We start from the raw sequence: 124,689 nt of genomic DNA on the forward strand, positions 1-124,689 counted from the left end.
CCCCAGGGTTTCTCATTTAATGCTCTCAACATTATTGTAAGAGTCAGAATCCTAACTTTTTACTGAAAATGAAGCTAAGGGAGCCTGGGTGGCTCTTTCTGTTAAGGCTCTGACTCTTGATTTTGGCTCAGGTCATGATCTCAGGGTTGTGAGATCAAGCCCTGGACTAGGCTCCGTGCTGGGCTTGGACCCTGCTTAAGACTCTCTTCTACTCTCTCTGTCCTCCACTTGCTCTCTCTCTCACACTCTCTCTAAAAAAAAAGAAAAAAAAAAGAAGCTGAGCCTCACACTGGTCCCTAAATTTTAAAAGTTCACACAACTGCTAAGAGAACCTGCATACAAACCCTCAGAGTGCCTGGCCCCAAGCCCATGGTTCCCCCACTCTGCCATGAGGCTAAGGTTTCTGAAAGGCGCAGGGAAACAGGCAACCTACCATTTCCTTCATCTTGGCAAATCCCACCAAAACAGGGGATTTATTTTAGACTATAACCTGAGAGCTACTTGGCTGGCCCAGGCTGAAAGTCTGCAGCCACAACAATCATGGCCTAAGGGGGTCTCCACTGATGGCTAATGCCTGTGGTTTTCAGAGTGTGCTTCCTGCACCAGCATCCTGACCTGGAACTTGTTAGAAATGCAAAGTCTCAGGTCCCTCCTAGACTGACTGAATCAGAAACTGGGGGTGACATCCCAGATCTGTGGTTTAACACGCTCCGCAGGTGGTTCTGATGCACAGAACCATTGGCTGATGTAGCCATCCTGTTATTCACCCATTCGTTTATTTCTGCATTCATTTATCCAATCCTAAAGGAGGTCATAAACCAGAGACAATCTTAGCTGTACGCCTAGCGCAGCTTTATATCTTCCCCTCCCAAACTGGTATGAAAACACATGGCAAATTCACTTACAAAGCAAGGTTCTTTCTCTTCGGGGAGAATTCCTAAGTTGTCAGCAAAAAGGAAGATTTCTCCAAGACGGGCCTCCAGGGCTGTTGCAAGAACAGATTGTCGCTGTTGAAATGACATTCCACTCACTGCACCTGACACTTAGCTGGGAATGTCACAGGGTCTGTTTCACAACCTGCTCTCACAGGGACCAAAATTCAGTCTTGTGAAGGCAGGGCAGTCATGTCCATGGGGTCCCCAGGTTAGCTGGGTCCATGGAGCCCATGCAGAGGGTTAGCTTGTGCTTGGAGTCTGTCTGTGGGAGGCGTCCTACCCCCTGGCAGCAATCACACAGACAGAGGCACAGAACACTCTTCCCACCAGCTGTCAGCCACCAGCTGCTAAAAAGAGAATGTTAGCTTTCTGAAAAAAGAGATGTGTCCTGGGAGACAACATCCGAGAATCACCATGATTTATTCAGTAATTATTTTTGGAACATTTACCTACACTGGACTATGAGGTGTTGGAATAGGTACTATCAGGAGTCCTAGTCCCTGTGTTGTCATTGGAATAACCCTACCTCCCTAATGACAAGACTTTGTTTCTGGGTGGACATCTCTTCCTATTCAGGATGAATTTCCTTTTGCATCAGACCTCTCTACCCCCACTATGACCTGAAATAGTCTTACAGCAAGCCAATTCTTCAGATGCATCTTGTCTCAAGCAGTGGACATAGCTTGAGTTCTTTCCTGGAGGTTCCTGAGCCTCTACTGTGAGTAGAATTTGATTGGGTCCATTTCATCTCCAACAGCCACCAACAGTCTCCTAGGTTCACCCCAAATACATATGAATCAAGGGTACCTTCCAAGGAGTCTCCTCAGCCCACACACAAGTGGACTTGTGCAAGTCTTTTCTGCAGTCTTGCAAATCTGCCCAGTTCCAGTAGATTCCTGAGTATGCCCCCTCTGTATCTTCTTCACCCTGGGCACATCCCACCCAGCCTGCTTAGTCCTGACTGCAGGGGGCCTGCCTCAAGTTTTTGCAACTCATTGATGGAAGAAGGGATATGTTCTAAGAATAAACAGGGTCTTGTTCAAGCCCGACCATAAGGCAGGTTTACCTAAGCTACATGAAGGACAGAAGAGAGCCAAGTTAAGCTATGGGCAAACCCAGGTTTGCGTCCATGGCAACTAAGAGGGGCAGGAGGAGACCATGGGTGCTGCACAGTTGGGGGATAAGCTGTCGTGAATGTAAGGACCTATATAGCCAGAGCAACTCCATCTCAGTTAAATAGCCATTTTGTTGTTTGTGCAGTAAACTTAAATTGACCCTCCCCCCCCCCCAAGAGAAACTTACTTAGAAGCAAGTCCAGGAAACCAGTAAAATGTAGTCAGCTAGTTCCTGATAACAGAGCCCAGAATACAAGGATGAGTCAGGCCAGATAGAGACATCTAATCAGTATGAAGTACTGTTTGTAACAGTGAGAAGGTCTTGCCCAAATCAAAATGACTCCATCTTGGGAAGGACGACGATCTCATTATTCACACTGAATATGTTCACTGACTAAGCCTTCCCCAAAAGTACTATTTGTAACAGTTCCTGATATGGGGTAATCTTGAATAACATGTCACCAGACCGGATGGAACTAGCCAATCAGCAAGAGACACAAACCTGGTGGGTTGAGATGCCAAAATATGGGTAGCAGTCTTACCCAATAAAAGGCAGCCTGTAAGATTGGGAGGGGGCGCTCTCTTTGGAGGCGGCCCTGACCGGTCAGTCAGTCAATTCTTGAGCCTGTGAGCTGGGGGTGGTCGCTTTTTTCAGAGATGGTCCTGGCCGGTCAGTCTGACTTCTAATGCTTGGCATAGAATAAAGCTTCGCATAACTTTAAATTTGTTTCAGTCTCATTCCCCTGGTCAATCAATCTGACTTCTAATGCTTGACATAAAATAACGCTTTGCGTAACTTTAACTTTGTCTCAGTCTCGTTTGTTTGATCACTGACCTAACAGTGAAAGCTGCCATGCATGTTTGTAGGAGGTGGGGATGGAGCTGGGCGTGGGGCAGAGCTGGAGTTACAGCCAATCAGCATAGTTGCTTCTGTATCCCAGGCTTCATGCTTGGGGGTTTTTTGGTTCTGAAATCCAGATATTGGGGCAAGTCAGGGTTGCACATGTGTGAGTGGAGGCCCTGGGTAGCAGAACCATGGCTATTGCAATTCGTTAGACCGGACTCCATTTTAGAATGAAATACATAGGGCTTAGCAATTAGACAGGTCTAGGTCAGCATCCTGCTTCAATCTTTTATTTGATTTGTGATTTTGGACATGAAACCCTGTTTGAGATGATTTCCTCACCTGTGATGTGGAGGTAATAATGTTGTATGATATTATTACAATTTGTAATTTGCTACATGTAGCAAGCTGGAACAGTAGCTGTCACTTCTGAAATAAATTCCAAATTCACCTAATAACATTCATCAACTTGCCATGGATCCATTTGCAAGGCAGCTGTCATTTTTTAAAAAATTAATATATAATGTATTATTTGCTTCAGGGGTACAGGTCTGTGAGTTATCAGTCTTACACAATTTACAGCACTCACCTTAGCACATCATACCCTTCCCAGTGTCCATAACCCAGCCACTCGATCCCTCCCCTACAACCCCCCAGCGACCCTCAATTTGTTTCCTGAAATTAAGAATCTCCTATGATTTGTCTCCCTCCCTGGTCCCATTTTGCTTCATTTTTTTCCTCCCACAGCCGTCATTTTTGTGTCAGTGCTGGTACCCACCCCCCAACCCCCAGAATTGCCAGGTGCCAGTTTGGATTCAATTTCCTATATCCTATAAATCTTTGGACTTATACCCGAATTTAGAGAGATAAGGAATGGACCAGGAAGGAAGGGCAGGCATGACTTTGCAGATAGAAAGAAGAGGATCAACACAGGGCAGGCAGAGATCACAACCCCAGCTGAAGGCAAACGTTTCACTGACATCCACCCAGGCACCCCCTTTTTAAAAGATTTTTTTTTTATTTGAGAAAGAGAGAGTGAGTGAGAGAGAATGAGCACGAGCAGGGGGAAGGGCAGGAAGAGAGGAAGAAGCAGACTCCCAGTTGAGCAGGGAGCCCGACACAGGGCTCGATCCCAGGACCCCAGGATCATGACCTGAGCTGAAGGCAGATGCTTAACCAACTGAATCACCCAGGCACCCCTTCTGTCATATTCTTGAGAGCCATTTCCCCAAAAGCCTCAGCACAGAGAAAACTCAATTCAATGCTCAGGATGGGAGGCAGGGTTGTGTTTGGACTTCTGCGAGGAGCCTGGCTCAGAGTTTATATGGGAGAAAGGTGGCAGACTCCTGAATATGCTGCCCTCTGACTGTGAAGCAGATGGCCTCCCGTGGCTGTGGATCAGAGGCACTAATACCCTGCTTCCCGAAAATCTCCTGCATGAGAATGTGTGTGTTCACCCAGAGACTGAGCCAGGAGTCAACTCCATTCATTCAGGACCACGTACTGAGTGGCTGGTGTGTATCAGGATAGGGTGACAATGCTGATGTTAACAATGAGGTTGCTCTGCCTGACTGTATGAGTTTCCTGAGACTGCTGTAACAAGTTGTCATCAACTTGGTGGCTCAGAACAGAAATTTACTCATTCTTACCTAGTTCTGGAGGCCAGACATTCGACATCAGTTTTACTGAGCTGAAACCAAGATGTTGGTAGGGCTATACCCAATCCAGAGGCTCTAGCGAGGTATCCATTCTTTGCTTCTCTCAGCTTCTGGTGGCTGTCAGCATTGCTTGACTTGTGGCCAGGTTACTCTAATTTCTGTTTCCGTGGTCACATTGTGTCCTCTTCCTCCTCCTCACCTCCTCCTCTTCCTCCTTCTTCTTTGCAAAAATGTAACTTTATTTCTGAATAACTAAAGTCAGTTTATCTCACAAGTACACCCCCACCATCCTAAACCTTTTTAATGAGACCTGAAAGCTGAATTTGCCAATTCAGGATAACCTAGTCATTTCTGGGTTAGAACTTAGTTTCTTTATGATAAGCATGCTGACAAGATTCTCTCTGCCCTCTTCATAGTCCAGCCTTTTTCCCAGTGAGTAATTGCAACTGAAAGTAGAAGATTCATGTGAATATCAGGGAATACCCTGTATTTTTCCCCCTTCTGTTTGGTCTTCTTCTTCTTTTTTTTTTTTTTTTTTTTTTTTTTAAGTTTTATTTTCTTTGTCCTCTTCTTCTGTGTGCAAGTCTCCCTCTGCCTTCCTGCCTCTTATACATTCATTTGTAATGGTATTTAGGACTTCTCCAGATAATCCAGGATAATCTCCTCATGTCAAAATCCTTAATATAATTACTTATGCAAATTCTCATTTTACAAATAAGGTAACATTTACAGATTCCGGGGATTGGGATGTGGACATATCTTTGGGAGCCATTATTAGACTACCTCACTGGCCAGTGCTTCTTGACTGGAGGCTTTACCTACAGGTCATTGGTAGGACATTCTCCCAGATGATCTGCTTCTTTCCTTTCCCACATCAAGAGAGCCATCCACACAGTGGGGAGGGCTCATCAGAGAAAGCAACCCATCCATATTCCCAGGATTCTTCCTCTATTAAGTCTTTCCAGGCTTCCCCTCACCCCCATCTTTCTCTTCTGAGCAACTGTGCCTTGACAAAGACACTCTTCTTGACCAAACTTTAGTCAAGCTCCTCTGAACCCTCTTCTGAACTAGGCCATGACATTGGCCTTATGCCCTTGGCCTGTCTTTAGCAAGAATCCAGGGGGATTCTTGGGCGCTTGGGTGGCTCAGTGGGTTAAGCCTCTGTCCTCAGCTCAGGTCATGATCTCAAGTGTCTTGGGATTGAGCCCTGCCCTGCATCAAACCCCACATCAGGCTCTCTGCTCAGCAGGGAGTCTGCTTCCCCCTCCCCCTCTGCCTGCCTCTCTGCCTACTTGTGATCTCTCTCTCTGTGTCAAATAAATAAAATCTTAAAAAAAAAGAATCTCTTCCACCTTATCTCCTCTTAATATCTCCTCTTAATAATTTTCCATCCCCTGACCCCTTCACTCTACTCTCTGGCTGTAAATCTCTAGCTGTCTTTGTTGTATTTGGAGTTGGGTTCAATTTCTCCCCCCTACTGCAGTAGTGTTAAATGAAGTCTTTCTTATTGTTCTAACAAATGTCAGAATAATTTCTCTTTAATAGTTCATAGTTGCTCAGATTGGTTTTCCTGAAGCTGGATGCAATCATATCACCTAGACACTCTCAGAGGCATCCTACTGCCTATCAACAGAACAACACACTGCTTGCCCTGGCTGTCACCTCCCTCCATTCTGCATCCCCTAAGGTCTTGGAATAACATTGCTGTCAGAAAGTTGTGAGTAAAATATAAGTATTATATATGTTCACAGTTTTATCTGAGATTAAATTTAGGAGTTGGGATTCTAAAAAATAAGACATGATGTATATTAACCATAATAAATAAAATCTTGAATAAGTGGAAGGAAACAAAATAGAGCATGTGTATGTCATTATCACTTGAAATAATACCATTATTCTTGACATTCTTATACCAAAGTATCCCTACTCCTGCCCCAGACAACAGCCACTGAGCCAGGCCGGATTTTCTGATATGATTTATAGAGTCCTGAACTGGCACTCAAAGATCCTCATGCCATGGATTCAGAGTACATTTCCAGTCCTTTCTCCTAAGCCCTCTTTGCTCTTGGCAAACTGCACCATTTTCTGTTTCTTGAAGGGGTTCCTGCATTTTATACACCCCTTTAGCATGCTGGCATTTAGTTTTTACAGGGCTTGGCCCTCACATATGATGTCATAATGACATGGTATTATTACAAAATCAGATCAACCCTGCAAGGAGCATTGTTATCCTCATTTAATGAATGAATGAATGTAGAGGGGGGGGGAGAGAGAGAGGGAGAGAGAGAGAATCTTAAGCAGGTTCCCAAGCCCAGAGTGGAGCCCTGTGAGGGGCTCAATCTCACTATGCTGAGATCATGACCTGAGTGGAAATCAAAAGTTGGATGCTTAACTAAGATACCCAGGTGTCCCATTATCCTCATTTTAGAAAAGAAATCAAGTCTCAAAGAGGGAGAAAAACTTTGGTAAAGAAGCAGGTTTCTGGAGATGAGAGAAGAGTGGAGGAAATGAAGTTATTCTGGGTTCAGAAACAAATGAATATAAATCTTTAGTTTATATAAATTACATAAATGATATTTATTATTATGAAGTCCCATTAGCAGCAGTGGCAGGAATTTTCTCTTTCCTTCTAGCTCTATTTTTAGATCCCTTGCCTTTACACTTAAGTATTTTGTGGAGAAAGAGTGTTGAGGATGGAGAAGAGGAGAGACAAGCCTGGGGAGGAGGGGTCTATACGTGGGCAGGAGCTACTAAATAGAGGGTAGTTAAAGAAAGCCACTTTCCCCATGCAGAGTTCCTTGCCTGACAAACAACAGGTGCTCAATACAGGTTTATTTCCAATAGACAGTGACTTTATTGTTTGTGGTTTGTGATGACATGTTTGTATTTTGTTCTAGAAGCTCTCATTGCAGAGTGTATCAAGGACAAATTGTTTATCCACTGTTATAACACTATCTTCACATTTATAGAAGGATATGTGAATTGTATAGGAAAATTTGCTACATATGATGTTGGCTTCTCCATTTGTTTCCAACTTAGTATTTTTAAGTTTTATCAGTTTACTTTTTGTTGGTTAGAAAACACAACTTTATTCTCCACAGAATATACTGCAAATGTTTTAACTCCTCTTTGAAGCCACTTTTACCTCTTAAAAGTTAGACACCTTTTGACTTAGAGGTAAACTAACTTAGAGGTAAAAGGTAACTAACTTAGAGGTAAAAGTTAGACCCTTAGACACCTTGATTTCTTGTATCCTGGTTATTTTTAAGCAGATTTTGGTCCTCTTTCTTTGGTCTCTTATAGTTTCCAATGTGCTAATTTTGCCCATTCAATTTCACCCCTAAACAAATGCTATAGCCGTCACAAAAGTTGATTGAATAATACATTAAGAAGATTGAGGAATTTGAGATGCAGGATGGGGGGAGTTGTTTGGAGTAGGGAGAGAAAAACAAAACAAGATGGGACTGGGGAGGGAGACAAACCATAAGAGACTCTTAATCTCAGGAAACAAACTGAGGGTTGCTAGAGGGAGGGGGTAGTGAGGGCTAGGGTGGCTGGGTGATGGACACTGGGGAGGGTAAACCTGGGGAGGATATGTGCTATGGTGAGTGCTGTGAACTGTAAGACTGATGATTTGCAGAGCTGTACCCCTGAAACAAATAATACATTATATGCTAATACAACAACAACAACAGCAATAAAATAGATTAGATATGGTGGTGCCTGGGTGGCTCAATTGGCTATGCATCTGACTCTTGACTTCGGCTCAGGTCGTGATCTCAGGGTAGTGGGATCGAGCCCCATGTCTGGCTCTGCACTTTCAGTGGGGAGTTTGCTTGAGATTCTTTCCCTCTCCCTCTGTCCCTACCCCTGATGACACACCATCTCTAAGTAAATAAATAAACAAACAAACAAACAAATAAATAAATAAATAAGATTTTAAAGAGGAAGAACAGATAAGTGATGTCTCTTATGGAAAGAATTGCTAAGCAAAACCTGGGGATATAGAGTAGCAACTTCATACATTGCTTCTAGTAATATATGTTAGTCTACTGTTTTGAGGGGAGCAAATTATTTGAAGTGTCTTATTAATTATCTATTGTTGCATAACTATTTCCCCCCAAATTTAGAAGTTTAAAAGAATAAACACTTATTATCTCACATGCTTCTGAAGGTCGGCTGGGAGTGGCTAAGTTGGGTGATTCTGGCTCTGGGTCTCTCATGAGGTTGCAATTAAGATGTAGCACAGAACAAAAAAATCTTTTAAGAAATGTTGGGGAGCATCTGGGTGGCTCAGTCGGTTAAGCATCCAACTTGTGATTTCAACTCAGGTCATGATCTCAGGGTTGTGAGATTGAGGCTTGCATTGGGCTCCATGCTCAGCAGGGAGTCTCCTTGAGATTCTCTCTCTTCCTCTGCCTCTATTCCCCTCACATGCTCTCTCTCTTTCTCTCTAAAATTAAAAAAGAATCAAGATGTAGGTCAGGAATGCAGTCACTTGAAGGTTTGACTGGAGTTAAAGGACACACTTCTATGATACCTCATGGAGCTGTTTGCAAGATGACTCAGTTCCTCACCATGTAAATACCTTCATAGGGCTGGCTGACTGTCCTCATGACATAGCTACTGGCTTCCTCCAGAGTGAATGGTCTGAGAGTCATTGTGACCTAGTCATACACTACCACATAGGGCATAGTTTTTTAGTTGGAAGCAAGTCATTGTTGAGGTTGTCATGGTCTTTTTTTTCCTCATAGCAGAAGCAACAACAACAAAACTCTGGCAAAACTCCTCGGGGGTGTTTATAAAGCAGGGTGGGAGGTGGTAAGGGGCTGTCAGAGAACAATCAGATGATGAAATAAATACAAAGTGGAGAAGCTTTAACGGTGGTGGCCCTGGATTCTGAAAGGCTGTCTAGGAGCTTCGCTGTCCACCTGCCAGGTACTCAGTATTTCTATCTGTCTGTGCTTATGTTCATGTTTTGGTAGGGAAAGAATACCAGGCTAAAATATGCTTCCCAGAGAGCATGGATGAATACAATATGCACCTCTGATAGTAGCCTAGAATCCAACAACTGAAACGGAATGTCACCAATTCATTGAAAAGAACAGAACGTCTTTTCTTTCAACCCTAGTTCAATCAGAACAATTCATTGTACCACACAGAGATGGTACTGAATGTACATCGATGTACGAATAGTGTTTACTTTTCTTTTTGCTCTTAAATTTCCAAAAGCTATTTGTGGAATTTTTTTTTTCTTAAGAATTCATTTACTTGAGATAGAGAGAGAGAGCTCAAGGGGAGGGCCAGAGGGAGAGTGAGAAGCAGGTTCCCCCGCTGAGCTGGTAGCCTGATGTAGGGCTCCATCCCGGGACCCCAGGATCATGACCTGAGCTGAAGACAGACACTTAATGGACTGAGCCATCCAGGTGGCCCTGGGTTGTTTGTTTTATTCTGAATTAATTTGTTTTCAGAAAGGATGTAGTAGGGAAGGAGGAAACTAATATTTAATGAGTAATTACCACATGCTGGAGACTTTATATAGGTTTCCTCTTTTAATTTTTATCACCACTCTGAAAATAAAATACTATTATTTTTACTGTTAACTGATTAAGAAATAGATATTTAGAAAAGTTAAGTAGTTCTTTCAGGATCACTCAACAAGTAAGTGGCATAAGTAGGACCGAAACCCAGGCTTTGTTTAACTCCCAAACCTATAGTGTTTAGAGTGCTTTCTTTTCAGATGGTGAGCTTTCAAACTTCAGGATCAGATTGATTAAAATTGGCTATGTCGTAGAGTTGGTTTTTTTGATTTAATGGTAAAGTGAATGTAAATTTTTTCATGTTACATAAGTAGTATTTGTTATCATGAAGTGCCATTAGCATTAATACCCAAAACTCCATGACTCTAAGGGGCTAACTGCTTAGTTTCAGAAAATTCAGTGTTCTGTAGACCAGTGGTTCTCAAACTTAAATATGTATATGTATGACCTGGAGGATCTGTTTAAAATGCAGATTTTGATCCATTAGATCCAGACTAGAGCCTAAGATTCTCCAGTTCTAAGAAACTGACAGGTGATGCTGATGTTGCTTGATCTCAGATCATACTTTGAGTAGCAACACTAAAGAGTAGTCATTCATAAATATTCTTGGAATAACCAGGGGTGCTTCTGGTTGTCCATGAATTTGTAGTCACAGATCAAGAATGGCTAGCTAAGTTAGAGTTCAAACTTCTGGCCAGAGCTCTTTTATGGTAGTTCTTCTCTGCACCAGAGCTCTGCTTATGATACCATTTCTGTCTCTTGTATATGAGCAGATTTGAAAACATGCTATGCTGAGTATTACTGGATCCATATGCTCTTGCAGGCCCTTGATATTAACTGTAAGAGGCGGCTGATGAACAATGGCAGCCAAGAGCAGGGTGAATCACAGAGGCAAACACTATGGTCTTTTCTGTTGCTTGATAAGATGAAGATGGAAGAAGCCCTGGACTGTGAATAGCATGGTCTATTCTGTAGGACAGACCTATGTGGTGTAGATGAAATACCTACATCAAGTCACAACTTGATGGCACAGTTGATAGAAAGCATCCAACTCACTCCCCTTGCTCTGAGTCCATGTTTTTCAGGCAAATATGTGATCATTGCAGATGGCGGCCAGGAGCTGTCTTCTCTGCTAATGTTTCTCCCAGGGTTTGCAAATGTTTAACAACCATGGATTCTGAAAGCCATTCATTCAGATGAACAGTCTTGTCAAAGAGTAGTAATACTAATTAGTACCTTCTATGAGCCACATAGATAAGATTCTAGAGATATAGTATCTCTACCCTCAAGAAAATTTCAGCCTGGAGGGTGAGATAGACAACCTGCAGTAAGTAGTGACGGGTGTTAGGATATTATCAGAGCCCATAGCACAGACATATAACACAAATTTGGGATATGTGGGGAGGAGGCAGGGCAGTAGTGTGCTGGTAAATGCTTAACAATCAGTTCTCTGGAAAAATAAAAGTCCTGATTTGTAGTGTTTTCTGATTTTCATGTTGTAAGTGCTTTCATTATGGCCAATTTCAAGCTGTCAATTTGATGACACTGAACACAGAGTTGGGAAGACATATGCATAATAGGCTCATGAAAGTCAGGGCAAGCTAACTCTAGTATGCCATTGGGATATAGAAGGCTTCCCAAAATAAATTATGTCTAAGAAAAGATTTGAAAAGAAAGCAAAAGTTCGTCCATCAAATGTGGAGGTCGGACAGGATTCCAGGTAGAAGGAACAGCAGATTTGAATGACTTAATGTGATAGGAAACTTGGTTGCTTTGGCAGTAAGCAATGATAGTCTTAGTTAAAGAATGGGAGTGGACACAATAGTCAAACTGTGGAAGGAACCGAGATGTCCTTGAACAGATAAGAAGATGTGGTTCATATATATAATGGAATATTACTCAGCCATCAGAAAGGATGCATGACATGGATGGAATTGGAGGGGATTATGCTAACTGAAATAAGTCAAGAAAAGAAAAAAAGTGATATGCTTTCACTCCTATGTGGAATATAAAGAAGAGGACCACAAGGGAAGGGAGGGAAAATTGAATGGTAAGAAATCAGAGAGGGAGGCAAACCATGAGAGACTCTGGACTCAAGGAAGTAAACTGAGGGTCACAGAAGGGAGGGGAGTGGGGGGGATGGGGTAACCAGGTGATGGGTATTAAGGAGGGCACATATTGTGATGAGCACTGGGTGTCGTACAAAACTAATGAATCGTTGAATGCTACATCAAAAACTGATGATGTATTGTATCTTGGCTAATACAACATAACAAAAAATCAAAAAAATTTAAGATAGCACAAAAATGTCAAAAAAAGAGGAGTGGACAGTGTTAGATTTCCCATATAGCATATAGCATGAGTAAGTGGGGAGTCTTAGCCAAGGAGTAGGTAGGATGGAGGCCAGTGGATGACAAATTAAAGGAAACATCAGGGTTAAGGGGACTTGGACAGGATCAGATATCACCTGGAGGGGTGGTAGAAAATCAGAAACCTAATCAGATATTAAAGGGGGAAGGTTCTGGATAAACTTAGCAGGGCTCTTGCTAAAAGTGGATTTTACAAGTAAGTGCAAAAATGGACCTAGAAGGTTCAGGAACCTAACTAAAGTTTGGTCAAGCAGAAACTCTTTGTAGTTACTCCTCTTGTTCAAGGAAAGAAGAGACATTTTTCTATAACTTGAACAATGTAAGTTCACTTCTCATTTGATTGCCTTTTGTTCATTAAGGACCAGCTGAATCATCTCTTGGGACTTGGTAGTAGGGGCTTTTTGCTGGATGGTGCTAGTAGGCAAGCATTTAATGAAGAAGATTTCTATGAAAATAAAAGGAAAACAAAGATTAATAATTTGAATTCCACTTTCTGAGACCAGCAGGCAGCTAGTTGAGAAGGTTTCAAGATGTTGGACTCAAAGTATTTTTAAATGGTGGAAAGACAGCAGAGGTAAATCAGTGGATCTTCTGGTTTGCAGTTTTAATGTTTGTGCTCACGGCATTGTGTTTCAGTGAACTTTCTTAGTAGCCCACAACAGTGGCAGGCACTGAGGTTGCTCGTACATACACCATCTGTGATGGTGATTTCCTTGAAGGTCTTACCATGTCATCCAGCTTCAGCTTGCAGGGTCTTGGGAAAAGGACAGTTTTTGTTTTCAATGATTCCACTCAGAGGGAGAAAAATTGGAAATGTTAATTTGGAGAGTTGTAATATGACATTGAATGAAACTAAAAAGAATTCAGAACCAAATCCAGTTTACAGGTAGATTAAAAAAAAAACCCTTAAAGACAATGAACAGGGCTATAATTTAATACCTACAAGGGTATGCTATAGTTTTCTATTAAACATAATTTTTTTCTCAGTACTCACCCCCTTTGCTATCAGAGATCATTACAATAATTAGTTTGCAAAATAATCCTAATCTCATTAAACTTGGCCTGATTATTTACCTAAAGTGCAAGTATAGCAATTGACCATGTAAACTCTTTTTAAGGTTGCTTTGCTGAAACTTTTCAAAAGTGTCTTAGATTGGACTTTTAAAAGCCTTTCAAGGCAAAGAAGCCAAGCCAAGGAATAGCCATCAGACTTTGCATGCAATACCTATGGATTCAGGTGAATTCCTCTTTTATGAGGTCCTCCAAATATTCTGAGGTTCCTGGGCCTGCCAGGAATTGACCTTCCTTATTCATATTGTAGGACGGGGAACACTTACAGATACCAGGTGGCTTTTCCAGGGGCTTTATTGGCTCTGTAAGTTTCCAGGTGGCTTTTCCAAGGGGGTTAATTCTCCATAAAGTCAACCTTAGTTCCTTAAAGCTGTCTGATCATATCTAATTCTATGCACATTCTCAAATATGACATTCCAGCCATATATATATATATTTATATAAATTATACATATATCCAATATTTTCAATTTTTTCCTGTTTCAAAGGACAACAGATTCTTATTGAACTTACACAACTAACTATATTGAGATAAAAATAAAAATACCCATTAAAAGTTTCCAAATTCTGGAGGGATCAAAAAGAGGGAAAAAGTAATTGTTTCATTTTGTTCACAAAGTATACTTTCTCAAATTGCTGTAAGCTATAGATAACTTAAGAGAAAAGAGAAAAAGTTTCCTTAGAGATCTTAAAACAAAAATTATAGAACCAGCAATGTTTCAAAGACTCACAAAAAATTATAATTATCCTCATCTGTTCATTAAGTCCCAAGTAATTATAATTCAACTCTGGTTTTGCTTACACTTGAGTTAACAGTTTTATGACTCTATCAACTTCTTAAGTAGTTCTAGAAATTCTTAGTCCAGTGGTATCATCTCAAGGTTATTCAAGTGATGTCATCACAGAGATTCTTGCAGTAGCTGACTGAGAAGAATGCCTTCTGAGAACAATCAAATGCTCTTAGAGAAGAAAAACTGTGAATCATAAGTGACTTAAAATAGCCATGGGTACAGATCTGATGAAAGTAACTTTGGGGGCGCCTGGGTGGCTCAGTGAGTTAAGCCGCTGCCTTCAGCTCAGGTCATGATCTCAGGGTCCTGGGATCGAGGCCCGCATCAGGCTCTCTGGCTCAGCTGGGAGCCTGATTCCTTCTCTCTCTCTCTCTGCCTGCCTCTCTGCCTGCTTGTGATCTCTCTCTGTCAAATAAATAAATAAAATCTTTAAAAAAAAAAAGAAAGTAACTTTGGTAAAGAAATTTAGTTATTTCTGTGAAATACATTTTAACATAAATAACTGGACAAGGAAGGTATCGAAAAATTTCTGTGAACTTTACAATTTCTGCAGCATCTATATTTGTAATATATATTCATTCACATATAAACTGAGAAGGTTTATCCTCACTTATTTGACAAGGCTTCCCATGTAATTAAACATACCAAATAAATCTAATTGGCTTAATATCTTTCTTTTACAAGGTGAGAGACAAAAGCCTTTTGAAAATTTCCAGGAACTATCTGGGAAACTTCAAAATTAGTTTCAACTCAAAAGTACTCCATCTAGAATTTTATTTGGGAAAGTTGTCAAAATGTCAAAAGGTTTAGACACTTGGCTATATAGGATCACAGATCACTGTGAAACAGTACTTAGCTATCCATTTAACCAAAATGATAATTAAAATATTTCAAAGACAAATAAAGAGAGTCACACAGCTATTAAAAATCTTAGCTCTTAATATGAGAAATTCAGTTTTCTTAAGTAATCAAAGACTTGATAAAGACAACACGAAGCACAGGAAATTATTTTGATAAGACATAATATCTTGCTTTCCCAAGAAGATTAGTTAAAAGGTAAAGAAAAACATTTATATGATTATGATCTCTTTTTAAAGAGAAGACCAATAATCTAAGAAACCTCTGTCATTTTTAATAGAAAACCAAATTCTAGTCTTGCACCAGTGTTCTTTGTATATTGACTCAGTTTTAAAAAAACGTATAAATTTACTCTACCTTAGCAATTTGACCACACATAAAATTCCTTTTCCTCAAACTTCCTACAACTTATTTGTTAAGTATCCATTCAGTTTTTATCCTACCCTTTCCTCTTTCTCATTCTGGAACAATCAGTTGTTCTAATTTATGACAAAATTATTTTTTTTCCTTATAAAAACACATCCTCCTTTCCTTGCACACAGAGGTTTTTTTCTCTTTCTAATTTATTTTTTAAAAATATTTACTTTAGAGGTGGGAGGGGCAAATGGAGAGGGAGAGAGAGACTCCCAAGCAGAGCCCCCATTGAGCATGGGACTTAATGGGGGGCTCCATCCCACAACCCCAAGATCACAACCTGAGCTGAAATCAAGATTCTGATGCTCAACTGGCTGAGCCACCCAGGCGCCCCAAGTGTTTACTTTTATTTTTCCTAGTAGTTTCACGTACATATATTGATTAAAATTTTTAAGCATTTAGTAACATCCTTCTTTTCTCTGGGAGAGAAAACTAGGAAGTAAGCGATTGTAAACTGTCTACCATTCTGCAGCAAATTTAAGGATACTTCATTTAATTATTTCCAGAGGCATATATCTTTTTCATAGTACAATTTCTCGTGCTTATTAGCAGACTCAAATATAGTTAGCTTCTTTAAATCATATAAAAACAAGATGTCAAAACAGCGCCTGGGTGGCTCAGTCAGTTTTGGTTTCAGATCAGATCATGATCTCATAGGTCCTGGGATCTAGTCTTGTGTCTGTCTGTGCTCAGCTGGGAGTCTGCTTGAAGATTATTTTCCTCTGCCACTCCCCACTCAAATAAATAAATAAATCTTAAAAAAAACCAAGATGCCAAAAGTCAATAAATTTAATCTTATGTTCAGCAATTACTGTTTTAATATTTCATCTTACTTGGAAATGACCTAGATATTTAATGAATATCCATCATTTAGGTTTCAAGTTATCAAAAAGACTTTTGAAACTATTTTTAAGCAGATATAAAGCATAATTATTGTTGAAAAGTTCATTTATAAACTCGTATCCCACTTATGTGGATTTAATTTACTTGTTCTTAACAATAATGCTTGAACTTGTCGTGAAACTTTCATGAGACATTAAAGTTAGCCATCATCTTCAGTTATTTTTCTTGTTGACAAATCAGAGAAGTGTTAGAAATATAATAGAAGCAAATATCCTAGAAATTTAAGTAGATGGTTCTTCCATTCTTCTCCCTTTTTTACTGACATGCTTGACATGTATCATGTGATTGATTTATATTTTACATTTTGTTCTAGCTTAGATTTTTAGTTTTATAATTTTAAACATTGAGCGTTTAACATATACTTGTTTGATTAGTAAACCTAGGCAGAAAACCTTTTTATGTCTGCATCATATTTAATGCTGACAATTGTGAAGAAACGCTTGTTTTGATTCTACCAGTGATTTTAAAACTAGCTTTATTTACCAACAATGATCCTAGATCATGTGAACTTTAAAAACACATTTGGATTAGTTTCTACATTTCTGAGAGTTTTGGGCATACTTAATTTATTTAAATGCTCATTTATCACTAAGCCAATTTGAACAGAAGTTCTTTAAGTGATTTTATAAATCATTTTGGTAATACCTCCCAGAGGCAAAAAAAAAAAATAACACTTATGCATAACATACATGCATAGAGACATAAATATACAGACAGACACAAACAGAGGTCTTATATCTTTTCCTCTAAAATTATAACCATTAATCAGTAAAACCTAGTAATACAAACTCATTTATTTATATAAAATAGTTACCGCTCATCTCCACCTTATATTTTTATTTAAATAATGTTTCTGGCAAACAAGACAAATTAAGGTCACCTGTTTACTAATATTTTGAAGCAGACACTTACAGTTTTATTTTGCCATTATATGTAATTTCATGGAGGCTTGTGACCAAATTTTAGGCTAGTGACTGAGGAGACACCTAGCAGCTGTCTGGATATGTCTCTACAACCATCTGAGGGATAAAACATCTAGTTCTGTTTCCAAGTAGCCTTCCCCCTCCCCATTCAGCCTCAGGTGGTTACTTTTGGGAGTCTTTGAATTCCTTGAGGGACCTCAACAGAAGGTAAGGAGCCCACAGTTCAAGTGACTGTGGGGAGCTTAAGTGGGAAGGTAAGTGAAGTGGGAAGGTAAGTCTGTCAGAATGGACAGAAGGATGGAGGAGGTAAGAGTTTGAAAGGGGACATAGCAAAGGATTCAAGGGAACTAGAAGGAAGATCAAAAGAGAAAGACAATTATCGTATGGTTTCACTCATATGTGCAACATAAGAAATAGCACAGAGGACCATAGGGGAAGGGAGATAAAACTTAATGGGAAGAAATCAGAGAGGGAGACAAACCATGAGGGACTCTGGACTCTAGAAAACAAACTGAGGGTTACACAAGGGAGGGGGATGTGGTAGCTGGGTGATGGATATTAAAGAGGTCATGTGTGTTGATGAGCACTGGGTGTTATATGCAACTAATGAATTATTGAATACTACATCAAAAACTAATGGTGTACTATATTTTGGCCAACTGGGCATAATAAAAACATGATTTTAAAAAGGTGAAACGGGGAAGGAAGAGCAGAAGTGATGGTCAGGTAAAGGCTTTAGAGGAACAAATCTGGGGGAGATCATAACTTTCCCAAAGAAGCCTTTGAAGTTTCAGATTATCCTTAGTAAAAGCATGCCATTAGGAAAAGAAGGAGATAGAGTTGATGGAGCATATTGTTAGCAGGATTTAAAAACATTTTTTTAATTTAAATTCAGTTTAGTTAACATATACTATGTAATTAGTTTCAGAGGTAGAATTTAGTGATTCATCAGTTGCATGTAACACTCAGTGCTCATCACATCAAATGCTCTCCTTAATGCCTACCACCCAGTTACTCCATCTCCCCAGCCCCCACCCATCAATCCTTAGTTTGTTCCTTATAGTTAAGAATCTCTTATGGTTTGCCTCCCTCTCTGTTTTCATCTTATTTTATTTTTCCTTTCCTTCCCTATGTTCATCTTTGTTAAGTTTCACATGTAAGTGAAGTTGTATGGTATTTGTCTTTCTCTGACTAACTTGTTTCACTTAGCATAATACCCTTTAGTTCCAATGACATCATCGCACAGGCAAGATTTCATTCTTTATTGATGGCTGAGTAATATTCCTATATATTGATGGCTGAATAATATTCCTATATATCTCTATATAAGAATATATAGGTATATATATGTGTATATAGGTATATATATATATATATGCATATATATATGTATGTATATACCATTTCTTCTTTATCCATTCATCTGTCAACGGATATCTAGGTTCTTTCTATATTTTGGCTATTATGGACATTGCTGCTATGAACTTTAGGGTGCATATGTCCCTTCAAATCACTATGTCTGTATCATTTGGGTAAATACCTAGTGGTGCAATTGCTGGATCATAGGATAGCTCTATTTTCAACTTTGTGAGGAACCTCCATACTGTTTTCCAGAGGGGTTGCACCAGTTTGCATTCCCACCAACAGTGTAAAAGTGTTCCCCCTTCTCTGCATCCTCACCAACATCTGTTGTTTCCTGAGTGGTTAATTTTAGCCATTCTGACCAGTGTGAGGTGGTATCTCATCACAGTTTGACTTGTATTTCCTTGATGCCCAGTGATGGTGAGCATTTTTTTCACGTGTCTATTGGCCATTTGTACGTCTTCTTTGGAGAAATGTCTGTTCATGTCTTCTGCCCATTTCCTGACTGGATTTTTTGGGCTTTTTTGAGTGTTGAGTTTGATAAGCTTTTTTTTTTTTTTTTTAAAGATTTTTTTTTTTTTTAATTTGACAGACAGAAATCACAAGTAGGCAGAGCAGCAGGCAGAGACAGAGGAGAAGCAGGCTCCCTGCTGACCAGAGAGCCCAATGCGGGGCTCGATCCCAGGACCCTGGGTTCATGACCTGAGCCGAAGGCAGAGGCTCTAACCCACTGAGCCACCCAGGCGCCCTGAGTTTGGTAAGTTTTTTATAGATCTTTGATACTAGCCCTTTATCTGATATGTCATTTGCAAATATCTTCTCCCATTCTGTAGGTTGCCTTTTAGATTTGTTGACTGTTTCCTTTGCTTTGCAGAAGCTTTTTATCTTGATGAAGTCCCAATAGTTCATTTTTGCTATTGTTTCCTTTGCCTTTGGAGACGTATCTAACAAGAAGTTGCTGCAGCCGAGGTCGAAGAGGTTGCTGCCTGTGTTCTCCTCTAGGATTTTGATGGATTCCTGTTTCACCTTGAGGTCTTTCTTCCATTTTGAGTCGATTTTTGTGTATGGTGTAAGAAAATGGCCCAGTTTCATTCTTCTACATGTGGCTGTCCAATTTTCCCAGCACCATTTATTGACAATACTGTCCTTTTTCCATGGGATCTTCTTTCCTGTTTCATTGAAGATGAGTTGACCATAGAGTTGAAGGTCTGTTTCTGGGTTCTCTATTCCAAACTGCCGTTTTTATGTTGCCTCTCCAAAGACTACTGTTTCTTTAAGGGCAGAGGCACAGCTGTCAGTGGCTCTCCTGGCTCAGTTCTACTGACTTTTAAAGCCCCAGGCTCCTAGTCCCACTGGTTTTACAAACTCATGGAATTCCACCCTTCTGGCATTTAACGCCAGAGTTATGGGGATTAGTGTTCCCCCTGTGAACTCCCTAGTGAGAGGGCCTGTTTCTCTGTCCTCTCTGTACACATAGCTTCCTTCCTCCTGTAGGAAGCCTCTCTCTGCTTTTCTGGCCTTCCTAACCTTTAAGATGGAGCTTCTTCTCTATTTTCAGTGTGGAGTTTGTTCTGTCAGTCTTCAGATCTCTCTCTCGTTTGTTGACTTGGATGTGGATGATATCTAGTTGTAAGCAGAGGATGGAGTGGGCTCAGGGTCCTCCTACTCTGCCATCTTCCCAAGCTCTTGCAGTTATTATTTTTAATGATACTGAAATTGACCATTGTGACTCTTTTCAAATTGGTTGCTGAATGCTTTTGACATGATCCCAATTATCCTTGAGAGCTTTCTTGATTTCTGACATAATTAATACAACAACATGAATAAGTAATTTGAAAAATGTGTGACATGTTAACTGCAGGACTGTGACTCAACTCTACCATTTAGTTGTGACTTTTATGACAGGATGTAAAAACTACCCTTGCTTCCAGTCTATGGGATGCAGTCAAAGCCTCTTTTAATTCAATAACCCACTGATTTCTGGCTTTACAGAGAAACAAGCAGACAGCACATGATTTTGCTTCCTAAACAAAGCATTCATTTACACTGATCTAAATATATATTTTAGTACACTAGTATTAGGTTGAATTTAATCCTTTAAAAATGTGTTTCTGGAGCTGCTAAGAAATTTAAAATTTCAAAATGGTTGATAGAAACCATTCCTCTGTACTGTAAAAGATGAGATGTACTGTGATGTCTGATAAGACTTAGTATAGGTATGCCAATTCTAACTGGCATACTTCAACTTCTTTCTGTCTTGCTAGGTCATAGACCATGCTTTCCTTTCTTTTTTCTTCTTTCCTGAAGTCTTTAGTGTTTTTGTTAGCCACTCTGGTGGTTCTTCTCCTTTCTGTCATGTTCACACATTTTCCCTAAAGGTTTATCTTCTCTTGTTGCCTTTTGTTTTTGTCTTAGTTTCAACTTTTGCAGAAATGGGTTTGGCTGCAACCTGTGGCTCTCTTGGGTTCTTTCTTTACTGTTTCTTCAGCTGAATTGACTTTTTTCTTAAAAAACTGGGTGGTGGCCTAGGGACCCCAGGGTGGCTGAGTCGGTTAAGTGTCAAAGTCTTGATTTCAGCTCAAGTCATGATCTCAGGGTTGTGAGATTGAGCCCCACACTAGGCTTCACACTGGGTGTGGGGCCTGCTTAGTATTCTCTTTTTCTCTCTCCCTCTGCCCCTTCCCACCTCCCTCTCTAAAAAAAAATTCTTGGTCATGGTCTTATTGGAAAGATGGGTCACTAGGGGCCTGTGGATCTTCACAAATCTGGACCACCTAGCTGTTATCACTCCCCACAGCTTGAATTCCAGATAGAATTGGATTGAGAGTCTACCTATTATCTTGATTTGATATAAAAGACCTATTTTTCTATCATTTCCTATCTCTATCATCTGTGTACTCATCCCTCCCTCTCTCCCCTTTTAGATAAATGGTAGCATGCTATTTATACTTCACTTTATCTTCCTTTTTTCTTTTTTTTTCCTAAAGATTTTTAAAATTTATTTGACAGACAGAAATCACAAGTAGGCAGAGCAGCAGGCAGAGACAGAGGAGAAGCAGGCTCCCTGCTGACCAGAGAGCCCAATGCGGGGCTCGATCCCAGGACCCTGGGATCATGACTTGAGCCGAAGGCAGAGGCTTTAACCCGCTGAGCCACCCTTGCTTTTTTCACCTTAGTAATATATCAGCAGATCACTCCATAGTAGCATATAGAATACGTATTCCTCATTCTTTTTACAGCTGCATAATACTCCAACATATGAATATATTAGAGGTGATTCAAGCAGTCACTTATTGATGGACTTTTTTTTTTTTTAACCTTCTGCTATCACATACAGGACTGAAATGCATAATATAATACATATGTCTTAATTTTTGTCAATGTATTCTTGGGATAGATTTCTAGAAGTGGGATTATTGGGTCAAAGTGTAAATACTTATGTAATTTTATTAGATTTGACCATTTCCTTTCCACTGGGTGGTACTATTTTATATTCTCACTGTCAAAGCACAAGAGTTCCTGTTCATAGCCTCACCAGAAGTCTATGTGATCAAACCTTTGAATTTTTGTCAATCTGATGAGAAATTGAATCTCATTTTACTTTTAATTTATATGCTTTTTATTATGAGTAAGGATGAATATTTTTTCACATATTTAAGAGTCATTTATTTATCTTTTTTGAGAAAGATCTTTATAGTTTAAAAATTATATTCAATGTGTTTTCATCTAATATAGCCCTTAAAAAAATGCTCAGGTTCCCTCTTTGGTCAGTAGAAGCCTTTTCAGGTTATCTCCTGTTTCCTTTGGCTATGACCTCAGTATTTTAATTTCCACCCCCCCCCAACACACACCAGCAATCTTTGACAGCTTCTTTGCTGAATGATATGACAAGATAGCCTAACCTTATCTTATATATTAAATACCCCAGAATTGGCATCAGCCATTTCTCCAAGCTGTTTACGGTATAATAATTGCATATTTTTTAAAAAAGATTTTATTTATTTATTTGACATAGATAGAGCAAGTTAGGGAGCAAGAGAGAGTCTGAGACCAAACACAAACAGGGGTAATGGTAGGCAGGGGAGAAGCAGGCTCCCCACTGAGCAGGGAGACTGACATGAGGTTCAGTCTCAGGACCCTGGGATCATGACCTGAGCTGAAGGGAGACACTTGAGAGAAGGAGCCACCCAGGCATCCCTAATAATTCCATCTATTAAGCCTCATATCCACATGCATATTCATAGCACACATCACTACCTCACATTATAGCGCATATGGTATTTTGTTGTTTACTATTTGTTTCTTCTTCTATATTCTAAGAATCTAGAATATAAGCTGCATGGGGGAGGGCAAAGACTTAGTTTTGTTCACTAATGTATCTCAAACATCCAGAACAAAGCTTGATGCACAGAGGTGCTCAGAACCTGCTTCTTCGCATTTACCCGAGATCGTGACTGTGGCCCTTTGTCTGTTCCCCCTGCTTGTACTCTCTCTCTCTCTCTCTCTCTCTCTCTCTCTCTGTGTGTGTGTGTCAAACAAATAAATAAAATCTTTTAAAAAAAGAAGTTAAGGAATTGACCCACATTTAGTCTCATACAACTTTATGTAGTATTATGTACCAAAATCCTTAAAGGCAGATTACTTTTTTCTAGCTTTGTGAACAGTTATTATTTGTTCTCTGTAGAAATTTATGAAAGTATAGAAATATATATGCCAAAGAAAATTACTGTTGACATTTTGGCATATTGTTTCCAGTTTTTATTTTTTTTTTTTTTTTTTTTTTTTTTTTTTTTTTTTTTTTTTTTTAAAGATTTTATTTATTTATTCGACAGAGAGAAATCACAAGTAGGCAGAGAGGCAGGCAGAGAGAGAGAGAGGAGGAAGCAGGCTCCCTGCTGAGCAGAGAGCCCGATGCGGGACTCGATCCCAGGACCCCGAGATCATGACCCGAGCCGAAGGCAGCGGCTTAACCACTGAGCCACCCAGGCGCCCCTTGTTTCCAGTTTTTAAAAAACAAATCTTCAATATATAATCTTCCTTCCCTCCCCTGAGCTTTACTGAGATAATGTGTAAATTTAAACTGAGACTGAGCCTAGAAGTCACTATTATTTATTTATTAATTAATTCATTACAATGTACTGAGTGGCTGGTGTATTACAGAAGGTGTTCTAGGCGGGATGGTAATGTTTGCATTAAAGCCTTGAGGCTTAGATTTGCTGCTGTTGACTGGACATTGATAAACCTCTAGCCACAATGATCAGTCAGGAATAATTCCCCTCCAGTGTCAAACTGGTGCTAAACTACTAAGGCCCAGTAAGCACCTGGAATAAAAGGAAATGGTGGGAGTATTTTTTCCCCTCAGAACTCACATCCATCAATGAAGACATGGCACCAAAGTTTTATATATTATGCAAATGTATGCATAATTTACTTCTTGCTTACATCTTCAGATGCTGTCTATGATAGCTGTGTTCCATGTAGTTTATGTCAAAGTAATATTTTTTTAAAGATTTGACTTATTTATTTGACAGACAGAGATCACAAGTGGGCAGAGATGCAAGCAGAGAGAGGGGAGGAGGCAGGCTCCCCACTGAGCAAAGAGCCTGATGTGGGGCTTGATCCCAGGACCCTGGGACCATGACCCGAGCTGAAGGCAGAGGCTTTAACCCACTGAGCCACCCAGGTGCCCACAAAGTCATATTTTTTATTTGAGAGAGAAATTAAGATAGGCCAGGACTAGTATTTGTTGAAATTTTATTCTGTGCCACTCATTATAGCATAGTTTTCTCACTATATTTTTATTATAGTCGCAGTGAAGGAAACATAAGAACAACAGAGTACATTTTTAAAAGTATTTATTTTTAGGACAGTCTCAGGATATTTAAAAAAGGAAATGGCGTAAGGATTTTTGTTCTTTTCCCAGCTCCGGGAGGTAATTCATCTTCCAACACAGGAGTATCAACAGATACCATTTGCAAAGGATTTCCCATTTATTCCTCATACCACTGTGATGAAGTGGTGCAATTTTTCACACTCACTGAAGAGACTGAGGCTCTGAGAGGTGATAACATATAAAACTGTCAGTTATTTCTGGATTAAAGCCAAGGGTTTTCAACTTTGCCCTTTATCACCTGTAGGACGCTCAAAGGCTGATTGCTGGACTGCGTCTGGGTGAGGCCCAGGGATAAACATTTCTAACAAGTTCCCAGGTAATGCTGATACTGTGGGTTCAAGGACTAGTCAGACAACCACTAATGTGGCTCATAGAAAAATAAACAGAAGTGTCATTTAGCCTTTCCAGAATACCTAGAGAATCACAGTGACCTGAGAGGGCGGTGGATGTAGGTGGCTTTGTGTCAAAGGGGATGCAGTATACGGTGTACCCAGGCCCATTGTCTGGGCCATATACTCAGGCAGTGAGTGATACTATGTCACTCCCCTAAAGTATAAGGGGACCGGTCACTGGTCTATAAAATAGCTCATGTGGTGTTGTGATTTCATCCTGCCTCTCACCCTGGAAGGCCCTGTGTGTGAGGGACTGAGCATCAGGCTCCCAAGATCTCTCTTGATCTTTTTTTTTTTTTTTTAAGATTGTATTATTTATTTGACAGAGAGAGAGAGAGAGAGAACCCAAGCAGGGGCAGAGAGAGAGGGAGAGGCAGGCTCCTCACAGAGCAGGGAGACTGATGTGGGGCTGGATCCCAGGACCCTGGGATCACGACCTGAGCCGAAGGCAGGTGGCTCAACAACTGAGCTACCCAGGCGCCCCAAGATGTCCCTTGATCTTAACAGCTATGTGAGCTACTTGTTATTATATCACTAATTCAGATCAGGCCATAGGAAATTAGGAGAAGTTAAGTAAATTCATAAATGCCTGCTTAGTAGTCAAGCCTGGAATTAGGCTAAAGATTTCCCCTTGGGTCTTGAACCAGCCAGGGCTTCAATAAACTATTTTTTTAAAGATTCTATTTATTTATTTGATAGAGACACAGCGAGAAAGGGAAAACAAGCAGAGCAAGTGGGAGAGGGAGAAGCAGGCTCCCCACTGAGCAGGGAGACCAATGCAGGACTCCATCCCAGAACCCTGGGATGATGATCTGAGCAAAGGCAGACGCTTAACAACTGAGGCACCCAGGCACCCTGATAAACTATTTTTTAAAATGACTTTCACCTATTTATTTGAGAAAAGGGGGAGAGAGTGAGCATGAGTGGGGTGAGAGGCAGGCTCTTTGGAGAGGGTCCGATGTGGGGTTCAATCCCTGGACTCTAGGAGCACAGCCTGAGCTGGAGGCAGACGCTTAACAGTCTGAGTCACCCAGGTGACCCTCAAGTGGCCAAGGCTTTGAATGCTCTAATCTCCTTGGGCAATCGATGCTGGCCAGGGTATTGCTTTTTTTTTTTTTTTTTAATAGTGACTTGTATTACTTTTAAATTATAATATTACTGAAAAATTAAAAATGTTCTATGGCAAATAAACCCTCAAAGCTAGTCTGAAATGGCTAGAGTAAATATTTGCAAATTATCTGGGACTAACCGTCACGCTATAAGAAAACATTCCCAGTAATTCATATAGAGAGATGGGGAAATGATATTGTAGTAGCAAGTCCTTAAAATGGCCACAATGACCCAGGCCTCTTGGTATTCATGCATATGAGTAATGCGCAATTCCTATCACTGCCTGTGGGCTGAGTTAGCAGAGATAAGTAGTTACAGCTGGAATTACTCTAGAGCTTTGCCCTGTGTCCTGAAGCCTCCAAGGCTGAGTGCTCAAATCTCCCTGGCGGTTGGCGTTTGATGCTTGGCAGGGTAGTGCTCAGTTTTTGTTAAATAGACTGTATTATGTACTTATGTATGTATTTATAAAATAGACATTACATAAATTTACTGTTTGAATCTTTTTTTGAAAGATTTTATTTATTTATTCATGAGAGACAGGGAGAGAAAGAGAGAGAGAGAAAGAGAGAGAGGCAGAAGCAGAGGGAGTAGCAGGCTTCCCCCTGAGCATGGAGCCCAATGTGGGACTCGATCCCAGGATCCTGAGATCATGACCTGAGCCAAAGGCAGATGCTTAACCATCCGAGCCACCCAGGCACCCTGAATCTGTGTGTGTGTGTGTACAGTTCAGTGGTATTAAATACATCCATTTTTTTGTATAAGTGTCACCACCACCCATCTCCAGAGCTCATTTCATCTTGCTCCATACGCCTATACAGTAATTTCCTATGCTGCCATCCTCCCAGCCCCTGGAAGCCATCATTCCACTTTCTTTCTCTATGAATTTCACTATTAGAGGTATCTCATAAGTGGAATCATACAGTGTTTGTCCTTTTGTGTCTGACTTCTTTCACTTGGCATGTTTTCAAGGTTTGTCCATATTGTAGCACGTATCAGAATTTCATTTTTTTAAAATTTCTTTTCAGCGTAACAGTATTCATTGTTTTTGCACCACACCCGGTGTTCCATGCAATCCGTGCCCTCTCTAATACCCACCACCTGGTTCCCCCAACCTCCCACCCCCCCGCCCCTTCAAAACTCTCAGATTGTTTTTCAGAATCCATAGTCTCTCATGGTTCACCTCACCTTCCAATTTCCCTCAACTCCCTTCTCTTCTCCATCTCCCCTTGTCCTCCATGCTATTTGTTATGCTCCACAAATAAGTGAAACCATATGATAATTGACTCTCTCTGCTGACTTATTTCACTCAGCATAATCTCTTCTAGTCCCGTCCATGTTGCTACAAAAGTTGGGTATTCATCCTTTCTGATGGAGGCATAATACTCCGTAGTGTATACAGACCACATCCTCCTTATCCATTCATCCATTGAAGGGCGTCTTGGTTCTTTCCACAGTTTGGCGACCGTGGCCATTGCTGCTATACATTGGGGTACAGTTGGCCCTTCTTTTCACGACATCTGTATCTTTGGGGTAAATACCCAGTAGTGCAATTGCAGGGTCATAGGGAAGCTCTATTTTTAATTTCTTGAGGAATCTCCATACTGTTTTCCAAAGTGGCTGCACCAACTTGCATTTCCACCAACAGTGTAAGAAGGTTCCCCTTTCTCCACATCCTCTCTAAGACATGTTGATTCCTATCTTGCTAATTTTGGCCATTCTAACTGGTGTAAGGTGGTATCTCAATGTGGTTTTAATTTGAATCTCCCTTATGGCTAGTGATGATGAACATTTTTTCATGTGTCTGATAACCATTTGTATGTCTTTATTGGAGAAGTGTCCATATCTTCTGCCCATTTTTTATATGATTGTCTGTTTTGTGTGTGTTGAGTTTGAGGAGTTCTTTATAGAGCCTGGATATCAACCTTTTGTTTGTACTGTCATTTGCAAATATCTTCTCCCATTCCGTGGGTTGCCTCTTTGTTTTGTTGACTGTTTCCTTAACCCCAAAGACTCCACCCCCAAACTACTAGAACTCATACAGCAATTCAGCAACGTGGCAGGATACAAAGTCAATGTACAGAAATCAGTGGCTTTCTTATACAATAACAATGAAAATACAGAAAAGGAAATTAGAGAATGATTCCATTTACTATAGCACCAAGAACCATAAGATACCTGGGAATAAACCTAACCAAAGAGGTAAAGGATCTGTACTCGAGGAACTACAGAACACTCATGAAAGAAATTGAAGAAGACACAAAAAGATGGAAGACCATTCCATGCTCTTGGATCAGAAGAATAAACATTGTTAAATTGTCTATACTGCCTAGAGCAGTCTATACTTTTAATGCCATTCCGATCAAAATTCCACCAGTATTCTTCAAAGAGCTGGAGCAAATAATCCAAAAATTTGTATGGAATCAGAAGAGACCCCGAATCACTAAGGAAATGTTGAAAAATAAAAACACAACTGGGGGCATCACGTTACCTGATTTCAAGCTTTACTACAAAGCTGTGATCACCAAGACAGTTTATGCCAGTACCATGCTGGTTAAGGTACTGGCATAAAAACAGACACATAGACCAGTGGAACAGAGTAGAGAGCCCAGATATGGACCCTCAACTCTATGGTCAAATAATCTTTGACAAAACAGGAAAAAATATACAGTGGAAAAAAGACAGTCTCTTCAATAAATGGTGCTGGGAAAACTGGACAGCTCTATGTAGAAGAATGAAACTCGACCATTCTCTTACACCGTACACAAAGATAAACTCAAAATGGATATAAGACCTCAACATGAGACAGGAATCCATCAGAATCCTAGAGGAGAACATAGGCAGTAACCTCTTTGATATCAGCCACAACAACTTCTTTCAAGATATGTCTCCAAAGGCAAAGGAAACAAAAGAGAAGATGAACTTTCACTTCTTTTTAAGGCTGAATAGTATTTCATTTTATGAATATGCCGTATTTTATTTATACTCTTACCCATCGATGGGCATTAGGATTTTTTTCATCTTTTGGCTATTGTCGTTAAAGAAAAACAGAGCTGGGGTGCCTCGATGGCTTGGTCGGTTAAGTATCTGCCTTCAGCTCAGGTCACAATCCCAGGGGCCTGGGATTGAGTCCCCGATCAGGTTCCCTGCTCAGAGGAGAGCCTGCTTCTCCCTCTCTCTCTGCCTGCCGATTCCCTTGTTTGTGCTCTCTCTCTGTCAAATAAATAAATAAGATCTTAAAAAAAAGAGAAAGAAAAACAGATCTGTATAGTAGTTAAAGTGGTAATGACAGATTTTATTCAAGAACTATTGTGATGGGGAAAGAGACTTCAATGTAAAACTGGGCTCAGTTCTGAATACAGCTCTAAATCTTCCTTGAGAAGATTCCACTGAGCCTGGGTGGCTCAGTGGGTTAAAGCCTCTGCCTTCGGCTCAAATCATGATCCCAGGATCCTGGGATGGAACCCTGCATCGGGCTCTCTGCTCAGTGGCAGCCTGCTTCCCCTCCCTCTCTCTCTGCCTGCCTCTTTGCCTGCTTGTGATCTCTGTCTGTCAAATAAATAAATAAATATATTTTTAAATCTTCCTTGGAGATTTATAGCCAAGGAACAGGGTGGAGATCAGGGTGGAAAATAGAAGAGGAAGCCTCAGGAGTATGGGAGGGATTCTGGTTAAATGACCTGACCAGGATCCTTGCCAAAGGCAGGCTGGGTGATCAGACATCAGAGGTGGGGATTCTTGGGGAATTGACTTAGTGGGATTTTTGCTAAAATTAGGCTAGGCAAAGATGAACGTGAAAGTCCAAGGTTGAGGAGAGGGTTCAGAGGTGCACGATTAAAGTTTGGTCAAGGAGAGAGTCTTGTCAGTTTGAATAATATTGCTATCAACATTGGTGCACAAATATCTGAGTCTCTGCTTTCCACACCCTCACCAACACTTGTTATTTTTTGCTTTTTAAAAAACAATATCCTTCCTAATGGATGCGATTATTTCTTTATTTAAAATAGGAAGGCAGGGGCGCCTGGGTGGCTCAGTGGGTTAAGCTTCTGCCTTCCACTCAGGTCATGATCCCTGGGTCCTGGGATTGAGCCCCTAATCGGGATTGAGCCCCTAATAGGGTTCTCTGCTCAGTGGGAAGTCTGCTTCTTCCCCTTTCTCTGCTTGCCTCTCTGCCTGTCAAATAAATAAATTAAATCTTTAAAAAAAATAGGAAGGCAAAGTTTTATTTTATTTTAAAAAGATTTTATTTATTTACTTGAGAGAGAGAGAGCAAGATAGAGAAGAAGAGAGAGAGAGATAGAGCATAGGAGAGGGGTGAGGGGTAGAGAGAGAAGCAAACTCCCCACTGGGCAGGAAGCCTGATGCATACTCCATCCTGGGACTCAGGGAACATGACCTGATCCCAAGGCAGACACTTAACCAGCTGAGCCACCCAAGGGCCACTTATTATTTATTTTTAACATAAATGTTATTTTGTAGTAATTTTAGATTTACAAAACAAATTTTAATTAATAATATTCAAAATTTAAAACACTGTGTGGCAGGAAAAACTGTAAAAGTTATGTGAAAAGCAGAGATAATATTTGCAAAGTCTATAGGGTTCATATTTGTGATATGTTAGATGGGTAGGTCCATGATGTCAACAGAAAATTCACATAAGGGCAATATTTGTGCACAGTAAACACTAGCTAATGAAATGCTAGTGAAAATCAGAGATTTTCACATTTTAATGAAATGGTCAAATTGCAGAAGAATACCTGTAACATGATTACAGCTTTGAAGAACATGTGTACTTTAGTATATTTTATGCAGTTTTCTTTATGTGTAACTACATCAGTAAAGTACATACAGAGAAACATAACTGGAGAACATTCACCTGCCTATTTTCAGTGAATATCTTTGGGTCAGGGAGTGAGGGTTAGGTAAATGGGATGTAATTGAATGTACACATATATGTTTTTGTCATGTTTAAGATTTTGTAATTAGGAAAATTCATTAAGATAAAATTGTAAAGAGCAAAAATACGTAACCCAAGTGACAAAATTTATGTGCACACATATTGTGTTTTGGAAACGTGCTCACAATATGGCTGTTTGCTGGGAAAAGAATAAAGCAAGTGATTTGACGGTGTATCTGTGAATGTGTACTTCTATGTCTCAAAATTCTTTCCTCCAGATAATACACTCATATATGCAGCTTTCCCTTCAGCTCAGGCAGGAGACAGATGTCTAGTTTTAGGGCCACAGTAAGTCCTATAGTCAGAGATTGTTACCAGTAGATGGTAATTCTAAGAAAACCTGGCTGAGGCCAAATGCAAGTCCCTCCCTAATTTCCTCCTCCCCTGCAAAGCATCCTGTCTTGTTTTTCAGTACTGCAATTCAGACTCTGATCACCAGGTGGCATCTGTCCCCATTTTTCCTCTTTTTAAATGAAAAACATTAAAAAAATTTATTATTGGAGTATAGTTGACAAAATGTTATATCAGTTTCTGGAATAAAACATAGTGATTTCACCATTCTCTACATTATGCATGCTTGCCATGATAAACGTAGTTACCATCTGTCACAATACAGTGTTATTGCAATATTATTGACTATATTCCCTATGCTGCCCTTTTAACTCCCATGACCTGTTTACTTTATAACTATAACTAGAAATTTGTATCTTTAATACTCTTCAGCTATTTCACCCATTCCTCCAAGATGTAGTGTGTACACTCTCTCTCTCTCTCTCTCTCTCTCTCTCTCACACACACACACACACACACAGGAATATTACCTAGTCACAAAAAGGCATTTTTAAAGAAACAAAAGTTATTTTTATGTTTTACTTATTTTTGAAAATATTTTATTCATTTATTTGTCAGAGAGAAAGAGAGAGGGAGTGCACAAGCAAAGGGAGAAGCAGGCTCCCTGCTCAGAAGCATGCTCCCTACTCCTATGCGGTACCCCATCCCAGGACCCTGGGATCATGACATGAGCTGAAGGTAGATGCCTAACCACCTCCCAGACATCCCCAAAATGTTATTTTTAATGTATCTTATTAAATAGTATATATAAGATGGCATAGATTGTGCTTGAAAATGTTTTTTTCATATACAAAGACTAAAAGACTATCAATGTGGTTTCATATATACTTTATTCATTGATTTCTCTTTTTCCTTCCCTCTCTCCCTTCCCTCTTTCTCTCTCTATCTCTTCATCAAGGTCTACTAACCTGTCTACATTTTAGAGAGGACGCTTTGGGGAGAAAGCAGGTGGCTTAAGCCCCAAGTACCAAGCCCATGTAATGGCTTCCCAAGTCTTCCATCTGCCTCTTTCCAGGCCACTTTACACACAGATGCCCAGAACAGTTTCTTTGCCACTAGCTCTGGTATTACCACACAAACACCCTCAGAGGCAATCTGCTACCTACCAAGAGAACAGTAAATTCCTTTTCCCACCTGGTGGATCCAGACTACATATCCAGCCTTGTTTACCAAGTGGTTTGTGTTCTGAGCAACCTGAACCATGGGCTGCTCCCTCAAAGGACCCTTGTGTTTCCTGTGCACCTCTTTAACTGGGTGGGGAGCAACTTGCCCTGAGCATTCCCTTTGCATGTGCATGGTGATATTACATACTGAGATCAACCTTTTGAGGGGGGATTGTTATCCAAATATTAAAGATATAGAAACATGAAGCCCAGAGAGGGTGAGAACCTGGCTTATCTTTGGAAAAGATACCCGGGTTACAGAGGTAAGATATCCAGTTATAGCTTAGTAATGATAATGAGCTTTTTTATTTTGCTCCTTAACAAAGAGGAATAAGTATGGTGCTCACCACCATTAAGTGCCTGCTATGTGTAATAGTTTTATTTGTATTGAATTTAAGTGATACACGTTCTCTGTAACATTTAGAAAGTACAATAAAACAAAAATAACTGGAATAAACACCTACAATCTCACAACAGGAACCGCCCAACCCTTTCTAGGATTTGCTGACATCTAGTGGTAGAGTCGAGGATATCAAACACTACCTATACAGGAAGATAGGATAAAAAGCATTTCCAGGTGACATCCACCCAGGGTTCTTACCCTGGCTTCGATATGCCTAACTTCCCAATTTTATCCCATTGCTTCCTCTTTTGGATGATGAGCTTCTAGGGATCAGGATTTGGCTATGTTACAACTGTTTCAAACGGTGCACATATATTACGAAATGGTGCATACATATGGTTACAAGTTCATTAACTTTTCTTGATAGAGATGAGGAAAGGGAGATAAAAACCCTTTCCTTGTGGTAAAGGGCCGAGGCATAGAACCAAAATCACTGGTTTCCAAGGCAGTGGTGTGTTGAGGGAAAAAGCACAGGCATTTTGAATCACAGATGGGAGTGAGGAATACAGACAAGAGATTGAAAATTTATTTAGGAATGCTCTAAACTAGATAGAAGGAAATGGAATTCTAAAAAAAAAAAAAAATCAAGCAATACAAAAGAGGGCAAGAGAAAAGAGAAAAAGTAATATAGTATAGGCAGAACAAATAGAAAGCAAATAAGATGGTAGATATATGTCAAAATATGCCAGTGATCACATCATGGGTAAACAGCCTAAACATTTCAATTAAAAGACAAAACTTTTCCAAATGGATAAAAGAAAACCTACAGAGTGCTGAAAAAAATCCACCTTCAATATAAAGCCACTGTCTTTTTCTCTACCTCTACACAAATACTGAGAATTTTAATTCTGCTGAGAGCATATAATATTTCACTGTTGTTCAAATTTGCAGATTCTTGATTACTAGTAAGGTTAACTTTTTTTAAAAGAGGCTTTGACACTAAATTCATATCTCTCAATAGTTACCCTGAATGTAAATGGACATGATGCCTGAATCAAAAGACACAGGATACCAGAACAGATAAAAAAACAAAACCCATGAATATGGTGTATACAAGAAACTCATTTTAGACCCAAAGACACCACCAGATTTAAAGTGAGGGGGTGGAAAACAGTTTACCATGCTAATGGACATCAAAAGAAAGCTGGGGTGGCAATCCTTATATCAGATAAATTAGATTTAAGCCAAAGACTATAATAGGAGATGAGGAAGGACACTATATCATACACAGAGGGTCTGTCCAACAAGAAGAACTAACAATTTTAAATATCTATGCCCCTCACATGGGAGAAGCCATCCACATAAACCAATTAATAACAAAATCAAAGAAACACATTGACAATAATATAATAATAGTAGGGTACTTTAACATCCCCCTCACTGAAATGGACAGATCATACAAGCAAAAGATCCATAAGGAAATAAAGGCCTTAAATGACACACTGGACCAGATGTACATCACTGATATATTCAGAACATTCCATCCCAAAACAACAGAATACACATTCTTCTCTAGCGCACATGGAACAGTCTCCAGAATAGATAACATCCTGGATCACAAATCAGGTCTCAACCAGTACCAAAAGATTGGGATCATTCCATGCATATGTTCAGACCACAATGCTCTGAAGCTAGAACTCAATCACAAGAGGAAATTTGGAAAGAACACAAATACATGGAGGCTAAAGAGCATCCTACTAAAGAAAGAATAGGTCAACAAGGAAGTTAAAGAATTGAAAAAATTAATGAAAACAAATGATAATGAAAACACAACTGTTCAAAATCTGTGGGACACAGCAAAAGCAGTCCTGAGAGGAAAATGTATAGTGATACAAGCCTTTCTCAAGAAACAGGAAAGGTCTCGAGTATACAATCTAACCCTGCACCTAAAGGAGCTGGAGAAAGAACAGCAAAGAAAGCCTAAGCCCAGCAGAAGAGAAATAATAAAGAGCAGAGCAGAAATCAATGATATAGAAACAAACAAACAAAATAGAACAAATCAATGAAACTAGGAGCCTGTTCTTTGAAAGAATTAATAAGATTGATAAACCCCTGGCCAGACTTCTCAAAAAGAAAAGAGAAAGGACCCAAATAAATAAAATCATGAATGAAAGAGGAGAGATCACAACCAACACCAAAGAAATACAAACAATTATAAGAACATATTATGAGTAAATATATGCCAGCAAATTTGACAACCTGAAAGAAATGGATGCATTCCTAGAGACATATACACTACCACAACTGAACCAGGAATAAACAGAAAACCTTAACAGACCCATAACCAGTAAGGAGATTGAAACAGTCATCAAAAATCTCCCAACAAACAAGAGCCCAGGGCCAGATGGCTTCCCAGGGGAATTCTACCCACGGATTTAAAGAAGAATTAATTCCTATTCTCCTGAATCTGTTCCAAAAAATAGAAATGGAAGGAAAACTTCCAAACTCATTTTATGAGGCCAGCATTACCTTGATCCCCAAACCAGACAACAACCCCACCATAAAGAATTATAGACCAATATTCTTGATGAACATGGATGCAAAAATTCCACCAAAATACTAGCCAATAGGATCCACCAGTACATTAAAATGATTATTCACCATTACCAAGTGGGATTTATTCCAGGGCTGCAAGTTTACAAATCAGTCAATGCAATATAATACTTTAATAAAAGAAAGAACAAGAACCATATGATACTCTCAATAGATGCTGAAAAAGCATTTGACAAAGTACAGCATCCTTTCTTGATAAAACTCTTCAAAGTGTAGGGATAGAGGGTACATACCTCAACATCATCAAAGCCAGCTATGAAAAACCCACAGCAAATATCATTCTCAATGGAGAAAAACTAAGAGCTTTTCCACTAAGGTCAGGAACACAGCAGGGATGTCCATTATCACCACTGCTACTCAACATAGCACTAGAAGTCCTAGCCTCAGCAGTCAGACAACAAAAAGAAATTAAAGGCATCCAAATCAGCAAAGAAGTCAAACATAACTCTTCGCAGATGATATGATACTATATGGGGAAAACCCAAAATACTCCACTCCAAATATGCTAGAACTTGTACAGGAATTCAGTAAAATGTCAGGATATAAAATAAATGCATAGAAATCAGTTGCATTTCTATATACCAACAACAAGACAGAAGAAAGAGAAACTAAGGAGTCAATCCCATTTACAATTACACCCAAAGCAATAAGATACCTAGGAATAAACCTAATCAATGAGGCAAAGAATCTATACTCAGAAAACTATAAAGTACTCATGAAAGAAATTGAGGAAGACACAAAGAAATGGAAAAATGTTCCATGCTCCTGGATTGGAAGAACAAATATTGTGAAAATATCTATACTTACCTGAAGCAATCTATACGTTTAATGCAATCCCTATCAAAATACAATCCAATTTTTCAAAGAAATGGAACAAATAATCCTAAAATTTATATGGAACCAGAAAAGACCTCAAATAGCCAGAGGAATGTTTAAAAAGAAAGCCAGAGTTGGTGGCATCACAATTCCGGACTTCAAGCTCTATTACAAAGCTGCAATCATCAAGACAGTATGATACTGGCACAAAAACAGACACATAGATCAGTGGAACAGAATAGAGAGCCCAGAAATAGACCCTCAATTAATCTTTGACAAAGCAGGAAAGAATGTCCAATGGAAAAAAGACACACTATTCAACAAATGGTTTTGGGAAAATTGTACAGCCACATGCAGAAAAATGAAACTTGACTGTTTCCTTACACCACACACAAAAATATACTCCAAATGGATGAAAGACCTCAATGTGAGAAAAGAATCCATCAAAATCCTTGAGGATAACACAGGCAGCAACCTCTTCAACCTCAGCCGCAGCAACTTCTTCCTAGAAACATCGCCAAAGGCAAGGGAAGCAAGGGCAAAAATGAACTATTGGGACTTCATCAAGATCAAAATCTTTTGCACAGCAAAGGAAACAGTCAAGAAAAACAAAAGACAACTGACAGAATGGGAGAAGATATTTGCAAATGACATATCAGATAAAGGGCTAGTATCCAAAATCTATAGAGAACTTATCAAACTCAACACCCAAAGAACAAATAATCCAATCAAGAAATGGGCAGAGGACATGAACAGACATTTCTGCTAAGAAGACATCCAGATGGCCAACAGACACATGAAAAAGTGCTCCATATCACTCGGCATCAGGGAAATACAAATCAAAACCACAATGAGATACCATCTCACATCAGTCAGAATGGCTAAAATTAACAAGTCAGGAAATGACAGATGCTGGTGAGGATGTGGAGAAAGGGGAACACTCCTACGCTGTTGATAGGAATGCAAGCTGGTGCAGCCACTCTGGAAAACAGCATGGAGGTTCCTCAGAAAGTTGAAAAATAGAGCTACCCTATGACCCAGCAATCGCACTACTGGGTATTTACCCAAAAGATACAAATGAAAGATACCAATCTTTCAAAAGATATGAAGGGGCACATGCACCTGAATGTTTATAGCAGCAATGTCCACAATAGCCAAAGTATGGAAAGAACCTAGATGTCCATCAACAGATGAATGGATAAAGAAGAGTTGTATATCTATACAATGGAATACTATGCAGCCATCAAAAGAAATGAAATCTTGTCATTTGCGATGATGTGGATGGAACTAGAGTGTATTATGATGAGCGAAATAAGTCAGAGAAAGACAGTTATTATATGATCTCCCTGATGTGGGGAATTTTAGAGGCAAAGTGGGGGGGTTCAGCGGGTAAGTAAGGAAAAAAATGAAGTAAGATGGGAGCAGGAGGGAGACAAACCATAAGAGGCTCTTAATCTCACAAAACAAACTGACGGTTGCCGGACGGAGGGAGGTAGGGAGAGGGTGGTTGGGTTATGGACACTAGGGAAGGTATGCTATGGTGAGTGCTGTGAAGTGTGTAAACCTGGTGATTCACAGACCTGTACCCCTGGGGACTAAAAATATATGTTTATAAAAAATTTTAAAAAATGGGGAAAAAATAAATTGGGAATTGCTATGTGTTTTGAAATGAAGAAGTACATTTTTAAATAACCTATAGGTCAAAGAAGAAATAAACATGGACATTGGAAAATATTTTGAACTAAGTGTTAATGAAATAATAACATTAGAATTTGTATGGTGCGAAGTCCCAGCAGGCCTTTTCTTGGATGAGACGCTGACAAGCTGATTTTAAAATTTATATAGAGGGGCGCCTGGGTGACTCCGTTGGTAAACCATCTGATTTTGGCTTAGGTCATGAACTTGGGATCCTGAGATGGACTCCTCCCAGCCCCTGTGGGGCACCCTGCTCAGTGAGCAGTCTGCTTCTCCCTCTCCCTCTGCTCCTCCCCCCACTCGCTCCTGTGCTCTCTCTAATAAATAAATACATAAAATCTTTACAAGAATTTCTATGGAAAACAAAGAAACTAGAACAGCCAAAAAAAACTTTGGAAGAGAACAAAAGTGGGGGGCTCACACTACCTGAAGTTGAGACTATATAAAATATAGTTGTCAAAAGAGTATGGTTTTGGGTAGAAAGGGTAGACAGTGGAACAAAATAAAGAGCCCCAAAAGATACCCACAAAAATGGGCAATTGATTTTCAGCAAAGGTGCCAAGGTAATTCGGTGGAAAAAGAATAGTTGTTTCAACAAAGAATGTTGGCACAATTGGACATTCACATGGAAAAAAATAAATCCCATTCCTTACACAAAAATCAACCCAAAATGTATCATCTACCTAAATGTATGGGGTCAAACTCTAAAATGTCTAGAAAATATAATAGAAAATCTCTGTAATCTGTGTCAAGCAAATTTTTTTTATCTTTAAAGTACTTTTTATTAAAGTATAATAAATGCAGAGAACTGTGAAATTCTTAAGCATGCAGCTCAATTAATTTTCTCAATGTGCAAATACTCATATAATAAGTAGAGCAAGACACAGAAGAATAACAGGATCCCAGAAGTTCTCCTGTGCCCTTCTTAATCTCATCCTGTGTCTCCTTCCCAAAGACAATCACTGCCTAACACCAAAGATTAATTCTTCTCTCCTGATAAAGGAAGACTTTATACACAAATTTTATGTGAGTGGAATTATATGATGTGTATTATTTTGGGTCTAGCATTGACCCAAATCTCATAAGTCTGAGATTTATTCATGTTACTGCATATAGGTGCAATTTATTTTCATTGCTGTAGAGCAATGAAATAAACTACCATTTATTTATCCATTCTACTGTTGATGGACAGTTGTGCTGCTATCAGGCTGAGGTTTTCATGGATAATTCTTGTGCATTCATGTCATTTAGTACACAGACATACCCCTTGTTGGAGCATAAGGTATATGTAATTTCAAATTCAGCAGATACTGCTGAAATGTTTCCAATATGGTTGTGGTGATATTTTCTTCAATTTAACCAGTAACAGTTCTGGCTGCTTCACATGCTTACCTACACTTAGAATTTTTTGTCTTTTTCTTTGAAATCATGGTATTATCATCTCATTGTGGTTTTCTAAAACTACCAAAGTATAATTGACATACAGTGTAATAGTAGTTAAGGGTGTAAAATATATTCATTCGACAATTCTGTATATTACTCAATGCTTACCATGGTAAGTGTAGTCACCCTACAATGTTATTGCAATATTATTGACTATTTTATATGCTGTACTTTTCACTCCCATGTCTTCTTTAGTTTATAAATGGAAATTTATACCTCCTAATACCCCTCATCTATTTCTCCCAATCCATGCCTCCCCCACTTTCCCTCTGGCAACAGCAGTTATTCTCTGTATTTAAGAGTCTGTTTTGTCTGAGAGGAAAATATATAGCGGTACAAGCCTTTCTCAAGAAACAAGAAAGGTCTCAGGTACACAACCTAACCCTACACCTAAAGGAGCTGGAGAAAGAACAAGAAAGAAACCCTAAGCCCAGCAGGAGAAGAGAAATCATAAAGATCAGAGCAGAAATCAATGAAATAGAAACCAAAAAAACAATAGAGCAAATCAACGAAACTAGGAGCTGGTTCTTTGAAAGAATTAATAAAATTGATAAACCCCTGGCCCGACTTATCAAAAAGAAAAGAGAAAGGACCCAAATAAATAAAATCATGAATGAAAGAGGAGAAATCACAACTAACACCAAAGAAATACAAACTATTATAAGAACATACTATGAGCAACTCTACGGCAATAAATTTGACAATCTGGAAGAAATGGATGCATTCCTAGAAACATATAAACTACCACAACTGAACCAGGAAGAAATAGAAAGCCTGAACAGACCCATAACCAGTAAGGAGATTGAAACAGTCATTAAAAATCTCCAAACAAACAAAAGCCCAGGGCCAGACGGCTTCCCGGGGGAATTCTACCAAACATTTAAAGAAGAACTAATTCCTATTCTCCTGAAACTGTTCCAAAAAATAGAAATGGAAGGAAAACTTCCAAACTCATTTTATGAGGCCAGCATCACCTTGATGCCAAAACCAGACAAGGATCCCACCAAAAAAGAGAGCTATAGACCAATATCCTTGATGAACACAGATGCGAAAATACTCAACAAAATACTAGCCAATAGGATTCAACAGTACATTAAAAAGATTATTCACCACGACCAAGTGGGATTTATTCCAGGGCTGCAAGGTTGGTTCAACATCCGCAAATCAGTCAATGTGATACAACACATCAATAGAAGAAAGAACAAGAACCATATGATACTCTCAATAGATGCTGAAAAAGCATTTGACAAAGTACAGCATCCCTTCCTGATCAAAACTCTTCAAAGTGTAGGGATAGAGGGCACATACCTCAATATCATCAAAGCCATCTATGAAAAACCCACCGCAAATATCATTCTCAATGGAGAAAAACTGAAAGCTTTTCCACTAAGGTCAGGAACACGGCAGGGATGTCCATTATCACCACTGCTATTCAACATTGTACTAGAGGTCCTAGCCTCAGCAATCAGACAACAAAAGGAAATTAAAGGCATCCAAATCGGCAAAGAAGAAGTCAAATTATCACTCTTCGCAGATGATATGATACTCTATGTGGAAAACCCAAAAGACTCCACTCCAAAACTGCTAGAACTTATACAGGAATTCAGTAAAGTGTCAGGATATAAAATCAATGCACAGAAATCAGTTGCATTTCTCTACACCAACAGCAAGACAGAAGAACGAGATATTAAGGAGTCAATCCCATTTACAATTGCATCCAAAACCATAAGATACCTAGGAATAAACCTAACCAAAGAGACACAGAATCTATACTCAGAAAACTATAAAGTACTCATGAAAGAAATTGAGGAAGACACAAAGAAATGGAAAAATGTTCCATGCTCCTGGATTGGAAGAATAAATATTGTGAAAATGTCTATGCTACCTAAAGCAATCTACACATTTAATGCAATTCCTATCAAAGTACCATCCATCTTTTTCAAAGAAATGGAACAAATAATGCTAAAATTTATATGGAACCAGAAAAGACCTCGAATAGCCAAAGGGATATTGAAAAAGAAAGCCAACGTTGGTGGCATCACAATTCCGGACTTCAAGCTCTATTACAAAGCTGTCATCATCAAGACAGCATGGTACTGGCACAAAAACAGACACATAGATCAATGGAACAGAATAGAGAGCCCAGAAATAGACCCTCAAATCTATGGTCAACTAATCTTCGACAAAGCAGGAAAGAATGTCCAATGGAAAAAAGACAGCCTCTTCAATAAATGGTGCTGGGAAAATTGGACAGCCACATGCAGAAAAATGAAATTGGACCATTTCCTTACACCACACACAAAAATAGACTCCAAATGGATGAAGGACCTCAATGTGCGAAAGGAATCCATCAAAATCCTTGAGGAGAACACGGGCAGCAACCTCTTCGACCTCTGCCGCAGCAACATCTTCCTAGGAACAACGCAAAAGGCAAGGGAAGCAAGGGAAAAAATGAACTATTGGGATTTCATCAAGATCAAAAGCTTTTGCACAGCAAAGGAAACAGTTAACAAAATCAAAAGACAACTGACAGAATGGGAGAAGATATTTGCAAACGACATATCAGATAAAGGACTAGTGTCCAGAATCTATAAAGAACTTCGCAAACTCAACACCCAAAGAACAAATAATCCAATCAAGAAATGGGCAGAGGAGATGAACAGACATTTCTGCAAAGAAGACATCCAGATGGCCAACAGACACATGAAAAAGTGCTCCATATCACTCGGCATCAGGGAAATACAAATCAAAACCACAATGAGATATCATCTCACACCAGTCAGAATGGCTAAAATCAACAAGTCAGGAAATGACAGATGCTGGCGAGGATGCGGAGAAAGGGGAACCCTCCTACACTGTTGGTGGGAATGCAAGCTGGTGCAGCCACTCTGGAAAACAGCATGGAGGTTCCTTAAAATGTTGAAAATAGAACTGCCCTATGACCCAGCAATTGCACTATTGGGTATTTACCCTAAAGATACAAATGTAGTGATCCAAAGGGGCACATGCACCCGAATGTTTATAGCAGCAATGTCTACAATAGCCAAACTATGGAAAGAACCTAGATGTCCATCAACAGATGAATGGATCAAGAAGATGTGGTATATATACACAATGGAATACTATGCAGCCATCAAAAGAAATGAAATCTTGCCATTTGCGACAACATGGATGGAACTAGAGCGTATCAAGTATAAGTCAAGCAGAGAAAGACAACTATCATATGATCTCCCTGATATGAGGAAGTGGTGATGCAACATGGGGGCTTAAGTGGGTAGGAGAAGAATAAATGAAACAAGATGGGATTGGGAGGGAGACAAACCATAAGTGACTCTTAATCTCACAAAACAAACTGAGGGTTGCTGGGGGGAGGGGGTTTGGGAGAAGGGGGTGGGATTATGGACATTGGGGAGGGTATGTGCTTTGGTGAGTGCTGTGAAGTGTGTAAACCTGGTGATTCACAGACCTGTACCCCTGGGGATAAAAATATATGTTTATAAAAAATAAAAAATTAAAAAATATATTAACATAAAAAAAGAGTCTGTTTTGTTTGTTTGCTTGCTCTGCTTTTTAGATTCCACATATTAGTGAACTCATATGGTATTTGTATTTCTCTGTCTGATTTATTTCACTTAGCATATACCTTCTAGGTCCATCCATGTCCCAAATGGCAAGATTTCATGCTTTTTTAATGGCTGAGTAATATCCTAGTGTGTGTGTGTGTGTGTGTACCACAATTTATTTATTCATTCATCTATCAGTGGACATATAGGTTGCTTCCATATCTTGGCTATGTAAATAATGCTGCAATAAGCATAAGGTTGCATGTATCTTTTCAAATTAGTGTTTTCATTTTCTTTGGGTAAATAGTCAGTAGTGGAATTACTGGATCATATGGTATTTTTATTTTTAATCTTTTGAGGCTCCTCCATCATTTTCCATAATCATTGCACCAATTTATATTCTTACCAACAGTGCCAACCTTTTTCCTATCTACATCCTTGCCAACAAGAATGTCTTTGTTATTTTTTGTCTTTGATTCTAACTATTCTGACTGGTGTGAAGAGTTATCTCCTTGTGGGTTTGATTTGCATTTCCGTGGTGATTAGTAACATTGAACATCTTTGTGTGTCTGTTGGCCATCTGTATATCTTCTTTGGAAAATGTCTATTCAGGTTGTTCATTTTTAAATTGTGATTTTTTTTTAGTGTTGAGTTGTGTAAGTTCTTTTTTTGTAAAGTAGGCTCCATGTGCAATGTGGGGCTTGATCTCATGACCTTAATATTGAGAGTCGCATGCTCTACCAATTGAGCCAGACAGCCACCCTGAATTGTATAAGTTCTATATATATTTTTGGATATTAACCCTAGATAGATCATTTGCAAATATCTTTTCCCTCTCAGTAGGTTGCCTTTTTGTTTTGTTGGTGGTTTCCTTTGTCATGCAAAAGCTTTTTATTTTAGAGTAGTCCCAATAGTTTAATTTCACTTTTGTTTCCCTTGCCTCAGGAGATATATCTATAAATATGTTGCTAAGGGTGATATCCAAGAGATGACTACTTATGTTTTCTTTTAGGAATGTTATGGTTTTAGATCTTACATTTAGGTCTTTATTCCATTCTGAGGCGAGTGTATGGTCTAAGAAAGTGGTCCACTTTCATTCTTTGGCATGTAGCCTTCCAAACACCATTTATTGAAGAAAAAATTTTTGATAGGACACAAAAAGTATAAATCATAGCCAATAAATAGGTAAATTAGATTTATTAAAATTAAAACTACTGCTGTTTATAAGATGCTGTTAAGAAAATGAAAAACCAAACATCAGGTTGGGAAAAAAAAATATTTGTAAATCAGCATAGCTAATATGATTCTGGACTTGTATCCAGAATATACAAGAACACTTTCACAGTTCAATAATAAGATAACACACAACTCTATTGAAAAATCTGGGCAAAAGATTAGAATAGCTACACTTATTAAAGTGGTTTTTAAAATATGACAGAACCAAGACAAAAATGACAAAACCAAGATCGAAGTAACTGGAACTTTCATATAATTCTGGTGGGAATGTAAAATAGTGCAGCCACTTTAGGAAATAGTTTTTAATAGCGTTCAACATATCCTTACCATATCACCCAACAATCCCACTCCTAAGTATTTTCCGAAGAAGTGAAAACAAAACTTCACACAAAGACTTGAATGAAAATATTTCATACAAGTTGTTTGGAAACAACCCAAATGTTCAGAAACTGGAATGGATAAAGAAATCATGCTACATACGTACAGTGGAATACTGTTCAGCAACAGAAATAATTGGGTTGGGGCACCTGGATGTCTCAGTGGGTTAAAGCCTCTGGTTTCCGCTCAGGTCATGATCCCAGGACCCGGGGATGGAGCAGCACATAAGGCTCTCAGCTCAGCAGGGAGCCTGCCTCCCCCCACCCTCTGTCTACTTGTGATTTCTGTCTGCCAAATAAATAAATAAATAAACAAACAAACAAATCGTTAAAAAAAAAAAAAGAAAGAATCAGGTCATTAATACAAGTAAGAACATGGACAAGCTCAAAAGCCCTATGTTAATTGAAACTCAGACACTTCAATCTGATTCCATTTATTTGGCATTCTGAAAAAAGCAAAACTAGAGGTACAGAAATCAGATAAGTGGTTTCCAGAGGCTGAGGTTGGGGATACTTGATTATAAAGGTACAAAGGAGCTTTTTGAGGATGAGGATAATATCCCATATCTTGATTGTGGTGGTAGTTACATGAATGCATACATTTGTCAAAACTCACAAAAATTTACATGTAAAGAAGTGAATTTTACTGTGTGTAAATTTTACTGCAATAAACCTGGCCAAAACAAACAAACAAAAAACAAACCTGTGAAATTAAGAAAAGTTGGAAATAAACCATCAAAGCATCTACTTTAAGAAGCTAAGGAAAAAACCCATAAACAAATTAAGCTGGGTTAAGCTGGTGATGACATAATACCTCTTTTGTAAAATTACACTTTTCCGCTCATGACCAGCATCTGATGATTTAAACATCTATAGATGATCCTTGCCTGAATCAATGATTTCACTGGGGATCACAAAGTGATAATTTTTGAATTCTTTCTTCTGTGCTTATTAGCTAACATTCTTCCAATCTGTAAGCAAGTGTTTTCGCTCATTAAGTGGCCTATTTTGTTACTTGAAATACGGTTCCTGACAGAGAGGTAGGCAAATACCCAGTTCTTTTCCTTTAATGAAACGGATTGCTCCCAAAGCTTCTCTGCCTTGGCTTTGCTCAGTCTTAGTTCTGTTCGGTCTAATAGTTTTAGAAAATAAAAGAAATTCTGTTCCAGTTCAAACTGTTGTTCTGACTGTCATTTAAAAAAAGAATAAGTTTGATTGTATAGTGCTAAATTTATAAATTAAAGTGAAGAAAAACATAGTACAGAAAAGTCTGTATAAGATGACTTTGGTGTTTAACCTACATATTTTCATATAGATCCAAATATATATGGGAATTAAATATATGGTCAAAGTTGTACTTCAAATCAGTGGAAGATGACAGATACCATATGACTTCATTTACATGTGGAATCTAAAATACAAAACAAAAGAATAAACAAACGGGCAAAGCAGAAACAGATGCATAAATACAGAGAACAAACTGATGTGTTGCCAGATGGGGGTGGGAAGATGGGCAAAGTGGGTGAAGGATATAGAATATACAGGCTTCCAGCTATGGAATGAATAAGTTACAGGGGTGAATGGTACAGCATAAAGAATATAGTCACTGATATTGTAATAATGTTGTATGGCAACAGATGGTAGCTACACCTGTGTTGAGCATAGCATAATATACAGACTTCTTGAATCACTATGTTTTACATCTGAAACTAATGTAACATTGTGTGTAGACTACATGTTAATAAAAATATCAGTGGGAGAAGGGAAAACTCTTCAGCACATGCATTTGGGAAGCTGGGTATCTATTTGGAAAAAAGTGACACCAGAGACTATCTCATGTCACTTATTAAATTCTAAATTGATTTTTAAAAATTTATATTCATATCATAACAATATATGAGAGTATTTTTCATAAGCTTTAGTTGGGGAAGAAAGAAATCCTTAAATGAAAAGATGCATTTGATTACCTTAAAGTTGAGAAATTTCAGTCTATGGAAAGACAGGATAATATCAAAACAAGCCACAGACTGGAAGAAAATATTTGCAATGTACAAAACAGAGAAGCAAGCGCTATCCACACTAAATGTAAAAATAATAAGATAAAGATAATACAACAGGAAAATATGAAAAAGATATGAACAGGCAATTTTTGAAGCTACAAATGACCAATAAACATGTGAATGGATGTGTGATTTCACCACTTATTAGAAAAATGTAATCTACAACATTGGTATACCACTTCTCAGTTTTCTGAGTTTTCTTTCTCAGTTTTCTTTGAAAATTTTTGCAACATTGTTATTGTTAAAAATTAAAGAAAAGCTAAATGTCTATCAGTAAAGGAATGGCTAGATAAACCATACTATAGCCACACTATGGAATACAATGTAAGAGTTAAGAAGATCCACATTTGGGACACCTGGGTGGTTCAGTTGGTTAAACATCTGCCTTTGGCTCAGGTTATGATCCCAGAGTCCTGGGATCGAGTCTCACATTGGGCTCCTTGCTCAGCAGGGAGCCTGCTTCTCGCTCTGCCTATTCTGCCTGCAGCTCTCTGAGCTCCTGCCCTAGGAGGATAAATAAATAAATAAATAAACAATCTTAAAAAAAAAAAAAGAAGATCCACATTTATTGACATGGAAAGAGCTCCAAGATATGTTGATGAGTAAAAAGTAACAAGTTGTGAAATGTATGTACAATATGATGCCCCCAACAACATTTCCATAGGTCCATATATGTGTATGAAATTCACAGAAAAAGGTGTGGTATGTAATATCCAAACTAATAAAACGACTCTTTCTGGGGAGGAAATTGGGGTGTATTGAAATATAATTTACATGCAGTATATCACACATACCTTAAATGTTCAGTTTGAAGAGTTTTTTTTTTTTTTTTCAGTTTGAAGAGTTTTAACAATTGCATACAACCATGCAAACACCAATCAAAATAAGCCATAGAACATTTCCATCATTCCAGAAAGGTCTCTTATACGTCTTTCCAGTTAATTCTTCTCTATTCCCCAGACAACCACTTGCCGATTTTTATCACCATGGATTGTTTTTGCTCTTATGTTTCATTTAAATAGAATCCTGTAATACTCATTTGTGTCTGATTTCTTTCATTCAACATACTGCTTTTGAGATTTATTCATGTTGTTGCTGAGTAGTATTTTATTGTACGTATGTGTAACAATTTGTTTATCCTTTCTCCTATTGTTTTCCTGTTTTGGATGATTATGACTTAAGCTGATACAAATATTCGTGTGCAAGTCTTTGTGTTGACATATATATAAGTTTTCATTTTTTTTTCTTGATGAACTACTCAGAAATAAACCGGGTATTTCTCTAGGTCATATGGTAAGTGAATGTTAGACTTCATAAAAGGCTGTGAAAAAGTTCTCCAAAGTGGTTGTACCGTTTTACATCCTTAATGGCAATGCATTAAATTTCTGGTTTCTCCATTCTCACCAACTTGGTGGTGTTAATCTTTGGTTTTAGCCATTCTAGTGAGTGTGTGGTGATTTCAGTGTGGTTTCAGTGTACATTTCTCTGATTACTAAAGGTGTTGAGGACTGGATATCTTTCTTTGTGAAATGTACATTCAAGTTTGTGTCTCATTTTACATTGGATTTTCTTTTGATTGTTGATTTGTATGTCATTATATATAAGCAGGATACAAGTCCTTTGTCAGGTATAAGTTCTGCATATATATTTTTTCTAAGTCTATGGCATGTCTATTCATTTTGTTAATAATGTTTATAGATGAACAGAAAAATTAAATTTTAATAACATCTGATTTTCTCTTTTGTGACTAATGTTTTTATATCCTGTCCAAGACATCTTTGCCTATCCCAACGTCATGAAGATATTTCCCTATGTTTGATTCTAGACTAGAAACCTTATGGCTTTGGCCATGTCTCCTGACACTGCCAAATGTCTCATGGTGGATAAAATTGTCCTAATTTAAGAAACATTGATCTAAAAACTGATATGTGCTGGATTTCCTATCATTAAAAAAAATAAACAAAAATAAATTAAAACAAAGAAAACTTTGAGAGGCTTATATAAAAATGTCAACAATGATGGCCTCAAGGGTGACTTTTATTCTTTCCCTCTGTGTATCTGTATGTTCTCATTTTCCACAATAAATACATTTATTTTCCAAAAAAATAATAAAGCTAATTTTATGTAACAGAAAAAAGAAACGCTGATCCAAAACTGATATATGCTAGACTTCCTATTACTATAACATTGAAAATTATAAATAAAATAAATAAATAATTGAAAATAAGATTTTAAAAGTATGTCTAATAAAATTATCTGGAAAAGAAAAAAATTTCATGGCTGATGAAAAGGGTGGAATAAAAATCGAATGTGATAGCCTCCAGACCACTATAGGTGAAATAAACTGGTTCAACATAAAGCAGGGTGGGAAAAGCAACAAAAGCATGGTAAATAGAGAATGTAAAAACAGGTGACAGAAATAAATCTAAATATATCATAATTAATCAATTAAAGTCACTTTTTAAAAAGCAAAAGAGACTCTCAGATAGTGTTGAACCTGAAAGTAAAAATCCACTCTATATTGTATTAAATAAAAATACAAATGAGGAAAAAATAAATAAAAAAGAAAGCAAGTGTAACATAATCTCAGGTAGAGTAAAACTTCAGAAAGCAAGGACTAAAAGGATCAAAGAGAGATATTTAATATTAACAAGCATGGTTATATTACCTAGAAAACAGCACTTACAATCTTTTGTGTAATTAGCCATATAGGTTCAAAATACTTAATGCAAAATATAATTTAAATAGCAGGAAAAGTTGTTACATCTACAGCCATAATGAAAAGCTTATCATACCTCTTTCAGTAATCCACAGATTAGCAAGTATAGAGGGGATTTGGATTACACAATCAATAAGCTTTAACTAATCTCCTGAATATAAACAACTTTGCCCATAACAGAAAATAACATTCTTTTCAAGTGCACATGATTCACAAAACTTGTTCATGTGTTAGAACATGCTCATTCAACAGTTAAAATCCACCAATTTCATTAAAAAGAAACAAATAATAATCATAGGTCTCATAATTATTGGCCATAATTTATTTATTCAGCAAATATTTATTGAGTGCCTATTGTGTTCCAGGCCCTGTTTTAGCTACTGAAAATGTGGTGTTGAATAAAAGACGATGTTCCTGTTCCCAGAGAGTTTATATCTTAAAGAAAGGAATCAAATAATACCTAAACATATAAGCAAGTGATAAATCCTTTACTGGAAATCCAACTGGATGATGTTATAGAAGCGGGGTGGGGGGATATTTTAAATTGCATGTTTAGGGAAAGCCAAAAGAGGAGGTGACATGATATGATCAATAAAATTGGACATTAATACAAAAATTTCTCACCCAACCCAAAATGAAAAACAACTTCTCTAAATGACTCTTGGGTTCAAGAGGAAATAAAAATCAACACTTCTTATTATGTGGGGAAGAATGAAAATGAGAACATCATTTGTAATACCTGTGGGATGTGGTTAGAGCAATATCAAGAAGGTAATTTATAGACTCAAATACATATTTGAAAACAAGAAAGATTTAGGATAAATGAACTAAGTGCTCAACTCAAGAGTATGGAAAAGGGACAATAAACTGAATCCAAAGGAAATAGAAGGAAAAAAATAAAAATTGAAAACACGATAAGAAACAAAACAAAAAGCACAGTACAATTGATTGATAAAAACTGACCTTGTTCTTAGAGAAACAAATTTGGCAAATCTGATTAAGAAAAGAAAAGACGAGGTGCCTGGGTGGCTCAGTCAGTTAAGCTTCTGCCTTCCACTCATGTCATGATCCCAGAGTCCTGGGATCAAGCCCAGCATGGATGCCCCCACATGGAGCTCCCTGCTAGGCAGGAAGCCTGCTTCTACCTCTCCCACTCCACCTGCTTGTGCTCCCTCTCTTGCTGTCTCTCTCTGTCAAATAAATGAATAAAATTTTTAAAAAAAGAAAAGAAAAGAAACATTAGGAACCATAGTTGCAAATATAGAAGACATTTGGAAAAAAAATACAAGAAAATGTCATATCTTTGTACCACTAAATTTAAAATTTCAGGCAAAATGGATATTTTACGAAATATTATAAAATATAAATATAATATATAAATATAAATATATTATCAATGTTTCAAGAAGTAGAAAATTTGAATAGATCAAAAACCAATGAAGATGTCTACAAATAATTGAAGACCTACTACTTTAAAAACAAACAAAAAGGAAAAAAGTACAATTATCATTCTCAGACTGTTTTCTTGCAAAGTTCTCTCAACCTTCAAGGAGCAGAAAATTTTCTGATTATATAAACAATTTCCAGAACATAGACAACTTTCTAATTCATTTTACAAGGTTAGTATAATCTTAGCAGCAAAAACTAGAAAAGGATGATGCACAAAAAAGGAAACTATAAACTAAACTCATCAGCAAACATGTACAAAAAATAGGAAATTAAATATTAGCAAATTGAAATCCAGCAGTGTATAAAAAATAGTCACTACCATGTGAGATTTATCCCAAGAATTCAAGTGCACTTTATTATTAGAACAGTTTTATTATAATCCACTGTAGTAAATCATTTAAAAATTATGTAAAATAATATTAAATAGTAGTGTGATATTAAAATAATAAAGTATGATTATCCCAGTAAGTACCATAAGGTCATTTGTTGAATTAAGCACCGATTCCTTTTTTAAAAAATATTTTATTTATTATTTGACAGAGAAAGACACAGTGAGAGAGGGATCACAAGCAGGGGGAGTGGGAGAGGGAGATGCAGGCTTCCCCCTGAGCAGAGAGCCAGATGTGGGGCTCCATCTCAGGACTGAAATACCTGAAAAAATGCAAAACAAAAGGAGTAAAAACCTAGCAGAGGTGGAGTGGGAGTCATCATCAACAACCGAAGAAACGGGCACATCTTAATTACGCAAACTTCAAAAAGTCACAGGCAAGTAAAGAAATAGAAGATCCCAGAGCTGAGAACAGTGGGGCTAGGCAGTCAGATCCTTAACCTTGCCGTTGCCCCTCAGAATCCATATAAGATATGGCATGTGAAAAGCCAAGAAACTAAAAGAGAAAAAACATACCCCAAAGTACAGAAGGAAATTTCCAATAAGTACTTTAAGCTATAGAACAACTTAATAAAAATATAGACTTAAAAAGAAACCCCAGGGGTGCCTGGGTTAACCCCAGTGGGTTAAAGCCTCTGCCTTGGGCTCGGGTCATGAACTCAGGGTCCTGGGATCGAGCCCTGCGTCAGGCTCTCTCCTCGGCAGGGAGTCTGCTTCCCTCCCTCTCTCTCTGCTTGCCTCTCTGCTACTTGTGATCTCTGTCTGTCAAATAAATAAATAAAAATCTTAAAAAAAAAAACCCAAAGCTCAAAGATGAGATGATAAGACAGCAGAATTTGATAAAAAGGAAGATTGCAAACTAAGGAACTAATTAGGCGCAAAGAACATTGTCATAGAAGTAATAAATTATAAATAACTGAACTGGAAAAACATGGCTAGGAATTGAATTACAGACAGAAGAGCTTGAGATTATTACATTGACTAGAGATAAGAAAGACAAAAAAAATTAAAGGAAATGAGATATAGTATATGTTCACAGATATTAAGGATATATTCCTTTTATTTTTATTTATTTATTTTATTTGAGAGAGAAAGAGAGAGAGTGAAAATGAGCGGGAGGGGCAGAGGGAGAGAATCTCAAGCATACTCCATGCTGCGTGCAGAACCCGAGTCAGGGCTCCATCCTAGGACTCTGAGATCATGACCGCAGCAGAAAATCAAGAGTCAGATGCTTAACTGATTGAGCCATCCAGGCACCCCAGGAATATATTCTTTTGTTGTTGTTAAAGATTTTTTAAAAAAATTTATTTGACAGGGAGAGAGAGAGAGAGAGAGAGCACAAGCAGGGCAAGTGGCAGGCAGAGGAAGAGGGAAAAGCAGACTCCATGCCGAGCAGGGAACCCCACCGGGGTTGAGGGGCTCAATCTGAGGACTCTGGGATCTGGACCTAAGCTGAAGGCAGACGCTTAACTAACAGAGCCACCCAGGCACTCCCCCCAAGAGTATATTCTTAAAGAATGAAATGCTCAGATCTAAACATATACTTTCCAGGGAGTTTGACTGTTCTTTGAAAATTTTATGGTTATTTCATGGTGTTGGAATCTGAGTGATAGTTTACCTTTTCTTCTTTGTACTTTACTGCATTGAATCACTTAGTTATAATTAGCATGCAAGATTTTTAATTTTTTTTATTTTTCAAAGATTTTATTTATTAGGGAGAGAGTGTGTGTGTGTGTGTGTGTGTGCGTGTGCGCGCGTGCGCGCGCACGCATGCACAAGCAAGGGGAGCAGCAGGCAGAGGAAGAGGGAGAAACAGGCAAGGAGCCCAATTCGGGACTGGATCCCAGGACTCTGGTATCACGACCTGAGCTGAAGGCAGATGCTTAACCAACTGAGCCACCCAGGAGTCCAGCATGCATGATTTTTATAAAAAGCTAAAACTGTTTTCCTAAAAAACAAAAAAGAATATCATGTGCAGAAAGCCACCATTCACAATGTTAACCAAAACTTAAATATTTGGGAATACAGCAAATAAGAAATAATAAAAATCTACATGAAGGAAACTGTATAATTGTACTGAAGGGCACAAAAGGTGAAAATAAATTTAAAAAATATTGGGGCACCTGGGTGGCTCAGTCCATTAAGTGTCTGACTCTTGATTTCAGGTCAGGTCATGAACTCAGGGTCTTGAGATTTAGCCCTGTGTTGGGCTCCTTGCTGAATGTGGAGCCTACTTGAGAGTCTCTCTCTCCCAGTCCACTCTGCACATCTCTCACACGTACTCTCTAAGAAAAAACAAACAAACAAAAAAAACATGACTCTGGATGAAAATAATAATTTATTATTATGATTTTAATTATTCTCTAAGTTAATCTATGAACTCAATGCAATTGTAATAGAAGCCCAACAGGATTTTTTAAAAATGAAACTTGGGGGGGGGGTGCCTGGGTAGCTCAGTGGGTTAAAGCCTCTGCCTTCCGCTCAGGTCATGGTCTCAGGGTCCTGGGATAGAGCCCTGCATTGGGCTCTCTGCTCAGCAGGGAGCCTGCTTCCTCCCTTTCTCTCTGCCTGTGTCTCTGCCTACTTGTGATCTCTGTCTTTCAAATAAATAAATAAATAAAATCTTAAAAAAATGAAACTTGGAACTTTGTTTGAAATGTCCAAACATATCCAAAAACAGTTTGAAAAAGCAGAGCAATGAAAGATTTTTCCTCCCAGACACCTAAACTTGTTACAAAGCTATACTGATTCCAAGTGTGCTATTGAGGCAGTTATATACACATATATACATACATAAATATACATATATACACACACATATGGACACACATGTATATGTACACACACACATATATATCAGCAGAACAGAAAAGTCAATCCATGAAACATGTCTGAGTATAAATAAGAATTCATCATAAGTAGTTTCTTTTATTTTTTTAAAGATTTATTTATTTGAGAGAAATATAGCGATTGGGGGGAGGGGCACAGGGATACTCCTCAAGCAGACTGCTCCACCTCCCACCCCTCTGAGCAGAGTGTGGGGCTCAAAGTTGGGCTTGTGCCCAGGATCCTGAGATCATGACCTAAGCCAAAATCAAGAGTCAGGTGCTCAACTGACTGAGCCCTCTAGGCACCCCTAGCATAAGTCATTTTAAATTAGTTGAGGAATAATGGACTGTTACATGAATTGTATTGGAATTTGGCCATATATTTGAATATATATATATATATATATATATATATATCCCCACATATATATCATATCTATACATATGTGTTTATATTCAAATATACATAGCTTATATAACCCAGAAGCTATACAGGAAAAAGTTGATATATTTGACTGCATCAAAATATAAAAATTCTGATATCAAAAAGTACCATAAAATTAAAATGTCAGTGACAGGTTGGGAGAATTATATGTGCAACTTATATAAGAGAAAAATAGTTATTGTATAGGTGTATGCACAAGGAACTACAAATAGTGAGAAAAATATTGCTGAATGAAAAAAACACTCAAATGATATAAACAACTAATGCTCAATGAAGAAATGCAAATGACCAATAAGCATATGCAACAATGCTAAAGATTATAGATATTTAGGAAAATGTTAATTAAAAGGACAACCTCATACATTTTTTTTGTCTCTTAAATTGACACTAATTATTAATTTACAGTGTGCATGAGAGCATGGGGATGGAGTGCTTGTCATGTGTAAATTGCCCGGTATCTTTGGAGGGCAGTTTGGTGGTATACCGATTAAATATATAACAACTCTCTTCCTTTCTTGGGCAGTACTGAATGTATAAAATCTCATACCTTTAAATGTAAGTAAATTTTATTTATATCAGAATAGCCTAAAGAAATCCTTCCATCTGTGGATATCAGATTTCTCACTGTAGCCTTGATTTTGTTAGACCCAGACCCAGAATAATTTTATGTTCATAAATGGGGTGTTGGGAAATGAAATTAGATAACCAATAGCATAGCTAAGCTATGGAATAGTACATAGCAGTTAAAAATAATAAAACATATTTCAATGTACTGGTATGTGGGTGTGTCTGGGTGGCACAGGCAGTTAAGTGACCGACTCTTAGTTTTGGCTCAGGCCCTGATCTCAGGATTGTGAGATTGAGCCCTGTGCTGGGCTCTGCACTCAAGGTATATTCTGTTATACCTAGGGTATAGTCTGCTATATCCTGCTATATTCTTGCTTCCTCTTCCTTTGCACCTCCACCTCATGCATGCTCATGCATGCTCTCTCTCTCTCAAGTAAATAAGTAAATAAATAAAAATATTAAAAAAATAAAAGTATTGGTATGTAGAGCTCTCTGAGATATAATTTTAAATGGAAAAAATGAGTTCCAAAACAGTATGTTAAATATAATCCCATATATATTTAGTAAGATATGCATGTATATATAATGTATAGAAAATAATTAAACATAACAAATTTATAGCAATGGGAAGGTAACTGTACTTTGGTTGAGGATAGTGGAGTTAAAGTGGTACTAGTGTTTTTCTGGGTTTGACTCTTATACTAGAATATATTCTTCTGAAATTTGCATGTAATTACAGAAAATAAACAGCAAATAATAAAATACCCTAAGTATATTTCCATCAGGATACAAAGAACTAAATCTTTCTTTTTATCAACCATATCGTATATTTAACATAATGTATTTAACCTTTCCCTTTATGTTTCTTCAGTTTTTTTTTAAACCTTTATGGGTACTGCAATAGATATCCTTTATGAAATGCGCACATATCTTTGAGAAACTGTGCAGACATATACACTGGTTAAATCCTTAGTAATAGCATTGCTGGGTCAAAGCATTTGTGTGATATTATATTTATCATTTAATAGATTTTTGCCAACCCCAAAAAGGTTGCAGTTGAGTAAACTGCCTCCAACAGAGTGTGGGAGTGCCCATTTCTTCACAAACCAATCAACAGTATTATCAAAATTCTATCCATCTATATTTTTAAGGATTTAATTATCTATGAGAGGTAGAGAGAGAGAGAGAGAGAGAAAGGAGGGTCAGCAGGAGAGGGAGAGAATCTCAAGCAAATACCCTGACATCATGACCTGAGCCTGAACCAAGAGTCAGATGCTCAAACAGCTGAGCCACCCAGGCATCCCTCACATTTCTGTATTCTGACAAATGCCTAGCTGAAACAATATAAGATATAATTGTTTGGATTTGCCTTTCTTTGAAGTTAGCATCTTTTCCTGTTTATAAGTCATTTGTGTTTCATTTCTGTGAACAAATCCATTGAGGTCTTTGGCACATTTTTCTACTGGGTTATCATTTTACTAGTGATTTGTAAGTTTTTAGATTATTACAAATTAGCCACTTGTCAGCCTATGCTTATGGGTTTTGTATTTTACTTGCCTAAGGTTTTAAAAGTTTATGTAACCGATTTCTGAATCTTTCCCTTCGATGGAGAATTTAAGTTGGTTACGGGCGACTGAGCTCAGTAAAGTCATTAGCAAGGTCCTTTGGCACTCTGGGCTCCCTGGCTCCCTTCCTAGTGGGGCCTCCCCCACACAGGGGCCCCTCACAGGGAGAGCTTCCTGCTGGGGTGTCAGATTTCAGCATTCAAAGAAAGAGGCTGCCTAAAGGGTCTATATTTAGAGTATGACTCCCTAGCAGGGACAGCTGAATGTCTGGGGACTAACTTCTGCATACTTTGTCCCTGAGTTCTGGGATTATTCTGAGGGGCTTGTATGGGTGGTGCTGTGAACTTGTATCAGAAGACAGGGAGTGAAAAGGCCTCTCTCAGCCAGTGGTGACTGCTTGGCATCCTGTCAACTATGCTTTTCGTGAGGGAAAAATGGCACAGATTTCAGGGGTGTCGAAGTGATTCACAGTCACCCACAGACTCTCAGCACTGTCTCCGCTGGAAGATGCTGAGCACTAGTGGCTGTTAGGGTGACAGACATACAGTACCTGAACAACAGATTCCGGAGCTATCTCACCAGTGTCATGATTAAATGAAAATTGCACCTGCTAAGCCTCATTTCCATCAGTGGGAGAGCAGTTGGTCCTGTCCAGCGTGTGATGAGACCGATTTGATCTCATGCTTGTGTAACATCCAAATAAAGTCCCTTGAATGGAAAGCAGGTTAATCTGGGAAGTCATCAGTTTTTAGGCACTGGGTTCATCAGGAGTTGGGTCTTCACTCAATCATCCAAGAGTCATCTGTGAGGAAGTTCTCAGACATCTGACAGAAGATCATAGTAAGTTCAGCCAGAACTTCAAAAGTTTGTAAATTTCTTGTGGGGAATTGCCAGTTTTAGAAAACGGAATGTCTTTCCGCAGATCAATTAATAGATTACATTGAAAACGTGCTGGTTTTGTTTAGGAAAATTTTGTACATAAAATGTCAATAATTACTAGTATGTGTTGAAAACTGAAATCGTTTATAGCAATTAACAAGGCACAAAATAATGTGAAGAAATGAGTCTTTTGTTATTTTTATGACCTAATTTTTTAAAATTATTTTTTAATTATTTTTTTAAGATTTTATTTATTTATTTGACAGAGAGAGATCACAAGTAGGCAGAGAGGCAGGCAGAGAGAGAGGAAGGGAAGCAGGCTCCCTGCTGAGCAGAGAGCCGATGCGGAACTCGATTCCAGGACCCTGAGATCATGACCTGAGCGGAAGGCAGTGGCTTAATCCACTGAGCCACCCAGGTGCCCACGACCTAATTTTTTTTTAAATTTTATTTATTTATTTGACAGAGAGAGAGATCACAAGTAGGCAGAGAGGCAGGCGGGGGGGGGGGGAGAGGGAAGCAGGCTCCCTGCTGAACAGAGAGCCCGATGCGGGACTCGATCCCAGGACCCTGAGATCATGACCTGAGCCGAAGGCAGCGGCTTAACCCACTGAGCCACCCAGGTGCTCACGACCTAATTTTTAAATGTCGAATGAAAATAACTTGCCTGCATTTCCCAATTACAAAAACAATGAATGCGATAAAAGCGGGGTGGGGAGTTGGGGGGGGTGGGGGGCGGGAAGAACATTTTAAAAAAAGAAAGTTAAGCATCTACTTGCACTCTCTGCTTCCTTTCCCAACACCCCTTCCCTAGCCCATTTTGGTGCAGCGACGACGTACCCGATGGGGAGTGTTAGTCTTACAGCCTAAGAGAGAAAGAGAGGATTCCTCTAAGCAGAGAAAAGGCCAGAACCAAGGCCTGGGGAGGGTGATATGCAGACCCTCTCCAGTAATCAGAGAAGGGCAAAACCCAAGCGCAAGAGGTGAGACCACTCACTAGTCGCGCTTCAGATTGGAGAGGACAGAGCTGAGTGACTAGGCGCTCTGGGGCTCAGCTCGCAGACTGGTGGAGGGGGAGTTGGGAAGAACGGAGGTGGGGGACAGGGTCCGGTAGAGCTCCCCACAGGCCGAAGGGGTGGGAATGGGTGGGCAGAAAGCTCGCTGGTGACGCGGGGCCCTCACGTGACCTGGAGCTGCAGAGCGACGCAGCCTTCGGTGCAGTCGTCACTCGCGTCTGGGTACCGGTTCCCCGCTGTCCTGCGCCTGGCGGGCTGGCATTGGGCCCGAGGAAAGCGGAGCAGGTAAGGGCTCCCTGGCCTGCGCGCCGAGACCAGGGCAGCAGTGGTGGTCGGCCTACCCCGGTAGCCAGTTCGGTGATGGGGGACAAAGCGGGTTTAAGTTCCAGGAACCTTCTCTGTGATTGTCCCTAGTCCCCTCCCCCTGCCTCCGTCCGTGCCGGGGAACCTTGGGCTCTGACCAGGCGGATGGCTGGGGAGTGGGGGGCGGGGAAGTGTCTCTAGAGGGAAATGCACAGATTGGGATGTCCCATCCTCTCTGACTCTAATCGCTGACCGCACACGTCCGCCCAGCTTCCTGCTCATTTCAGTGGAAGAGACATGCCACCGTGGCATTTACAGAGAAAATGGTGGGCCTTGGTGACTGGACTGTGGAGTTGGTGGGGGTGGCGTCTGGGAATGCCGGGAGGGACGTTTGATAACCGGGATTCTGAATCCCGAAAGGTGGGTATTGGGATCTGTGTCCGGCGTGCTGGTCCAAGCACTCAGTGCTTTTACTTTCTCCTATCTGATGGACAGTAGTTCCGTGTGGCACTGTTTGTGGCGAGGCAAGGGAAGAAGGAGAGAAGAAAACTGCACGGGATCTGTGGAGGTTAGTGTGAGCACGGCCCCGCCTGTGAACATTTGAAGTTCTTTAGGAATTCTCTAGCACAGGAACTTAGGCGCCGCTGTCTGGTTGGGACATGGGCTGGGGCTAACTAGGGGGGACTTTCCCTAAATCACGTTTACTTGCTAAGCTTAGGGTTTTTAACTTAAATTGTATGTTGAAGACCAGTAAAGACAACAAACTTTTACATGGATGCTTTCATTTGCACTTCAGATACTATTAAGAAAATACAAACTGTTGTATTAAAGAACATTACTTGTTCTTTGAGATAGCCTTTGCCAGGAGGGACAGCGATTTTGCAGAATAAAAAGCCTTCTCACGCCTTGTTTCTTCTGCTGGAGACTCCTAGAGATGGGTTTAAGGGGAAATAGATGGCAGTAGGCTCTGTTTGATTCTAGAGTAGTGGATGGGGGGCTCCATCTCTTTCTCCATTTTCCAGATTCTCCCGCCTGTATGAGCACCTTGGTGAAGGAACTGATGGATTTTTGGGACAAACCTCAGAATCCTACAGGTGGTTTAAAAATAATTTGCCCTGTCCCTTCCCTTTTATTTCTCCTGTCCCCCTTTTACATGCTGCCCCTTTCAGTGCTGGGAAAGCCCCAAGTTCTGCTTTCCAGAGAATGTGTCTCTAGATCTAGTAAGGCAGGTGCCGGAACCCCTGTTTTAGATGCTGGGATGTCACAAGCACTCAACAGTTACCCTCCCCCTTTTCTCTGTTTGTTCCTAGGTCTTCTCCCATAGACTTACAGTAAGGCTGGAAGCCAGGGAAAGGGGGAGACTCACATGGAACCATGAAGGTTTGTGTGAAGGTGGGCAGCACCTGGGGATAACAAGAAGGTGAGCACAGAAGGTGGCTGAGACTTGAGAGGGTCTCAGTATGGTACTTCTGCCTCTTCTACACTCTGCCCCATGTCCACAGTGTCGCTACATCCCTGCTGATTTCAGGGCAGGAAACAGGAGGCATATTGGGGTAGGGGTGGGCTGGAGTGTGACTGAGAGAGGACTAGAGGAGGGCTTTCAAGATGGGACACAATAGCAAATTGGACATGGGATCTGCCAAGGCAGGTACTGGGATCAGGGATCAAGGTGCTTGTGTGTTCTGTGAGGACTTGGTGTCTATTACCCCCTGTTTGTTTGCTTGTCCATAGATCTTCCTGCAGGTCTGCTGTAGGGCTTGAGATTACTGGAGGCAAAGAAACAAGGAGGAAATTGCCCCTGATCAGTATAGACTGGTAAGAGGATGGGAACTGCCTGGGTAGACCTCTACGGTGGGTTGGTGGAGATCAGCGTGCATCTAGTGTGGTCAGTGTCCAGTCTGGAGGATCCTTTGCCTCTCCCTTTCCCACCATCCCTGTCATGCTCTTGCCTGTATTTTGGTACAGAGAGTGGGGTGAACTGAGAGAGATAGAACGGTAGTTTGATAATATGCCTGTCACATCAAGAACAAAATCTCCAGTACCATCTGTCCCTCCGTCTGTCTGTCTGTCTGTCTGTCTCTAGGTCCACTGATCTCATGAGTTAATAGATCTACTTTAGGGTATATCACCAATCAAGAGAAGGAAAGAGGAGGGAACTGCCTTGATCATTACAGGTTGGTATGAGGATGGGGACCTTCGGGAATGGTGACGAGAATAGGTCCAGTAAAAATCAAGGTCTGAGGGCTTCTCAGTCTCTCCCATTCATAGTTCCTCCCCCACCATCTTTTTCATTTTTCATTTGGTGTAAGGAAATGTGTGGATGTACCTTAGGGGAAAGTTGTTGGGCACTAGGGAGAATGGGAGGGGAGAAAATAAAAAGGATGGAGAGAGAGAGTTGGCTCATCATCCTCTTCTCACACCATGAACATCATTCCTACACTTTCCTGTCCTTCTGTGTATCTGTCTGTATGAGACACAAAAATAGAAGAGAAATTTTAGTCCATTTCCTTCCTCCACTTCTAGGTCCACCTCCAGTGGCAGCTGTAGTGGCCTTTAAGTGGCTGAAGACCAGCACCCTCACAGGCCTACACCCAGACCTACTACCCTCTTTCCCCATCCTGATTGAGCCCCCTGTGCCTTGTTCGTGACTTTACTAGGGGTGATTACATGGGCCGCGTTCAGGAAGTGTGCTGGGTGACTGCAGGACTGGTGATTTGGGCTGGTACCTGCTACTACCTTTACAGATTAACCAAAGGAAGAGTCCAGAGTGTGAGGACACTTGCCAAAAATGGGTCCAAGGTCAAGATGGGGACTGTTGTTGGAGTACAGAACCAGACCCTGGCCACAGGTGAAGCCATGGGTGGGACAGAGACTGAGACTACACCCAAGGCCACGTCTGGAGCAGAAGCTGAAGCAGGAGGGAGGGCTGGGGCTGAAGTAGAGATTACCACCACTGCTAAAGCTAGACCCAAAGCCAGCTCTCAGGCCATGACAATGGCCGAGGCAGAGGCAGAGATACAATCTGAGGCCAAAACAGTGGCCAGAAAAGTGAGCATGACAGAGGTAGTGACTTTGACTGAAGCCCAGGTCAAAGCCGGGGAAGTAGCTATGAAAGAAGCCGTGACCCAAACTGATTCTGAGGCTGGGAGAGTAGTCAGGAGAGAGGCTGTGACCCAGACCAAGGCTAAAGTTTGGCCACTGGCTGCCAGGGCAGAGACCAAGAAAGAAGTAATGACCCAGACCAAAGTGGAAGCTCGTATACTGGCTGAAAAAGAGACGAACAGAGTGACGGTGACCCAGAGTGAGGCCTTAGGAGTGACCAGAGAGGTGGCCAAGATGGGTGCCATAAATAAGACTGGAATTGTGCCTGAGACCAAGGCAAGAGCCCCGGAAGAGACTGTGAGTGTGGCCAAGAGTCAGTCTGAGGCCAGGCCTGGTAACACAGTTGATGCTAAGGGAAATCCTAATGCCTCATCCAGGGCAGAAGTTGGAGCAGACATGAGGTTCTGTACACCATCTCAGGCTGTAACCAAGAGCCAGGTCAACAACGTGCCTGGTGCTGGGGTTGAGGTCAAGGGGAAACACAAAACCGTGTCTCGGGCAGAGTCTAGGGCAGACACGAGGGCTTCTGTCCAGCCTCAGATTATAGCCAAGACCCAGGCTGAGGCTATGCTTGGGGCAAAGGTTGATGCTGGGGCTAATACCAATGCCCTGTGTAAGGCAGGGGCAGGGGCAGATATGAGAGTTCCTATGCAACCTCAAACTGCGGCCAAGAAACAGGTCGAGACAGTGTTTGGTGCCAGGGTTGATGACAGGGGAAATACTGATGTCACATCTAAGGCAATGGCAGGAGGTGACATGAGGGCTTCTGCTCATCCTCAAGCTACAGCCAGTGCTCAGGCTGAGGCTACACTGGAGACCAGGCTTAAAGGTAGAGGCAACTCCAATGCTCTGTCTAAAACAGGGGCCAGGGCAAACCTGAGGACCAGTTCCCAGGCTGAGGCCTTGCCTGATGCCAGGGTTAAGACCAGAGACAATCCCAATGCCATGTCTAAGATGGGGGCTGGGACAGACATGGAGCTCTATACACAGCCTCAGCCTGGGGCCAATGTCCAGGCTGATGCCTTGCCTGATGGCAGGATTAAGGCTAAAGGCAATGCCAACACCATGTCTAAGGAAGCGGCTGGGACAGACACAAAGGTACAGTCTCAGGCTTCCACCAAGAGCCAGGTTGAGACCTTGCCTGGTACTCGAGGTAAGACAAGGGGGAAAGGCAAAAGCAAGCATAAAGCAGGAGTCGGGATGGAAATGAAAACCAGCGTGCAGCCTCAGGTTGGGCCCAAGACCCAAGCTGATGCTTTACCCGATTCCAGGGTTGATGGCAGGGGTGATCCTAATACTATTTCTAAGTCAGGGGCTAAGGCTGAACTGAGGGCCTGTGGGCAGCCTCAGACTATGGCCAGTTCCCAGGGTGAAGCCTTGCCTGGTGCCAAGAATAAGGTCAGGGGCAATTCCAATACTATGTCCAAGTCAGAGGCTGGACCAGATACAATGGGCTCTGCCCAGCATCATGCTGTGGCCACTTTCCAGGATGAAATGTCACCTAAAACTAAGAATAAAGTCAAGGGCAAGCCCAACGCTATGTCTGAGGTAGGGACTGGGCCAGATTCAATATGTTCTGTCCAGCCTGAAACAGATACAGCAGGCTCTGCTCAGCCCCAGACTAAGGCCAGTTCCCAGGGTGAGGCCTTGTCTGGACCTAAGAATCAGGTCAGGGGCAATCCCAATGCTGTGTCTAAGGCAGGGACTGGGCCAGATACATTGGCCTCTGGACAGCTCCAGGCTGTGGCCAGTCCTCAGGGTGAAGCCTTGTCTGGTAATAAGAGCAAAGTCAGGGGCAATCGCAATGTTGTATCTAAGGCAGGGACTGAGTCAGATACGATGTGTTCTGCCCAGGATGAAACAGATACAACAGGCTCTGCTCAGCCCCAGGTTGTGGCCAGTTCCCACAGTGAAGCCTTGCCTGGTACTAAGAACAAGGTCAGAGGCAAGTCCAATGCCATCTCTAAGACAGGAGCTGGGCCAGATACATTGTGCTCTACCCAGCTCCAGGCTATGGCCAATGCCCAGGGTGAAGCCTTGCCTGGTACCAAGAATAAGATCAGAGACAAATCCAATTCTTTGTCTAAGGCAGGGGCTGGGCCAGATACAGTTGGCTCTGCCCAACTCCAGGCTGTGACCAATGCCCAGGGTGAAGTCTTGTCTGGTACTAAGAATAAGGTCAGGGGCAATCCTAGTGCTGTGTCTAAGGCAGAGGCCAGGGAAGATGCAATGGGCACTGAAGAGCCTCAAACAGATACAACAGGGTCTGCCCAGACCCTGGATATGGCCACTTCCCAAGGGGAATCCTTGCCTAGCATCAAGAATAAAGTTAAGGGTAAATCCAGTGCTGTGTCTAAGACAGGGGCTGGACTAGATACAGTGAACTCTGTCCAGCCTCAGGCTGTGGCCAGTTCTCAAGGTGAAGTTCTGCCTGGGACTAAGAACAAGGTCAAGGGAAATTCCAGTGCTGTGTCTAAGACAGGGGCTGGGCCAGCTACAGTGGGATCTGCCCAGCTCCAGGCTGTGGCAAATGCCCAGGGTGAGGCCTTGCTTGGTGTCAAGAAAAAGGTCAAGGGCAACCCCAGTGCTTTGTCTAAAGCAGGAACTGGGCCAGATTTAGCAGGTTCTGCCCAACCTCAGGTTGTGGCCAATTCCCAGGGTGAAGTCTTGCCTGGGACTAAGAACAAGGTCAGGGGAAATTCCAATGTTGCATCTAAGACAGGGGCTGGGCCAAGTACAGTGGGCTCTGCCCAGCTCCAGGCTGTGGCCACTTCCCAGTGTGAAGCCTTGCCTGGTGTGAAGAATCAGGTCAGCAGCAATCCTAATGCTGTGTCTAGGATAGAGGGCAGAGCAGATACAACAAGCTTTGCCCAGCTTCAGGATGAGTCTAAGGATGAAGCCTTGCCTGGTGCCAGGAGTAAGGTTCGGTGTAATCTTAGTGCTTTGTCTAAAGCAGATACTGGGCCAGATATGGTGGGCTCTGCTCAACCACAAGCTGTGACCAGTTCTCAGGGTGAAGACTCCTCTGGCACTAAGAATAAGGTCAAGGGCAATCCCAATGCTGTGTGTAAGGGAGAGACCAGGGAAGATGCAGTGGGCTCTGCCAAGCTCCAAGTTGTGACCAGTTCCCAGGGTGAAGCCTTGTCTGGTAATAAGAGTAAGGTCAGGGGCAATTCCAAGGTTCTGTCTAAGACAGAGGCCAGGGCAGATGTGAAGGGCTCTGCTTGGCCTCAGGCTGTGGCCATTTCCCAGGGTGAAGTTTTTTCTGGTACTAAGAATGTCAGCATCAATCCCAATGCTGTGTCGAAGGCAGGGGTTGGGGCAGATACAGTGGGCCCTGCCCAGCCTCAAACAGATACAACAGGCTCTCCCCAACCCCTGGCTGTGGCCAATTCCCAGGGTGAAGTCTTAACTGGTACTAAGAATAAGGTCTGGGGCACTCTCAGTGCTGCATCTAAAGCAGGGATTGGGCCAGATACAGTGGGTTTTGCCCAGCCCCAGGCTGTGGCCAGTTCCCAGAGTGAAGCCTTGCCTAGTGTCAAGAATAAGGTCAGAAGCAATCCCAATGCTGTGTCTAAGGTAGAGGCCAGAGCAGGTACAACAAGTTTTGCCCAGCCTCAGGCTGTGTCTAATTCCCAAGGTGAAACCTTGTCTGGTGCCAGGAGTAAGGTCCAGGGCAATCCCAGTGCTAGGTCTAAGGCAGGCACCAGGCCAGATATAATGTGTTCAGACCAGCCTCAAAGAGATATAACAGGCACTGCCCAACCCCAGGCCATGTCTAATTCCCAAGGTGAAAACTTGCTTGGTGCCAGAAATAAGGTCAGGGACAATCTCAATGTGGTATTTAAGGCAAGGGATAGGCAAGATACAGTAGGCTCTCTTTCACCCCAGGCCATGGCCATTTCTCAGGGTGAGGCCCTCCTTGGCGCCAGAAGTAAGGTCAGGGGAAATACCAATGCTGAGTCTAGGGTAGAGGCTGGGGCACATATGATGGGCTCTGGCCAGCCTCAGTCTGCAGCCCATTTCCAGAGTAAGATCTTGCCTGAGACAAAGGACAAGGCTATACCCAACTCTGAGGCAGAAGCCACAGGAGATGAGGGTTATGCAAAGCCCAAGGCTGAGGCCATGCTCACTTCTGAGAGTGGGAGTGGGACAGGTACTCAGACCCGCAGTAAGACTCGGCCTAGGGTCCATGACTATTACTGGAATGGGATTGGTATTGAGGATTGGATTGCTTCTGAGCGATGGATCAAATTTAGGTTTCAGGCCAGGGATGGATACTGGGAGAATAGCATGTCTTGGGCTGATGATGAGAACGAAGCCAGTATTGAGTCCTGGAGTGGAGCTAGTAATAAGTCTGATATTAGGTCCTGGGCTGGAGCTAAGGCTGAGAATGAAGCTGGTTTTCCATCCTGGGCTGCAGCTGGGGACCAGGCCTGTGGTGGGCTCTGGGGTGGGAGTCAGGCCAGTAGGGGTTCTTTGTCAGAGGCTGGGGACATGGCCATTGGAGCATCCTGGATTGGGACTGAGAACCAGGTCAGTGAGGGTTCTTGGGCTAGCACTGGGAACCAGGCTATTGGGGAGCCTTGGGCTGGAGGTCAGGCCAGTAGGGTGTCCTGGGCTGGAGAAGATGCCATTGGAGTGTCCTGGACTGGAGCTGAGGAACAGGCCAGTGGAAGGTCCCAGGATGGTGCTGGAATTCAAGCTAATGGAGGGTCTTGGGCTGAAGCTAAAGCTGGGAATGTGGCTAGTATTGGGTATTGGCCTGGGGATATGGACCAGGCTAGTGGAGGGTACTGGGTTGGGACTGGTGGTCTGTCTGGTGGATCCAAGCCTAGATTTGAGGATCAGGCCAGTGAAAATGTGACCTGGGCTGACACTGCAGACCAAGCTAGTGGAGGCTCCAGGCTGAGACCTATGGACCAGTCGGGTGGTGAGTCCTGGGCTAGGGGTGGGGAACAGGCCAGCAAAGGTTCTAAACCAGGGTTTGTGGACCAGTCTAGTGTTGGGTCCTGGACTACCATTGGGAATCAGGCCAGTGGAGGATTCTTGGTTGGGACTATGGAGCAGGCCAGTGACGGGTCCTGGGCTGGGACTAGTGATCAGTCTGGTGGTGAGTCCAAGCCAAGATCTGAGGATCTGGCAAATGAAGAAGCATCTTTGGCTAGGGTTGGTGGCCAGCCTGATGGAAGGCCTAGGTTGGGGCCTGAGGACCAGTCCAGTGGGAGGTCCTGGGGTGACTCTGGGGACCAAGCCAATGGAGGGTTCTTGGCTGGGGCCATGGGCCAGGCCAAAGGAGGGACCTGGGCTGTACCTGGGGATCAGGCTGGTGATGTGACAAAACCTAGATTTGAAGAGCAGGCAAGTGGAAGAGGGTCTTTGGCTGACAATGGGGGTCAGGCTGGTGGAGGGTTTAGGCTGAGTCCCAGGGACCAGTCCATTGCAGATTCCTGGGCTGGCACTGGGGACCAGGCCAGTGAAGAATGTAGATCAGGGCCCGAGGATCAGTCCAGTGGATGGTTCTGTGCTTGCAGTGGGGGTCAGTCTAATGCAAGTGGGACCTGGGGTGAGTCTGGTGGCCATGCTATTGGAGGATCTAGACTAGGGCCCATGGTCCCATCCAGTGGTGGGTCCTGGGTTGATACTGGAAGTTGGGTCAGTGGAAGGTCTTGGGGAGGGACTGGAGATCAAGCTAGTAGCTGTCCCAAACCTGGATTTGAGGATCAAGCCAGTAAAGGAAGGTTCTGGTCTGGTGTTGAAGACCAGGCTGTTGGAGGGTCTAATCCAGGGCCTGCAAACCAGTCTAGTGGTGGGTCCTGGACTGGCACTGGGAGTCAGGTCAGTGGAAGGTCTTGGGCTGGGGCTGGGATTCAGGCTGATAGCTGTTCCAAACCTGGATTTGAGGACCCAGCAGGTAGAGAAGGCTCCCAGGCTGGCATTAGGGACCAGGCTAGTGGAAAATTGTGGGCTGGGTCTAGGCCTCATAATGAAGCCTGTAAAAGATCGAAGCTGGGGCTTGAGGACCAGGCAAGTGGAGGGCCCTGGGCTAGGGCTGGTGACCAGGCCAGTGGAAGACCCCAGATCAGTGCTGAGATGGAGGCCAAAGAAAGATCCTGGTTTAGGACTGGGGGTGAGACTAGTACAGGGTCTTGCCTCAGGAGAGGGGAAGAGGCTGGTATTGTATCCAAACCTGGAGATAAAAATGAAGCCAATATTGAATCCCGATCAGGGGCTAAAGAAGAGGCCATCCTTAGTTCCAGATTTGGGGCTGAGGATAAGGCCAGTATTGGGTCCTGGATCAGCTCTGAAGAGGCAGCCTGTATGGATTCCCTTGTGGGGGCTGAGGCTGGGGCTGAGGCAGAGGTCAGGAAGGAGTCTTGGCTCTGGGATGGAGATGCAGCCACTACGGGCTCTAGACTTGGGGCTGAGGAAGAGGCTTGCATGGAGTCGTGGACTTTGGCTGAGGATGTAGATGAGGATGAGCTAAGTAGAGCGTCTAGCCCTGATATTGAAGAAATCAGTTTAAGGTCCTTGTTTTGGGCTGACAGTGAGAGGAGTAATGAGTTCAGACCCAAGAGGGAGAGAAATGTCAATTTTGAGTGTGGAGCTGGAGATAAGGCCAATGCCAAGGGTAAGCTTGAGGCACCAACTGCTGGTGGAGTTGATGAAAGGTCTTGGTTCTGGGATGGTAATGAAAACATAAGTGAGGACAAATCTGCACCTAAGACTAAAGCCAAAAAGTCAGCTGAGTCAAGAGGCACATATCCATCCATGGTCCCAGGTGCAGGAATGGGGTCATGGGCAGGAGCCATGATCTGGACAGAAATGAAATTTCCATACCAAAATAAGTCCTGCTTCCCACCTGAGGATGAGCTCAGAAAGCAGATCAGGTATGAGGAGAAAACTCAGCCCTGGACCTGTCGCTGTAAACGCGAAGCAAATATGGATCCACGAGAGCTTGAAAAACTCATTTGCATGATTGAGATGACTGAAGATCCTTCTATTCATGAAATAGCTAATAATGCTCTTTATAACAGCCCTGAATATCCCTTTTCCCATGAAGTCATTCGTAATGCAGGTAGAATCTCAATTATTGAAAGTTTGCTCAATAATCCCTATCCCAGTGTTAGGCAGAAGGCTTTAAATGCACTGAATAACATCTCAGTGGCTGCTGAAAATCATAGGAAGGTGAAAACATACTTAAACCAAGTTTGTGAAGATACAGTCACCTATCCCTTGAATTCAAATGTACAGCTGGCTGGACTAAGACTGATAAAGCATTTGACTATTATTAGTGAATATCAGCATATGGTTACAAATTATATTTCAGAATTTCTTCGTTTGTTAACTGTGGGAAGTGGAGAAACAAAAGACCATATTTTGGGAATGCTTTTGAATTTCTCTAAAAATCCATCTATGACAAAAGACTTACTTATTGCCAATGCACCAACATCACTGATTAATATCTTTAGCAAGAAAGAGACAAAAGAGAATATTCTTAATGCTCTTTCACTATTTGAAAATATAAATTATCATTTTAAAAGAAGGGCAAAAGTATTTACCCAGGACAAGTTCAGTAAAAATTCCCTTTACTTCATATTCCAACGACCTAAAGCTTGTGCCAAAAAGCTCCGGGTCTTAGCAGCAGAGTACAGTGACCCTGAGGTGAAAGAAAAAGTTGAGCTATTATTAAGTAAACTCTGATTAACTGTATGTTCCCAAACAAATCTGAGTAATATTTTGGTTTTGCAGTCTGGAAGTAATGCACATTGTAAATTGCATTACAACTTTGAAACTGATGTTACTTGTGATGGTCTGTAGCTGGATCACTTTATGAACATGAAATGTACTGAAAATACATGTGTTGACTATTACCTTGTCTGGACTGAGATATTTTTAGTATGCTTCATGAGCAGAAACTGACCTGATTCTTCATGAGTAAGGTAATTTTTGGTCCTTTGTGTGGACTTGTGTTTCTACATTTGAGACTATTTTTTATGTTATCAATAAAGTTGTGTGTTTTAAGCAGAAAAAAAGAGACACATTTTTGTCCTTGAGTTTATGATCTATTTGGAAAGGCAAGATGTATGGAAACAAAAACATACTAACAAAACTACAAGCCTCTGTCCAAATCCTTCCTGTCAGTGCAGAAATGTCTTCAGGCAGCAGTTCTGAGGCAAAGTTGTGCAGAGGAGAGGTATGTTTAAATAAGCTGGGCTTGAAGGATAGGATAAAAATGGGGTGGGAGAGCATTGGAGGAGGGTGGAGTGGTGGGAAGAAAGGCATGGAGGTGGAAATCCCAATCCAGAGAGGAGGCTGGCCTGCCCAAAGTTCCAAGTGTGGGGAGAGGAATGACGGGAAATGTAATCCATCAGTCTGGGAGAGCCCCTTCATGCAGAATCCCTGATTGCTAAACCTGGTTATTTGAATGTTACTCCTTCCACCCTTGGGAGGCCCCAAAGCCTTCTGTGCCCAGAGGAATGAAAATGAAAGGAAAAGGATGTAGCTGATTTGTGTGCAGGTTGGGTCAGATTTGGGATGGGGAAAGGAGTGACCACTGGAGATTGGAACACCAGTTAGGAAGTCACTGCCATGGTCCAGGCATGAGATGATAGAAGTGTGAGACTTCACTACTGGCCACAGGAATGGCAAGGGGAGAAAGGAAGTGAGAGACTCTTTGAACAAAGAAGTGATGGAACATATCTTGAGGGCATACAGAGAAGGACAATTTTATTTTAGGGTCCTGGTAGCACTTCATTGAAAACACTCTCTTTCTTGGCCAAATCTGGTGTCTATGTCGGTAAATACATTAGTTGTTTTTTGAAATAATAAGAAAGTATAATAGAAGAAAGAGCAGTATTTAGTGCTTCTATCAGGTTTCTTTTAGAAGGTTGACTAAGGCAGGGCCTTTATGGGATCATTGAGAGTAATATTGGCATCAATACTGTAGAAGACCCACCTCTCTCCCACCCTAGAGTGTGGTGAGGGTGTGGTGGGAGGGGCACTCTCAAACTGGGCTGGTAGGAGCATACATCCATACAAGGTCCGTTTGGGTACATGTTTCAGAAGTCTTTAAGATGTGTGTGCTCTTTGAACCAGTAATCCTACTTGTAGAAATTTATCTATAGAAAACGATCAAATAATTGGCTCCTACAAAGCTGTGCATCTTCGTACATGCGAATGACCCAAGGGCCTCAAAATAGGCACTTGGCTAGACAAATTAGGGTGTGTCTACACATTGAAACATTTTGCAGCAATTGAAAATGGTGATAGACATCTACATTTATTTACTAGGAAACAAATTAGCATATAATCTTAAGAGGGGGAAAATAGGCTACAAGAGCACATGCTGTACTTTTTATAAAGAAAAAGTATATATATTCAACTATCTCATATATAAGCTTTGGTGTATACTCTGAGACTATGGGTGTTAGGTTAATGGGTAATTTTACCTGTTTTTTACTCACTTGTATTTTCTGATTTTCATACAATACACAACAGGAGTTTTTGCATAATTTACCAAGAGGAAGTGGATGGATTTGGGCTAAGCAGACCTGTCAGTAGCACTTCAGGGAACCAGAGCAGAAGTATAAATAAATAGAGGCTCACATACTGGTGTCTAGCTATTTGGAAGGCATAAATTAAAATTTTAGTAAATAAATAAATATTTAAATAAAATTCTAAATATACATGTAAATGTTTGACAATTTAAATCCTATTCACCATTTTAAAAGTAAAACTGTTGTCAATTCTATTATTCAATGGCCACTAAATTTCTAGTGGAAAAAATGATGTCATGCTTGTGGCAGATTCTGCAATCTGCTGCCCTAATTCTCCTTCAGGAACAAAAAGGTTATTATTTAGTTGCTAGGAGTGCTGCCAACAGACAGCCCTCAGCTGTCATCCCTTTTCAGGAATTGCCTCAACTGGAAAGTCACCTCCCCAAAGGTCGTGACTCCTTCCTGGGGTACTTCCAGCCAATGGATGATTACCATGGCCTTCTTGCCACAAAAGGGACAGCTTAACTTCTCCCTCTGTCCAATCCTGCTTCCTTCTCTTCCCTTCCACAGATTCTGATCTCAAGAGCACTCCCTAATAAAAGCCCTTCATGCTGAATTCTGAGTCTGCTCTCCAGGAAGCCAACCTACAACAGTTGGTATGAGGAGTAGTTCAGGAAAGCATACACTGTGGTGAAATTTTGAAGATGAATCACCTGCTGCCCAGCTGGCAATGAGGACCCCATCGCTGATGGTAGGTGGAATAGAGAAGCATCTGGAACAAGTGACAGAGGAATTATTAGAGCTTTCACTGACGGCAAACTGGGATGGCACTGGTGGAAGGGGATGTATTAGCTGGTTCTATATACCAGAATTTTGAGAAATATGTGGGAAATATTAACTATAAGGAAGTCCAGAAAACTGGATAGCTATTTCTATGCCTGACTTCTAGAAAAAAATAATGAAAAGCCAAATTAAATTAGTCAACAATTAAATGCTATATGTGAAAGCCAGAGGATTTCATTCATAGCATATAAAGAGGCCCTCATCTTTCCCAGGTAAAGGGTAGAGAAATCTGAGGACCAGGCCCAGTACTTACTCAAAGCAAGCTTTGAAGAAAGTTAAAATCCCAACTAAGAAAAGTGCTATGCCAAGATCAGGGCCCTGGTTAGGAAGGAATGGGACCCCGATACATGGGATGGGGACTTCTGGATTGACATCCCTAAAAATCTTATATCCTCAGATTTTCCTGGAGACCTTGAGTGTTCAGAAGTGTCCCACTCCTTCCTATTAAGGGCTAGTGCTTCACTTTGTTTGATCCTGCAGAGCCCTTTCTCCTGTAAGATAATATGCGTTTCCCTCAGAATCTGCCCCACTTCTCATCTTGGCCCCTGGGCCTATATATAAAGTTAAGTCACAGCGTAACTTCTCTGGGGTTGTCCTGGGCCTAAGAAGGAAGGAAAGGGACTACCCCAGGAAGAAGCTATAGGACCTAGCCAGCGTGTACTAGCAGGTACTGAGGAGGAAGGATGGGACTGAATTCTGAGGGCCTTGATCAGGGGAGCTGGAATATAAAATTGAATAAGGGAAAATTAATTCTTTTGTGAGTTCTCTCCCAAAATACAGTATTTAACACCCTGGGAAGGACACCAGGAGATTACGTGAACTCAACACTAGAACAGCTTCTCAGAGTGCAGGAAAAAAAAAAAAAAAAGAATTAAGAGAAGTATAAATGCCCAAGTTGTCATAACAGAGGGGAGAGAGAGGATTAAAGGCTCAGGAAAGTGGGAGTGATAGAATAAATATATTGTGTATTTCCAGAAAACCCTCTGGAAGACTGTATTCTGCAGGAGGACCCCAAAGGCACACTATTTACTAAGGCTATAAGGAAGGCACTGGTGAGAGGAATGGCAGAATTGCTAAGAAGTTCCCAGTAGGAGAGGATGTTAGAGAATGGGGATCACTGATAGAAATGGTGATGGCCTGAAACAATAGAGACAGGATGATTGCACATAACCATCACAAGTCTGGTGGATGCAAATACCATAATGCACTATAGGTGGGGGCAAGGGGGCTGATCCTCAGGGAGCTGTGGGGATGGTTAATAGAATACAGTGCTCCTGGTGAATAGATGGTTAAGAGGTAGTTAGTAGACTACATGGTCAATATAACACAGTGCCTTGGGGAAAATAAGCCAAGGGTCTGTACTCAACATGAACCACCAAAAGAAATAAAAGATGGTCAGGAACATGAAGGATGGTGTCTCAGTAAAAAGTCACAATTCCTTGCTCAGCTTCTGATCCTAAGTTGGTTTTTGAACCAGGGTGCACTGCTTGAAGGAGAGGCTGGGGTGACTTGGAAGAAGAACCCTATAACATACATGTAGTCATGATTCCTCTGGTCCTTCTATTTATGCATGTAACTGTATGCAGGGAAAAGAAGAATACCCAAACATTTTGAGGACCAATGGACACTGGTTATGAGTTGATATACCGAGTGTACCCAGAGATCTAAAATGTCATTTTGTCCCCCTTCTTAGATTAAGGGCAGACAGGAGCCTGGTATTTAATGGACTCCTGGCCTGTGTTGGGTTCACAGTGGATCCACTGGATCCATAAACCTACCTGGTGGCTATATTCCTGATCTCTGAATGTCTAATTGAATAGATATTTTGGTATTTCCTACATTGGTTTCCTGACCTGTGGAGTCAGAGCCCTTTGTAGATGAAAGCAGAAGTTTCTGAAACTGCCCTCACCCTCCCTGGCCAGGATAATAAATGAAAACATATAGCATCTTGGGGAGGAGGGCAGAAGTGAGTGCCACCTTTGAAGACCTAAGGGATGCTGGGAAGTGGTCCCCATCATATCTACATTTAATGCACCAGTTTGGGCCCATAAAATGTAGGCAGAGCCTGGTAGATGACAGACACTGCAAACTCAACCAAGTAGTGATACAAGTGCAGCCACTGTGTCAGATATAATATCTTTGCTAAAGCAGAATAACATGACCTTAGATACCTAGTAATTAACTATTGATTTGGAAAATGTAGTTTATCCCTGTCAGAATAAAACATCAGAAGTTCATATTCAGATAGAATAGATAACAGTATACATTTATATTTTTTCCTCAAAGGTGTACTAATTCTCTTGTCCTCTGTCCTATTATAGTCTGGAGATATCTGGACCATTTGAATACAATACGAATAGTCCACTATGTTGATGACATCATGCTAATCGGACCAAAATGAATAAGAAGTGGTTAGCATGTTGGAGGCGTTGGTGAAACATATGTACACCCCATTATAGGAGGTAAGCCCTACAAAGATGCATGGGCTGGCTACATTAAGTGCAGGTTTTTGAGGTTGAATAACCCAAGGGTCATGCCAGGAGATCACCTCCTAAATTAAAGGACAAATTATTGCACACATTATTTCCCACAAAGTAGGAAACTCAACATCTGTTAAGCTTCTTCATATTCTGGAAAAAGCACATTTCACACCTGGAATTACTGTTTCTACCCGTATACTGGGTGACACAAAAAGCTTCCAGCTTTGAGTGGAGCCTAGAGCAAGAGGAGGTCCCATAGCAGGTCCAGGCTGTGGTTTCAAGTAGTCCTGTCACTTGCTCTGTACAATGGAGAGGCCCTATAGCATTAGAGTTATCTGTGTGGGCAAAAGATGCCACAGGAAGTTTTTGATAAGCCCCAGTGGGGAGGTCAGAACTTAGTCCAGAATTTAGGTTCTGGAGCAAACCATGCCATGTATAGTGGAAAATTATATATCTTAAAAACAGCTCCTCACATGCTACTACATCCTGATAGAGAAGGAATGCCTGGCCATAGGACATCAAGCTAAAACTTGTCCATCATGAACTGAATGCTGTCAGATCCGCCAAGGTGTAAGGGTGGGCAGGCCCAGCAACAAGATGGAACTTTTACACACAGGATCAAGCACAAGCAGGACTGGAGAATAAAAGCACCTACACAGTCAGCAAGAGCAGATCCTCCATGATAGCAGATCCTCCACTAATGCACTAGCATCATTCATTCACTATACACCTGTGGCCCCTTGGGAGATCTCTTTTTTTTTTTTTTTAAAGATTTTATTTACTCATTTGAGAGAGAGAGAGAGCGAGCACTCAAGCGGGGTGAGGGGCAGAGGGAGAAGCAGACTCCCCGCTGAGCGGAGAGCCTGATGTTGGGCTCCAGGATCATGATCTGAGTTGAAGGCAGATGCTTAACCAACTGAGCCACCCAGCAAGTATAGCAACACCAGCATGAGAAAGACATGGTGACCGGGAATGAGGGTCTGGGTCATACCACCAAGGAAACCACCAAGACCTTAAGACTGATGGAGATCTGTAATTGTCAGTGGAAGGGGAAAATGATTATCTGTAGCTTTGAGGCCAGCTGCAGTACTAAGGGTTGTAGTTTGTCCTAAGTTTCTCTTAGGAAGAGAGGGACCCATCAGACTCCTGGAAGAGCTGATCCCAGAATATAGTGAAATGGATGTAGGAGGCTCAAGGGGTGGACTGTGGTGGATACTGCAATACCTTTCCCAGAGCTCCCTTTAACAATTAAGGCCTTATTACTTCAGTTAGGAATACTGCCATCAGAGAGTCCTTGGCTGCCAGCCTTCTTACAGGATTGCATTAGCTGAGAGTTATCTTGTTTCAGATCACATCCCATTCTCAGGATGACCCACATCCAGTGACTCATTTATGCTGTGTACAAAGGCCTGGCCATCTTGCCTCTAACTGAGATAGTTCTGGAGTTTAATTCTGTCTTCATAATTCACTCTAAAGTATGCTTAGGCATTCTGTCGATAGTGCGCTAAAATTTGATTTCTCCTGTTTTTCATTTCTGCTGCTTTCCTCCCTTTCCTTCCACAAGTGTCGATCCCAGGAGCACTTCTCAATAAATGTTCTATACTTTAATATTTGTCTCAGAATCTGCTTCCTGGAACATCCAATCTGTGACATCCATGCCTTAGACATGCTATATCTATCTGTCTGACTATCATATGTCTGTCTGTCTATCTATCTAATCTATCCACCCTAAAATTAAGAGTAATATAGTTGTTTAATATTATGAAATGTTCTTTAGCCTCTCTGTGCAACTGTTGCAAATACTGCACTAATTTTTTCTTTCTTTTTTTTTTTTTTTTTTTTTTTTTTACCTCTGGAGCCGCAGACTGGGAAATAAGGACAGGCAAGAAAATGGGCACTACTGGGAAATGATAGTTTGTTAAACAAAAACCTATTGCATTCATGTATCTGAGAAGGCTTTGGCAAGCTTGTTTTTTATCTTCCATAAGTGCTTCTACTGCTTGAATCTTCCCTGCCTTCTGAAATAATGTCTGTCTCTTGGGTGAGCAGTGGCATAATCCACAAATGGTCATGGCATCTGGACACAGTTGCCTTTTATTTAGAAGACAGATGGAAACAGATGTGGAGAAGCACCTTCCTGGAGCTTGAACAGTGCTAGTCAAAGTGCAGATGTTTGGGTTTATAAGTTGTACTGTGCCAACAATGAGCACCAGATCCTGTGTGACACAGGCACCCACATGTTATTTAATGTGTGTGTGTATGTGTGTGATATGCAGGACCCTTTAAAACATGGGATTTAAAGAGAACCCCACATGCCCAATTCTAAGGGTAGGACTGAGGCTAGGATAGCAGTGGATGACATTTCTAGATAATTTGGAGAGTTAAGCGGCCTTATAAGCTAGTTCTGGGTTCCACTGTGGTTCCAGGTCCCAATTCTTAATCTAGTGTTGTAGCTGACTCAGAGTCAGGGGTTGGATTAAGGTTTTGGGTATAGTGGCCTTGCTGGGTCATGCAGGAGTTTAATACCACTTTTGAAAATGAAAATGCAGTTCTTCTTCTCAGGCTAAAGGCCCATTTCTGGGAAACACATAAACCGATTGAACCTTAAGGCAGTGTAGTATAGGGGAGAGAGTGCAATCTGGAGTAGAGGATGAGGCAGCAAGGGTATTCCCATTTCTCTTTCCATTTTATTTTTCAAACATGAAGGAGCAGATTTGAGAGGGAAAGGTAATGAATCTGGTTTAAACTATTTGATTTTGAGGTGCCTATGGGACTTTCAAGTGGGATGTTCAGTGTTTATTTGAAAAGTGTGGATCTAGAGCTCAGAATCAAGGTCTGACTAAAAATATGTATTTTAGAGGATAACTGAAGCCAGGAAGTGAGTCAGGTGGCCCCAGCAAGGGGTACAGATTGAAAAACTGAGGACAGAAAGCTGAGAAAGCTCAATACCTGTGGGACTTTGGCAGAAAGGAGTGCAGGGCTGCAGTGGAAGATGTGGTCTCTCATCAATATTTTACATATCTCTATATATTCTTTTTCTTCCCTTTTAAAAAATTGTGGCAAAGTACACAAAAGTTTTACCATCTTCACCATTTTTAAGTGTACAGTCCATTGACATTAAGCACATTCACAGTGTTGTGTAACCGTCAACCACGATCCATTTCCAGAACTCTTTCCATCTTTTCAAACTGAAATTCTGTACCCATTAAATACTAACTCCCTAATGATCCCCTCCTTCAGCCCTGGGCAACCGCCATTCTATCTTCTGTCTCTATGAATTTGACTACTCATGCATTTGACTACCTCATATAAGTGGAATCACACGATGCTTATCCTTTTGTGATAGGCTTATTTTATGTAGTGTAATGTCCTTGTATTAGTCTGCTTAAGCTGCTAGAGCAAAATACCAAAGACTGGGTGGTTTAAACAACAGAAACTTCCTTTCTAACAGTCCTGAAGGCTGAGAAGTCCAAGATTAGGTGCTGAAATTTGGTTTCTGTGACAGTTCTCTTCCTGGCTTGTAGATAGCCACCTTCTTGCTATGACCTCACATGGCCTTTCCTTGGTGTGTGCACCTAGAGAGAGTGAGTGAACACTCTGGTACTTCTTCTTATAAGGACACTAATCCTATCAGATTAGGGACTCTTTTTTTTTTTTTAAAAGATTTTACTTATTTATCTGACAGAGAGAGAGAGCACAAGAAGGGAGAGCAGCAGAGGGAGAGGGAGAAGCAGACTCCCTGCTGAGCAAGGAGCCCAGGACCCTGGGATCATGACCTGAGCCAAAGACAGATTCCTAACTGATTGAGCAACCCAGACGTCCCACAGGGACCCACTCTTGTGACCTCATTTAACCTTAGTTACTTCCTTAGAGGCCCCACCTCCATACACAGACTATACAAAATTCAGCGGATGAATTTTGGCAAGACACACACATTCTGTGCATAATAGTCCTCAAGTTTTCCGTGTTACATTATTTACACAGAATTGGAGTCCTATTCTATGTTTAGTTCCAGAACCTGTTTTTTTTTAAGGTAATTTTCATAGTTATTGCATACTGTAAAGCTTAGAGCAGCAACAAGAAAAATCCACTGGAAGTTTGCTTCATCCTTTCCCAGGCCAGATTTCTGTTACTCAGAGACAATCACTTTGAAATCTTTTAACTCTTGCTCTAGCATCACCTTCATATTGCTAAATAACCTATTTACACTTTTTTTCTTGATTTTTAATTTTTATACATCAGTTATGACTTCAGTTAAGTATTCAGTTATCTTATTCATCCCACTCCATATATAACCACACTTGTCCAACATTCTCCTAATATATTGTTGTTATATTGTGGTATTTTATTAAATCAATATTAAGTGTTTATATTATGTCTAGGTAAATATTATTCAAAGCTGAATTATAAGAAGGAGTAATTGAGAACATAGAAGCCACCAGACAGTTTTGCTTCAAATCCTGGTTTTGTCACTTTAATAGCTGTGTGGTCTTAAGCAAATCTCTTAATCTCTCTCTGCCTCACTTTCCCTATATTTAGAATGAAAATAAAAATATCTATTTTTTAAAGATTTTTTTATTTATTTCTTTTTGCCAGAGAGAGAGAGAGAGAGAGAGAGAGAGAGAGGACAAGCAGGGGGAGTGGCAGGCAGAAGGAGAAGCAGATTCCCCACTGAGCAGGGAACCCAATGTGAACTCGATTCCAGGACCCTGGGTTCATGACCTGAGCCAAAGGCAGACACCCAGCAGACTGAGCCACCCAGGCGCCCCAACAATATCTATTTTATAGGATTGCTGTGATAATTAAGTGATTAAGCACTCAGCAGAACTTAGAAATTGGCATATATTATATATTATTGTTATTCCTTGTATATATTTTTATTTCCCTTCTTTGCTTCATGTATTTTGGGGCTTTGTCATTAGGTCTGTATACATTTATAATTTTCATATCTTCTGTGTACTTTGACATTTTCATCATTATAAATGACCCTTCTTAGTCTTTAATAACAATGTGTGTCTTAGGGCCTAATTTTTCTGGTATTAATATAACCACTCCAAGTTCCTTTTGCTTACTGTTGCAGGGTATAACTTTTTTAATCCTTTGTCAACCTATTTGTGTCTTTGATTCTGTATGTCTTTTGTAGGTAGCATAGATCATATTTTAAAAATCCATTCTGCAATTTCTGCTTTTAAATTGGAGTGTTTAGGGGGTGCTTGGCTGGCTCAGTCAGTGGAGCATGTGACTCTTCATTGTGGGGTTATAAGTTGGAGCCCCACAGTAAGTGTAGAGAGTACACAAAAATATAATCTAAATAAATAAATGGAGTGTTTAATACATTTATATTTAATGCAATCACTGATAAGGATAATTTATATCTGCTATTTTGCTCTTTGTTTTCTTTTCTTTTATATTAACATTTTATTTTTAAATTTTAATTAATTAATTTAAATCAAATGAATTAACATATAGTGTATTATTAGTTCCAGAGGTAGAGTTCGGTGAATCATCAGTCTTATATAATACCCAGTGGTCATTACATCACATGCCCTCCTTAATGTCCATCACCTAGGTACCCCATCTTCCCACCCTCCTCCCCTCCAGCAACCCTGTTTGCTTCCTATAATTAAGAGTCTCTTACAGTTTGTCTCCCTCTCTGATTTTGTATTGTTTTATTTTTCCCTCTCTTCTCCCATGATCATCTGTTTTGTTTCTTAAATTCCACATATGAGTGAGATCAGATGATAACTTTCTTTCTCTGATTGACTTATTTCGCTTTGCTATTTGTTTTCTATATGACTTATGTTCTTTTGTTCCTCTATTCCTCTACTGTTGTTTTCTTTTATGTCAAGTAGACATTTTATAGTGTACCATTTTCATTCCTTGTCATTTCTTTTACTATATTTTAAAATATATTCTCTTAGTAGTTGTTCTGGGAATTACAATGAACAACTTAACTTAAAAAATCGGTTTCAGATCAATACCAATTTAATTTCAAATCTTTGCTCCTAATGGCTTCATTCCTACCCACTCCCTTGCATTATTATCATACATATCACATCTTTATACAATGTATGTATATCAACATAGATTTATTCATATTGCTTTATGAAGTTGTCTTTTAAATCAAATAGAAAAAAATAGAGTTACAACAAAATACACTTATACTGTCTTTTATGTTTTCTATATAGTTGTTGTATGTATTTTAATCCTTTGTTGAGAGCTGGTTATTTAGATAACATAGCAACCCTGTAAACTGATGCTCCTCTCAGTGGTCATTTGTTTTTTTGTTTACTTGGTGGGACTAATTCTGTGAAGTTTGTTCCCCCCAACACACACTCACTGTGTGCATCTCTGATGTTCCAGCCCAGATCTTTTCCCCTTGTTTTTATGTTTTAGCCTGGCTACTTAGGTTTTGCCTGTGGGTTAGCATGTCACTTACTGGTCAAAGGTTGTGCTTAAGTTCCTTCAATTAGATATTTACCTTTTATCATTAGATATGTGTGTAGCTGCTCACATTTCAGTGAGTTTAGATATGTGTGTAGCTGCTCACATTTCAGTGACTTTACATATTTTGCTCCTCTCCCCTTTAGCCAGGGACTAGTAGCTTGGAAGCCTCTTCTCTGATTGTTCCTGAAAGGATATAACCTTGGACATTCATACATTCTTTCAGACTGGAAAGGATGACTGTGGCTTTATTTTTAATCTTGGCTTTCTAGGATTTGTCCCTGGGTCAGAGTAGCTTATGATTTAGTCGGTTCTTGGTCAGAGGTTATGTTTAAGCTCTTTGTGCCAGTGAGGCTTTTCCCCTGTGTTTATGGGTCTCTGCGTGGTGTGGGGAATCCCTTCAAGCTTGTTTCATATCTTTCTCTAATTATCCTATGAGGACGAAGCCTAACATATACACACAGTCTTCCTGATCCCCACAATTTTTATGTGATCTTAAGATGGCTTTTATTGGTTGCCTCTTTCCCTGGTTCTCTCTAGGAAATTTGTGACTATTCTGACCTTTTTCTTATATTAGAGGTACTAGCCTCCCCACCAAAATCTCCACTGTTTTTTTTTTTTTTTTTAACAATAACTGTTAAAATGCATGGAATTTTCTACTACCTTTTCCAAATGATTTCAGTCCTTTAGAATATTTAGATATTCTCAGATTAAGAGCTGCAGCATTCCTCATCCTTGTGTCTTGCCTTTCTTCTTGGGAAGAACTCTTGTACCACTGCATGAGAGCTGAAAGCAGGCACCTGCTTTTACCTGAGTGACACTCCTGCTCTGTGAGATGGTCCTGTAAAGGGATAGAAGTTCCTGATCTTTTTGGCTTGCCCTTCCTAGAATAGGAAAATTATTTGAGGATATAATTGTTAAACATTTCCCGGATGTTTTGAATGTCATAAATTTAGATTCAAGAAGGTCAATAAATCCCAAGCAGGATGAACAAAAAAAAAAAAAAAAAACCCCAAAAACAAAAAACCATGACTAGACACATCTTATCAAACCACTAAAAACCAAATGTAAAGAAAAAAAAAAACGTGAAGGAAGCTAGAGGAAAATAACACATTACTTGTAGAGGAACAGCAATTTGAAAGACTGTGGTTTTCTTATTGCAAACAATGAAGGTCAGAAAATACGGGAATAACAACATTTTTGGAGTGTTTAAAGGAAAGAATTGCCAAACCATAGTAATGCTTCAAGAACAGAGATGTAATAAAGATATTCTCAGATTAAGGAAAACCAAGAGAATTTGTCGCCAACAGACATGTAAAAAAATGCTAATGGAAGGTCCCTAGCCGAAAGGGAAATGATACCAGGGGGAAATGTGGAATTCAGGAATGAAGGAGAACCAATAGAAATGGTTAACATCAGGGTAAATATTAAAAAACTGCTGATTTTTGAAAACAGTAATGACATTGTATTAGTTTCCGACTGCTGTTGTAACAAATTATTGAAAGTTCAATGGCTTAAAACAGGACACATTATCTTACAGTTCTGGAGGTCAGAAGTCTAAAATAACAGACCTATGTTCCTTCTGGATGCTCTAGTAGAGAATTTATTTCCTTGCTTTTCCCCCTGTCTGTTGGTTGCTTGCATTCCTTTGCCCATCACCCCATGTCACTCTGATGTGTAATTCTGTCATCACATCGTATATGACACTTCTGCCCCCCTTTATGGACTCTTGTAAAACTTTTTTAAAAAGAATCCTTGTGATTACATTAGACCCACCCTGTCAATGTTGTATAATCTCCTAACTCAATATCCTTAATTGAGTCATATCTGCAAAGTCCCTTTTGCCAAATAAGGTAACTCAGTCATAGGTTCCAATATGTAGATATCTTTGAAGAGACATTCTTTTTCCTACCACAACATCATCAAGGATCCACTAATTTTTAAAATAATTTAATGTGCTCTAGAGCACAGGAAAAGGTGGAAATCTACCCAATTAATTCTATAAGACTTCATAAGACTTATATCAAATCAAAGAGGACTAGAACTAAAAAAGTAAACCAGGGGTCAATCTAAATTATAAGCACAAATGCAAAAGTCTAAAACCAAATATTATCAAATTAATGTAGCACTATAGAAAATAGAATAGCAATAATGATCCCTATTTTTTTATGTTTGTTCTATTAGATTTGCTTCAGTGTTATGGAGGCTATGCATGGGCTGAATAACATGACTTCCACTCACCAAGGTTGATCTTGTACTAACACTGCTAAGTGCCCAAACTGACAACAAAATAAGATTATGAAGAACCATTCAATACAATAAGACTGCATTTCCTGGGGGTACTAGTCAGCCCCATGGTGGTAGGATTGTTTTATGGGACACAGTTCATCATGGTTAGAACAGAAATTTTTCCTTATAGAAATAAATATTCTAGACACACATTTATCTTCTTTGCTCATGATGATTCTTCAGTGCCAGCATTCATTGACTTGCAGAATGCCTTAATCATCATCGGGTTATCCTATTGTCTCTGACCAAGGAACTCATTTAATGGTAGAAGTACAGTAATGGAGTCATCCAAAGATTTACTAGTCTGTATTATTTACTCCATCATGCAGAGGCAACTTGCCTGATAGAAAAATAAATGAATTACTGAAAGCTTAGTTATAGGATCAGATGTTCCACGTTGAGAGTGCTATACTACAAGAATACAATGGCTGCTTTAAAACCAGTGACAAGGGGTGCCTGGGTGGCTCAGTGGGTTAAAGCCTCTGCCTTCAGCTCAGGTCGTGAAGCCTCAGCAGGGAGCCTGCTTCCTCCTCTCTCTCTCTCTCTGCCTGCCTCTCTGCCTGTTTGTGATCTGTCTGTCAAGTAAATAGATAAAATCTTTAAAAAAATAATAAAACCAGTGACAAATATATGGTAGTATTTCCCTCATAGTGAGGATACACAAGTCTGGAATGAAGGGGTGGGGGGGGGGAGTGGCCCCTCTCACTATCACACCAATTAGCCCAGTAGAAAAAAAAACTATATATATATATATATTTGTCTCCACAACCTTGGGCCTAGCAGGTTTGGAGGTTCTATTTTTCCAAGGGATGAGTGTTCCCCACAGGGAATAAGGCCATGGTTCCACTAAACTAAAAACTGAAACTGCAACCTGGGAATTTTGGTCTCCTTATGCAATTGAACTGACAGAGAAAGGGGTTGCTCTACTGGCTGGAGTGTTTGAATCCCATTACCAAGGGGGAGTACAGTTGCTACTACACAATGAGAACAAAAGAAGTTTGCTTGGAACCCATTAGAGTACCTCTTAGTACTCATTTGCCCAATAGTCCTGGTCAAGGGGAAAATGCTGAAATCCCATAAAGATGGGATTGAAGGTTAGGGTCACTACACCAAGAAAAGAACTATGAAAAGCTAAGGGGAATATGAAGTGGATTATTGACTTTGGCCTCATGACCAGCTACAGAGGGGAGCTGTGGCAGCTAGATGTATCTTTGTTGATATATTTTTTTCCTTCCTTTCTCTTATATATGAAAAATACTGGAGATGGTTGTTATAAATTGGGATTCATGTGGAGAGTATAAATTAACATTACTCAGTGACAGTACAGAGGCTGATGGGTCTTTTTGTCCCTTCCTCCCTGTTGGAGATGAGTTTTTTTTTTAATTGGGCAAGAATGGATGCTGAGTAGCTAAAGGGGTAGACTGTGTTGGTTATCCTTTATTTTACTTCACCTCCTGATCAATTTCCTCCTCTTGGTTCTGTTCTATGCCCTGGAAGTCTTACTCTTATGAATAGTATTCCCTAGGCACCTTTCCTAGTTGGATTTGGATTTGGCCAATGGAATATACTTACAGGACTTTGGAGGAAAAGAGAAGACAATTTTTTTCTTCCCTGTTCCTTCACTGGTTTGGGCTGTATTTTATTGGCAGTGACTGCCAATAAGAATACTGGCAATGACAGGCCAAAACTTCAGCTCCTGCAGAAGGTCTCTCTTCCTTGGCCCTGGTTTTCACCAAGAAGTCCCTCAGGCTTGAGGGACAAACACCAGAAACATTCTTATATATATCATGAAAAAGACAAGGATGCCAGTTTTTTCGCATTATTTAACACTGTTCTGGAGGTACTACTTAATGTAATTATCTGAGAAGGGAATGGATATTAGTATTGGAAAGAAGGAGATAAGAGGATCATTACTGCAAGTGAATAAAATCTAAGAGAATCAACTAAAAACTATTTGAAGCTTTAGGAATTCCATAAAGAGGCAGGCTATAAAATCAACTGTAAAAACCAACCACTTTCATATATAAAACCAATAAACAGAAAAAGTAAGATAAAGAAAAGAGTCAACTTACAATAGCCATGGAGAAAAGTAAGCTACTTAAGAATGCTCTTAACAAAAAAATCTGCAGGATATACTCATTAATTCCACAAGTATTTATTGATAACTTATAGTGTGCCAGGCAATGCTCTAGGAGTCATTCTTTTTTTTAAATTTAGAAATGGTGCTGAGGGGGCACCTGGGTGGCTCAGTGGGTTAAAGCCTGTGCTTTTGGCTCAGGTCATGATCCCATGTGGGATCAAGCCCCATATCGGGCTCTCTGCTCAGCAGGGAGCCTGTTTTCCTTCCTCTCTCTCTGCCTGCCTCTCTGCCTACTTGTGATCTCTGTCTGTCAAATAAATTAAAAAAAAAAAGAAAACTTTGAAAAAAAAAAAGAAATGGTGCTGAGGAAAAAGAATGAAGACAACTAGAAAAAATTCGTTCTTATATAGAAAGATATCATTTTTTCCTCAGTTTTACTGAGATATAATTGAATATAATGTTGTGTAAGTTTAAGGTGTACAGTGTGATGATTTGATACACATATATATTGCAAAATGATTATCACATATGAAGAAAATCTAGGCCTTCCTAAGCAGAACAGACAACCCCCAAAATGTAAAGACATAATTGATAAGTTTTGTATCATAAAGATTTAAAAATTCCATATTGCAGAAGTCCATAAATTATAAACTGTGAATATATTTGTAACACTTATAATAGTCAAAGAGATCATTTCCTTGATTTACAGAAAGTTCTTATATATTAATAAGAAAAAGATGAAAATCTTAATGGAAAAAAGGCAATTCATAGAAAGAAAGATAAATGGTTAACAAACCTATGAGAAGATGCTTAATCTCACATATAATTGAAGAAATTGAAAATATAAAAAAAATGGAATATATACACATCAAAATTTAAGAGTTTAAAGTTGGCAACATGGGTATAATTAAAAATGAACATCTACTTTGACCTGGTCAATCCACTTCTAGGAATTTATCATAAGAAAATAATGCCACAATTGTCAAAATATATATGTATGAAGGTTCCCATTTTAGCATTTTTGTAATAGACCAAGGTTGGGAAGAGGCTTAATATCAATCATTAATAGACTGGTAAAATTTTGGTAAATCCACACTGCAGACTATTATTGTATCTGATAAAACAATTTACACAATATATTAGGTGAACAAATAGTTCACATTCTATGACCCCAGATTATTTTTAAAAGCTATATGTGTATATACACCCATACAATGTACCTACCTACATTTATATATGTATGTGTATGTATATATATATATATATATAGTTGATGATGATATATATTAAAAAAACCAACAAAACCTGGAGAGTCAATTGAAAAGTTAACAGTGATTTTCACAGGATTTATCCTAGGATTGAGGTATATGGGTTATCACAGTGGTTATCAGGAAGGTGGAAAATTTGAACATTCTTATCTCCAGCTCCCCTCCTTTCCTAGTTAATACTTGCTTTCCTTCAGTTTGGTTCAAACTTTCACTGCCTTTCCCCCCATAAGGAAGTCTTTTTTGATTCCCAGACTCTGCCACTTCTTTTATTATATTAGTATGTTCCATTCATTCACAATATTTTTCGGCTTATATGCATGTGTGATTATTTCCTTAAGGTCTTGTTTCCAGAATCAGTGTCTGTTTTTGTTCACCAACATATTCACAATGAGCACAGGATTTATGGCAATTCTCCCTAGTCTCCTCTCCCTCCCAGTATTATGATATGGACAACTGAATTTTTCTGTCTTATATAAGGGGTTATGAAAATGCAGCTTTTATATATTTTTAAAGATTTTATTTATTTGAGGGGGGAGGAAGAGGGCATGAGGAGGGGGAGAGGCAGAGGGATAAGAAGACTTCCCACTGAGCAGGGAGCCCAATGTGGGAGGTCTGGATTCCAGGGCCCTGAGATCATGACCTCAGCTGAGGTCAGATGCTTAACTGACTGAGCCAACCAAGTACCCTAAAAGTGCAGTTTTTAGACATCACCCCATTCACACAAAAACAGAAGGAGAACACATCAGAAACAAACAGCAAACTCACACTAAATGGTGAAATAGTAGGGGTTATTCCCATTTACTTCAGGAACAAGTTTGGGAGACCCTCAGTTCCCATTATTCAACATCTTTCTGGAAGTTCTAGTCAATGCAGTACATCCAGAAAATGAAAGAACAAGAGATATAAATATTGGAAAAGAGGAAATTTAAAAAAAATCATTTGAAGGGGATTATGTATGCATACCTAGAAAAACCAAATGTTTCAACCGAAAAACTATCAGAAATACTAAGAAAGGGCACTAAAAATAAATATATCATGATTATTTTTCCTTAGATAGGCAATAACCTGGTAGAAAATATAATCATAAAGGAAATTTCATCCTTCAAAACAACAAAACAATAAAAAACTTGGGAATAAACTTAGCAAGTAATGAGTATAACCTACTTGAAAAAACATAAAATTTGTTGAAGATCATAAAAGTCAACATAGACACAATTTTTAAAGATGTCAGTTCTCAAAGTGCAGATTCATTGCACTTAATGTCACTGAATGTCAGCCATTTCATTCTGTGTACTGTTGTTCAACTTGGAACTTGACACGTGCATCCATATACTTATTACATTTGCATGAGGAAAGGTGGAAATTGTTAAAAGTTGTTGTTGGTGGAATAGGAATTGTAGGGCACGTTCACATTCTACCTTATACATTTCTGCATTGTTTGCACATTTAAAAAAAATAATAAATGTGCATAATGAGAGAGAGAGAGAGAGAGAGAGAGAGAGAAAGAAAGGAAGAGATTGATTTCTACACAGGGGATATATCTTTTTTCCTAGGCAAGTAGTTTATTATATTTTTAAAGTCATAGATGCCCACAAGAATCTGATTAAAGCTTTGAGCCCTCTTTCCATGAAATGAACATGTGTATGTGCATAACCTTGTGTTCAATTTCAGGTACAGCACAGAAGTGGTCAGTTGAGAAACCCCACTCTAGGTTAATCGGTATGGTCAGTGGGGAGACTCCCTGCGGTCCCGGCACACATTTGGCTGAGGGGGCAGCAAAGTGGGTGTGGGCTGCAGACAGTGACCCTGCAGCAAGACCAGGTTCTCCCTGGGTGTCCTGTGGCAAGGAGGCCAGAGGTAAGAGGCCCAGCTGGCTGCACCCCTCCAGCCAGGTGGTAGCAGCAGTGTTAAGGAGCCCTGTTAACTAAGGCACCAGGAGAGAGGGCAGAGTAGGCCGATCTGGGTGCGTCTGCCAGCCAGCAATCACTTCTTCTTCATGGGAACCCACAGCTGCAGGGGCTCTGTGGGAGCAGCAGTCCCTCCTAGGCATCCCTGAGTTACACCTGTGGGAATTTGGGGGAGGGAGGGAGAAAGGGAAGAAGCCAAAGACAGTTACTCAAGTTGGTCCCCTGAGTAAAGGTGGTATTTACCACCTTGGTCACCAGTCCCTGTGTACTTTTAGAGCCAGAGATGGAGTCAAGTGGCTGAATGTAGGGAATGAAGGCTCAGGAATATGAAAGGAGGTAGAGGGTCAGCAACCTCCTTCCTCCCTTTTTGACAGAGCTGAGAGATCAGACCATTTATACATTCCCCACACCCTCGGCTGCCTCCTCCTTAGTGGACTGGAATCTAATCCAGGAGCAGGTGTTCAAAACAGCCATCAAATCACAACAGGTTCCTGCAGCATTCTGCCAAGACTTTGGGGCATTAAATACATGTCTTTCTTTAATCAAACAAGACAGAATTGTATTGCTTTTGTTTTATCAAAGTGTAAGTTGATCCTAAAGTAGAAAAAGTAGTGGATCATTTACATTAACTGGCCAAAATTAGATGACTAAAGATTAGATCTCTTTGTGGACTAATTCATAGATTGTATGAAAAAAATTGTTTTCAATTTTTTTTAAAGATTTTATTTATTTATTTGACAGAGAGAAATCACAAGTAGGCAGAGAGGCAGACAGAGAGAGAGAGGAGGAAGCAGGCTCCCTCCTGAGCAGAGAGCCTGATGTGGGACTCGACCCCAGGACCCTGAGATCATGACCTGAGCCGAAGGCAGCGGCCTAACCCACTGAGCCACACAGGCACCCCTGTTTTCAATTTTAAAATGGATTAGTATGTTTTGAAAGCTGCCATTTGGTTATAACCAGTAAAACCTTTTTCTTGTATTATAAATAAATATAATGTAATTAATGAGGTCTTTTGGGTTTTCGCTCCCACTTAAATTCTCCACTCAAATGAAAATAGCATCATTTAATTTTCTCAATATAAAAGTAACATATTCCTGTTTTTAAAAAATGAACAGGAAAGTTTAAGAAAGTAAGACACTCTCACTACGTATATTCTTTTCTGAGATCTTTCCACCCATTGCACATAGGAGTGCAGGGAAAATGCTGGCTCTTCAAGGCTGGGGCTGGGGGAAAGTGAGAGAAGGGGAGAAGCAATTGGACAGGGAATAGAGAAGGGAAAAAAAAACTATTCCTCAAAGAGGAAGAAAAGACCAATGGACAAGGGAACAGATGCACTTTCTCCCTGTTAACCAGAGAAAGGCAAATTTCAGCCACAAGGAGAAGCTCTCCTCAGCCTCTGGGATTGGCAAAAGAAAATGAGTGGCAGGACCTGATGTAGCCAGGAAGGAAAGGGGTGGGCCGACTCTTGCCGCACTGCTGGTGGGAGTGGTAATTGGGGTCTTGAACTCACGGGTGACGTGGCCCTTACGTGAGCAGGAGCTGACGTTTGCTGGCGTCCTTCTAATTCTGGTCCTGGTTTGGTCCGGTTACCAGCTCCATATTACCCAGAAGGCGGGCGGGCCTGTGGCCAGGGAAGGAGGAGGAGGTAACTGCCCACATCCCAGCAGGTCTGTGTGTGGGTGGGCGCTGCCTGGGGGATCCGTGCGGTATGGGGAGCCGAGGGTGGAGACCAAAGAGGGACAAGGCCTGCTTTCTCCACAGGCTTGCACTATCCCTGGCCTTTACAAGAACAAAAATGGTGGACGCTTGGGTCCGGATTCCAGGGGACACCCCAGACCAGGAGGGAGGGGATCTGAAAACTTTGGCATTCAGGGCCTTGAATTGGGAAGGACAGCTATAAAGATTCTTGCCCTGTGTGCTGGTCCATTTACCAAGCCAGAATCGTGAGGCTGTGCGTCTGTCATTCCCCGTGTCTTTCAGTAGGGCGCTGTACCACTCAGAGCAAAAGAATAACGTATCTGCCTGGAATCCCGCAGGTCTGTGCAAAGGTGGGATTGCCCCGCAGTCCCCGCAGGGGGTGGGAGTGGCTGAGGTCCTTGATTTAACTTGGGCCCATTTCTGACTCCAGCTGCCTTCCCGTTATTTTATGCAGGAAAAAGGATGTGACAGTGCCTGCAGGGAAAATGGCTGTCGTTGGGGGTGGAAATGCATCGGGGAGGGGGCTCTTTTGCTCCTCTGGTTTTCCCTACTCCGTCGCCCCGCCTCCTCCCTGTCCAGTTGTTCGAAAGGGGTGTGGTTTTTGCTGGGAAAATGGCGGACCACTGAAGGTGGGGGCTGCGGAGTGGGTGAACGCGCGCCGGCAAGAAGAGGGCTGATGTCAGCGGAGTCCTGAGAATAGGGGTAGGGGTGAGAGGCCAATATTGGACAACCAGGATCCTGAATTCGGAAAAGCTGCTTTTGGGACTCTGTGAAGTGCTTTTCTGTCCGCCCAGCTGTCTGCCCTGTCGCTTGTCTGTCTGTGCATCTTGCACTTTAGGGCCAGTTCAACCCTAGAAAGCAGGAAGATTGTCCAGAAAAATCAGGTCAGAATTAGGGTGGTGGCACTATTTGGGGACCCCTGGGGTGGAGAATTGTGAAGACTGCAAACCCGAGTGGACCCGGGCACCGCCTCCGCATCCCCCTCCTTTCCTCCACTTGATTCCGTTTTGGAGCTTTCGGAACAAAGTGCTTTGCAGTTAGAAGGCACTGAAAGGAAGGAAGTGGCTGGGGGGCGAAGTGTCGCCTGAAGTGGGGGTGGGGAGGATCTTGCTCCAAATTACTCCGTGGAGTACAGTGTCTAAGGTTTGCTCTGTTGGTCAAGCACTCAGTCCCAGAGTTAGCAGTCCTTGGGTTTCGTGGAGAAGGCAGAAACTGAGATGAGGGGGGAAGGAAATTGCTCCGGATCGGTGGAAGTTGGTATAATGGCTGGAGGGAGGAGTGTCCCGGTATCTCTGAGATGGTGGGGGTGGGAGAGGCAAGGGCAAGGGCGAGTTTTGTGCATTCTACAGTCTGTTTTCAGCACTCTCTCCACCACGTTCCATTTTATTACAGGGAAAGGGTTGCGGAGTCACTTTTGAAGGAAATGACTTGACCAGGGGGGATTCTGATTGAATTCTTGTTTCAATCAGAAACAAGGATTGAAAGGGATAAAGGAGATGGGGAAGGGAGATACTGAATTTCGAAGCCATAGCTCCGCAACTGAGGAGTCTGCGCTGAGGAGTTGAGGGTTGGGCTACTCAGAACTGGGGTCAGAGATTCCGGAGAGGGAAGTGTATCCCATCCAGGGTGAAGTCCTGTCCCTTGAGCCTTCAGGATCCTCATCCCCACCCCTTTGTATGCAGGTTGCAGGACACAGTGGACTTCCAGGCAAGGAAAAGAAGGAAGAAACTGCCTGGACCTGTGCTGGTGTATGTGGGGGTGCCACTACCCCAAGACATCTGGAGGGGTAGGGGAGGTAGGGAATTGATTAGATACCTTAAATGTAACATACTGGGGTGGGATGGTTGAACATGAGGTTGGAGGATCTGGAGGTGGGGAAAATTTTCAAAATTATCTTCCCCATGGAGGAAAGGAATCAGTGATCCAGCCCTGAGTCCCTGTCATGTCCCTGTCCGTTTGCTGGTCTGTAGTTCAGTCTGTCTGCAGGCAAAGGCACAAAATGAGGAGACTAATGCCTTAAATCTTTCCTTCATTCCTAGGTTCCACTGTATCTGCAAGCTGCAACCGGGCCTGCCAGCTGTAGCTGAAGACTCCGCTCCCAACATAGAAGAAACCCCACTCTACCCTGGTTGAAAATTTGGTTCAGACATTCACCCCAGCATGGGCCGTACTCGGGAAGCTGGCTGCGTGGCCGCTGGTGTGGTGATCGGGGCTGGCGCCTGCTACTGCGTGTACAGGCTGACCTGGGGAAGAGATGAGAATGAGAAAATCTGGGACGACAATGAGGAAGACGATGAAGAAGAATCTAGTGATATTGTAGAGACTGGTGTCCAGACTGGAAAAGGAGCGAAGGCTAATGCTGGGGTGGGGGCTGGGGCTAGACTTCAGGATGAATCAAAGGTCAAGGCTGAGGTGGGCATGGAACTCCAGAATGGTTCAGATGTAAAGGCAGAGGCCCACTTGGGGGTGCAGAGTGGAGGTGGCCTAGAGGCCAAGGCCAAAGCCCTTTTCAGCACTCTGAAGGAACAGGCAAGTGCAAAGGCCAGCAGAGGAGCCAGGTTGGGCACTATCTCTGGGAACAGGACCCTTGCACCAAGTTTACCCTGCCCAGGAGGCCGGGGTGGAGGCTGCCACCCCACCAGGAGTGGGGCTAGGTCTGGAAGTAGGGCAAGTGGAAAAACCAAGGGAAGGACCCGAGGTAAGAGCACCAGGACTCCAGCTACATCATGGCCTGTTCGCAGGGGCAAGTTTAACTTTCCCTATAAAATTGATGATATTCTGGGTGCTTCTGACCTTCAAAAGGTTCTTAACATCTTGGAACGATCAAATGATCCTTTTATTCAAGAAATAGCCTTGGTCACTCTGGGTAACAATGCAGCATATTCTTTTAACCAAAACGCCATTCGTGAATTGGGTGGTCTTCCAATTATTGCAAAACTGATAAAAACAAAAGATCCTATTATTAGGGAAAAAGCTTACAATGCCCTTAATAACTTGAGTGTGAATGCTGAAAATCAGGGAAAGATTAAGACATATATCAGTCAAGTGTGTGATGATACCATGATCTGTCGCTTGGACTCAGCTGTGCAGATGGCTGGACTAAGACTGTTAACCAACATGACTGTGACTAATCATTACCAACATTTGCTTTCCTATTCTTTTCCAGACTTTTTTGCTTTGTTATTCCTGGGAAATTACTTCACCAAGATTCAGATTATGAAACTAATTATAAACTTTACTGAAAATCCAGCTATGACGAGAGAGCTGGTCAGTTGTAAAGTTCCCTCAGAATTGATTTCCCTCTTTAATAAAGAATGGGACAGAGAGATTCTTCTTAATATCCTTACTCTATTTGAGAATATAAATGACAACATAAAAAATGAAGGGCTTGCATCATCTAAGAAAGAATTCAGCAGAAGTTCACTTTTTTTCTTATTCAAAGAATCTGGAGTGTGTGTTAAGAAAATCAAGGCATTAGCAAATCACAATGACCTGGTGGTGAAAGTAAAAGTCCTAAAAGTACTGACCAAACTCTAATTTGGAGTATGGTCCAAACAGTATTGAGATAATTTTTCAGTGTGCACTGGGAACAATGCATTTTGTAAATTCTTTGTTTTCCACTGTGCTTACATGACAATGAGATCCTTTTGGCTCCTACTCTGGAAAAATGAATATCAAGAGTCATCAGTGATGTTACTTGTGGTGGCTGGTTTCAGTATGGAGCATTTTAATGATTTATTGAATACTAGAGCTTGTGTAAAGAAAGCATTTATTGATTCCATCTTGCTACCGAGATTGAGATATTTTTTACTCTTTACTCTACCTAAACTGACAGCAGACTAATCATAAATAAGCTACACTTTTGTATTGGTTTACATTTGTTAATCTTCGACTTGTGTTTCATCAATAAAGTTGTGTGTTTTAACCAGCAAAAAAAATTATTCTGTCCTTGAGTTTATGATCTATTTGGAAAGGCAAGATGTATGGAAACAAAAATACACTAACAAAACCACAAGCCTCTGATCATGGCCAAACCCTTCTCATCTGTGCAGAAACTTCTGCAGGCAACAGCGCTCAGGCAAAAGTTGTACAGAGGAGGACACTTAAGTAAGTTGGACTTGAAGGATAGGGTAAAAATGGGGATGTTTGGATACCAACTGGTGACTGAGGGGACAAATTTTGTGTTATGTTAAATATTTTCATGTCTTGACAAGGATGCAGAGAAAGGGGAACCCTCCTACACTGTTGGTGGGAATGCAAGCTGGTGCAGCCACTCTGGAAAAGAGTATGGAGGTTCCTCAAAAAGTTAAAAATAGGGCTACCCTCTGACCCAGCAATTGTACTACTGGGCACTTATCCCAGAGATACAAATGTAGTGATCCGAAGGGGCATGTGCACCTGATAGCAGCAATGTCCACAATAGCCAAACTATGGAAAGAGCCTAGATGTCCATCAACAGATGAATGGATAAAGAAGAAGTGGTATGTATATAATATGGAATATTGGGGTGCCTGGGTGGCTCAGTGGGTTAAAGCCTCTGCTTTCGGCTCAGGTCATGATCCCAGGGTCCTGGGATTGAGCTCCGCATTGGGCTCTCTCTGCTCAGCGGGGAGCCTGCTTCCTCCTCTCTCTCTCTCTCTCTCTCTCTGCCTGCCTCTCTACCTACTTGTGACCTCTGTCTGTCAAATAAATAAAATCTTAAGAAAAAAATAATATGGAATATTATGCAGCCATTAAAAAGAAATATTTCCATTTGCAGCAACATGCATGGAACTAGAGGGTATTCTGGGAAGTGAAATAAGTCAATTAGAGAAAGACAATCATATGATCTGACTGATACGAGGAATTTGAGAAATGAGACAGGATCATAGAGGAAGGGAGGGAAAAATTAAGCAAGATGAAAGCAGAGAGGGAGACAAACCAGAAGAAACTCTTAATCTCAAGAAATGAAGTGAGGGTTGCTGGAGGGGATGTAGGTGGCAAGGATGGGGTCGCTGGGTGATGGACATTGGGGAGGGTATGTGCTATGGTGAGTGCTGTGAATTGTGTAAGACTGATGGATCACAGACCTGTACCCCAGAAACAAATAATACATTATATGTTAATTTAGAAAAAGACTTCTAAAAAATAGTGTCATGGCACAAAGTAGCACTACTGTATTCACTAGTAGTGATAGACTTCTTTTCCCTGTAGTTTGGTATCTCTGAAGTTATGATGCATCTTAACAGTTGTTGGCACTTTAACATTGTCCCACACTTTAATTGGAAATATTGTTTTCCTTTTGTAGTGTGTAAAATAATGATGCATCTAATAATTAAAGTCATCTTAAATCAGTGAAATTATGTTTCTAGTCAATGAGAAGAATGTAAAACTGTAATACCTAAAGAGTGTGTTTGCTTCATAATAAGTATATCATTTTGTTCTGATAGAGGTTCTGCAGTAGTTTAAGGAAACTGGCAGAGGGTTGAGGAGGAGTCATCAAGCTCCCTCTACTGAAGGAACGTTTAAATCAAAGGAATCTGTGCTGAAGCATCCCTACTCCATTCATATTGCAGATGGTGATTCCGAGACAACAAAGCAACATTTAATCAATCTCATTAATGTTAATTTAATTTTTTTTTAGTTTTATGGCTGGGTCTATTTTTAATTTGTGTCTTTTTATTTTAAACTTTATATGAGAGTGAAAGTTGATAGAATATGCTGCCCCAAAATATGCCCCTTTGGCATAAGGATTATTTTGAGTTAAAAGCGTTTGGAAGGGTGCCTAGGTGGCTCAATAGGTTAGGCATCTGCCTTCAGTTCAGGTCATGATCCCAGAGTCCTGGGATCAATTCCTTTCCCCCTTTGGGCTCTCTGCTTAACGGGGAATCTGCTTCTCCCTTTACCCCTCCCCCCTGCTCCCACTTGCTGTCCCCCCCACACACAAATAGATAAATAAAATCTTAAAAGAAGTAATAGCATTTGGAAAATAGGTACAAGAAAGGTACTCTGACCTGCCCTTTTCTTCCTAAAGGCAGGAGATAAAAATCCCATGTGAAAACTGTCTTCCCTACACCAGAAGGAAAGACACATTCTTACCACCAGAGATGGGGAGCTGAGGCCGAGAGAATTCTGTACAAACAGATCTTGTTAAAGATAAAAGATCAAAATTTTTAATCAAATTTGATAAGTAACACATTCAAGTATATTATATACATATATATATATATATATATATATATATATAATGTATATTATAGAAGAAAAACATGGGTGATACCTAATATTTGTCAGACACTGATTGGCATCTTTTATAGTTCCTACCCCCTCCACTTAATCTCCTCAATGATCCTGTCAAGTAAATATATTTTTACTGCAGAAGAAATGAGACTTGGAGAAGCCAGGTGAGTTTCCCAATATCACTTCATTAGTAAGAGGTAGAGCCAGCAGCCTTCCAAACTTGAGCAACTGGTTGCTTAAAATCATCCTGTATGGAACCAAATGACTGGATAATGCCTCTATTAGATACTTGACACAAAACTCTTCCTGATGAAGACACAGATGAAGATGATAATCTTTATGTTGAGTCCATAACTTTATAGATACCCACATAGTAAGGTGTAGAAGAAAGAGTGAAATCTTAGGAGTTGCCAATAGGTGAGGTTCAGTTGAGAAACAGAGAAAATAGTATTTATCTTGGTGCTCCTATATGCCAGGTAGGATGAGCAGTTTGGATATGGAGCAAATAATAATGACCATTGTATTGATATGTTCAAGTTGGGGTGCTGAGTTACTTTTATAAAATTATACAATACTGTAAGTAAATTTGGGGGAGCTGATTTAAAATTTTTTGAATTTTCTCCTAAAAAATATTCATTGGAGATAACTCGAGAACATAGAGACAATAAAACTCATTTCTAACTCAGATGCATAGCTTGAACGTCTGAAAAAATATTCATGGGGTGCCTGGGTGGCTCAGTCAGTTAGGCATCTGCCTTCTGCTCAGGTCATGATCCCAGGGTCCTGGGATCAAGTCCCAGTCCCACATCGCATCAGGCTTCTTGCTCAACAGGGAGCCTGCTTCTCTCTGCCTGCCACTCTTACTGCTTGTGCTCTCTCTCTCTCTCTGACAAAATAAATAAATAAATAAATAAATAAATAAAATCTTTTAAAAAGAAGAAATGCCACACCACGACAAATCAATCAATTGCTACAGTAAGAACTCAAACAATTGTCTCATTCCCAGTGTCCCTCTTAAACTTACTTTATTTTATTCTTATATTATATTATATATTATATTTTATTCTTATATTATATTATCTCTATTAGTACTGAAAACTTGTTTAAAGTTCTATCTGCACTTTACCCACTTTGTCAAACAGGATGTCACTCCCCCTTGCATGTGTTGGCAAAGATACCTTGATTAGCACTGCTCATGTGTTCAAGATCTAATAGTATGTTTTGTCCTTGGTTGCAAGGCAAGATGACAATATGTAATAACTTAACAACAGAATTAGGCAGCAGATTTGAAAATATTTAAATGCACTGATTAACTCACTCATTGTCATACATCCTGAGACAGAAGACATTATGAGCACTTTACCTACTGACTTAGAATTTTTAGTCCAGACCACCTTTTCAAATTGTAGAATTTGCATAGCCCAAAGTATATTGTATCCTGTCCCCATCGTGCTTTAGCATCCTTCATAATGGATTCAACACAATTATTAGTGTCACATTTCTCCATTCAGTACACATATCATCAAAGTTCCACTTGGTCCAACCACTTCCCCTCAACATTCCATGACTCTGCCAACTGCCTTGCTTGAAATCCAGAGGAAATACAGCAATGACCTTTATGCTGTTTCTGCCACTGCCATTGTCGCTGTTGTTCAAGCTACTGCTTGAGGAATGATCTAACATAGTGCCACCTAACAAGAAGAGACAACTGCTGCTGCAAACTAGCTAAACTACATACATAGAAACACAGTGCAGTTAATGCTCTAATGGTTGAACTTTGACAAATGGAGATTAGCTACTTTCCCTTGATAATGGCTTTTCTAAGCATGATTATGACTATTTTCAATGTTAACTTTGTACATTCATTTTACATCATATCCCAGGCTGACGGTTTTTTCTGGTTTCTCTATTTGAACTGCAGCTCAAACAAGAACTATCTTGCTGCCATCTTGGGGTGCAGAAAACCAAGATAATGGCCCCTGGTCTGCCTTGCCCTGAGGTGTGGTACTAAGCAGGATAACAGATATTTGTTTTTCAGAATGTTGTACTTCCACACTTGACCCTGTCCATTGGGTCCCCCTCAGGCCTTGTGTTAGGGGTTTGGGCAATGCACGTTTGGGGATAGGCCTGGTGGGAGGGAGAAGGGAGGTGGGGAGTGCAGGAAGCCCTATTGGAGGGGTATCTTTATCCTTACAGGTTCATGCACATATAATTCAGTCCACCATTGAGATTGGGCTTTAGTGTAACTCTCTGGCCCTGTTGACCTCTGAAAGGGTAAGTAATAATGCAGGATCTTTGTCTGGGCACAGAGTTCCCCATTTATTGAGCGTTTCTAAGTTTGCAGAGTAAGGGACATATCAAGTGGGGCAGAATTTCTTTTTGAAAATAAAAAAAGTGATCATTTCTGTTACTGTGAGAAAAATCGTTGCCAAGTAGATCAAATTCTTAGTGTTTGCTTCTCAGAATGTTCTCTCCCTAACATCACTCTATCTCAGAAACCAAATTATTGTCAGAAGATTATTTATTTAGTGCTTAGGGAATCAGGGCAAACTGACTTAGCTAGATGTTGGTGCTGTCAAAGTAAAGTGTTTTTCCCCTTATACTATGTTGTTTTAAATCATGAATGGGGGTTGAATTTTATCAAATGCCTCTTCTGCATCAATGGAGATGGTTATGTAAGTTTTTCCTTCTAATTATAATAATGTGGCAAATTATACTGATTCATTTTTAAATGGATTTTTATTTTATTTTTTATTTTTTTAAAATATTATATTTATTTGACAGAGAGAGAGAGAGAGAGATCGCAAGTAGGCAGAGCAACAGGCAGAGAGAGAGGAGGAAGCAGGCTCCCTGTGGAGCAGAGAGGCCGATGCTGGGCTCGATCCCAGGACCCTGAGATCATGACCTGAGCCAAAGGCAGAAGCTTAACCCACTGAGCCACCCAGGTAACCCTATTTATTACTTTTTAAGAGAGAGATTGTGCGAGCAGGGGGAGGGAAGGGACAGAGGGAAAGAGACTCTTAAGCAAGCTCCATGCAGAGCCCCATGTGGGGCTGCATCTCAAGATCCTAAGATCATGACCTGAGCCAAAATCAAAAGTTGGATGCAAAACTGACTGAGCCACCTGGACACCCCTATATTGATTGATTTTTAATATCAACTTAAGTTTGCATTTTTAGAAGAAACTCAACTTGTTTATTATGTATTTTCTGTTTTGTATATCACTCAATTTGGTTTGCTTTTATTCTGGCTTGAATTTTTTGCATCTAAATTCTTAAGAGGAATTAGCCTGTAATTTTATTTTTTGTAATATTCTTCTTTTTAAAAGATTTTATTTATTTGAGAGAGAGAGAGAGAGATAGAGAGAGAAAGCAGGAGTTGGGGGTCGAGGAAAGGGGCAGAGAGAGAAGGAGAAGCAGACTTCCTGCTGGGCAGGGAGCTGGATGTGGGGCTCAATCCCAAGACCCTGGGATCATGACCTGAGCCAGAAGCAGATGCTTAACCCACTGAGTCACCCAGGTGTCCATATGTTTTTTAATATTCTTTTCAGGTTTGGTATCATATATTTGTGTTCATGTCATAAAACAAGGTGGGTAGTAAGATAATTTTATGTGTCAACTTGGCTCAGCCACAGTATCTACATATTTGGCCAAATACCAGTCTAGATGTTGCTGTGAAGTTATTTTTTAGATATGATTATTGTTTAAATGAGGGACAAGTGGGTGGCTCAGTGGGTTAAGCCTCCACCCTTGGCTCAGGTCATGATTTCAGAGTCTTGGGATGGAGCCCTGCATCAGACTCTCTGCTCAGCAGGGGGCCTGCTTCCTCTCTCTGCCCCTCTGCCTGCCTCTCTGTCTACTTGTGATCTCTCTTTGTCAAATAAATAAAATCTTTAAAAAAAAGATTATTGTTTAAATCAGTAGACTTTGAATGAAGCAGATTATTCTCCATCATGTAAGTAGGTCTAATCCAATGAGTTGCAGGCCTTGAGAGAAAATGACTGAGGTTCTTTCGAAGAGGGAATTCAGCTTCCAGATTGTCTTCAGACTCAAGCAGGGAACATCAACTCTTTCCTGAGTCTCTAGCCTTCTGGCCCACACTATAGATTTTAGATTTGGCACCTTCCCCAATTGTGTGAGCCAATTCCTTAAACTCTCTCTCTCTTTCTCTGTGTATCTTCCTCTATTTCATCTATGTCTATATCCATATCCATATCTATATATCTATATATACTTCCTATTGATTTTGTTCTGTGGAGAATCCTGATTATTTCTTTCTCTTTTCTTTGGAAGAGTTTCTATAAAATAAGATTTTTTCTTTAAGCATTTGGATAAATTTATCTGCTTGCTCCATCAGTTACTGAGCTAGGTATATTAAAACCTTTTTGATGGTGAATTGGTCTATTTCACCTTTAACACTATCCATTTTGCTTTATATATATATATATATATATTTTTTTTTAAAGATTTTATTTATTTATTTGACAGAGAGAGATCACAAGTAGGCAGAGAGGCAGGCAGAGAGAGAGAGAGGAGGAAACAGGCTCCCTGCTGAGCAGAGAGCCCGATGTGGGACTCGATCCCAGGACCCTGAGATCATGACCTGAGCCGAAGGCAGCGGCTTAACCCACTGAGCCACCCAGGCGCCCCTGCTTTATATATTTGAATCTATGTTATAGTTACATCGAAATTTAGAATTCTTGTATCTCCTTGGTTGATTGACACTTTTATCACTATAAAATTCTCTCCTCCATCCCAAGTAACTCTTCTTGTCTTCTTTTGGTTAGAATTTGTAGAGTGTATTTCTTTCCATTTGTTTACTTTAGATATTTGTGTTTTCCTACACTTAAGTTTCATCTCTTATAAGCAGAATAAAATTAGATTTCAATTTTTATCCAGTGTGGCACTCTTATTTTTCCAATTGAAGTATTTGAGATATCTCTCTCTCTCTATATATATACATATATATATATATAGATGTATATATGTATACATATATATAGATATCTCAAATACTATTGAGATATATATATACATATATATAAATATATATATATAAATATATGTGTGTATATATATATGTATATGTATATATATATTCCTCACTTTATTTACTCCATTGATGTCCAGTTTAGTTACTGAAAAGTTTGTGTTTAAGTCTAATGACTTAGAAAATTTTGAATACAAGTTCCTTATACAATATGTGTTTGACAAATATTTTCTCCTAGTCGGTCTGTGGTCTGTCTTTCATTCTCTTTCTTTTGCAGAGCAGAAGTTTTTATTTTATTTTATTTTATTTTTATTTTTTATTTTTTTTTTTAAAGATTTTATTTATTTGACAGACAGAGATCACAAGCAGGCAGACAGGCAGGCAGAGAGAGGGAGAGAAGGAAGCAGGCTCCCTGCAGAGCAGAGAGCCCGATGCGGGACTTGATCCCAGGACCCTGAGATCATGACCTGAGCCGAAGGCAGCGGCTTAATCCACTGAGCCACCCAGGCGCCCCAGAAGTTTTTATTTTAGTAAATAAGTCCAACTTACCAATTTTTCTTTTGTGAGTCATGCTTTTGGTGTTGTCTCAAAAATTCATCACTGAACCCAAGGTTACCTGAATTTTCTCCTACGTTATCTTCTACAAGTTTTATAGTTTTTCATTTTGCATTTCTGTGTAAGGTCCATTTGGGGTTAATTTTGTGAAAAGTTTAATAATATCCGTATCTAGATTCCTTTCTTCTTTTTGTCATTGATCTATTTGAATATTCTGTCACAATACCAGGCTATGTTGATTACTGTACCTTCATAGCAAGTATTGAGGTAAGGTAGTGTCAACCTCTGACTTTGTTCCTCTTCCTCAGGATTATGTTGGTTACTCTTTTGAATTTCCATATAAACTTTAAAATCAGTTTCTTGATAACCACAAAATAACTTGCTAGGATTCTGATTTGGATTAAATTGAATGTATAGATCAAATTGGGAAGAATCAACACCTTAACAATTCTGAGTCTTCCTATTCATGATCATGGAATATCTCTTCAGTTACTTACATCCTGTTTGATTTCCTTCAACAGAGTTTTGTACTTTGCCTCATATAGATCCTGCACACATTTCATTAGATTTATGCCTAAATTTTTTTTATTTTTGATGTTAATGTAAACAGTGTTGCATTTTTAATTACTTTTTTACTGTTTATTGCCAGTATATAGGAAAACAGTGGAGTTATGTATATAAACTCTGTATCCTTCAACCTTGCAATAATTACCTGTTAGTTTCAGTTTTTGGTTTGATTCCTAGGAATTTTTTAATACAGACAGTCATATTATCTGCAAAACGAAGACAGGGGGTTTGTTCTTCTCCAATCTGTGTGTATTTTATTTCTTTTTCTTGTATTATTATATTTCAAACACAATGTTGAATAAGAGTCGTGGGAAGAGCCATCCTTGTTTTGCTCCCAGTCTTAGGATGGAAGCATGTAGTTTCTTACCATTAAGGATAAATTTCAAGGTGTAGTTTTTCTGTAGATGTTCTTTATAAAGTTGAAATCCTCTCTATTCCTAGTTTTCTGAAAAAATTTTAAACCATTAATGGGTGTTGGATTTTGTCAAATGCTCTTTCTACATCTATTTATATGATCATATGATTGTTTAGCTTATAGATGTGATGGATAATATTAATTGATTTTCTAATGTTGAATCAGTCTTCATACTTGTAATAAATAACACTTGTTTATTCTTTTTATATGTTGCTGCATTTGATTTGCTAATATTTTGTTGAAACTTTCTGCATCAATGTGGAAAATATTGGTTTATATCTTTTCTTTCTTGTAATGCCTTTAGTTTTTACATTAGGGTAATGCTGGCTGCATATAATGAGTTAAGAAGTGTTCCCTCTGAAGGCACCTGGGTAGCTCAGTTGGTTGACTCTTGATTTGGGCTCAGGTCATGATATCAGAGTTGTGAGATTGAACCATCTGTTGGGCTCTGAGCTCAGTGCAGAATCTGCTTGAGATTCTTTCTCGCCCTCTCCCTCTGCCCCTCCTTCCAATGGCGTACTCTTTCTCTTTCTTTCTCTGAAATAAGTAAGTAAGTAAGCAAGTAAGTAAATAAATAAATAATGGGATGCCTGGGTGTTTCATTCAGTTAAGCATCTGCCCTCAGCTCAGGTCATGATCCTGGGGTCCTGGGATGGAGCCTCACATCAGCCTCCCTGCTCCGTGGGATGCCTGTTTCTCCCTCTCCCTCTGCCGCGCCCCCTGCTTGTGCTCTCTCCCTCTCTGTCAAATAAATAAATAAAATCTTTAAAAAAATAAATAAAATATTTTTTAAAAAAGGAAGTGTTCTTCTGAATCTGTTTTCTGGAAGAGAATATAAAGAATTGGTATAACTTCTTTTTTAAATGTTTGGTATAATTCACCAGTGAAACCACCAGTGAAAGTACCTAGTCCTTTCTTTTTTGGAAGGGTATTAATTACTGATTCTGTTTCTTTAATATATAAATAAGCCTGTTTAGGTTATCTATTTTTCCTTGTGTTGATTTTTGGTGAATTGTGTCCTTCAAAGAATTGGTCCATTTTATTTATGTTATCCAATTTGTGGGTATAGAATTTTTCATAATATTTCTTTATTTTCCATTTAATATCTACAGGATCAATAGTGATGACCTGTCTTTCATTTCCAATATTAATCATTTGTATCTTCTCCTTTTTTTTCTTAGTTAGCCTGGCTAGAGGTTACTCAATTTCATTGATACTTTCAAAGAAACAGATTTTGGTTTCAATGAATTACTCTATTGTTTTTTACTTTCAATTTATTAATTTATATTCAAATTTTGATTATTTCTTCTCTTCTGCTTGCTTTATGCTCTTATTGCTCTTTTTTTCTTAGTTTCTGCAGGTGGTAGTTTATAGATTTTTATCTTTCTCGTTTTCTTTTTCTTCTTTCTTGTTTTTTAAATATATGCATGCATTAAATTCCATAAATTTCTTCTAAGCACTGTTTTCATTACATACCACAATTTTTTATAAGTTGCATTTTCACTCTTATTTAGTTAAAAATATTTTAAAATTGGGTGCCTGTGTGGCTCAGTCAGTTAAGCATCTGCCTTTGGCTCAGGTCATGATCCCAGAGTCCTGGGATCCAGTTCCACACTGGGCTCCCTGCTCAGCGGGGAAGTCTGCTTCTCCCTCTCCCCCTTCTGCTCTCTCTCTTACTCTCTATCAAACAGATAAACAGAATCTTTAAAAAATATTTTAAAATTTCTCTTGGGACTTCGTCTTTGACCCAGGTTTTATTTGGTAGTGTGTTGTTTTATCTCAAAATATTTTGAGATTTTGTATCGTTCTGTTTGATTTTCAGTTTAATACCATATGATCTGAGAGGATACTTTGTATGTTTTCTACTCTTTTAAATTTGTTAAGATGTGTTTTAATGCCTAAAATGTGATCTATCTTCGTGAATATTTCATGTGAGCTTAAGAAGTACGTGTATTGTGCTGGTGGTGTTGGATGAAGTATTCTACAAATGTTAATTTAGATCCCTTTGATTAATGGTACTTTTTCTCCTCTTTACATGAAATAGGAAGTCTAGAATGGGGCTGGAGCTGGCCAGTTGTTTGTCCCCTGGGTCAGATAAGAAAAAGTAACTTTTCTTTCAGGACAGCCCTGTTATGAAAAACACTCTGGACATATTTCAGAATGATCAATTTTTCCCTGGCCACAATTTAAAATGTTTATTTTCTCCTTCTGCCAGAAACACACGGGGATTTTTCTTTAATCTCCATCACAAGAACTTGTTGGGGTTTCTTGAGCTAAAATCAGTGAAAGCGTGATACTGCCCCCTTAAAATTCTCCCCCATGGGTTTTCACTTTTAAGTTAGTATACACTCAGCCTCTAGCAATTCATCAAAGTTACCACTTAAGTGTTCTAACCAGTTATTGGCTCCAGAGGCTTCTGTTTCAAGTAAGCTTATCTTACCTGTGATTCTGTCTGTAGCTCCAGATTTGGGGGGTGTTGGTTTGCCCTGTTACCTTAGTTCTCTAACAAATCTTAGAAAAGTTGTTGATTTTCTATCAAGAAAATCTATTAGAAGGACTTCTAAGCTCTTTATATGTTGGAAATGAAAGTAAAAGTCACTATTATATTTTCTAGTTTTAGAATTTGTTTGATTTCCCTCTCCTCCATTTCAGTTCATGGATGAAACTGTCCATCTTGTCATCTATTTTCTTGAACATATTAATTATAATTATTTTAAACTCTATGCCTGGTACATCCAATAACTTAATCTCACACAGGTCTGTATCTTTTGTCTATTTTTTTATTCTCTTGGTTTCTTTTTCTCCTTTTAAAAATAATTTCCATCTGTCATGTCTCTCAGTGTGCTTTTATTCCAATGTTGAACATTATGAGAGAAAAACTCTAGAAAATTGAGATGTCATTTCCTTAATTTGTAGAGGATTTTCTTTCATTTTATAAAAGCAGTTTAGGAGTAAATTAGCTTAGGCAAATAAAGTATTGAACTATTTTGAGGTTGGATTTCAATTTTTGTCAGACCTATTCTATTTCCAGGTCACCCTTACTTCTAGGGTATAATCCTTCAGGATTACTAACTGACTGCCTGGGGTGTTTATCAGTTCCTCTAACTTTGGAAATCCCCAAACTCCAATTTTTAAATGTTCACTGTACTTTGACGAAGCCAATAGCTCTTTTTATCTTCCCAGCCTCTTAATTGCCTATTTCTGCTTTGTTTCTTTGCTTCTAGCTTTACATCTATTAAGAACTGGTGAATGTATCAAGAAGAAAATTAACTTAGACTGCCCATTTCATTTCTTTGTAATTTCCTTGTCTCCAGGAGATTAGTTTATTAAACCCTGGCTGTCTACTTGGCTCTGAGTTCCAGATTTTGAATCTAGATTTAGCTCTGTGTAACTGCTGCAAGCTCTATTCAGGTTTCTGCCTCTTCACAGCTTCTTTTCAGCCTCTTCATCTATGTCGATAATGAACTGGTCAATGCCTCAAAGGGAAAATAAGGTGTAAAATGTCAGTTTTGTCTCATTAAGTTTCCCTTCTTTCCAGGTTTTTGATACCTGGAAAGGTATCAATCCTGGATGCTTTGGAAGCTCTTCCATGTCTTTCAATAATTTAATCTGTTTAAATACCATGAATATTTTTCAGCTTTTCTTGTCCTAAGTGGGAGATTAGTCTTCCATTAGTAGGGCTACTATAGCCAGGAGCAGAGTATCTTTCACAGCTTCAAGCGCAATATTTTCATTACCATCCCATGCAAAATGTTTTCTAGTTGTAATTTTAAGTTCTTCTTTGACCCATGGGTTATTTAGAAATGTATTTCCTAATCTCTAAAATATTTGGATTTTTAGTTGCATTTTTATTATTGATTTCTAGTTAACTGCACCGTGACCGTGATTAGAGAACATACTCTATATGATTTTAATCTTTTTGAAATGTTAAAACTTGATGTATGGCCCAAGATATGTTCAATTTTTATACATGTTCCATATGTTTTTAAAAATAATGTATCTTTTATAGTTGTTGAATATAGTTTTATACCAACCAAAGTTTGAACTAATTAGATCAAGTTTGCTAATCATGCTCACATTTTTTATATCTCTGCTGTTTTTATTTGCTTATTCTGTCAACTATGGAAAGAGATATGTTATAACTTCCCACTCTATTATTTTTTGTAGTTCTGTCCATTTCTGTTATGTGTATTTTGAAGCTATGTTATTAGAGGTACCTTTAGAACTGTTACATCTTCCTGGTGAATTACACATTTTTTCCTCATGAAGTATCCCTTTTATCTGTAGTAATGCTTTTTGATGTAAAGCCCATTTTTAGTTGCCTATTTTTAGTTCGTGTTTTCACAGTATATATTTTCCATTTTTACACTTTCAAATTTTCTGTATGTTAAAGGTATTTTTCCCCAAAGATTTTATTTACTTATTTGTGAGAAAGAGGAAACATACGTGGGGATCGGCAGGCAGAGGGAGAAGCAGGCTCCCTGCTGAGCAAGGAGTCTGATATGGGATTCAATCCCAGGACCCGGGGATCATGCCAAAGTAAGCCGCTTAATCAACTGAGCCATCTAGGATATATATATATATATGTCTAATAAAGGCATATATATGTCTAATAAAGGCATTATCTGATATATATGTGTATATATATGTCTAATAAAGGCATATATATGTCTAATAAAGGCATTATCTGAGATATATATATACACACACATATATATATATATACACACATATATATATGTGCCTTTATTTCACTGATACAGGTAAAGGATATTGTCTATGGGAATATAAATCTAAATTAGCATTAATTTCCTTTCAGCACTTTAATAATATTCTTCCATTATCTGGCTTTATTTTTTCTGTTGAGAAGTTAGCTATCAGTGTAATTGTTGCTGCTTTGAAGGTAATCTAAGGTTTTTATTTATAGCTACTTTATTTTTACTATGTTCAGTTAGCCAACATGTAGTACATCATAAGTTTTTGATGTAGTGTTCAACAATTCATTAGTTACATATAACACCAAGTGTTCATCACATCATGTGCCCTCCTTAATACCCATTACCTGGTTACCCCATCCCCAGGCCCCCTCCCTTCTGTAACCCTCAGTTCTTGGAGTCCAGAGTCTCTCATGTTTGTCTTCCTCTTCGATTAATCTCCCTTCAGATTTCCCTCCTTTCCCCTATGGTCCTCTGTGCTATTCCTTATGTTTGACATATGAGTGAAACCATATGATAATTGTATTTCTCTGACTGACTTATTTCACTTAGCGTAATTCTCTCCAGTTCCATCCATGTCAGTGCAAATCGTGGGTATTCATCCTTTCTAATGGCTGAATAATAGTCCATTGTATGTATGAATCACATCTTCTTTATCCATTCATCTATTGAAGGACATCTTGGTTCCTTCCACAGTTTGGTTATTGTGGACATTGCTGCTATGAACATTGGGATGCATGTACCTCTTCTTTTAGCTACATCTGTATTTTGGGGGTAAATGCCTAGTAGTGCAATTGCTGATATTTTCCTTATTTTTGGTCTTCAATAGTTTTCCTATAATATGAATAGGTGTGATTTTCTAAAATTTATCTTGCTTCAGATTTGAAGAACTTCTTATATGTGGCTTCATGTTTTGCAAAGTCCAGAAAATTCTCAACCATTATTTCTTCAGATATTATTTATGTCTCATTCGTTCTCTCCTCTCTTCCTAAATTTCTTTTTTACTCTCTTCCTAAATTTCAAATACACATATATTGAACCTACTCTCTGTATTCTCTTTCTCTTATCCATTCCTAATTTTTCTTTTGACTCTAGGATTTATTCTAGATCATTTCCTTCAACCCACTTTCCAGTTCAATAATTTTCTCTTCATCTATATGTACTCTGCTGTTCAATCCATCTATTTCATTTTTTCCCAGTTGAACATGGAGCCCAATGTGGTGCTTGAACTCATGACCCTGAGATTATGACCTGAGCTGAGATTAAGAGTAGGATGCTTAACTGACTGAGCCACGCAGGTGCCCCCCATCTATTCAGTTCTTAAATAAGATTTTTAAATTTTTCATTTCTAGAGTTTCTGTTTTATACTTTTTTATAGCTTCCATTTATCTGCAGAAATACTCTATATTGTCTCTATCTCCTCAAATATAGTAAACATATTTACTTAAAATCTATGTCTGATAACTCTAATATCCAAGGCCCCAATGATTCTTTCTCTATTGTCTATCATTTCTGGTGATTTCTGTTAATTTTGTCTTGTCTTCTTGTGTACTTGATTGTTTTCTATTGTGTGTCAGATATTGTATTTTATAAAACTTCAGGAATTATTTGAGGATGACATCATTTCCCTCCAAAGAAAATTTATATTTGTGCTACTAAGCATCTAGGAGGATTAGCACTCTGGGATTACCTTATTCTACTTTTCAGTGACTGAGATTATTAAAAGTTAAACTGGTATCTTTGTGACAGCCTGTCTACCCCTAATTATTCTGATTCTGAGATGTATCTTTTTCAGCATCACAATCTGAAAGACATTGGGCTTCATCAGGTATACCACTTGACAATATTTTGATTACAGTATCAGTCTCCCTAGCCTCCAGAGGCTGTCCAAAATTCTGCATAGCCTCTCAACAGTCCCCTCAATAACCATATATGCTCCGTTGGTAGGAGGGGCCCTAACATTAAGCTCAACTTCCCCCAATCCTATTTTTTTAAAGATTTTATTTATTTATCAGAGAGAGAGCGCAAGCGAGCGAGAGCGCGACCGAGAGCGAGCACAGGCAGACAGAGTGGAAGGCAGAGTCAGAGGGAGAAGCAGGCTCCCTGCGGAGCAAGGACCCCGATGTGGGACTCGATGTGGGACGCTGGGATCATGACCTGAGCCCAAGGCAGCTGCCCAACCAACTGAGCCACCCAGGCGTCCCCCCACCCCAATCCTATTTTGAACCAGTTAGTCTTAACTATCTTGTTAGCGCTCTAGTGCCCTCAGGGAAGTGAAAAAGTATGTTTGGTTCTGTTTACCCAGAGTAGCAGAAAGATTGGTTTCATTCACTCACCTCCCATTTTTGTAATTCACCACTGAGGCCTTTTGGTAAACTTTTGTTCAAGTATACCATAGATATAACAAAGTATACAAATCCTAAGTGTTCATCTCAATACATTTTCATAAAATGAGCAAGAAACAAAACATTAACAGTGTAGTGGAAGGTTTCTCCATTCCCCTATCTAGTCAATAACACATCCCAAGGATAACCACTATTCAGATTTCTAACACCATAAATTAATTTTGTGTTCTTTAAACTTCAAGTAAATACAATCACATAGTATATATTCTTTTGTATATTTTTTTACTAACATAGTCTGTGAGGTTAATCCATATTATTGCATGTATGATATGCATTGCCATTTGTGAATATACTATATTTTGTTTATCCATTCTGCTATTGATGGATATTTGGAATGTTTCCAGTTTGGGGCTATTATGAATAATGCTACTATAGACATCCTTATATATGTCTATTGGTGAACATATGCATGCATTTCTATTGTGTGTAAGGTCATCAGTTATCATATTTTTGGACTGAAGACAAAATTAAGATGTGGAGCCTAGAGTATAGCAAACTAAGCAAGATAAATCCTGCCTTGTGTAGGCCTGTCTGGAAAGCCATTTGATCTTGCCCAAGAGACAGATATGTTCATCTCAGTGTCCCATCGACCTTAACAGTTAACACTGCAGCTAGAATGTGTTTTGTATTAAAGCTTATGCTCAGAAATAACCTGTGGTGACATTTTAGCAAAAGACACTGCAGAAAACTCCCTAAACATATAAAATCATGTACAATTTTTTTAAAAATCTAGTTTTCCATGATACAGGAGCAGAGAAAATAAATAAGTACTTAAAGTTTCCCTTTCATGCCTTATTTCATGAAATCTGCTTTCTCCTGGGTCCAAGAAAGATGATGGATATTAGTGGCTGAGCAGAGGGGGAGTGAAGATGTGGGCTATTGCTCCCTGTATTCTAGAAGAAAATAAAATGTATAAAAAGAAATAGTTGCTCCATGAGAAGCATGAGAAGCATTCCTTTCCTGGAAATTAGAGAAAGACAAAATGGAAATGAATTTTCTCTTGGATTTAAGAGTGGCAAATAAAAAAATGGGTGACAGGTCTGGTGTAATAGGGCAAGGGAGAGAAGTGGGCAAACTCCTGAATCACTGGTGGTGGAAGGGGAATTTGGAGACCATGGCTCATTGGTCATGTGTATCTCAGGTGACTAAGAATTGTGAAAAGATGATCTTTTTGGTTTTCCATCAGCTTCCTGTTGAACTTAGAAAGATGTGTTTGTAGCTGAATGAAGAAGGAAAAAACTCTGGTTGGGTACAGATTGGTGTGAGAGTGAGCATTACCTGGGGAGACTTGGGGTCAGGGTAGGGCTGGGGGCAGAGATCTGAAGGGGTAGAGTCAGATTTTCCTACACCTCCAGCTACACCCACCAGCTCATTTTAGTTCTCTAAATGATGAATGGGGTCAGAGGAAGAACTGATGCTAGGGTACAGGAGTGAAAGGTGAGAATCATTTGACAGAGTCCTGAATCAGTGAAAAGACAAGAATTGTGGTTTACCACCCAGACCTAAATCTCCACCAACCACTATCTTTTGGTTTCCTTGCTTGTCTGTAGGGGGCGGCACAACTCAAGGGAAAGGAAGAGAAAAAGTATGGGATATTCAGTCGAAACTGGTTTCTTCAAGGAAATGTGGCGCCTAAACTGGCCACAGGGGGGTGGTAGAAGCAAACTTGCAATCAGCGCCCATTTGTCCGCTCAGATCCTGTCCGTCTTCAAAAAAGAAAGAAAACAGTACTTAATCCCAATCCCTTTTGGCTCTGGGGGAAGCAGCAACAAAATTAGTGGGGCAGAAATGAAGGGTAGATGGGCATTTGAGGGAAGAAAGTGAGGTGAAGAGAGTGGCGGAAGGACAAAGAAATGGAAAAAGTAAGCATTTGATGGTGGTACGGGGTGGTGATGAAAGTATTTGGAGCATAGGCTGGCGGGTGTGTCTGAGACCTGTATGGGAGACATTTGAAAGCTAGATTTCTCATTCTGGATAGACTGTATTTACGTGCCAGTACATCTACCAATCACCATTCTCTCTTGCCTACCTGTAGACATAAATTTAGGCAAAGAAGGCAGAAAATTGCTCTACGCAGTATGATACCCTGGAGGTAAGGGTAGGGATAGAGAGGTGAGAGTCAGAAAACAGGGTCCAAAGGCAACTCGGACTCTTCCTCTTCCAGCCTTTGGTCTCCTTTCTTCTTTCTTTGGTGTTGGAAAAGTCAAATTTGTATCTCTGAGGAAACAGGGGAATGAGTATAAATGAGGTTAAAGCCAGAAAAGAAAATTTGAAAATTGAGACCTTCAGTGAAGAAAGAAAGATCTTGATTCCCTTGTGTTCTGAGTGTTGACATGTCTAATTGAGGATACTCAGATAAAATATATATGTATTTGCATTGCACCTAGTCCCATGTTGGATGGTAGTTAGTACAATTGTGTTGAGGAAAAGAATGTCCAGCAATCACCACAAAGTTTTTAGAAGAGGGTGAACCTTCTGTGTGTTGCATAAGTGTAGGATGTACTCAAAATGGGTGATTTAGTGAAAACAGGTCAGGAGGTCAGAGGTAGAATTTACTACAGTGTTTACCCACACTAATCAGAAGAGATAGCAACCACATTAAGCTTCAGACAAGGTGAGGACAGTTGAGTGCTCTCAGCTTTAATCAGAGATCTAAAAACAAAAACAAAAACAAAGATCTAGGTAAAGCAAAGTCCAGAGTATGAGGCTCAATGAACCGTGGGCAGTAAGAACACAGGGACTCCCAAAGAGAACAGTGTCCTAATAATAAAAGAGAATCACCCTTTCCCCAATGAAAATTAACATATCTTTAGTGATGCTTAGGGTATGACAACTTCCTGGTGTGTACTTGACCTCTCTAAGTGTCCTTTCATTCAGGGAAAAATGTGGTTTGCTCAGCCCAAGGATGCTGATTTTTCATTTAGCCATGATATCAATAGTCAGTCATTTGGCCAGCCTCTCCATTGTTGGAAACACGATCCCCACTCCCGACCCTATTAGGGAGAAGGCTTTCTGTACTCTGGATAACTTGAATGCAGGAGTTGAAAACCAGGGCCAGATTAAGATGTCCATCAGTGAAGTGTGTCGGGAGACTGTGTCATGTTGCTGCAACTCATTTCTGCAGCAGGCCGGATTAGATTTGTTAATAAGCATGACAGTTATTAATAACATGCTTGCCAAGTCCGATTCAGACTTGAAGTTCCCTTTGATATCAGAGGGGAGGGGAGGGGATGTGCTGAGGTTCAGGCTTTGAAACTGTCCATGGGTTTGTCTGGAAAGCCGGTCTTGGCAGGGGACTCGCTGGGTGCCCAAACGCTGCTCTCATCCATGTCCCTCTTGATCAGGAACGGAAACACACAGGTTCTCCCTGACACCCTGGCCTCGTAGAGGGCCATCTGGAGCGGAATGGAACCGAATCCACCCAAAACCCTGCTGGAGAACACCCACCTGTGTTCTCATTCAAAGAATCTACAGTGGGTGCTGTTGAAGACCCGGCCTTAGCCACCACATCACGGGGTGAAAGTTACACTTGCTCCACTGAGGACCACACTCTTCTGGGCCAGGCAGGGGTCCCCCCGGAGCTCTGAGTAACTTCTTGGTTTTGCAGTCTGCAGGCAAAGTGCATTGTTAGTTACTCCCTTGCGGCCTTCCTCCTGCGGTAAAGGGATCTTTTCAGCAGCCAGCTGTGCCTACAGAACATCCTATGAGAGCATGGCCGGGGAGGTCTTGCCTCTGGTGGTCTCCCTGTGTCAGCCGGACTGTTTTGAGGAGACCGGGCACGTGTCGGGGCTGGAGCTGCAAACGCATCTGTTGCCTCTTAGGTTGACTTCTTTCCCACTGACTCCTTCTTCGCTGCGAGCTGATGGATGGTGAACCTAGTCATCCACAAAGGACACTCCCCTCCTCTGTGCTCTACCGACTTGACTTCCTCCACCCAAGCCTACATCTGTACGCATCGTCAATAAAGTGTGTGCTTTGATTGGCAAAAACGGGACGTGGAACTTGTCCTTGAGTTGACAGTCTACACGCAGAGGAAGACAAAAGTAGGTGACCAAGGCGAACCACCTGGGCCTTCGCTCCCTGGCAGGGGCACTCTTACCAGGTGCTCATAGGGGGCAGGGGTAGAGGTGGGCTGGAGTGCTCAGGAGAAGGGTCTGGGGGCCAGGGGCGGAAGCCAGGGAGCAGAGATGGGGTTCGTGGAGGTTGCAGGGTACAACACTTGTGAAGCCGGCGGCATTGTGCCTGGCACCTGGAGCAGAGAAATCCCTCCATGAAGGTGTCTCTCCTTGACTGCCAGCCTGGGCAGAGGGTCAGTATCCTTGGGGTCTGTCTACACACCCTTGGGGACCAGTTGGCAACCCACCCCCCTGCATTTAACGCACAAGACTGGCAGCGATGGTTGCCGCTCGCTGCGTGCCCACTTGGCATCCTTCTCCCTCCCCTGCAAAGCAGCTGTTAAACCTACTTCCAGGCCCACTCCCTTCCTTGGGAGCCCAAGTCCAAATTCCTGGCAGAGGGAGAAGGGTCGGCCCTCTCTTCCTTCGAGGGAACCTCTTTTCTGCCCTCTCCTCTGTCCCTTTGGTGACTTCCATCCAAAAGGAGCCAGTGGAGCCCTCCATGAACTCACGATCAGGGTAGTAGGGCAGACGCTGAGGGGGCCTGGCAGGGCTATGGCCGGTCCACTGGGAGACACATCTCCGTCACCCCCACCCAAGCTCCTGGCACCCCTTGCAGGAAAGGAGGAACCTAGCCCTGTGCATGGACCCATTCTGTGGATCTGGACGCCTCCTGCTGCCACCCCTCCCAACACTGCCAGACCTCTCCCAGCAACCCTGGCCCCTGCATCATCAAAGCCAGCTTCCCTGAGTGTCTTTGACGTGTCAAGCAGTGGTCCTCTTTCCCTGAGCCCTGGCCCACAACACAGGCAACAAGAAACATCCCTTGGGCAGCGCTGCCTCTGTGCCTGATGGTCTCTCTGGGATGCAGCTCTGGGCCACTGTGCCCTGGGCATCAGCACTCTGTGCCTGCTCTGCCTTCTGATGCTCTCCTCCACAAAGACCATATAGTTGTATCAGTTCCTCCCTTCTCCTGGAGTTTGGCTGGCAGGTGGATTACAACCCCTCAGCTTTTAACCGACCCGCCCAACTCCCTACCGTCTCTGGGCTGACTACAAGGTATGGGGACCTGCCAGGTCCCAGGACCATCTCTGGGGAATCTTCCAACCTACAACGGGGACACCACCTCTCCCCAGGCACTGGCACCTTGGATGGCCAGAACGTGACTTGTGGTTGCTGTGACAACACACCCCGTCAGGGCGCTCGCTCTCTCTCTCTCTCTCTCTCTCTCTCACACACACACACACACACACACACACACAAAGACACACACAGCTTGCCACCCCTCCAGGCTTCCTCTGCTGGCTGTCCTGTTTCCTAAGAGTTGCTAATGCGACCAGCCCTTTCTCCCAAGCCAGCCTCGGGTGGACTGGGCAATGTTTCCCAAGTAGGAGTGCCCTGGACACTCCAAGCGGAGCCTGCTGGGCCAATGCTGTCTTCAGCAACACACCTGTTTGTGCTCAGCCTCTTGAATCTCAACACAGAGGCAGGTCTTCTTCCTCCCGGCTCGGACTCCCAAATTAACAGGCGCCTCCCCACTCTGCGCTCTGCCAAATCCCCATTCCAGTGCTGCCACAGGCAATTGTCCCCCATCTCCAAGGCAGGCCCTTGGCCCTTTCAGGCCATCGCTGACTTCTACCTCAGGGAGGGCCTTGGAGACTGTCTGCTCATCTCCTGAGCGACTATCTGTCACAGAGAAGACTGTTGGCCTCCAAGGGTCTCCAGGTTGTGGTCCTGGCTCAAGGCAAGAGCCTCCTGTGCATCTGCTGGCCCTGCCCTTCCCAAAGCCTTCCCCCTGCACCTGGGAGCTCGGGCCCCTGGTCTGCCCTTTATCCCTTGGATGGTTGCTGTGCCAGGCAGGAGCCCCAGGGGCAGTGGAGGGGGTTCGGGGGCATGCCTGCCAGTCAGGGCCCGATGAAGACATTTGGAGGCTGTCAGCAGCAGGAAGACCATGGTACACCCCCAACACGTAATGCCGAATGGAATGGCATGGGACCACCAAGCCCCATGCCTGCCTGCCCCTGCCTGCCAACTTGCCCACCTGCCTGCTACGAGGAACAGATTCTTTCCGGGCTTCTCCATGGTAAACAGTTGTCAAGGGCATCAAAGCTACAGCTTGGCACACTGTGTCGGGGAAGGACCCTGCCGTGATGGGGCCCACCCCAGCCTGGCCTGCCTCTGGGGAAAATCTGGGGGGCCCATCCCCACGGACTGCCTTCCAGCTCCACCAAAGGCCTGGTCTTGCTTCTCAGGCATCTCCCAGTGACGTCTACATCAGGTGCCTGCACGTACTGGCTGCACACTGACTCCCAGTGCCCTCCCCGGCTTGCTACCCCTCCTACAGGTCTTGGGATTTGACCTCCCAGCCCCCCCTACCCCTGTGAAGAGCACACACAGGAAGTTGCAGACTTCCTGCTTCCCAGCCCATACAGCCAGTCTCAGACTCTGCCTCCTCACCGGGACCCTAGCTAGCTCCAGTCTCACTGCAGTTCCCCCCCACCAGCCCCTCACTTTGATGTGCCCACCCCACAGAGTGTCACAGCCCTCACCAGGCCAATCTTTAAGCTGCCACAGCAGCGTTCAGCAGACAGCTGGACAACTGTGGCCAGGGCTGGCCCCAGGCTCCCTTCTGCCCCCAGTGCAGCTGGTCTAGGATGCAGACGAGTGCCTCACTGCAGTCCAGCGCAGTCCCACGGAGGATGAGCCAGTCCCTCGTGTGCCACACAAGCTGCGGGCCTCACCTCACACCCTGTCACTTCCCTCCTCCTCTCTGCTCATGGCCTCTGGGGCACCCTGAGGCCAGGCTCCTTTCCCCTTACTGCCTCTTGTTTTTGTGTGTGGCCTGGGATGTCCTCCCTCATGCCCTGATTACAGACAGAGTCTCCTGTGTGGTTTCCGAATTCCTTCACACTCTTCCACTGAAAGGGCTGTCTCACAGATCAACTTGGAATTTACGTCTGTGCAGGCTGGGAGGGGTGACCCAAACTTTACTTCTCCCCCCGCCCCGCCCCGCCCCGTGGATAACAGGTTAACCCAGCACCATTGATCACTGCCTGCCTGCGTGTGGCACATCTGGGACCCTCGTGCACCCAGCCCAGCTGAGCATCCCCTCTGTGGCTCCCTGGTGTGAGTCTCCCCCGAGGCACACCTTTCTCCCAGGAACCTCTTAACTGACTGGGGGACCCTCAGCTCACCGGGGGGCCTGATGGTAGGTGCTGTGTGTGTTAGCAGGGAGGTGAGTGTGGGTGCTTGTGAGCAGGCCTCTGCCCCAGGTTTCTTCTTGGGACACATTCTGGCCCACAGGAGACGTAGGAACCCTGTCGCCTGGCTGACTTTTTAGCAACATGGGAAAGTGCAAAATTACTTGATTTGTGTGAAAGAAAAGCAGGTAGAATAGAGTGTTGTGTTTATCTTCATAAATATTATGTTGTTGCATCATATATGTGATTTTATATTTTCTATGAAAATATAAATTATCTTTGTAATGCTACACAAGGAATGGCATAGTAGTTTCTACCTGTTGACAGATATATTGAGATTGCCTGGGGAAAAGTAAGAGATTCATTTTTTTTCTGTTTTTTGTGCCTTTCGAATTCTTTACATATATATTTTTTCATTCTAAAATATTTAATAGGAAACAATTGTTGTTGATTTATATAAAAGTTCTTGATGGAGCATCATCATCCTAATGTCATTTTTGTGAACGCTTATTAATTTTATTATTTTGTTTCTTTTTTCTTTCTGACTTTTAAGTAGATATACATAGTTTACAAATTTTGACACGTTTATCTCTTCCTGTTCAATATTTTATACCTCATTTCTTTTTCTATCTCATTGCAGTGTCAAAGACCTCCGGAACAATAGTATTGATGATACAGTACATACTTTTCTTGTTTCCCATTTTAATGGTTGATGTTTCAGTAGTAAGGTTGATGTTTGCTGTATAGGTTTTTGATTAAGTAATCTATCATATATTTATATAATAGAAGTATAAAGCAGTAAAAATGAACGAGTTAGATCTTTATATATCAATCTAGACAGTTCTCAGAAACCTAATGTTGTGTGAAATAAGCAATTTGTAGAAAGATATGGATAATGTCATTTATATATTTTTAAGCATTGAAACAATGCTATGTATTATTTTGTATAGATAAATTTCCAGAATAATTCAAAATGGGTACTGAAAGATGCACATCAATTTTACAATATCAGTTACTTCTGGGAAAGGATGGAAGAAAGTGTGACTCTAATAGTGTATGTAGCTTAATTTGATCTGTTAATACAAAGATATTAAACAAATAAAAGAAAAAGTATTAATGTTTGTTAATTATGGATGATATATACATATAATCTCATTTTTCTCTGTATCTTTCTTTTTTTAAATAGAAAGAAAAATGAATTGTTTGTGCAATACAACCAATAAAAAAAGACCTTCACAGAGATGCCTGGGTGGTTCAATCTGTTAAGCATCTACCTTCAGCTCAGGTCATGATCTCAGGGTCCTTGGATCAAGTCACCTTGGAGCCCTGTGTCAGACCCCCTGCTCAGCTGGGAGTCTGCTTCTCCTTCTCCCTCTGTCCCTCCCCTGTTCATGCTCTCTTTTTCTTAAGTAAATAAAATCTTTGAAAAAAGGTCCTCACCTAAACACATCCTCAAATAATTTCAGAACAATAAAGATTAAAAGGAGACCCTGAAATCTTTTGAGAGTAGGGGGAAAGTTATCTACAAATCATATTGACATCAGACTTCTTTTTTTTTTTTTTTTTTTTTTTTTATTTTTTTTATTTTTTTTATTTTTTATTTTTTATAAACATATATTTTTTATATACATATATTTTTATCCCCAGGTCTGTGAATCACCAGGTTTACACACTTCACAGCACTCACCAAATCACATACCCTCCCCAATGTCCATAATCCCACCCCCTTCTCCCCAACCCCCTCCCCCCGGCAACCCTCAGTTTGTTTTGTGAGATTAAGAGTCACTTATGGTTTGTCTCCCTCCCAATCCCATCTTGTTTCATTTATTCTTCTACCCACTTAAGCCTCCATGTTGCATCACCACTTCCTCATATCAGGGAGATCATATGATAGTTGTCTTTCTCTGCTTGACTTATTTCGCTAAGCATGATACGCTCTAGTTCCATCCATGTTGTTGCAAATGGCAAGATTTCATTTCTTTTGACATCAGACTTCTTATTCAAAACACTGGATGGTGAATGTCAATGAATAAATGCCTTTAAATCCTTAGGAAATATACTTTTCTCTATTATTCTCTCTCTAAACACATTATCAAGTAGTTATGTGATGACAGTAAAGACATTTTTTAAAATATTTTATTTATTTATTTGACAGACAGAGATCACAAGTAGGCCGAGAGGCAGGCAGAGAGAGAGAGAGAGAGAGAGAGGAGGAAGCAGGCTTCCCGCTGAGCAGAGAGCCTGATGGGGGACTCGATTCCGGGACCCCGAGATCATGACCTGAGCCGAAGGCAGCGGCTTAACCCACTGAGCCACCCAGGCGCCCGACAGTAAAAACATTTTTAAGACTGAAAGCACTCACAAAGTTTATCTCCTATGGACCTTCTTTTAGGAGTTATTTGAACATGTCTTCCAACTAAACACGGTAGTACTCAAGTCAAAAGAACTATAGAATTAAGGAAATGGTGATCCAAGTTGGGAAAGCAATGGAGGTTAATTTTAAGATAACACCAAACAGTACATTTGGTTGACCAGACCAAAGTGAAACAAAATGGCAGAGGATTTGAGGTACTTGGTGAACTCATGAATAAAGGGAACTTGGTAAAATTAGTGGAGAGGTTAGAAAAATTAGAGGCAAATAAGGGAGGAAAAACAATTAGCAGAACCTCTAAGAAAATATTACAGTGATACTTCCCAATGAACTATGCCTTCTTGTATCCATACCATTGTGTAGTCCTTCCCACATTGACTCTGGACCTGGCCTTGTGAAAATTTTTGGGCATTATTTATTTGAAATTCAAATTTAACTGGGCATCTTCTATTTTTAGTGCTATCTGTAACTACCTTAGCTACAGGAAAATCAGGCTGTAGCTAATCTGCCATCTGACTTCAGCCACATGAATAACCTCAGGCAAGATTAGCAGAAGAACCAACCAGTTAAGCCCAGTGCAAGTCCCTGATCCACAAAATGATGAGCACAGAAGATGGCTGTTTTAAGCTACTGAGTTTTGGAGTTTTTTGTTTTTTTTTTTTTACATAGCAATAGACAATAGATATACAAAACAAAAGAAAAATGTGTACTTGCTCCAAATATGCAACATATTAAGATAGAGTTCAGCATTTGACAGTGTTTAAGGAAATAGAATCTATGGAATCTCGAAATTAAGAACAATATCCCTTAAGTGACTCAAGAGCCTTGACTTTGGATTCCAGAACATTTCTAAGAAACTATAGTGACACCAGAAGACAGGAGATAAGTGGACCATGGCTACAGGGCTCTCAGAACAGTCTGAAGTGACCAACTGCATGTAAAGGCAACCCCCCGCAACGTCCCACAAAAGATGTAGGTTGAACTTGTGAAAGCACCTGAGAGAGCCAGTGGTGTCATCATCAAAGGAATGCCTTTATGGGGTCTTGAAAGCAAGAGGAGCTTGTCCTTCTAGTGGAGGAAATGCTGCTGATATTTCTTCTTTATATATCATATGCATATCTAGCTATATCATCTATATCTACATAGTAAGTTCCAGTTTACTTTTTTAAAAAAATATTTTATTTATTTATTTGGCAGAGAGAGATCACAAGTAGGCAGAGAGGCAGGCAGAGAGAGAGAGAGGGAAGCAGGCTCCCTGCTGAGCAGAGAGCCCGATGCAGGACTTGATCCCAGGACCCTAATATCATGACCAGAGCGGGAGGCAGTGGCTTAACTCACTGAGCCACCCAGGCGCCCTCTAGTTTACTTTTATATTATGTTCTGTAACAACTGAGTCTCCCAGTAAGGTTTTCTGCTTTGAACTCTGAAAGTTGAAAATCATGAACAGAATTTAGATGATTACAACTATATAAAATGATGCTCGTTGTTGAGCCATGTAGTGTCCTAATACTCAAGTCCCTTTTGTATAGTTATAGAAAATGACTCACCTATCACTTGGGGATGATATTTCAAGTTGGCAAAAAACTTAATAAAATACAGCTGGCAGAACTAGGTATGTAAAAGATGATAAAAGAAGAAAGGACAGTAGAGCTGGTATCCTCATTCTATAAAGTGAGAAGTGATCAAATCTTGGTGGAGGTTTAGGGAAAAAATAAATGTTTATATATATCATTTAAAGTTGCATTTACTTTCTGTATTTTAATTGATTTCATGGCCTATTTACTCCTTAAGAAAGCAAGCTTCCTAAGGGCTACCCCTGTCTTGCTTGCTACCAAATTCCAAATGCTTTAAAGAGTATCTGGCACACATGGTGCTCAATAATAGTTGTTGGCTGTATGATTAAACTATGATTACTAATAATGCTATAAGAATAGGAATAAGAATGGGGGAGCAAGAATTATGAAATAAATGAGCTTCAGTGTCCTATTTTCATAGCAGAAGGTCATTAGAGGTATAAGTGTATTATTGGCATTTTGAAGATAACCTCAACAGTAGTTCTCAGTCTTGGCATTACTAACGTTTTGGGCTGGAGACTGTTCTGGGTATTGCAGGATCCCTGGCCTTTACCCACAATATGTTGTTAGTGCCCTTGTCCTCAGCTGTGACAACAAAAAATGTTTCCAGACACTGACAAATTTCTGCTGAGGGTGCAAAATTACCCTGGTTGAACATCACAGCAACAGAAGGAGCTAAAATCAGAAAAGGTAAGAAAGGTTGCCACTGGACTCTAGAGAGTGGTACTATGTCTAGGGAAGAGCAGGAGGGGAAATTATTCATTTTCATCATAAATTCTGTACTAATTGCATTGTTATCATATGTATGTATTGGTCTGAGAAATACTGTTTATAGAAAAACAGTAGTAAAGTGGAATCAATAAGACTTTGAGACAAACTAGCCATACAGGGTAAGGAAGAAGGAAGAAATCAGTATAACCAGGTTTCTGGCAGAGGCAACTGGGTGGATGGTGGTTGTGTCCATGGACACAGGGAAGACAAGAGGGGAAAACCTTTTGGTGTGGGATTGGAGAATGATGGCTCCAATTTCAAACATGTTTACATGAAAAAGCTGCAGGATATGCAATCTGTAGACATTAAATTAATTAATCTTAAACTCAGGATATATTGACATATGAGTCATTAACATACAGATGATAACCGAAGCCATAGCAATGGATGAGTTTCCTGAAAAGAGAAGAAACATGAGAGCAAGATATAGAGTGTGCTACATTCTGATTGTTTTTCATGCTTCTGCATTTTAAAAATTAATTAGGACCATATTGTAAATGTTGTTTAATTAATTTTAAAACAAATTTCTCTTTCCAAACATAATACTTATTTATTGAAAATATTTAAAAAATAAATAGATAAGCATGAACTCCTGTCCAGAATCAGAATTGCAGCTTTACTGCTAGACAATCAAATTGAGTAGGCACTGAGCTCTAAGTACATGTGAGCCAGATGGAGATTCAATAGTAAACAAAACAGTCACCATTCTTGTGTTCATAGAGCTTACCATGTAGTGGGGAATACAGGCAAAGAAAACAGAGTATACAATGGAGTCTGATGAATGCCAAGAAAATTAGTGCTGAAAAGCCACTTCAACTAAAGATGCAATAGGATGCGATTTAAGCATCTTTTGTGTTACTCATTTTTCTCTTAATCGGCATGAGTTCAGTTGCCAGGACAGGAAGAGATTGTGTTGCATATTTCTTTGCCCCCTGTGCTGTGTAGTAAGAAAGCTCAGAAAGGCTGACAGAAAACATGGAGTTGTTTGCCTCCCTCAGCCTGACTAGAGACTGTCAAAACCAAGTCTGGGCATACACTGAGCTCTAACTTCTTCACAGAGAGCATCTCTATTAATTTAAATTGGTTTTATGCTTGACAGTCTGTTCAGTTAATTTTCCAGGAACTCTCTAGTTGCATTTCTATATTCTCAAGTCAGCCACTAGATAATACTGAATTTCAGAAAGGGGAGAGATGGTATATGTATTTCTTTCTTTTTTTATTGTAGTAAGGACACTTAATGTGAGAAATATCATCTTAATAAATGTGTGTATTTCTTAAAGGTAAGAAGCATGCACAAATTGACAATAAAAGCCACCACGGAGCAGAAGATCTATAATAAGAAGCATAGACAAATGGGCAAAATAAGGAATACAGTGACAGGTCAATTTGCAAGAAGTAATCTGTCTCCAAGGTAGCACTGGAGATCAGTCTTACCCCAAGCAGCAAGAAGAGGAGAAACTGAACATTCAACAGCCCCTTAGCTACCTCTGTCTAATGACTCAGGGCATAAGGTAAATTCTTGGTTTCAGAGAAAACAACTTGGAACCTTGTCCTTGATGGATTTTCTAAAAAAGAACTGGTTCCATGAAACCTGATTATCTCTCAAAGATGGGGAGTCAAAATGGCATAGCACAATAGATAAAGACAGGTAAGGGAGAGAAAGAGAAAAAGGACCTGAAAAATGCATGGCAGATAAAGAAAACTCATCTGGAAAAAAGTAGATGAAAATTGTCACCAAATATTTTACCGTGAATCAGAAAGTTTTAATGAAGCAATTAAGCAAGAGCTCAAGAAAGGGATGGCAAGATAAGAATGAACTGCTATATGAGCTGTCAGGCCTCGGGGAAAATGTAAGAGAATTACAAAGAGGAAAGCAAAAATGACAGAAACACAGGCAAGAAAGAAACTATAGCAAAACTCTAGGAATTAATGTCAAGTCTATGTAAATTTAGGACAAAGACCAAAACAAATGTGGTGCTTATGGTAATGGAACAAATGTAATGGTGATAAGCCAGATGAAATAGAAATGATATAATTAACAGCAATTGGGAGAGGAAAGAAAAGGTGGGAGGTAATATAAGTATGTTGATTTTCTTATCCTTAGTAGCTGCAGTCAAAAGATACCATCTAAAGCAGACAAACTTGGCAAAAGAGTCTAAGTATATTCAGTAGCACAAAGGGAAACACTAAGAAATATAACTTAATCAATGAAAATTGGTGGATCAAAAAAG

The 124,689-nt window shown here is 40.5% G+C and overlaps 2 protein-coding genes across 29 annotated transcripts; both read left to right on the forward strand.

The window, feature by feature from the left end:
* Positions 1-9,339: 9,339 nt before the first annotated feature.
* LOC131821169 (armadillo repeat-containing X-linked protein 1) lies at positions 9,340-94,500 on the forward strand. Of its 28 annotated transcripts, none has more exons than XM_059157015.1 (9): positions 58,808-58,933; positions 59,447-59,519; positions 60,262-60,371; positions 60,683-60,766; positions 61,035-61,125; positions 72,124-72,304; positions 74,718-74,858; positions 92,245-92,357; positions 92,602-94,500. In XM_059157015.1, exon 9 carries the CDS (start codon positions 92,723-92,725, stop codon positions 94,097-94,099), a length of 1,377 nt encoding a protein of 458 aa, XP_059012998.1. In that variant the 5' UTR covers positions 58,808-58,933; positions 59,447-59,519; positions 60,262-60,371; positions 60,683-60,766; positions 61,035-61,125; positions 72,124-72,304; positions 74,718-74,858; positions 92,245-92,357; positions 92,602-92,722; the 3' UTR covers positions 94,100-94,500. The 28 variants fall into 28 exon arrangements, with proteins under 28 accessions (XP_059012996.1, XP_059012995.1, XP_059012997.1 ...); XM_059157026.1 differs by having other exon boundaries at positions 92,245-92,348; XM_059157027.1 differs by having other exon boundaries at positions 92,245-92,310.
* An 18,753-nt stretch (positions 94,501-113,253) lies between these two features.
* ARMCX6 (armadillo repeat containing X-linked 6) lies at positions 113,254-114,416 on the forward strand. The gene is given in 3 exon segments (XM_059156819.1): positions 113,254-113,364; positions 113,366-113,641; positions 113,644-114,416. Coding segments are annotated over 3 exon segments (558 nt in total). The 3' UTR covers positions 113,815-114,416.
* The last annotated feature ends 10,273 nt before the right edge of the window (positions 114,417-124,689 follow it).

The sequence above is a fragment of the Mustela lutreola genome, chromosome X, assembly GCF_030435805.1.
Source record: "Mustela lutreola isolate mMusLut2 chromosome X, mMusLut2.pri, whole genome shotgun sequence".
Taxonomy (NCBI): domain Eukaryota; kingdom Metazoa; phylum Chordata; class Mammalia; order Carnivora; family Mustelidae; genus Mustela; species Mustela lutreola.

Bases quoted from the DNA above. Each gene is read 5' to 3' on its own strand.
- LOC131821169 (XM_059157013.1), top strand. From the start codon at position 61,619: ATGGGCCGCGTTCAGGAAGTGTGCTGGGTGACTGCAGGACTGGTGATT.